This window comes from Meriones unguiculatus, chromosome 17 (assembly GCF_030254825.1).
Source record: "Meriones unguiculatus strain TT.TT164.6M chromosome 17, Bangor_MerUng_6.1, whole genome shotgun sequence".
NCBI classification, from domain to species: Eukaryota; Metazoa; Chordata; class Mammalia; order Rodentia; family Muridae; genus Meriones; species Meriones unguiculatus.
Genome location: NC_083364.1, coordinates 22,150,829 through 22,292,915, shown reverse-complemented (window position 1 = coordinate 22,292,915; position 142,087 = coordinate 22,150,829). Strand labels below are relative to the sequence as shown.

The following is a 142,087-nucleotide window of genomic DNA, read 5'->3' as shown; positions in this document are numbered from 1 at the left end:
AAGTGAATTTTTTTTTTTTTTTTTTTTGAGACAAGGTTTCTCTGGCTCTCCTGGACTTACTTTGTAGACTAGGCCTGGCCTTGAACAGCCATCTGCTGGCCTCCATTCCCTGAGTGCTGGAATTAAAGGCATGCAACACCACCGCCATGTTAAACTTTTATTTTTTAACTTGAGTTAATATGTATTTAAGAGTTATAGTTTTATCAAACTTTGACAACTGAAATTATAGTTAGATGTGATAATCCGTATCTTTAACATCAGCAATTGAGAGGTAGAGGCAGGTGGATTTCTCTCTGTGAGCTCAAGGCTAGCCTGACCTACCTACTGAGTTCTAGACCAGCTAGGGCTACATTGTGAAATCCTGTATCAGCAGGTAAGGAATTAAAAGTATATGTAAAATATACAAGATTTAACATATATATGCTAGGTCAGAGCCTCCACCACTCCCCCAACACCATGATTCGGTAAACTCCATTTGCCTGTTTCCCTACAACCGCGCCTGCGCAGAAAGCTTCTAAAAGGCACCAAAAGCCCAGCTCCAAATTGCTGACATTTATGACAGCTGTCATGACTCTTTCCCCTCAGGTCGCTATCTACCCAAATCTCTGCCTGAGGTGACCGTACCTGAGCACAAGCCCAGCATGTGGCAGACGAGTCATTTTCCTTCACCTACAATCCATAAAAAAAATCCTTCCCTGCCATAGCATACACGCAACGTTTTCCTGTCTTGTCCCCTGAGGATGGTGAACTTGCCTGTGAGCCATTCCCAAATAAATCTGCTTTTCCCCCCTTTTAATTCAGCTTAAAATGGCTTATTTCGTTAGAGAAAACCTATTATCTTAATGGGGAGACCTCGGGAGGAGTTGCGCCCCCAGCCCGGTTCACTGAGCTACTCTTGGCCAGTTGGGGACTGGAGGCTGCTTCTCTCCCTCAGACACGATAGACTTTGGACTCAGTGAATATTCGTTTCCCAGTCTTTTCCTAGAAATGCCGGAAATTTCTTCCAGGTCCAAGACCCTCAGGATCTCCGGCCAAGCCAACGCTGCACCAGAGCAAGCCTGTTTGGGAACAAAGTCTTTGTTTTCAGAAGCCTTTGGGTCCAGAGACATCTGACCTAGGGCTGCCCCACTCCCCTTACTGTTTAACACCAGGTTATTGGGTGGGAAGCTGCGCCTAGCCTTTGGTCTCCAGCAGGCTGGGAAAATGGGCGCTGCTGGGTTTTAAATCGATTCCCAGATGTCCCTGGGGTGCCTGCTGCAAAATTTATCCAAATTGGGTTTGTCTCAGACCTTGTGTCCAAAATCCTTAATTTTTCTTTGCTGTGTAGCCTGGCCAAAAACGTACTGAATAACCTACCTAAATGCCCACCAGCAGGCACTCTAGACTTTAGCGTCCTCTGTGATCTTGAAATTTTCTGCAAGTGTATGGACAAGTGGCCTGAACTCCCCCATGCCCAGGTTTTTTGGGAACTCTGCTACCACCCCTCTCTGTGACCAACACTGGACAGCTAAAGTCTTGTAGGCCAGGGTTATCACACCTGCAGAAGCCCTTTTAACCAGGGACTTGAACCCTGAGCTCCCATCTGACTCTATCTTCTTCCCCTTCTTGCCTTACAGATGCCTATTGCAGATGGCCCTATCCCTACCCTACTGGATCTGGTTGACCCCCATGTATGGGATATCTCCACACTGATGATTGCTACCCACCACCACCTGGTCCTAGTCCCCTTTAAGGACCCTCTTCCTTCCCTTCCAGACCCCCCTTTCCCAGCTCTGAAACCCACCAAGGTCTCAAGTGTCAGCATATAGGTAGCCCTGCGGTTGCTTAGGTGATGTCATCACCTGTCCCTGCCACCAGGGGCGGGGGAGGGGGAACAAAAGGCCCTCCCCCCACTTCTCACCTCTCTCTCTCTGTCTCCTCTCTTGCATTTTCTGCCTGTCCCCCTGTCTGTCTGTCTCCCACTTCACTCTACCACGCTGTCTCTCTCATGGCTCACCCAGACTCTAATGCCTTTTCTGCAATGAGCTTTCTTGTGCCACCCCTGTTGTGCAGTGTGTAGCAGTCTTTCTATCGTGTAGTATTTATATCATAGCATCAAGCCTAGCATCACCTTCCTCCTGTCTCAGGGACTCCTAATTCCTACTGACTTGCCATGTAACCCTCCCATTCTCCTGGTGTGAAAGGCCTTCCGGGGCCGACCGCTTGGCACAGGACCTCTGCTTCATTAAGGAAGCAGTCATCCCTACGCATCCTGCAGTCCTAATCCTCACACCTTCCTCTCTGACGTTCCCCCTGCACCCTCCCACTTTACCATCCTGGACCTAAGTGATGCCTTCTTTACTGTGCCCCTGCTCCCTGACTTGTATTTTCACTTTGCCTTCACCCGGGAGGGCCCTGACACACAGACTTTGAGACAACCCACCTGGACAGTTCTCCCTTAGGCTCTCAGGACAGTCCTCAGTTTTCTTGGCCAGGTCTGGGCTCAGGACCTGTCTGCCGCCAACCTTAATTGTGGCAGGCTTCACTGTTACTCCTAGACTCTCTCAGTTCCCTGGGTTTCCGTGTCTCTGTGTGGAAAGCCCAGCTATGCTTTCCCACAGTCATATATCTGGGGTCCAGCTTAGCCATGGCTCTAAGACCTCTCATTGGGTGCCGGCTCTGAGGGACCTACCCCCCCCCCCCAGCTACAGCAGATCAGACTTTTTTTTCATTCTGGGGCCTCATGGGGTTCTTTAGACATTGGAACTTCAGTTTTGTTATTATGGCTAAGCCACTATACCAGGCAGCCGAGGAGACCCGCAGTGGCCTCTCACCCACCTGGCTAGAGCTCACTCCCATTTTTTCCCTAACAGCTCCTGCCCCGACCCTCCTGGACTCCACCTGCCCCTACTACCTCTTTACAGATGAGAGGACCGGAGTGCTGCAGGCGTCTTAACTTGTTGCCCTCCCATCAGGCTGTAGCTTTTTCTGTCCAAGCACCCAGATCCCACCGCCTGTGGATGGCAGCCATGTTTGAGAGCCCTAGCAGTGCCAGTGGAACTCACCCAGGAGGCCCTCAAGATCACCCATCACCTCTCGGACCTTGGGCACTCACAGGCCCAAGCCTTTTTGTCTCCTGTTTCTAGAAAACCCAAATTTTGACCTCCAGCCCTGTTCTGCAACCCTCCTCCCTGTCCCATCCTTCACTGATGGGGTACATCTCCTGCTCAGAGGCTGTGGAGGCCCTATGCTAACTCTGGCCTGGTCTTCTAGACTAACCCCTTAGAGACCCCAACTTTGTGGATAGGAGCTCTGTCATAGACAGATCTGGAAACTGCCTGGCAGCCCATGCGGTGGTCACCGTCACTGAAACAGTTGAGGCAAACCTCCTCCCAGGGGAATCGCTTCACAAAAAGCTGAACTAATTGCTCTAACCAGGGCGCTCCATGTTGCCAAAGTACAATGGGAAAATGTTTGTAGTGATAATAATTATGCTTTTATTTTATTTTATTTTATTTCTTTTTCGAGACAGGGTTTCTCTGTGTAGCACTGGCTGTCCTGGACTCACTTTGTAGACAAGGCTGGCCTTGAACTCACAGTGATCCACCTGCCTCTACCTCCCTGAGTGCTGGGATTATAGGCCGATGCCATAACACCCGGCTCTAAGTATGCATTCTTAATAGCCCACACCCACTCCGCCCTTTGGAAGGAAAGGGGCTTTCTCATCACCAAAGGCACTCCCATCGTCAATGGCCCCATATAGCCAAACTTTTTGAGGCCATCCAGTTCTCAGCAGAGGTGGCCATAATTCTCTGCCCAGGGCACCAGACTTCCATAACCCAGTGGCTCTGGGTAATGCTAGAGCTGACTCAGTGCCCCGGGGTTTGGCTTCCAGCAGTTCCAGACCAACGGAGCACATCCTTTTCCTGACGTCCTCCTGCAAGCCTCAGTTCCAGCTGGAGGAAAGAAATAAGTTCCTTGGCAAAGGGGCCATACAGGCAAAGACTGATTGATGGCTTTACCTAAATAAACACCTTATTCTTCTCCAGAAGCAGGCGCCCTTTATCAACTTGGACTTTTGTACCCAGTTCACAGACTCCAAAGACCACCGACCACACCAGGAGTCAGAAATTGTCTGCAAAAGCAAAGAGCCTTTATTTTGGGCTTAAGCTTGGACTCCCAGCATGAACTGACACAGCAGTCAGAGGCCAGGAGCCCCTAGCCTAGAAAGAAGCTGATTTTTATAGGGTTTTTAGCAAGGGGAAGGGGCTTCCAGACTGGGCGGTTACATGATTGGGTGAGATTTAGCAAGAGCAGGCTTGTTACATAGTGATTGGTTAGAGGCAAGTTGGAGGAATTATTTTGGCAACGACAGGAAAACATATAATTACTTTAGCAACCACAAGGACAATAGTCCTTTTGACCTGTTTCCTGATTGACTGGTGTCAGGGTGGGCACACTGTGTCTTCTGGAATGTCATGGTTTCCTGCAAATACAAACACATTTTTCAGGTTCTGGGAGTGAGAGCTAGGTCAATTACAAGATGGAGGTTAGTGCCAAAATGGAGTCTGTTGTGCTCAGATTCTTCAGGACATCCACCAGTTTTTTGAGACAGGGTCTCTCTGTAACCTTGGTTTTCCTGGACTCACTTTGTAGACCAGGCTGGCCTCAAATTGAGAGCGATCACCTGCTTCTGCGTCCCTGAGTGCTGAGATCACAGGCGTGTGCCACCACACCTGGCTTGCTGTTCCAATTTCTAGAGTCCCTTTTTGAACCCACTGACCTCCAAGCCCACCCTCATGCTTCCTGCCAGATGTGTGCCAAGGCCAACCCATAGGAAGTCCTCCAGTTAAGTCACCCTATGCACCAGTTCTGAGGACACCAGCTGATCATAGACTGGCAAATTGACTTCACACACACGCCCACCCGGAAGAAACTCTACTATTTCCTAACCCTTGTTGACACTTTCCCACCTCCAGAGAAACTGGATGCAGTGGCCCAAAGGCTCCTGGAACACACCCTCCAGTTCGGGCTACCACAGACCATCCAGACTGACAACGGCCTGGCTTTCCCCTCCAAGGTGGTGGGACTTGCATCTGAAGCTCCTAATATCTCCTGAGAGAGCCAAGGGACTCATCAAACAGCAGTTTATCAAGCTCTCTTGAGCTAGGAACGGATTCACAAGGTTTCTGGGTAATGGTCAATAAGGTGCTTCTCTCAAAACTCCTGCTGAGCACAGACTCACAGACTCCTGCCTCCTCTCCCCCACAATGCCCCCTTTCATCAGAAAGTAGTCATGCATGAACCAGCACCCATATACCCAAAGAGGATGAGATGTTAGGTTGGAGCCTCTGGCTTGCCCCTCACCTCATGGCCCAATAAACTCCATTTCTCTGTCTCTCTCCAAACCTGCCTACCCAGAAAGCCCCAGAACAGAATAAAGGCACCAAAAAGCCCAGTTCTGCATTGCTGACATTCCTGACAGCTTTCGAAACCCCCTCCTCTGAAGTCACTAGCCACCCAACCCAAATCTCCACCTTAAGTGACCGTACCTGGGTTCACGCCCCGAATGTGTGGCAGACATGTCTCTCTGTCTGTCTCTCTCTCTCTAACTTTTAATTTTGCTTGAGCTGGCTTATTTTGTTCGGCAGAGAAAACCAATTAATATGAGCCTGTGTCCCAAGATGCATTTCCAAAGGCTGCAACAAGGAAACTGGTAGTCTTCTGCTGAAAGACTACACTTCCCAGCTTCCCCTGTGGACTACGGAAATTGTTTCTGCCCTCATAATGGGTCACAGTGCATCTTCCCTGTAGGAATGTTGGCTGTCTGCACATGGGGTGACAAAAAGTGCCTCCCTGCAAGAAATAAACATTGTCCCACCTAAGGTCAGGCCAAGCATCTCTTTCCGTCACCTCTTCATAGCTTTTACATAGCTTTTTAATAATCTCTTATATGGACATTCTCAGAATAAATATAATTTATGTCCAAAAACAAGCTTGGAAATAGAGACCAATTTTTATCTCCCATATAGTATTGCTTATCTAAATCATATAGTATTCTGCCTTAGGTTGTCACAAAAAAGTCCAAAGCAAGTAAAAAAAAAAAAAAGAAAAAAAAAAAAAAGAAAAGTTTAAAATAAACTTAAAGTTTGTTTAATGTAAAATAATATTTTAAATTGGGTATATAAAAATTGGTTTATAAAAGACTGAATGCTTGGCTGGGAGGTGGTGGTGCATGCCTTTAATCCCAGGCAGAGACAGGTGAATGGAGCTCTGAGTTCAGGCCAACCTGATCTATAGAGTGAGCCCCAGGACAGCTAGGGCTACACAGAGACACCCTGTCTTGAAAAACAAAGTAACAAAACGATAATAATAAAAAGACTGAATGTGTTAGTAAAGTGGCTTACAGGTACAGTACACTTGTGTGGCAGGAAACATTCCCTTGAATGGAGAACAAGCTCCCTCGAATGGACACAATCTCAGCAGAGTAAGCCGCATGCTAGCATCATTTCAGGACAAGAATTGTGATGGCTCTTCTTGGCTTTCAACTTAACTACATCTGGAATTAGCTAAAACCCAAACATGGACAGTACACCTGTAAGAGATTCCTGTTTCATTTGAGGAGGGAAGATCTACTTTGGAGGTAGGAAGACAAACCTGTTGTAGTTAATTTAAAAGTATTTATTAGTTTATTAATTAATTTATTAATTTAAAAGTAATTATTAGCCTTATAATTATTATATTGGTATTATCTAAACCGCTATCACAATCGATAAAAGACACAGACACCAGATAGATTTTAGAACAGACTTATCTTACCTGGGGCAGGGCAGATATTAACTCTGCCTAAACTACCTTTCCCTCCCCAGCCCCATCCCAGCCTACCTCCCGCCCATAATTCCATAAATACTTGCTTATGCTCTCATCTGGGCCACTTCCTCCATCCATGCCCACCATGTGCTTCTTTCCCTGCTCACCCATGGGAGCATGCTTCCTTCTTGTTTCTCTCCTCCTTCCCATGATCCTCCTCAAAGCCCGAGAAACTGAGCCACCCCTGCCTCCTGCCTTGCCCAGGTATAGGCCTTTTAGTCAGCCAATCAGGGATAATTGGGAAGCATTCCTTCTCATTACAGGGTTACAGGAGATAGCTCAACATTATAACAGTACCCATGACAGGGCAGGAACCAGTTCTCTTAAATCAGGCACTTAACCAGGCTCTTAAATCAGTGTTTGAATGAATATATACTAGCAGACCAACCCCCAACACAAACCTTTAGTTCAGATCTGCTCTGGGCCGTGCCTTCATCTGGAAGCCTATAGTAAGGACATGGAAGAGGAAAGCTTATGCTCTTTGCTTGCTCGCTCTCACCTTACTAGCAAGTCCATTCCTTCGCTGGCACTAGAGCCTACTTCTTCAGCATTCCGGCATTACTGCAGACCAGCTACAGCGTCCAGGCTCATGGAGTGAGCAGCTACTGCATTCTTGAACATTCTATTCATAACCAGCCATTGTTAGATTAGCTGGACCACAGCCTGTAAGTCATTCTAATAAATTCATTTATCTCTCTCTCTCTCTCTCCCTCTCTCTCTTTATTCTGTAAGTTCTGTTACTCTAGAGAATCCTGACTAATGCAAGGATGCATGTGAAATCAGACCTTCCAGAAGTATGTTGGTACTATCTATGGCTGCATAGGCCTGACTAGCCCTAGCCATATAGGCCAAAGCAGAAAATAACTTCCTCCTTTTCTATGTATAGAAAAGATTTTCCTTTGGATCTGTCATCTAAGGAAATTGAGGCCAAGTTTGGTTGCAGAAACGTGTAAGCCTAGAGGCCCTTAAAGTGGGTGCTAGGTGTAAGAATGTGAAATTATCTACAAGGCATCCCAGAGGGGAGCCTGGTTATGGTGGAAGATGCAGTTCCCACGGATGAAGAGAGAAAAGTCAGTGCTGCCAGTCTTTGGGGCGTCCCCACAAAGTACAGGAGAACCAGAGGTACGGGGGCACAAGGTGGCAAAGCAGGTTGCCACAAGCAGTGCCAGGATTATCCGACAGCACTTCCCACATGCGTGCAAGAGGAAAGGAAGAGCCGAAAGACCATGTTGGTAACAGTAAAAAGATTACTCACCCGGGTTTCGGCACTAAATGTCAGTATTTATTTAAAAACGATGCCACACACACAACAGGTATTATATGAAAGAGATTTATTAGGTGGAGGTGGAGAGATAGAGAGGAAAAGAAAAGAGAGAGAGAGACATGGTTGGAGGGAGGGGACACCCTGACAGAAAAAGGAGAGAGAAGAAAGAGAGACAGAAAGTGAGAGAGAAGAGCAAGAGAGGAAGAGGGAAGGAAATGGCGGACAGGTCATTATGTACCTGGCCCAGATGATGTCATAGGACGCAGGTACTGACATAGGATGTTGTCAGGACCCTAAAGGTCCCCAAGGGAAGACCAGTTGAATTGCCTACACAATGTAACAGTCACAGCATTAGGAAGGTCGAAAATCTATTGGCTGAGATGAAGGAGATCCTCTCCAACTTGGGCTCACCTGTGGTGCTTTTAGAAGCTAGTCTATACACAGACAGAGAGCTCCAGGGCCAACGACTGTGCTGTCATCTTGAAGCCTCCAAGGAGTATATGGGCTTCGGCAGGGAAGCTTGTGGGTGTTTTATAAGCAATTCCAAAAGCCAAAAGCTCATTTAATTTGTAGTTGGCTGTGTAAGAATTTCCCTGATATAGTTCTTTTAAATTGTTTTGTTTTGTTGGGACAGGGTTTCTCTGTGATGTCCTAGAGTAGCTTTTTTGACAAGGCTGGCCTCAAACTCACAGAGATCCACTTTCTGAATGCTGGGATCAAAGGGCTGTGCCACCAAACCCAGCAAAAATTTTAATTTTTATTTATCTAATGTGTATGGGTGTTTTGCCTGTGTTAGCATACTTTTTACCTACTTAATTTTGGCTCCTTGTGCCTCTACCTCCCTTCTCTACCCCAATCCCTTCTAACATTCTACCACCAGGTAGGAGAGAAGGTTAGTGGAGAGACAGTTAATGGAGAGACAGTTGTAGGTCTCTTTGGCTACTTCCTGCTGGTTAGGGTCCTTGGGTTCCTTGGGACAATTCCAATCTTAATTTCAGGATATCTCCAACTTCTTCTCACCAAACTGCATCATCAGCAACCAGGAGCAGTAGTGGGGAGCAGCAGCCTCCTTTCTCTGAGTCCCCAGTCTCTCTCCTGGCTCTGGCATTTCTCCCCTCCAGAAACCTCAGAATTAAGCTATCTGCAGCTGGCAAAGATCATGCCAATTCTGAGCCTGCACAGGACAAATGGTCTGCTGCTGTGGACAAGCTGGAGCAGCCCCAAATCTCACACCTGGGATTAAAACAAAAACATGTTTACATACCAGAGCTGAGCTTTTAAGGACACCAAGACTGTATGTATGTCTGTGTACTACCTGTGGGCCTGGTGCCTATGGAGGCTAGAAGAGGGCATTGGATCCTCTGACACTGAAGTTACCAATGTTTATGAGCTGCCGTTTATGAGCTGGGTGGGTCGGAATTGACTCTAGTCCTCTGGAAGAGCAGACGTTGCTCTTACCCACACGGAGCCCTCTCTCCAGCCTCCCTGATAAAATTCTTGTGTGTGTATCTGTGTGCATACGTGTATGAAGAGAGAGGTGTATGTGTGTAGTATTGTGCGTGCGTATGTGCAAATGTATTCCTTTATGTAGACACAAGCCTGTGGAGGCCAGAGAAGGGTGGTGGGGGTCTTCTCTATTGCCCTCCTCCTAATTCGGCTGAGGCAAGGTTTCTCCATGAACTTGGAGCTTGACTCTGTTAGCTAGGTTGGCATTCACCATCCCCTTCCCCCCGATCAGTGCTGGAGTTGCAAGTAGGTATGCAACCACACTCAGATTCTTTTAGGGGTCCTGGAGCTCACCCTCGGGTGCTCATAATTGTACAGAATCTCTCTCTGTCTTTGTTTTTTTCCAGAAGTGTTTCTCTGTTTTATCTCTGGCTGCCCTGGAACTCACTGTAGACCAGGCTGGCCTCGAACTCAGAGATCTACCTGCTTCTGCCTCCAGAGTGCTGGGATAAAAGGTGTGCACCACCACTGCCTGGCACACAGAATCTCTCTTAATCAATGAGCTATCTCTCCAGCTCTACCCTATAGCAGAAATTTGTTATCAATCCTACAATAAAATTTTTCAGTTCATTAACTTGTTAATTCTTGGAGAAATGTTTATGCTAAATGTTACTTTTACAACACAGGATACAGGATCCAAGTGGCACCTATTCATGATTTCTTATCTCAGAGATCCTCAACCTGTGCGTCTCCTCCCCTTCAAACGACCCTTTCACAAGGGTCTTCTAAGACCATACGAAAACAGATAGCTGGGCGAGGTGGCATATGCCTGTAATCCCAGCACTTGGAGAGGCAGAGGCAGAGGCAGGCGGATCTCTGTGAGTCTGAGGGCAGCTTGGTCTATTAAGTAAGTCCAGGACAGCCAGGGCTACACAAAGAAAGCCTGTCTTGAAAAACAACCCTCCCACAGATATTTACATAATGATTCATAATAGTAGCAAAAATTACAGTTATGAAGTAATCTTGTGGTTGTGGGTCACCACACATGAGGAAGTGTATTAAGGGGTGGAAGCCTTAGGACAGTTGAGAACTACAATCTTATCCAGGCTAACAGAGAAAGAAGGAATGAAGAGTTGGGCATGGTGGCCCACACCTGTAGTCCCGTCACTCATGGAGTCAGAGGAAGGCAGATCTTTGTTGAGTTCAGGGCCAGCCTGGTCTACAAATGAGTCCAGGGCAGCCAAGGCTGCACAAGAGAGACCCTGTTCTTAAATAGTAAAAATAAAGAGGAGGAGGAGGATGACAACAATGAATGTGCTGCAGGATATTTGATCCTATTGTGAACCCCAAAGTTGTGAACCATGAAACCCTGTTTCTTGTTTGGTACTGTTGAACCCTGTCACACACCTGTAATCCAAGAACTTTCTGTTTATTGTGAACAGGAGACTATAGTGTGATTCAGCCAGCCCTAGCACACACCTTTAACCCGAGAGCTCTCTGTACACAGGATTTAATAAAGTCAACACTAGGTCAAAAGGCGGAGCAAGAAAGCAGCTGACAGGGATTTTGAGTAGGAGGGACTTTGTGTTGAGGGGTGTTTAAGACAGCGTGGAGAAGAAGGAGGGTTTTGAGCTTTGGCTCTGCGGGGCTTTAGCTCTCCAGCTCCCTGGCTTTCTGTCTTTGAGCTAGCAAGCCTTTGGCCTTGGTTTTGTTGTTGTTGTTGTTGTTTTGTTTTATGGCCTTTTCCTCCTGGGCTGTTAGCTGAACTAGTGAGCCTTCTAGTTTTTGTTTGTTTGTTTGTTTTTCCATAAGGATTAGAGCTGAGAAGGAAGGCCAGCTGGGTGCTTTCTCGGCCTCTCTGAGCTAGCAGATTTTCACCCCAACATCTGGCTCCTGAGTCATTATTGGAGACAATAGAACGGTTGGAATTTTCATTCTTTGTAACAACAAGAATGAAAATTCACTGTCCAGTAAATTACACATCTCAAAGATTTGTCAACATAAACTCCACAGTTCTTGTGGCTGGAGAGGTGGCTCAGCAGCTGTTGTTCTTGCTGAGTGTCTGGAGTCAGTTCCCAGCACCCACCCAGTGACTTACAACCATCCTCAGTCTGGTTCCAGGGCATCCAGTGGCTCTTCTGACCTCCTCAGGTGCTAGGCCACATATACAGAAACAGGCAAAACAGTCAGATACCTGAAATAAATGTATATTTAAATAAGCAAACAAAAAGAACACAGTTCTCTTTCTCTCTTTTTAAGATTTATCTACTTAATTTGACATTTATGGGCATTCTATCTGTATCTATGTCTGGATGCCAGAAGAGGGCTTCAGATCATGTTACAGATGGTTGTAAGCCACCATGTGGCTGCTGGGAATTGAACTCCAGGACCTCTAGGAAAAGGAGCCAGTGCTCCTAACCACTGAGCCATCTCTCCAGCCCCCGTAGTTCTCATCTTAAGGAGAGGCAAGTTATTCTGGAGCAACCATGGCCGGGACACTCAGACTTAGGGTTCTTGCAAATCCCACCTTTCGACAAGGTAACAACTTTATGATTCGTTTTATAGTAACTGAACAAGAAAATCAGAAATCAAAACACTTTTTAAATACACCAGTCGGTACCACAGGTTGACAGATTACAGCGGAGAGGCCAACATCTGCTGCCAACTTCGGTCAGTATCTGATGACGTCATTTCTCATTTTGGGGTTGGAGGAAGTTAGCAGTCTGTTGCCCATCCATTCCAAAGGATTTACTTAATAGTCACAAAATGTTAGGTCACACACAGAATTAAGTAATAATTTACTACTCGAGGGACCAAGATAGCGCAAGAGGGATTTGGCTCTGGACCTGCAGCATTCCACCTCTTTATTCTCATTGAGGTTCTAATTAGTCACTTAGACTTTGTAGAATATTCAATGAAGGTGCAGCTTCTTCCCAGAAAGTTCCGTTCTTAGGTTCTACCAGGTACCAGCTACTTTTACTTTTTTTTTTTTTTTTTTTGCTATGACAAGATACACAACAGAATCAAGGAAGGGTGGTGTGTTTGGCCCACAGTTTAGGATCCAGCCTGTCATGGGAGGAGGGCTCCGGGATGGGCACATAAAGAGACTCACTTCAATTGCACCTGTAGCTAGAAGGCAGACAGTGATGCGTGCTGGTCGTCAGCCCAGGACCCAGCCTAGGGGACGGTGCCACCACATTCCTCATTCCTCATCGGTTCTTATCTCTCAAAGACAAGCCCAGGGATTTGCCTCCTGTTTTCTTCTAAATCCTGCCAAACTGACAGTCAAGATTTAACCTTAGACAGCAGTTACTATATCACTGTACTGAGCTCAACCTTCACCACTACGAAGGCTCAGAAACCGCCAAGGAAGAGGAGACAGAAAGAATGTGAATGGGGGGAGGGGGCAGAGTACTGTGAAATGCTGTCTTCTGGACGTGACCTGCCTATTGCACTCCTGAGCTTATGGGATCTTGGCAACTGCGTACAACCTGCACAAATGAAGCCAACCAAAACTAACCGACGAGCCCTTAGCAGCTGGCAGTCATGGGGGATCTTTCTCCTCTGGGCCGTCCTATAGGTAGGTCACCCATGCTTCAGTGCATGTTCCCACACGGATGCATGGATGATCGGCACTAATTGGACTTGGTAGGTTTGTTTTTTTGTTTTTTTAAGGAGTAGACATAAAGTTGGGTGGAAGACATCTGAGGGAATCTGGGGAGAGTTGAAGCAGTGAAATAAAGGGTGGATATGATCATATTTCACCGTATACTTACATGAAAGTCTCAGAATGTTTTATAAAATAAAAAATTTTCAATTTTTAATTTAAGTGTATGTGTGTTTTGCCTGCATGTGTGTCTGTGTTCCATACGCATGCCTGACGCCGGTGGAGGTCAGAAGAGGTGTCAGACCCTCCGGGACTGGGGTTATTAACTGCTCGAAGTCACAGCATGTAGGTGCCGGGCACTAAACCTGGTTCCTCTGCAGGAGCTCTTCTTAACCACTGAGTCAGCTCTCCAGCCCCTCAGACTAACATGTGTATAATATATAATTATAATATATGTAATTACTTCAAGGTGCTGTATAATGTATAGATATTATCTATCTTTATCTCTCTCTCTCTCTCTAGATAGATAGATAGATAGATAGATAGATAGATAGATGTTACAATACAGATATTACAAAGTTAGGGAACAGTAAAGACTCCCGTTTTTCCCTTGTTTTTAAATTTTTGATATTAGGATTTACTATTGAGCCTTGTCTATCCTGGAACTCGCTAAGTAGACCAAGCTACTTAGAGATTATAGGGACCAGAGACCTGACTGCTTTTGACTCCTGAGTGCTGAGATCAAAGCCATGTGCCACTCTGACTTCCTTCCTTCCTTCCTTCCTTCCTTCCTTCCTTCCTTCCTTCCTTCCTCCTTCCTTCCTTTAGAGACAAAGTTTTGCAAAGCGCAACCCGGCCACTAACTTGCTATGTAGTTAAAGATGGCCTTGGAATCTTGGTAGCTCCTTTGTCCACCCTGAGTACTGAGATTACAGACCTACACCAGGACACCTAGCTCAGCAGGCTCCTTTTCTGATGTATAAGTGTATCTTATATACAATAATGAAATACTTACTCAGGGCAAGCAGATACAGACACGGGTTTCAAATAGCAAGATTTCCCAAGTGGTAGTTTTTTCATCTAAGTATCACTGATTAAAAATAGTGGCGGTAGATGTCTCCATTAATAGTGAGGAGATGGCTCAGGCTCAGTGGTCAAGATTACTTACAATGGGGTTTGGTGAGAACACTGGCTGCTCTTCCAGAGATCCTGAGTTCAATCCCCAACAACCACACGGTGGCTCATGACCATCTATAAAGATATCTGATGCCCTCTTCTGGCTTGCAAGCATATATGCAGACAGAGCACTCAAATTCAAAAAGAAAAGAAAAATATTACTTCCAGAGGAGTACCCTGGTTTTATTACCAGCACCCACATGATAACATACAACCACCTATAACTCTAGTTCTACAAGACCTAATATTCTATTCCATACATAAGAAATATTCAGACAAAACACTCGTAAAAATTTTAAAAATTAAACATTTAAAAAAATACCACTGTGCAGAACACATGTTGCTCTTGTAGAGGTCCAGAATTCAGTTTCTAACCTCCACACGGTGGGTCATAGCCATCAATATTCAGGGGATCCTATGCCCTCTTTTGACCTCCTTAGGTATCGTGGCCACATAGGTGCTGGGACAGGAGTTACAGGCAGTTGTGAGCTGCCTTTTTGATGCTGGAAATTAAACCCGGATCCCCTGGAACGGTGTCCAGTGCTCTTAACTACTGAGTCATCTTTCTATGTCCAGAACAGATATTTGTGTATGTATTTTTAATTTTTGTTTATTTATTTGTTTATTTGTTTGAGACAGGGTTTCTCTGCATAGCCTTGGCTGTCCTGGACTCACTTTGTAGACTAGGCTGGCCTCGAATTCACAGAGATCCCCCTGCCTCTGCCTCCCCAAGTGCTAGTATTATAGGTGTGCACCACCGCACCCAGCTCAGAACAGATATTTAAATGAATTTCAGCTTTGTTGTTTTTTGTTGTTGTTGTTTTGATTTTTCAAAAGACAGGGTTTTTCTGTGTACAGCTCTGGCTGTCCTGGACTTGCTTTGTAGATCAGGCTGGCCTCAAACTCACGAAGACCCACCTGCATCTATCTCCCAAATGCTGAACTTTGTCTTTGTTAAGACAGTTTCCTAAGCAGTCAACTGGTAGACCATATAAACAGAAAACACTCTTCTTTTTTTCTTTTTCTTTTTTTTTTTAAGATTTATTCGTTTATTATGCATACAATGTTCTGTCTGCATTTACACCTACATGCCAGAAGAGGGCACCAGATCTCATTATGACGGTTGTGAGCCACCACGTGGTTCCTGAGAATTGGACCCAGGACCTCTGGAAGAGCAGCCAGTGCTCTTAACCACTGAGCCATCTCAGCCATCCCACATCAACAATTCTTTACATTTCCTTAGATGAATCTTATTTCATTAATTTACAAAATACAGATTTTATGTTTGGGCGTGGGTTACTAATTCTCTTCTCGCTCTTGGTCTAAATCTGTGACGAAGACAGACCAAATTCTCCAGCTACGTTCAGAAGGTTCAACAATAACAATTAAACAATGTATCTAATTGAGGCAGGATAGGAAGGTAGAGAAATTAAGAGAGAAAAGAACTCCTCATCCTGGAGTCTGGTTGAAGTCTTTGCTAGATTAAAAAAAAAGAAGAAGAAGAAGAATTCCAGCACAACTAACAAGTGCTTAGGACTCTGCTCTCTCCCACCTGTAAACCTTCAACTTTCTAGGAATTTCACTAGCTACCCCATTTATAGGGAAATGGGCATGTGCTAAACAGGGTTTCTCGGCGTAACAGCTCTGGCTGTCCCGGAACTCACCTTTTAGACCAGGCTGGCTGTGAACTGGGAAAGATCTTCCTGCCTCTGCCTTCTGAGTACTGGGATTAAAGGAGAGCGCCACCACTGACTGACGTGCACTAGGCTTCTTGACCAACACAACTGAATGGCTTCTCTGGTGACATAATAAGTCGAATTGGGCTGATTTTATAGTAAAAGTGCAGGTTTATTGGGCCCGTTCACCGATCTCACAGGAGGAGGTCAGTGAGGTGGCTGGGCTGGGCTGGGGTAGGGACTTCTTAAAGGGGAGTGGTGGAGGGTTGTGATGTGATGGCGAGGTACTGGGATACAGCCTTATTTGGTGAGTGGAGGGCCCTGTAGGTGGATCTTAGGTCCAGTGGTCACTTCTGAAACAGGAACGAAGTGTGCACTTTGTCCAGCCTTTTGCGCAGCTTTTATTTTTTGGCTTATGTTTTGTCTGGGTAGCCTTGGCTGTCCTGGAACTCGCTCTGTAGATCAGGCTGGCCTCAACCTCAAGTAGATCTACCTGCCTCCGCCTCCCAAGTGCTGGTATTAAAGGCATGTGTCACCACTGCAAGGCCTTTGCACAGGTTTTGAAAGCATGGGCTCCTGGTCGGAAGAGAAAGGCTGGCACCTCTTCGCGTAGGCCCTGTTGCCTCCGGCCCCAAACCTAACAACAACTACTGGTTTTACTTTAATAGATTATAATTCCATCCACCTCAGCTCCTGAGCCCCCTATAACTCCACTTAGCAAAGAGGGAGAAAAGGAATAATCAAGTTTTCTTTGGAACCTTTTAAGATATAACTTCAGAGACAACAAAATAAGATATGTGACTTGTCTTAGTCTTCCAGTTACTTTACTGTGACACAAAAATCCTGGCAAAAGCAATTTAAGGGAGAAGGGATTTTTTTTGGCTCTAACTTGGTATCCTCAGTCACGGTGGGGGAGTTATGGCAGAAGGAGTTGTGAGGCAGCTCCTCCTATTTCATCTGCAGTCAGAAACCAGAAAGCAATAACTTTCTCCTTTTTCTTCAGCCCAAGACTACAGATCACAGAACTGTGCTGCCCACAGCTCGGGTGGGCCTTCCCACCTCAGTTTAACCCAGGCTAGACAGTCCCTCACAAGCATGCCCCGAAGATAGCCCAGTCAAGATGATTTCCTCCCAGTTCTTGACCCTGTCAAGCTGACAGTCAGTAGTAGCCCTCACCGTGGTCACTGCTGAGGTAATTCGTTTCGACGGTGTCTTGAGGATCTCAGCCCTCACTTGGCTGTATCTCACTTTTTACAACTTCTCCTTTGAGCAGTGCCCACCCACGTGCAGGAGCATGGCTTACTTTCTGCTGAGTGCCTCTTTTTCTCCTAACTCTTGTGCTCAAGTCTACCTTAAAATATAGTTAATAACACTGCCAACTGTGCTTCCTTGTGGCTAGCCCTGGAATCATTTTCTGCATTAAGGCCACAGATCCCTGTGTGGCCTTAAAGACAGAAATTGATGACCCTAGATTAGGGCAAGCCCTCAGGATGCTAGGAATGGTGTGTGCAGAGGCGTCTCTGTCCTTTCACTGCTGGCAAGAATTTACAAATGTCAGAACATAGCAAGCAGGTATCCACAGGTCCAGATCGCCTTGTATTTTCCCCAGGACTCCAACAGACAAAAACTGTACAAAGCATATATTGTTCAAACAATCACCCATCTCTTCCCGCTGCCATGCTTTAAGAGCCAAGTACCTGAATGGCATTTACTGAAATTTCCAGAAAAATTCCAAACCTTTGTTAGCGATTTTGCAAGACTGATGGATGGATTAAATCTTCAGTAACTTAGGAGAGTTGAAGTCTATGTTGGGAGCCAGATTCATCCTGTGTATCATTAGCACTATAAATAGCTATTTGTTACAAAGCTAACATAATTGCGACTAGTAGGTAAATCTTTTTGTAATATACAGACTCTTGATTTTTAACAAGACTGAGAATGTCACCAGACAGCATCCAAGTCGTATAGCAGAGACAGCTCTGTTTTGCTGTAATCTTTTTTTCCAAGACAGGGTTTCTCTGTGTAACCCTGGCTGTCCTGGAACTTGCTCTTTAGAGCAGGCTGGCCTGGAACTCATCCATCAGCCTGCCTGGTATGTGCCATGACCACTAGTCCTGCTGTAACCTTTTTGACATTTCCACCCATGTATTTGAAAGTGTCTTGGTTTACATAACAAACAGCTTTTGTTCTATTACTATAAATCTTCACAAAACTCTCACCCTTCGAGGTGATAGCTGTAATTTTTGTGCTACAAGCAGCTAGTCCCAACCCCCCCCCCCCTGGCATCCTTACAACTCTCTGCTTATGGTGACTGGAGTGAGAAATGTCCGCCAAAGGTTTTGAAAACTTGATTTCCAGTTGGGGCTGTTGTCTAGAACTTTCAGGAGGTGCAGCCATGTTGGAGAAAGGGAGTTACTGAGCAGGCTTTTGGGAGCTTGTGGCCTGGCCCCACTTCCCAGTCTCTGTCTCTTCTTCCTGTGCATGGAAGGAATGTGATTGGTCAGCTTCCTGATACCATGCTTTCTCTGCCACGAAGACTTTATCCCTCTAAAGCCATAAACTAAAATAAAATCTTACTTTTCTTTCTCAGATTGCTCTTGGTCATGGTATTTTATCTCAGCATCGGTAGAGTAAGTAACAGGGCACTGTTGATGTTTGAGCTCGCTTCCTATTGCTGTGACAAAAACAGCTTGGGATCTATTTGGATCCCAAACAGAAGGATCTGTTTGGCTTACATGTACTGATAACAGCTTATCATTGAGAGGATTCAGGGCAGGAACAGAGACGGGAACCACGGAGGAAAGCTGCCTTCTTTCCCAGAGCTACCTGTCCAGTGGTGACATTACCCACAGTGGGCTGGACCCTCACAGCAGCCATTGAACACCCAACAGATATGACCGCAGGCCAACCTGATGAAGGCAGCTCCTCAGCTGAGATTTGCTCCTCAGATGACTAGTTTTTGTGTCAGATCGACAAACCAGCACATGTGGTTTACAGATGACTAGAAAGCAAAAAACAGAATTTGTAACTGTTTTTTTTTTTTTTTGTACACTTTGAAAAATTTGAAACAAATTTGATATTCAGTGTGTTTGTGTGTGTGGGTATGCATGTGAGCTCAGAGGACAACTTTGTGAGCTTGCCTCTCCCACGTACCTTTATATGTGTTGACCTCAGCCTATACCCTATTCTCTTATTCCATATTGTGTAAAATTGTGGTTTTTCAGGCCGTCTTTTGTCTTGAGAGTTTCCATCTTGTAAGCAGATTTCTTTGTTTGTTTGTTTGTTTGTTTGTTTTGAGACATGGCTTCTCTGTGTGGCCTTGCCTGTCCTGGACTCACTCGCTAGACCAGGCTTGAATATTCCCAACAGCAAGGCATTCTGGGTGGGTGGGGAGTTTGGGTCAACAGATCAGCCCACCCCAGCTTCAGCCACAGCCACTTTTTATGAGACAGGATCTCACTATGTAGCCTAGGCTGGTCTGGAACTCTGTTCTGTGATATGAGAGTTAATATTAGTTATTAAGATTTGAATAAATAACCTGCATTACCTTTGTTTAGGCTGGCCTTGAACAAATGTAGTGCCAGCTTTTGCCTACCAAGGGCTGAAATTAAAGTCGTGCACCACCACCATGCCTAGTAGTTTTGAATTTTTTTTTAAGGTTCATCACACTCAGGTTTTGTTTGTTTGTTTTTGGACACAGGGTTTCTCTGTGTAGCCTTGGCTGTCCTGGACTCACTCACTAGACCAGGCTGGCCTTGAACTCACAGTGATATTCCCACCCCAGCTTCACCTCAGTTTTTAACCCACAGGTATTTAAGACTTTTCCAAAGACAAAAAAAAAAGTTATTTCATCCATAACAATAAACATATGGATTTATTCTTTGGTTTTATTTTAGTGTTTGTTTGTTTGTTTGTTTTGAGGCAATGTCTTTCTATGTAGGCCCTGTCTATCCTGGAACTCACTATGTAAAATAGGCTGCCTTGAACTCCACAGATCTGTCTACCTCTGTCTCCTGAGTGCTGGGACAAAGAAAGTTCTTAAATAAGACCCTTTATGTAGTTTGAAAAAACCGAAGACTTACAAATTTTTTTTTACTTATCTTATAACCTCTACTCTAAACTTTGTTGATGCCTGCTCTTTTTGGGTAGCATAACTACAGCCATTTCAGGCCTACCTTCAACATCACTTCAGCTTGTTGCTGGTACAGAGAAAAGCTCTCTGCAATGTCAGGTTGACCAAAAACTGTTATATTCATCCTACTCTGTGGCCTTGCTACGCCCAGAAATTCCCAACCATAAGCGCAGCTGGCCCTAATTATAAACTCTACTTGGGACCGATCAAATTAGAAGTCAGCTAGAACTGCTTGTCTAGTTAGCAAAAATAACTCAGAGGTGACTAGCCTGTTCCATTGTCCCCAAGCCCCACTTTGACCTAGTAGAGGTTTTTGCCTTTATAAGCTGTCTCTAAAGAATGTTGGTCATCACAGTTTGGCTCCTGAGCCCAATCTGTGTCCCTGACCATGGTCAGTCATGACGGGTGTTTTCAACAAATCATCCGTATCTGACTGAGATTGGTGCCTTAGTGGTTTGTGCAGCTTCCTCTGGACCCTAAACTTGTATCGTGTAAACACTGAAAGGTGAACTCAAAACACATAAGCACAGCAACAATTAACCACTTCATAGGACAAAACACTCTAAATGGCTTGTATGAAGCCATGGACCACTAAGAAGTAAGGAATATGAACTGTAGAGAAAGCATGAGCAGAGAGTGGCTTTCGCTTTTCTTTTAAATATTGAGCTTCATGATACAATGAGCGGAGATCCTAAACCTAACATTGCTTTTTGTTGAAGATACTACTTTTATCTTGATAACTACAGAATGTACGTACATGTTAAATTAGAAATTAAAACCCAAATATTATAACATTATTTACCCAAAAAAGTGTTATTCGTTGGCAATTATTCCAACAGCAAACCTCAACACTGACAACAAAATAAGTGTATTTCATATTCTCTATGAGTGTGTGTGTGAGAGAGAGAGAGAGAGAGTGTGTGAGAAGTGAGAGAGAGAGAGAGAGAGAGAGTGTGTGAGAAGAGAGAGAGAGAGAGAGAGAGAGAGAGAGAGAGTGCGCGCGCATGCGTACACACACGAGAGACTCGATTTCCCACAATTCTCCCTTTACTTCCGGCGTGGCCCTGTAGCGGGAGCGTTCGGCTTCCGCGTTCGGGCCTGGGGCTGAGATAGAGGCGGCGGCGGCGGCGGCGGCGGCGGCCGGTAGGGACGCGGACTACGGGCATGGATGTTTCGGGGCAGGAGACCGACTGGCGTAGCGCCGCCTTTCGGCAGAAGCTGGTCAGCCAAATGTGAGTGTGGCCAGGGTCGAGGACCGGGTGGTCGGACTTCCCCGCGGGGAGGGCCAGGCCGGGCTAGGTCCACTGTAGACGCTGTCCGGGACTGCGGAGTCCGCTGGGAGCCGGACAGGGCGAGCCCGCCGTCTGTGGTCTCCCTGGCCTTTCCTGGGAGACAGGGACTGCTGGCTAGTGTTTCTGGGGTCGGACCAGCAAACCCGGCAGCCCTGGCTGGTGAGTCAACGTCCTGAGCCGCCTAGTCATTTGTGTGCTTGAGTGCAGATTTTCCTCTGCCTCGATTTGCACCGAATACAGAAAGAGAAAGTCAGAGATTTACCCGGGGTGCCGCGCGTGCCTTCTTTTACAAAAAAATAAACAAAACAAAAATCTCGTCAATGAGTCGGAGGAGACCAAGTATGTGTTTGGGTTGTAGGCAGTGGGGACAAAGAATGCTCCCGTCTTTTCCACAAGGTGTGTCAGCTTGACCGAAGGGTGGCAGGAAGTAGCTGTGGAGACTTAGGGAGTGAAAGGCTGGGATCCCCTCTGCCCACGGAGCGCTGCCGAGTGCTCGTTTCACTTAGGCATTTTACTGAGCTTCCTGAAGTGTTTAGACAATTGCTTGTGACACAGCCTTTTCCCTGAGGGTTGGTGCTGTCGATAAAGGAACAGATAGCACAGTTGTTGTGGGTGCTAAAGTGTCAGTTGAGTAGGACTGGAGCAGCCTTGTAGGTGACAGATTGAGCTCCAGAAAGAAAAGTAGGAGGATGACAGGCCACCATCCCCAGCAGATGATTGGGAAAGCATCACGAAGGACTTGTAGGTGGAGAGTTCTGGGTCTTGGGAGCAAAGGATCCATCATGAGTGTGAGCAGGTGTTGGCATGCTTAGTGATGGGGTTTGGGGCAAACAACTTGTACATACGCATTAAAAGTGTCTGCCTTGGTGTGGTGCAGCTTTAGTGTTGGAAAGTCCCTGGGTCCCTGGGGATGAATTAAGGACCAAAGAGAGGCCAAGTAGGCAATTTGGGGAGTTTTTTTTTTTTTTTTTTTTACTTTGGAGGGGTTGGTGGGATGTCTTGTCTCTCACTCTTATATTCCCACTGTAGATCACGTGAACTGGCTGTAGGAAACTTAGTTGGCAGAGATGATGTAGACCCACATTAGGTGATGGAAATTGAAAGAGGAAGACAGATTCCAGAGAAAAGGGAATGTGTGAACACACTGGTGACTGACTGGACGGAGGGGGCGGAGGGGGTGGGGTGAGGCAGCATGGAAGGAAACCGGGCTAAAGCGTGAGCAGCGGAAGGAGTGGGCACTGGGCAGTGGTTTGCTGCCACCACAGAATAACCCTTGGACAGTTTTGCAGACAGTTCAGCAAACAAGTGTTTTGCTTTTAAATTCTTTTAGATTTATTTTATGTGTCTGTTTTGCTTGCCTGTATATAAGAAGTGTGTGTCCGGTGCCGTCTGAGGTCAGAAGTCCTCTGGGACTGGAGTTACAGCGGGTTATGAGCTGCTTTGTGGGGGCTGGGAATCAAACCTGGGTCTCATGCAAAAGAGAGTAGCCGGTGAGTGCTCATGACCGCTAAGTCTCCAGCCCATAAATGCTGCATTGAAGTACTTACCTTATCTCTAGGTGAAGGCTTGTGGAATGATCTGAGCCCCAGGGCAAGGATTCTTTGGGAAAGCCCAAATGATCTGGAAGAGCAAGTTGTTATCACAGACAGTAGGAGTAGAGCTGCGGGAGTGTCTGAGGTTTGGGGAGAGGGAGGAGGAAATTGAAGTGTACTGGATGCATCATAATGCAGCTTCCTTATGGGAACTGAGGGGCCTTCTACCTCTGTAATATATTGCTACTTGTGTATTATTTCATTTTGCTCTAGTAACAAATTATCATGCATTTAGCGTCTTAAAACAACACATTTATATTTGATCATTTACGTCAGAGGCTCAGGTAAGATTTGGTGAGTGTTAGTGTCAAGGCTGAAATCAGTATGTTGGCAATATATATTTTAGGGGGCAGAATCAACTTTCAGTCCCATTCAAGTTGCTGGCCAGATTCTACTCCTTACACTTGTAAGACTGAGGTATCCTCTTTCCTGGCCATTTGTCAGGGGCCAGTTTTTGTGGAGATTGTACCTTGTGTTTTCACTGTTGCTTGTTCTGACATTGTCTGGTTCTTCTAGTTCTACAAACCCAGCTAGAGAACATTTTCTGCATTTCACAGATCAGTTTGGAATAATGCAACATAATCTTATTGTCTGTATCCTTAATCACATCTATGAAGGATAGTCACGGGTTTCAGGGCCTGGGGCCTGTGTAGATAACCCCCTGTGGATGGAGGAGTCGACATTTGTCTACTACATTTGGGTGAGCACTTTCAAAGATTACTTTCTAAGTGCAAAAGCGGTCTTAGTTTGCTTTCTGTTGCTGTGAAAAACATCATGACCAAAGCAACTTGGGAGGAAAGGGTTTATTTCATGTTATCCCCACCATCAAGGAAAGCCAAGGCAAAGGCTCAACAAGGCAGGAGGGCTGGAGAGATGACTCAGTCTGTGGTTAAGACAACTTGTTGCTCTTGCAAAGGCCCCAGGGTTCAATTCCAGGCATCTGCAAGGTGGCTCAGAGCCATCCATAACTCCAGTTCCAAGAGATCTAAAACCCTCTTCTGACTTCAGTGGACAGCAGGCATGAACTGGTGCATATAAATACATGCAGGCAAAACCTTTGTACAGGTAAAAAGTAAATAAAACTTAGACAGCTGTGGTGGTGCATGGCTTTCATCCCAGCACTTGGGAGGAGGAGACAGGCAGATCTCTGTGAGTTTGAGGCTAGCCTGGTGTACAGAGAGAGTTCCTGGACGTCCAGCACTATGTAGAGAGACCCTGTCTCAAAACAAAACATGACATATATTTATTTTGGGCAGGAACCTGGAGGCAGAAACTGAAACAGAGACTGTGGAGAAGTGGGGCTTACTGGCTTGTTCTCCATGGCTTGCTCAGATTTGCTTTTCTCCACAACCCAGGACCACCTACCCAGTGGTGGCACTGCCCACAGTGGGCTGGGCCCTCCCATGTCAATCACTAATCAACAAAATTTCTCACAGACCTGCAGGCCAATCTGATGAGGGCATTTTCTCAGTTGAGGTTCCCCTCTTCCCAGATTACCCTCACCTGTGTTGCTGTGACAAAAAACGAAGCAAGCTTATTTTCCCTTCTTAGGTTTGCTTGTTTTCTCTCTAGGGTTTACTTTGCTGGTGACTTGATTGCCTGTGTTCATAGAGTTTAGGAAGATTTATACTGGATTAATCAACACATCTTTAATTCTGGCTTCCTTCAGTGTTAATGGTGTTACTTAAATTTGGCCATTTGGGGAAGCAGTTCAAACTGTAGTGATTTATAATAGATGAGGAATAATGAAAGCCTAGGGCTGAGGGAGTAAGTAGTTGAATAGAAGATCATTTATATAGTTCTCATGAGTTGTTGGAGGGTGGGGAGCATACCAAAACACTGGGAAGTTTCTGAAAAGTTTCAGTGGAGAGGAAACATCTCCCTCCAAGGAAAAAGCATGTATGACAATTCTAACTGGACTCTAGCCTTGTTAGCCTTCCAATGTGTCTACCTTTCCTGGCCTTTCCTAGGCTGCACAAAGAGAGCAGTGTGGAGCCCAGTGCCTTCATCAGGCCCACTGTAAGGTCTTCCTTTATTTCTTTGTTTTCAGTTGCTGGAAATTGAGGCCAGGGTCTTGCATGTGCCCAGCATATACTCTGCTACTGATCTACACCTTTAGCCCCTGTCTCTTTTTTTAAACAACTAAGTATTTAGGATATTCAGAAGATTGTGACTAAAGATTCTCTCCACTGCTGTCATGAGCAGCTCTTCTTTCCTTGGGTGTCTGCTTTAGTATCAAATACTTAGGATCCTTCCCCGTCTCCTCACCTAAAGTGTGTCACCCTCTGATGTGTTTTAATTCAACCCTTTGTAGTTACTCAGGGAACTCTGCAGCATGAAGAGAACAGGAGGAAGTGTTTTCCTGTGGACCCCGCCCAACCTCCCTTATTACACTGACCATTATGTTATATGTTGTGTAACTCTAGAATCTTCCCCTTCTTGGTTTTGTGACCTTGGTCACTGCTTGACCTTTCTAATCAGGCCCCTCTTCTGTGAAATGATACTAGTGTAGGTTAGTCTCCTAAGGATGCTGGAGGAACAGTGGAGAGACTTCTGTGAAAGCTTTGTAGGGTCTGGGGACTTCCAGTGGCTGGGGTTGGTGAAGGTGTAATCCCAAAGCCCAGGTAGTGCATGCAGTGACATTTAAAGAAACCCAGAGGAGGAAAGTAGGCAGGAAAAGATTGATTGATTCATATTGACTTTTAATGAAGAGCCCATACTTCCTGCAGAACCACAGGAGAAACCATTCTTAGATCCTCCTGAGCAGGGTTTTATGAGAGTTGGACTTTCCTTGAGGGATTTTTGGATTAATGTTTTTGTGTCCTTGGTCTTCAGGCCCTTGAAAAACAAGTATACATCTGTCCTGACTTGTTTAAGTCTAACATCAAGTAGGTTCACAGCAAATACATAAGCAGTGAGCGAATGCAAGGGCATTATCAGTCACTTCTCAGTTCTTCTGTGTGTTTGTGATATTCTTCTCAGTTTCTCTCTACCATATTTTTTAAAAATTTATTTATTTTTTTATTATGTATACAGTATTCTGCCTGCATGCCAGAAGAGGGCAACAGATCTCATTATAGATGGTTATGAGCCACTATGTGGTTGCTGGGAATTGAACTCAGGACCTTTGGAAGAACAGACAGTGTTCTTAACCTCTGAGCCATCTCTCTAGCCCCTCTACCATAGTTTTGAGCCAAGATCTTTCACTGAATCTAGAGTGCACTGATTGAGCTAGACAGGTTGGCAGCAAGCCCCAGGAGACCCCCGTTCCCACCTCCCCAGGTCTAGAATTACACGAATGTGCATACAGCTTTGTACATAAGGTCCTTATGCTCTGCAGCAAGCCCTTTACCAACTGAACCATCTCCCTAGCCTGTTCCCTGTTAATTTTCCTGCTATGCTATTCTTTTTCTTTCCTCTAGGCGAGAACTTTAATAAATTGAACTTTGTTATTGAGAACATAAAACCTGATAGAAAAAAATATATGCAAAATGATAATTAGCTTTATGTCAAGGGAAATTTTCCCTTGCTGAGGAATTCTAGGCATGTCATCTTACTCTAGAGGCTTTTTATCACTGGTACTCTTTAGTGTAGCACATTTTTAAGTAGATGCAGGAAGGAGTGGCTGCAGCTGAGGAAAAAGGTAGTCCTGTACTACTGTCCTGGGAAACTGTCAGAGGGCCAAGAAGACCATGTTATGTGACCAGGGCAGTTAGACAGATGTTAGTGTTCTCTCCCTCTCTGCCTCTCCCCCTCCCCCCTCCCCCCCCACTGTTCATGGTGGCACATGTCTTAAATCTCAGCACTAAGGGTGCAGAGGCAAGATGATCTCTGTGCGTTTGAGGTCAACCTGGTCTACACATTGAGCTCGAAGACACCCTGTCTCAAAAAAGACAAGGATCTCATGTAGCCCAGGCTAGCCTTTCATTGTTTAGTAAAGGCTGGCCATGAACTTATGATCCTCCTGTCTTATCTCCCAAGTGCATGCCCCACAGCAGCTGTGTTGAGTTGACAAATGTCTTCATGTGTTCATGCACCTCTTTTTCTTTCCTTTTTTTCTTTTTGTCTTGAGACAAGATATTACTGGGTAGACTGGGTGATTTGAGCTGGTCTTGATGCTAAGGTTGTAGGCGTGGACCAGCCAGTATGCTCAGAGCTGGAAGCACTTTCTCTAATTGTGAGATGAAGAAGCAAGCCTAGAGAGGAGGCCACTGCTGTGTGTACTTAGTTACTCTTCAAACTACAAGCGGGTGCTTGCTAGGCCACACTATATTAGAGGCAAATTACCTTTTAGTATTTGGGAGAGTCATGTTGTGTCCATTTCATGGAACTGGGTAAGGGGAAGCTCAAAATTAATTCCAGCCAAGTGCAGTGGGAGCTTTTAGAGAAGAGTTTGCTGTCCAGTTTATACTCTTAGAAACTCCATAGGCCCTTAAAGACTGGAGAGTGGACCCCTAATATTCATTCCCCCCCCAGGGATTGCGAGGCAGGTTGAGAGTCTCATGCAGCCCAGGCTGGCCTTGAATTTCACATCCTCCCTTCTCTGCCTTAAAAGTATTGGGATTACAGTCACACCCTTACTTTCTTGATGGTCTTTGGCCTCTTGTCATAGGCTGAGCCCTACTATGAACTCTTTGCAAGTGATTCACCTAGTAGAGCTGATATATCTATCTTTCTTTCTCTCTTTTTGAGACAGGGTTTCTCTGTGTAGCCTTGGCTGTACTCCCTTTGTAGACCAGACTGGCCCCAAACTCACAAACCCTCCTGCCTCTGCCTCCCTGAGTGCTGGGATTACAGGCGTGCACCACTGCGCCCAGCAAGCTGATATTCTTTATTAGCCATGGCTACTTGAGAGGAATGAAGACGGAGGAGTGGGGACACCCGTACCAGGCTGTCAGTGCTTCACGGCCTTGTCGGTGGCTGAGAACTCGCACAGGTCATCTCCAGCTGAAAGTCCTGCTGTTGTACAAACTCCCGCCATGCTGCCCACCATCTTCGGCAGCATGGTTATGTCCCTCAGGTAGGTCTTGAGTCGTGAGTGCTTCTTCTGCCATAGGGCACAGTTAAGGCACCGCCTCTGGCAGGTGCTGTACAACTCCAGCAGCTGCATCATAGGACATGTCCAGCTGTTGGTCCAGGTCCATGCCGAGGTAGGTGAGCTTGTGAAAGGTCCACAGCTTCTTCTGGTCTGCTTCAGCCATCTTGGCAGCCGCTCAGAAAAGGAAGGAGAGCTGACATTCTTGGTTTTTTGTTTGTTTGTTTTTTGAGAAAGGGCTTCTCTGTGTAGCCAAGGCTATCCTGGATTTGCTCTGTATACTTGGCCTTGAACTTACAGAGATCAGCCTACCTTTGCCTCCTGAGTGCTGGAACTAAAAGCACTCACCATGCAGGGCAGAGCTGACTTTTTTTTTTTAGATTTGTTTATTGTTGTTTAGACAGTATTATGCCTGCAGACCAGAAAAGGGAACCAGATCTCACTGTAGATGGTCATAAGCCACCATCTGGTTGCTAGGAATTGAACTCAGGACCTTTGGAAGAACAGCCAGTGCTCTTAACCTCTTTACAGCCCAGAGCTGACATTTTTAATGTTTATTCTCTTTTGTTTCTTTGTTTGTTTTTCTTTCTTTGTTTCTTTCACTTTCTTTCTCTCTCTTTCTCTCTCTCTCTCTCTGACAGGGTTTTTCTGTGTAGCTCTACCTGTCCTAGAGCTCACTTTGTAGACTAGGCTGCTTTCAGACGCACAGAGATCCACCTGCCCTTGCCCCTGCCTCTGCCTCTGCATGAATGCTTTGGGAATTAGCATTCATTCCCACCTGGCTATGAGTGTGAGAATGCACAGGATTCTTGATTCTGTCTGACACAGGTTTTTTGAGCACCAGTGTGGATAAAGACAGAAATAATACATGAAGATGCTCGCCAACCAACTAAATCAGCTTGGGCCATATAAATGAAGACAATTTTTCTAGAAGACCCTCTGGCAATATTCTGTTCTAGTAATCTTTAGTTGTTTCCTTATTCATTTCTTCTGAAGACATAATCTAAGACTGTTCATACCCTGGAGAAATGACAATGCTCAATACTACATCATGGAACAGAGCTTTTAAATGTTTATGATTTATTTTTATTTTTAATTATGTGTGCGTGTCTGTGTAGGAGCGTGCTTGAGTCCAGGTGTCTTTGGGAGCCAGAATCCCCTGGAGCTGGGGTTACAGATGTTTCTGGGCTGCCTAATATAGTTGCTTGGGATCAATTTAGATTCTGTATAAGAGCAGTGTGCTCGCCTAACCCGTGAGCCAGCTCCAGTTTCTAGGGTGAAACTTTTTTCCCCCAAGATAGAATTTCTCTGTGTAGCCCTGACTGTCCTGGGACTCTTTGTAAACCAGGCTGTACTTGAATTTGCAGAGATCCAGAGACCTGCTTGACTCCGCCTCCTGAGTGCAAGGATTAAAGGCATGCACCACACCTGGCCTGGTATAAAAAAAAGAGTATAAACCCTTTTATTAGGTGTTCTATAGAGAAGCAAATATATACCTAATTCTAGATAGCCAAAGGGATTGAAATTACTGCTTCCGATTGAGAGGCTTGTTTAATTATCAATTGGTTTCTCCTCCTCCCCCCTTTAAATTATTTTGCTTTTGGGCTGGAGAGATGGCTCAGTGGTTAAGAGCATGGCTGCTCTTCCGAAGGACCTGGGTTCAATTCCCAGCACCCACATGCATCTCACAACTTTCTGTAACTCCAGTTCCAGCGGATCCAACACCCTAACACAGACATACATGCACATAAAACACCAATGAACATAAAATAAAATAAATTTAAAAATTTGAGGATACCTCCCATAATGAATATATCTCTATTCTTTAAAAAAAGTGTTTATTTAATATGTATATATTTTCAAAACATCCACCTTAGCAGGATGACCAAGGACTTCTGAAATTCCTGCCTCCTCCTTAGTGTAGGAATGCATGCTGGGAATAGAAACCAGGGTCTTCAGTGTGCTGGGCGAGCATGTTGCCAACAAAGCTTGCATCCCTGAATCTTTTTTTTTTTTTTCCTTTTTTGAGACAGAGTCTTGCTGTGTAGCCCAGACTGCTCTTGAGCTTCAGTGTACTGGGTGCTGGGATTATAGGTATCTACATACAACCATGCTGGGCTTCTATCCTACTCTTATATATATTTTTTTCAAGACAGGATTTCTATGTGTAGCCCTGAAAGTCACTCTGTTGACCAGGCTGGCTGGCCTTAAACTCAGAGGATTTTCTGCCACTGACTCTCTAGTGCTGGGATCAAAGGTGTGTGCCACCACCACTCAGCTTTATTTTAATTTTTATGTTATGTATATAAGTGTTTTATGTACATGTATGTACCTGAAGAGGGTACCAGGTTCCCCAGAACTGGAGAAACTGTGGTTGTGATTTGCAATGTCAGTACTGGGAGCCTAATCCAAAGTGGATTTAGTCACAATGGAGTCAGGGTTGTGTTGGGATGTGACCTTTTAGCACATTGTCCTGAGCAGTTTTCTTAAGCGGTACCAGTTTGCATCCACACAGTAGTGTCAGAGAATTTTACTTGCTTGATACTTGTACCTGGTGTTTTCAAATCTTCTATCTTTATAGCAAGGAACCTTTTTAAATTTGAATGCACATTCCAATTTGAGACCCTCTCAGGTACAGTGACAATGGCAGTAGAAGGATGGTTTATGAGAAAGCTTATGAAGAAAGGAGGAGTGGGATTTGGTGAGTGTGTGTATACATGTGCATGTGTGAGTGGGGTTGCATACATGAACTTGCAGAGGAAACCTTAGGCGGTACTGATGCTGAGAGATGATTTGGGTTGTGGGTGCCAGTACCAGTGCTTCCGAGGAGAAGTGTCCCAAAAACAGTGGTGCAGAGAGTATGCCTAGAGAAGCAGTCTTCTGAAAGGGCATAGGGTGGGCCTGCTGTGCAGCTGGACCCTGTCTGCTTTTAAAAGCTTGGTGAATGCTTCAGTCACTGACCTGAGTTGATCCCTGGAACTCCCGTACGGGAGAAAGGAAGAACCAAATCTGCAAAGCTACCCTCTACCTCCACACTTCCCACATTTCTCTTGTCTCTCCTCATCCTTCCACGCACATATACACAAATACAGTAAGATATTGTTTTTAATTTTTTAAAAACAAAAAGATTATTATGACAAAAGAGAGTTACGGATTACTTAAGGTGGTTCTGTTTGGTAAGCAAAACAAATACCTAATCTAGAGGACAGAGGGAAGGAACTAGGAGCCAAGGTTTAATCACTCTCGGCTACTACTCCGTACAGTACCTCAGGGCCTCATCTAGACCTCCTCTGCTGGTTTTTCCCAGAGAAGGGTTGTGATACAGATGTTGAGCCCTGGGCCCCAGAGCAGTGGCTCTCTCTCCTATTTTGGTCAGTGTACCCAGAATTTTGGGTGTAGCATTTCATTCCCTACCAGATAACATTATAAGGGATTGAAAACAGGAAGGTGTTTCTGTAATCTCTCTGCCCAGTTGTAGCCGTTGTTGACATAGGAAAACATTTCCCCTAGACCTGTATGCTTGTAATGTGACTGAATGTCTATTATGTTGGTAGGTGCATACACACATGCTTTTCTGAGTTCATTTCTGAGTTGTAGTTTTTTCTTTCTGCCTGAGGCTGTTTTCTCTGCCTGGATTGGTTCTGGCTGGTCCCTGTGTGCCCATAGCTTCCATTCCCAAGGGGCATAGACCATGCATAACCCTCCCACCTGCTTAAGGAAAACATGCTTTAATGCTCTTTTGGGGAAGAGTTCTTCCTTGGACTTTTGAGCATTTCTGGAAGTAGACATAATAGGAAACCCTCCCCCCACTCCCCCACTCCCCGATTCCTTTGAGAGGTGACAACATATGGCCAGTGTGCTTTCACGTGCACTTTCTATTCCCTTTTGGGCTATTTTAACTTACACTCAGGATGCCATGTGATTTTAGCTGTGAGTGCTGATCTCTAAAGATAGGATTCTCTGCCCCAGTACTACAAACCATGTTGCCATAGTGTTGTGGGATTGCTTGCTGGCAGCTGAGATGTGCTAGAGCCCAGGTCAGGGAGCGAAAGGTCTCTCCAGCGCTTGGATCTTTTCTGTTTGTTTTTCTTGGAGGCTGGGTCTTACAATACGGCTTTGGTTGTCCAGGAATTCACTCTGCAGACCATGAACTCACAGAGGTCTGCCTGCCTGCCTTCGAGTGTTGGGACTTTTAAAGGCATGCACCACCATCCCATTATCTTGGTTCTTTTGAAGTTAAATCAACGGTTGAAAATACCGCAAGCTTATGTCATTTGAACCAGCTCAGAGTTTGAAGGACAGCAGACAGGCTGTTCTTTAGACTAGTCCTCTTTGATTTCAGTTGATGGCATTTCTGAGGGCAGGAGGCGGACAGTTCAGTTGAGCAGCTGAGAGAACTGTGAAGAGAAAATGTGCAAGTCTCTGCTCTTTTCAACTTCAAAATACCTACTCCTGTATGTACCAGGAGCTGGAGAGCCACCTCAGTGGTTGGGAGTGTTTGCTGAAGTTTCGATCCCAGCATCCATGCAGTGAGCTGAGTATTTTACAAACACACCTATAACTGCAGCTCTGATCTCTCTTTCTGATCTCTGTGTGTGCACAGATATGCACCTACACTCATGTAATCATAAACACACATGAGTGAATGAATCTAAAGTCAGGGAACCCGCTAATGTTTGTTAATTGCACATTTGCTAATAAAAGGAAGAAGTTGTCTGATTTGGTAGATATGCTTCAGCTATCTGTGAGGTCTAGGGCCCAGGTGTTTGCTTTGGTGGCCTAACAGTTGGTATGTCACCATTTTCGCCTTCAAAGGTGAAACCATGTGGCTACTGAGGCAGTGAATTGGCTGCTGTCATTGGAAGGTGAACAGTGACAAGGAATGCTGCTATTCTAAAGACCCTGAGGAAGTCAGATGAGAACCAGGCCTGTGTGGGAAGGAGAGAGAGACCTTTCTGTCTGGGTTGTAGTGAAACGTTGGCGCTGCAGCTGGAAGGCACCTTTCAGGTGTGTGGGGTGCTGGTCTTGCCTGTCTTAAAGTCTCTGCCGACTTCCACTTTGAAGGATGTGGCTTGTCGCTAGAGGAAAAGCCTCATGTCTTTTGGCTGACACAGGAAGGTTAGAAATGGGATTTAGCTGGGAATAGAGGTACAGCACTTGCCTGGCATGCACAGTCCTGGACTGTATCCCAAGCAGAGAAAAATGAATCAGATTTTCCTCAACGGTAGCTGATGTTCATGGTTCTCTGTGGTATAGACTCTTCTTCTTAAGAACAGAAAGGCATTTTCATTTATACACACCATGAACAAGTAGATTTCCAAGTTTTTGAACTAGCTTTAAACGTTAAGGGTTTGTTTTTTTTTTTTTTTTTTTCCTTTTAAGACTTATTTTAAAGTTGAGTCTCAGGAGGTTGTGCATGCAGGTGCCTTGAGGCCAGAAGAGGGTGTCAGATCTGGAGCGGGAGCTGTAGGTGCTGGGAATTGAACTCTGGTCTTCTGGAAGAACACTACAGAGTCTTAACCTCTGAGCCATCTCTTCAGCCCCAGGACTTTTTTGTCTCTGTGATACATTATGTGCATTTTCTCTTTTTAAAAGTAATTATTTTATGTATGTGAGTGTTTGCCTATGTATATATGCCACTTGGCACTTCTGGTGCTTATGGAGGTCAAAAGACAGCATCAGATCCCTGGAATTGGAGGAACTTATGCTTGTGAACCACCATGTGTGTTAGTATTTATTTTAAAATGATGCCACGTACACACCAGGTAATATGAAAGAGATTTATTGGATGGAGGTGGAGAGAGAGAGAGACATAGTGGAGTCCCCAGGAAAGAAAGCGAGGCAGAGAGAGCAAGAGGTGATAGTAAGAACAGAAGGTGAGAGAGAGACAGTGGCAGGTTGGTCCTTTCATAGCTTGTGCATGCGCAGCTGAACTCTGCCTGCCACACACCTGGTGGATGACACATGATGACATCATAGATTGCTAGGCAACCCAGAAGCAGGCTGCCTATATACTGACAGTGTGGGTGCTGGAAAGTGAACATGGGTCCTCTGTAAGAGCAGCAAGTGCCCTTAACTACAGAGCTATCTTTAATCCCTACCACCCACTGTAAAAGTAACGTAGGCCTAGTCCTGGAAGTTTCTAGCCTCCATACAGTCTAATCTAGGCCCAGAATGTTTTCAGCCTCTGAGACTCACTGCTGAATAAGCTTACCCATTCTTGTTCTTTCTGAGCTCTGGCTGGCTGGTTCTGGCCAGCTGTTCTGGCTTAAACTCCTCTCCAAGATGACTGAGTCAGTCTGGCTTCTCTCAGTTTCTTACTGAATTGCTCTGCTAGGCCTCAGACTAACTCTAGCAATCTGTTTTAATCTTCTGGGTGGCTCCTCATTCTCTGGCTCATTTTGTCTTCACCTGTATCTCCTTATTCTCTTATTCACCCTCCCTCCATAAAACTCTTCTGGTAAAAATTGCCTCTGAATTCCACAAACTGAACTGCTGCGAACTCAGCTCAACTGCAATGCCTCACAACTCACTCAACAGCACTGACTAGGAGATTTGCTTGCTCTGTCTCCTGGGATTAAAGGCATGTCTGTATTCCAGCCAGATCTCTTGCCAGAGCAGCCATGTTTTTTCCAAGGCAGGTTTTCTCTTGTAGCCACGGCTGTCCTGGGGTCAAACTCACAAAGATCTGCCTGCCTCTGCCTCTTGAGTGCTAGGATTAAAGGCATGCCCCATCAACTCCCAGCTAGTGAGCCCTTTCTGAGACAAGTTCTCACTATTGGGGCCCTGACAGACCTACAACTCTGAGGTCTGTCTGCTGCTAATTTCTGAATGCTGTGTTTAAGGTAGTATAGCACCATGACCAGTTTAGCCTAGCACTCCACCCACCTTTTTGAGACAAGGTCTCATTCTGTAGCCCAGGCCAACTCAGATTTGTGTGCTTTTCCTACCCTAGCTGCCTGAATGCCCGTATTGCAGGTGTGAGCCATCATACTTGCTAATTATTGTTTAATGACAGTGTCTCAGTCTCTCTAGTCCAGGGGGACCTGGAACTCACTGTGTGTGCCAGACTGGCCTAAAACTAGAGGTGTGCTGCTAGTCAGACACCTGAGGTGATAAGGGTGAGCCGCCATTCTCAGTTTTTATTATTTGGTGTTTCCCCTCACAAGTAACTTTGTATTTGTCGTTATTAAAAATCTGGATTTTAAACAGAGCTTTTTTTCGTTTTGGTTTTTCGAAACAGGATTTCTCTTTGTAGCCTTGGTTATTCTGGAACTCACTCTGTAGACCAGGCTGGCCTGGAACTCACTCTGTAGACCAGGCTGGTCTGGAACTCAAAGAGATCCACCTGCTTCTGCCTCCCTGAGTGCTGGGATTAAAGCTGTCTGCTACCAATGCCTGGTTTTTCAACAGTTTCTTTTTTATTTTTATTTTTTTTAAGATTTATTTTATGAAATGCTCAACATCCTTAGCCATCAGGGAAATGCAAATCAAAACAACCCTGAGATTTCACCTTACACCCATCAGAATGGCGAAGATGAAAAACTCAAGTGACAACACATGCTGGAGAGGTTGTGGAGAAAGAGGAACCCTCCTCCACTGCTGCTGGGAATGTAAACTTGTGCAACCACTCTGGAAATCAATCTGGCGCTTTCTCAGACAACTAGGAATAGCGCTTCCTCAAGATCTAGCCATACCACTCCTAGGCATATACCCAAAAGAGGCTCAAATACACAATAAGGACATTTGTTCAACCATGTTTGTAGCAGCCTTATTTGTAATAGCCAGAAGCTGGAAACAGCCCAGATACCCCTCAACTGAAGAGTGGATGCAGAAATTGTGATACATCTATACAATGGAGTATTACTCTGCAATGAAAAATAAGGAAATAATGAAATTTGCAGGTAAATGGTGGGACCTGGAAAGGATCATCCTGAGTGAGCTGTCCCAGAAGCAGAAGGACACACACGGTATATACTCACTCATTTGGACATATAATATAGGATAAACCTACTAAAATCTGTACATAGAGAGAAACTGATCTAGAGGGAGGACTCTGACTAGAATGCTCAATCTGCATGCCGAAGGGCAAAGAGGATGGACGTCAGAAGAAGAAAAAGGCAGGAAACAGCCTAGGGGCCTGCTGGGGAGGGCCTCTGGGGGGCTCTGTCCTGCAGACTGTCGGGGCGGACACTGAGACTTATGGCCGATGGTCAGGCGGAGTGTAGGGAATCTTATGTAAGAAGTGGGAAATAGTAAGATCTGGAGAGGACGGGAACCCCATAAGGAGAGCAACAGAACCAGAAAATTTGAACACAGGGGTCTTCCCAGAGACTCATACCCCAACCAAGTACCAGGCATGGAGATGGCCTAGGGCCCCTGCACAGATGTGGTCCTTGGCAGTTTAGTGTCTAAGTGGGTTACATGGTGATGGGAGGAGGGACTGCTTCTGGCATAGTCTGGTTGGCCTGCTCTTTGATCACCTCCCCCTGAGGGGAGGGCAGCCTTACCAGGCCATGGAGGATGACAATGCGGCCACTCCTGATGTGATCTGGTGGACTGGGATTGGAGGGAAGGGGAGGAGGGCCTTCCTTATTGGTGGACTTGGGGAGGGGCATGTGTGAGGGGAGCAGGGGAGGTGGTACTGGGAGGGGAGGAGGGAGGGGCTTATGGGGGGATGCAGGGTGGATAAAGTGTAATTAATACAAAAAAAATACACACATAAAAAAGTTCTATAGTATATTAACAGGTAATAAACACTGCAAAGTGAGAGGAAAAAAAAGATTTATTTACTATTTATACAGTATTCTGCCTCCATATATGCCTGCATGCTAGAAGAGAGCACCTGACCTCGTTATAGATGGTTGTGAGCCACCATGTGGTTGCTGGGAATTGAACTCAGGGCTTTTGGAAGAATAGCCAGTGCTCTTAACCTCTGAGCCATCTCTCCAGCCCTCAACAGATTCTTCAGACTGGTAATTTTTATCTGTCGGTTCATTCAATTCCAGCCCCAACTCTTCACCAGCAGCTTTCCCAGAACTGCCCCCTACAATGGTGGGTTTGTTACCCAGCTCAAACTTCTGCTGCGCCAGCATTTTCTTTTAGTATTACTTTTCTAATGAAAGCACCTGAAGAGGAGAAATAGACTGACAAGCCTTTTCTGTCTTTCCCAATTTTGAGAATCAACTTATTAATCACTTCTTTCAAATCATGGATCTGCACCTCTCAGGTCATGATTTCTATCTTCTCTCAGCTATGGTGAAAGAAGATCTTTCATGGAAGATCTTAAATATCTGGTTATTGACTTTTTTTTTTTTAAACCAGCATAGAAGAGATAGAGCAAATAACCATCTCTTCTTTTCACAGCAACATGAGCTTCATCATGGTCTCTATAAATCATGGAGTACATTTCGTCTTGGTTGAGATCTCTATTGAGGAACTTAGACAGTTTTGTCCTGAACATCCTTGAATTTTCTAAGTGCAACTATGTTGAAATGTAGACCAGCAAGGCTCACTTTAAACATACAACCTCTGAGGTCATCAGATGCAATTTTGCTTCCTTGAGTCCTGTGACTACTGTTTTCCAGTGTTTCTAATATTGCACATTGCTGGAGCTTTCACATCATGCCAGATTCTTCTTAGGTCCCTTTTTGCTGCCTACCTTTTAGCCATTTTGTCAGATGCTTGCTCTTGCTAATTGATTGCTGTGGTGCTGCTCAGAGATCGCCAGAAGTGTGGAAGTACAACTTTCTGGAGAGCTTAGGTGCACAGGTGTCTAATCATTGCTCTATTGCTGTGAAGAGACACCATGCCCTCAGCAACTCTTTTCAAGGACGTCATTATATTGGGGCTGGCTTAACAGTTTCAGAGGTTTAGTTCATTCTTATCATGGCAGGGAACATGGTGGCATACAGGCTGCAGGTCAATATCGTGTGTCTTCCTCTGTCAGGGCTCCATGTTTTATTTCTTGAGACAGTCTCTTCATTGACTGGAGGCCAGCAAGGCCCCAGGATCTGTCTCTGTGCGGGTCCAGCTCTTGGGTTACAGATGAGTGCTGCTGTTCCTGGCTGTGTACGTGGCATGGCGCCCAAACGCAGGTTGTCATTTGTGTGCAGCAAGCACGTTACCAAGTGAGCCATCTCCCTAGTCCCTTGCTTTTTTGTTTGTTTGTTTGTTTGTTTGTTTGTTGTTTTTTGAGACCAGGTTTCTCTGGTTAGCCTTGGCTGTCCTGGACTTGCTTTGTAGACCAGGCTGGCTTTGAACTCACAGAGATCTGCCTGCCCCTGCCTCCCTGAGAGATGGGATTAAACTAGCGAGTTAACTGTGGGCTTTATGCTACTAGGTTCTGGGTCACAGTTATATACCCCTCTCCTTTCCCCCTGGGACCTATAGGTGTGATAAGGATAGGCATTAGAGGCTTTTCCAAAGAGTAAGTCCCAAGTGGTCTCTGTAGGATTAGTTGCACACTATGAAGAGGGAAGGAGAGATAGGGACATGGCATTTCGGGGAGGGGGGGGCCAGACAGAGAAAGGGGAGAAAGCAAGAGAATGCAAGAGAGCAAGAGAGAGGAAGAGCAAGAGAATTAAAAGGCAGGGGTCCTCATTAAAAAGAAAAGCTTCTGTTAAGCAAAGGACACTATAGTCAGAACAAAACGACAGCCTACATTTTGGGAAAGGATCTTCACCAACCCTATATCTGATGTATGGGACATCAAGGACAACTTTCCTTTTCTCTTTTTACAGATGATGGTAAAGATGACAAACATGTTCTTGAATGTTTCTTTCCCTGTGACAAGCCTACAAAAACATTTGTCATTTGGATACTGTAACACTTCTTGTAGTACTTTATTACTAGTCGGTTGAGTATTAAACATTCAAGGTGAGGAGTCTCACTGCAGTCTGTGGCCTTCTAGGTGGGTGAACAAACTGTATATGCAGGTAGGGACTTGCCAGGAGGCCACTTAGATAAAAAGGTGTGAGCAGAAAGTGGAGGCAGGAGGATCAAAACTTTAGCTACAGTGAGTTCAAAGATAGCCTGGACTATATGAATCCTGTTTCAAAACCAAAACAAACAAAAACAACTAACAAAAACCAAGGCCAAGTAATTCCAGCACGCAAAAGGAAAGGCAGAAGGATCTTCGAGTTCAAGGCCAGCCTGGTCTACATAGCAAGTTCTGTTATAGTCAGAATTACATAGAGACCCTGTCTCAAAAAAACAAAAAGACCACAAAAAATCCAAAACAACAACAAAAAAACCAACAAAACAAAACAAAAACAAAAGCATATACACAAATAAACCTTTTAAAAATGGGAGAAGCCTCCTGTTTTTTTAAGCTCAGAATGGTGAGTTCTGACATTCAAAGGAGAAAGAAATCTTTCTATGTTAGATGTCTACAAGAGAGTAGAGGGGCGGGTACTACTTCTCCCTCAATAGTGTGAAAGAAGGTAGGCCAAGGAAGTTGCCTGGCACAGCCTGTGGTGGAGGACGGTGGTGAAGGAAGTGTGGTCAGAGGGTCCCAATTAAGGGAGTCCTTGGGTGATAACCCGCCCTAAAATTAGGGAATGGAAGAAAGGATCAGGAGGGATGGAGGAAGAACTGTAGGAAAGACTGGTCTGTGTTTATTAGCACAGCCACGAGAGCCCTTTGCTGGAGTGGTGGACTGATTCACTGTTGAGGGAACCCCAGATGAGTGAGAGTTGCTGGAGTGGTGGAGTGATTCACTGTTGAGGGAACCCCAGACCAGTCAGAGTCCAAAGGGGACAGCTCCGCCTGAAGGAGCTGCAGGCACTCGCCAGGACCTCATCTGGAAAGACATTAATATTCCAGTGTGCTGGAAGTATTAGAGGGTGCCGCCTCATTGCACAGTGAGGTAGCCCCGGCTGCTGTGGAGCTATAGAAATCTGGCTGGCCTCACACTCACAGAGATCCCCTGCCACTGCTTCTCAGAGAGCTGGGATTAAAGCAGTTGTTCTCAGCCTTCCTGGTGCTGTGACCCCTTTACAGTTATGGTTGTGATGACCCCCCAACCATAAAGTTATTTTTGCTACTTCATAACTATAATTTTGGTACTGTTATGAATCATAATGTAAGTATCTGCTGTGCAGGATACCTGCTATGCAACCCCTGTGAAAGGTTCAGTTGACCCCGAAAGCGTTTCAACCTACAGGTTGAGAACTGCTGGAATAAGGGCTTGTGCTACCATGCCCAGCCCAGCAGGGTTTCTTAATGTTTCACTCACTGCTGCTTAGGTAGTACCAGGCAGTGCCTTTCAAATGTACCATGTTCCAAGGGCAACTGTGGAAGTCAGGACACCTTCCAATCCTTGTTAGGAAGGGAATTGTAGGCCTGTAATGATTGATAAGTCACCAGCAGGCACCATTCTAAACCAGACACCAAGGCAGCTGTGGCAAGGAGAGCTGGATGGTGCAAGAAGGGGGACTAGTGCCTGTCCCCAAGGGAAACAGGAGTGGCTAGATGTGTCAAAGTGCTTGGAAAGCATTCTGGGGTGGGCTGGGGGTGGCAAAGCCTCCGAGTGATCTGAAGGGGCCAGAAAGCAGCAGGTCTACTCCAGCCTCTGACAGTTAATGCCTGCAGTCTTAGAGTAAGGGAGGACCTGAATCTAAGTAAGTCTGAATGGGGCCACACCCAAGACTTGAAGGGGAAGGTGCTTGTCGGGGACAAAGTGCAAGGTAAAGGGAGGCTAAGTACTTGCCTGCTTTCCATTCTTGTGAGCTTTGCTTTATGGAGAGTGATTTTCAGACTAGAAATCAGAGTAGAAACATTTTCAAAATGTGCTTTGCAAGATGAAAAAGCAGCCAGGGCATTGGGGTGTATTAAATACGAAGAGACTGTGTGCAGGCCCTGTGAATGGACTGTGGGATTTGCAGAACTTAGTATCGCCCTCCCTACACAGCTCACGGCAGACCTGGCTTCTCACAGTTGAGGTTGTGTCCTGTGTATATGGTGTGCCCCCACCCCAGTGTATCCGAACTTGTGAGGATTATCTTTGGCTTCTAGTTAGATTGATAGTCCTCAAACTCTGGGTCATTAGCAGTTGATAGCCCATAGTAACATTACTCTCTTGGTCTCTTGGAAGGGTAGAGCTCACCCTTTGGCCATGTCCCCTGGCATCTGGTTATACAGAAGAAAGTTGAAGTAATAAAATTGATGCTATAAAGAATTTAGCTGAAGCTAGTGGTGGTGGCACACGCCTTTAATCCCAACACTCTGGAGACAGAAGCAGGTAGATTTTTTAGTTTGAAATCAGCCTGGTCTACAGAGTTCCAGGACAGCCAGGGCTACACTGAGAAACTCTATCTTAAAGAGAGGGAGAGGGAGAAGGAGGAGAGGGAAGAGAGGGGAGTGAGGGGGAAAGGGAGAGAGAGGAAGGAAGGGAGGGAGGGAAAGAAAGAAGGAAGGAAAATAATTTAGCTGAGGAATGCTGTCTCTCAGAGAGTTTCTGCTAATGTTTGTTCTCCAAGATTGACTTCTGATTTACAACAGGCCCGTAGGCCCATCCTTACAACAAAGAACAGGCTTTTAAAGGGCAGTTCAAGGGCGCAGCAGAGGGTTTCAACCACTATTAAGTGGTTGTTGTTGATCGCCATTAAGTCCCTTGTGCTCTTTTTCAGAAGAAACATCATTTTGCCAAGTTTCCTGCTGTAATTTTATCCTTGGGTAACAGCTATGAAAAGAACAGCACTGACATACTCAAGAAAGAGTTCAGGGACTGGAGAGATGGCTCAGAGGTTAAGAACACTGACTGTTCTTCCAAAGGTCCTTAGTTCAATTCCCAGCAACCACTGGGTGGCTCACAACCATCTTTAATGAGATCTGGTGCCCTCTTCTGGTGTGCAGATGTATGTGCAGGCATATACTTAAAAAAGAAAAAAGAATTCTGGCAGAATCATTTCAATGTAAATATTCCATCTGTCCAAGTGGCAGACTTGCAGCCTCCTCTCTGTTTAAATTGTTCAGAGTGTACATGGAACCTGAGGGAGATATAAGTATGACAGCATATGTGGAATGTATAAGACTAAGGCCTATAGAAGCACGTAAACATTTCTGTTCCCTTTTGTGCTGGTTCCTTTTTGGGCACTAGCTAGAACCTTTCACTTTTCTTTTGTTAATCTTTAAATACTTGGAGTGATTTCTTACTGGGAAGGCATATTAATTCGGTATCACTGGAACACTTTGCCTACGGGTCACCCAAGCGCATTTCTTTGTCCAGGTCACTGATTGTGGTTTGTTGTCCTACTGTCGGAAAGCTGTGGCAGTGTGCTGTGTCCTGGGTCTGTCTGTTGACTGCATAAAGCCACTTGGTGTAGCGAAGGCTACACTGTGTCAACTGGTTCTAGTGAAGGTGCCTGGCTGCATCTTGGGAGGACCCTCTTCGAAGTCTGGCTTGGCCTTTGGTGCTGACACAGAGCCCCTCTTCTGTGTCCACATGAGTGTTTTGGCTGTGCAGTTCATCTGCAAGTACTTGACTTGCTGCCCTGGAATTGGTAGACTGTTCTGCAACCTCTAAATTCTTAACTTCCATTCACGGCTGTTTACCTCTCAGGCCCTTTTTGAACCTGCCGGAAAGCAGGAAGAGAACAGGTAGGACTTTTGGGACACAGGTGAGGAATGCTTCTGAACACAGGTCTGCTTCATCTCAGTGAATTTATCATCTACCAGGTGATGTTTCCAGTTCCAGTGTGGAAGCCTCAGTACTTGTGTGCTGGGTTTCCAGTGGCCTGCCTCCTGCTGTGTCTGCTCCTATGTGTCCTGTAGGCTGGTTCTTGGTACTAGTCTACTTCATTATTATGGTGTCTCTTGTGGCTCCAGGGACCTTTTCTTATATCTGCTCCTCACCTGGATGCCTTGCAAGCAGGCACCTCCTGCTGCCAGAGCCAGAGCCAGAGAGCTTCAGGAAGTAGAAAGGAGAGGCCAGAGCATCAATATGCTGTTAATGAAGGATCTAGCAATGTGATATTTTACATTTAATTTGATTTATTACTTATTGTAGGATAGAGAGGATATGAATGTGCAATACCATGCATGTGGGGGTCAGAGGACAACTTGACGGTACCAATTCTTCCACCTTTATATGGATTCTAGGAGTAACTAGATTGAGTTGGTTTGTGTTTTGGAGGTCAGAATGCTTTTGAGTACCAATTGGACTGGACTTTTATCCTACTTTGAGTCGAAGCCCAGAGCCCGCAACCTGCTGATTAGTGTACCAGCAAACCTGGGAGAAGACAGGCTGTGAGCAGACCAGGGTAGCCAGTATTTCAGGCCCCAGTTTAACATGCTTTTTTCCAGCAGACACATATCTGTTCTTTCCTTTTAGAAAATATTTTCTTATATTCTTTTATGTGTATGAGTGTTTTGTCTGCATGAATGTATGTGTACCACATACAGTGTCCTTGAAGGGCAGAAAATATTAAATTTTCTGGAATTGGAGGTGGTTGTGAGCCACCATGTGGTTCTGGGAATCAAACTCAGGTTCTCTGAAAGAGCATCAAGTGCTCTTAACCACTGAACCATCTCTCCACCCCCCATTCAAAGTGGTATATGCTTTTGGAGCTCTGTTTGGCCTATGTACAAGCTCTTTCCCCCATAGTGTGAAGTAGAACCTTCACTGGTCTTTTGTTTGTTTGTTTGTTTGTTTTGTCTTTCTAAACAGGGTTTCTCTGTGTAGCCCTGGCTGTCCTGGGCTCACTTTGTAGACCACACTGGCCTCAAACTCACAGAGACCCGTCTGCCTCTGCCTCCCCTGTTTCTGGGATTGCTGGCATGTGACACCATGCCTAGCTTAGCATAGTCCTCTTTATATCTCTGTATAAAATATGTTTTAAAGCTGGGTGCAGTGGCACATGGGATCTGTGAGTTTGAGGTCAGCCTGGTCTACAAAGCAAGTCCAGCATAGCCAAGGCTACACGGAGAAACCCTGTCTCGGGGGAAAACATGTTTTAGATGTTCTGTTGTTTTACATAGTGTGAACTGTCTCCTATTGTTCTCATTAGTTGGAAGTTGGAAAGTTGGCCACAGTCTCTGTGGCCTTGTTAGGAAAACATGACTTGCCCCGTCTCAGGGGGAATGAGATATGACTTCTGCGGACTGTTCATTTTACAGGTGAAGACTCTAGAACTGCAGTCCCGCTACACTCAGAGGTGGAGTTGGATAGGGGCTCAGATCATTCAGATCATTCGGGGCCTTGATGACCACCCACCAGCCTAATTAATGATTAACTCAGCAGTGGCCTGTGCCTTTGATCCTAGCACTGAGTTCCAGTCCAGGACAGCCAAAGCTACGCCCAGGGGCTTCTCTTTTCTTATGGTACTCACCTTTCCTGTTCACTCCTCTCATGGCCCTGCCCTTTTACTCTAATGTTCAGCTCAGGCTACTGCCACTGTTTTGCCGAGTGCCTCTCCCTTCATTCCTCCCCAGGACGTCAGGGGCAGCACCAGTCTACCAGGCGTAGACTTGGTGGTGTATGTAAACATCTCTTCTTTTGTATTTCAGTGAGGATGCCATGAGGAAAGCTGGTGTGGCCCACAGTAAATCTAGCAAGGATATGGAGAGCCACGTGTTCCTGAAGGCCAAGACCCGGGTAAGAGCCTGCTGGCCGGAGTCCCCAGCAGAGCAGTTCCAAGAGGGGAGTTGCTGATACTGAGACCCTTCTACTTGGATCCTGGAGAGGGCGAGTGCTTGCTCAATGGTCTCAGATCCAGCTGGCTTCACCACAGCACTGTGGAACCTCCCATGTGTCCATGGAAAAGGCAAGACTCCTAGATGGGCACTGAGGTTACAGGCCCTGCCTCATTACCTCATTGCTGACCCTGTCACATGTATGTAGTTGACTTTGTGATTCCCACAGGGAGCTCCTTGGATCCCCTTACTCCTTGGATTCCCATACTCCTTGGAAGAGATGCTGGCTTTGTGCCCTGATTCAAGGGTCCAGAGTTGTCTTTGATTTCTTTGTACAGAGAGCTAGCCAGTGCTTAGAAAAGTTGAGGCTGGGGGGCTAGAGAGATGCTTACTGGTTAAGAGCACTGCCTGCTCTTCCAGAGGTCCTGAGTTGAATTCCAAACAACCACATGGTGTCTCACAACCATCTATAATGTCATCTGATGCCCTCTCCTTGCATGAAGGTGTACATGCAGATAGAGCGCTCATATGCATATGAATAGTGAATGAATGGGGAGTTGATGCTGGAACTTCCCAGGTGGAAGAAGAATTTCCAAGTTGGTATAGCATCGTGGCCTTTAGGAGACCTTCTCCCATTGTGTGTGTTCTCAGGAGTAGAGATGGAGACTAGAAGTGAAACAAGGGGCTGGAAAGAGGCTCAGCAATTACAGGACCATACTGTTCTTGAAGAAAACTCAGGTTCAGTTCCCAGACCTATGTAGGTGGTTCACAACAGCCTGAAACGCCAGCTCCATGAGATCTTCTGGCCTCCACAGATGACTTGCACGTACATGCATCATCCCACTTCAACCTTCACTCCTGCACACACACAATTTCAGTTTAAAGCTGGGTGTGGTGGTGCATGCTTTTTATCTTAGCACATAGAAGGCAGAGGCCAGCCTGGTCTACATATCAAGCTCCAGGCTAGCCAGGCCTACAATTGAGACCATCTCCAAATTAAATAGATAAGTAAATAATAATCTATTTTTTTAAAGAAGTGATACAAACAGCACAAACAAAATGAAATTGAAGTCGAGATGAAAAGCGTGTTTTTGTGTACAAGTTTGTGGAAGGGCAAGTTTCAGCAGCTCATGGCTGTTCTGTGGATGTGTTAAAGGCATAGTTAAGATTGGACTAAGGTTCTGTAAAATCCACACATTTGAGGTACATAGTTCAGTTTTCTGAGTCACATGATACTCTGAATCATGTGAGCAATTACTTCAAAGTAATGTTAAAATATTTTACAAGTTAGCAGTCATACTCAATTTTCCATGTTAGCAACCACTCACCTACTTGATTGTTGTGGATTTTCTCACTTAAACTTCCTGTAGAAACACAATCATAATGATTTGAGGATTTTGCAACTTCTTTCAAACAGCACAGTCTTGTCAGGGTTCATACATTAACCATGTTGTAGTGCATACCTGATTCTTTCACTTTTTTTCAAGACAAGATTTCATGGTGTAGACTAGGCTGGCCTCAACAGAGATCTCCTGCTGGGATTAAAGGCGTGGGCCACAGCTGCCTGGCTTCATACACCAGTTTTTATGTAGATCGTTTTAATTTCTCTTGGGGAAACAAAAACTCCCTACATACTTGGGGTTTGAGTTTCTAAATTGCTTTCCAGAGTAACTGCATGGTTCTGCTATCTCTAACGTTTGCCGTTGCCTTTGTTATAATAACTATCAGTTTGAGAAGTGGTTCTGATTGCTGTTCGTCTACTTAGTATGATGTCACACATCTCTAGTGCTTTTGAGCCATTTGTAAACATTCTGTGGTAAAATATCTATTTTTATCGTTTGATCATTTTTTTAATTGAATTTTTTATTATTTTAGTAGTTCTTTATATTTTTTGATATATAGATCATATAATTTGCAAATATTTGGGAGATGGGATATTTTTATTGTTTAGGTCTGTTTTGTTTTGTGATGTTATTGTTATTGCTAGAGACTTTGGCAAAGTACTCAATCATTGAGCTATATTTCCTGCCCTATTGTGACTGCTTATGAGATGAGGTTTCTCTGTGTAGCCTTGACTGTACTCAAAATTGCTATGTAAGTCCAGGGTGGCCTCAAATTCAGATATCTGCTTGCCTCTGTCTCCAGAGTGCTAGGATTAAACACGTGCTCTACAGTTAAAGGAATTTTGGTAAAGACTTAATTGAAGCTGAGTGTAATGGCACACGCCTTTGATCTTGGTGTTTGGGAGGCATAAGCAAGTATTCTGAGTTCAAGGCCAGTCTGATCTACATAGTGAGTTCCAGAACAGCTGGAGTTACATAGTGAGACCCTATCTTGAAAACAAGACAAAAAATTACTTTAATCATCTATTTTTAAAAAAGATTTATTTGTTATTTATACAGCATTCCACCTGTATGTGTGCCTGTGCACCAGAAGGGGACACCAGATCTCACTATAGATGGTTATGAGCCACCATGTGGTTTTTGGGAATTAAACTCAGAACCTTTGGGAGAACAGCCAGTGTTCTTAACCTCTGAGTCATCTCTCCAGCCCCAAATCATCTATTTTTATTTTTTCCTTTAAATTTTTTTTTTTACTTATTACAATTTATTCACTTTGTATCCCAGCTGTAGCCCCCTCCCTCATCTCCTCCCAATCCTGCCCTCCCATCCTCATCTCCTCTCATGCCCCGTTCCAAGTCCACTGATAGGGGAGGCCCTCCTTCCTTTCCATCTGACCCTAGTATCAGGTCTCATCAGGAGTGGCTGCATTGTCTTCCTCTGTGGCCTGGTAAGGCTGGCCCACCCCCCACCCCTCAGGGGGGAGGTGATCAAAGAGCCATCCACTGAGTTCATGTCAGAAACAGCTCCTGTGCCCCTTACTAGGGAACCCACTTGGAGACTGAGCTGCCATGGGCTACTTAATGTGCAGGGGTTCTAGGTTATTGCCATGCATGATCCTTGGTTGGAGTATCGGTCTCTGCCAAAATCCCTGTGCCCAGATTGTTTGGTCTATTTCTATGTAAATTTTGTTGGTACAGCTTTGCTTTTTCATACCAGGTTGAAACTGAGTGGCTTAAAGAAATAACCCTTTGAGCTGTTCCTCCTTTCCCACTGTGAATTCATTTTCTTGGTGACAGATTTTCCCCAGCTTCCCCTTCCCCTTACTCTGTGCTGATTCCTTTAGATGGGAAAAAGTAACAAGTGGAGTTATAATGAGCTATAGTACCTGTAGACAGTCCTGAGGTTTACATGCTTGTTCATTCCATGTTCATCTTCTACCTTTCCTTCGTCACCTTGTCAGTCCCAGGATGACTTTGGAGAACAGTCATACAAAAGGTAGATAGTGAGGGATTTGCTCTTCCCTTCTGCCATGCTTACAGAGTGGGAATTTCAGTGGAGGGAGAGATGGCTGATATGAGATTTTAATGCAGGCTTCTCTTTGTTGGGCCCAGTATAGTAGTGATTTCTCTAGAACACTCAGGAGTGTTCTTGGATGCACAGTAGACAGTCAGTAGAAGGCAAGCCCCACTGGACAGTTTCTGAAACTGGACGGCACAGAGAAAAGGCCTTTTTAGGCAGTAGTCTTCACCTGTTTGTCACATTTGAGAAGGGCTTTGTGCTCTCTCTCTCTCTTTCTCTCTCTCTCTCTGCAACTAACAGAAGAGTATTCTCAGTCATCCTGAAATTTTTAGAGATTCCAGAGGAAGCCAATGGGGTGAGTGGCTGTGGCCATCTCAGGCAGCCCCAGAGGTCAAGGCTTAACAGAAGAACCACAGTTAGGTGGCTGGGCCACCAAGGGGTGCCAAGGAGGAGTCACATGTCTTTGCTTCTCCATTTGGGATTAAAGTACTTCTGTTTTTACTTTTAGGATGAATACCTTTCCCTTGTGGCCCGACTCATTATCCATTTTCGAGATATTCGTAAGTAAGAGTTTATATTTTGGGGTAATTATGGTTGGTTTGAGGGATCTGTTTTGTGGCTGTGTTGTAGGAACTTTCAGCTAGGCCTCAACACCTGAGTTAGGATATTGCATGTTTCTGGGAAGTTCCTCGCTGCTTCTGGATTCCCTACCCTGCTCAACCTCAAAGTGTGGATTTTGACGTAATAGAAATGTTGGTCTCAGAGCTGAAGTGATTTGTTCATTTGCTCTCCTCTTTTATGGCTTTCACGTTTGCCTCTGAGTATCTGAGTAAGCAGTTTACCTTGTAACTGGGGTTTTATTCCCTAAAAATTGATTTTTGTTAGCCTTAGGAGGCCTGGACTGTGAAACTGGAAGTCTTTGCAGTCATTCCCAAGTCCCTCCTCTGTCTCTTTGCTGTGCTGAGGGTTCCCATGCCTCAACTCTTGACCCCTCTGATTTACAAGGCACTGTTGTGGTACTGTTAGCTGTCAGGCAGCTCCCTGGCTTTTCAGATGGGAGTTGCCCTAACCTCCTGTCTTGGTATATTTGTGTAGGCAGAGGTAAACCAAGTGTTTCTGGATGGCCACAGCCAGCCTGTGAAGGGCACCCAGGCTGGTGAACACTGAGTTCCAGTGGACAGTGCTTCTCCCAGTTGTATAAGCACTAGACAGGCTTGTCTTGATGGGTCCACACCAATTCCCCCATGGTTTGGAGATGAAATGTAGGTTGTAGAGGCAGTCACAGCTTCAGTGTGAGGTCACTGAAAGCAAAGGAGGACATTGTGAATCCAGGGCTCCACACCAACTTAAAAAAAGATTAATTCATTATTTATTGAGTGTGTGTGTGTATGTGTGTGTGTGTGTGTGTGTGTGTGTGTGCACATAGGAGTTCAGGTGCCCATGGAGCCCCTCTGGGGCATCAGGTTCCCCAGAGTTGGAGCTACAGGGAGTTGTGTCCTGTCAGATGTGGGTGTTGGGAATCAAACTCTGGTCTGCTGCCAGAGTAGTAGATTCTTAGCCGGGTTTGGTGGCAGAGGCCTTTCATCCCAGAGCTTCAGGAGGCAGAGGCAGAAGGATTTCTGAGAGTTTGAGACCAGCCAGGAATAGACAGTGAGGTCCTGTCTCAAAATAGAGAAAAGGAGCAGCTCATACCCTTAAATGCTGCTTAGTCAGAGTGTCTACTGCTCTGATAAACACATGACCAAAAGCAGCCTGGGGAGGAGAGCGCTTCTTGTCTTACACCTGCAGGTAGCAGGCCATCATCAAGGCATCAGGCAGGAACCTGGAGGGCAGCGCTAAAGCAGAAGCAGTAGATAAGTACTGCTTACTGGCCGGCTCCCATGACCTGCTCAGCCTGCTTTCTAATAGCACCCAGGACCACCAGCCCAGGGGTAGCACCACCCATAGTGAGCTGGGTCGTCCCACATCAATTATCAATCAAGAAAATGCATTACAGGTTTGCCCATAGGCTTGTTTGGTGGGGGCATTTTCTCAGTTGAGGCTCCCTCTTCCAAAACAAATAAAAACAAAATGACTACAGCTTGTGTATCAAGTTGACCTAAAACTAGTCAGCACAACCATTGAACATCTCTTTAGCCCAACTCCAAACTAAGTTTTTAACCAGAATGGCCAGCAAGGTAGACTCTACAGATGTTACTTTCTTTGGGGTATTGAGAAGAACGTAGGACATGTGGGGAGGATAAGGACCCAAGAGTTTGGAGACTAGGCCACTGGATATCCTGACATGGGTTTCCATGCTCAGCTCTTGAGGATAGTGGCCTGAGATACACACAGCCTGCAGGCTCACATGGAGGGCCTGAGCAGTAGGCAGACAAGGTTCCCAGTCTTGAGCAATTTCAGGTGAAATCGGTTCCCTCACCTAGAAAATAGAGATAACATCACTTTAGGGTGGGCTGAAAGTGCAGGTGCGTGAGTTCTCAGCGCTGTTCTTTGAGCCCCAGCATGGATTGCTATCATTTCTCAGATTCAGGATCTGAGCTAAGACTTTGGTCTTGGAAGAAAGGAAAGGCCCAGAGTCTCCAGGCTCTGGGTGTGCTAGCCTTGGGTGTAGTTCACTGAGATGGACCCTCAAGTCTCTTTGTCCCCTCTGCTCCCAGACTCCCTTTGTGTGCAACAGTGCTGGGGTTAGGTCTCTCCTACTTGGTTACTAGGTTACCAACAGCTCCTTGGATTGAGGCTCTAGGTTCTGTTGACCTAGTTTCTCTGTAAGGTCAGTTCAGTTTTAGCGAATGACTTCTGGTCAGGTGTTTGCAGAAATGACCTACCCAGGAAGATCTGTGTTTATGTAAAATTGTTTACATTGGGTTTTTGTGTTTGTGTTTCTCTGTAGATAACAAGAAATCCCAGGCGTCTGTCAGTGGTAAGTTACCCTTTTGAAATACAGTTTTCCGAACTTGCAGTTTGGGGTAGCAGGGATGAGATAGTACATGCCTCGTGTGCATGGGTCGACCCTGTAATGGACGAGAACATTCCAAAGATCTCAGGTGAAGTGGCCATCAGCCACATCCCAGCCCCTTCTCCAGCCTTTGCTTTCTTGCAGACTGAAGTCACCCCAATGGCTTTTCCATCTTCTTGTATTTAGTAAAGATCATAAAAACTTACAAGGCTTTGATACATTGCCTAGAAGAACCATTGTGGCATAGCATAGTAACGCATAGTAATGTGTCATAGATAACAGCTATGGGAATTCACTTCCCTCTGTTTCTCTCTCTTTTGGGTGTGGGGTCGTCTGCTTTGAGACAGGCTCTCTCTGTGTAGCCCTGGCTGGCCTGGAAGCCTCCATCGACCAGGCTGGCCTCATTCATGGTAGAAATCTGTGTGCCTCCGCCTCCCAAAAGACGTGCACCTCTGTATTCACTTTCTTTTTGTTGTTGTTGTTCTTGTTTGTTTGTTTTTCGAGACAGGGTTTCTCCGTGTAGCCCAGGCTGTCCTAGAACTTGCTCTGTAGATCAGGCTGGCCTTGATCTCAGAGATCCACCTGTCTCTGTCTCCTGAGTTCTGGAATTAAAGATGTGTGTCAACATTTTCCATCATGTTTCCTTAAGTTATAGTATTGTTTGTGAGTTCATAAATGTTTTTATTTTAATTTCAAATTTTGTCATATAAGGGGAATTGTGTCCGTTGTATTGGACCCTGAGCTCTGCCTTCTGAGCTGCCATCATGGGGTTCACAGATCCCCTCTGCCTGTCAGAAAGGGTTCTGTGGGAGAGTGCTTGCCTTTCATGTGCGAGGTGCTGTCCTCCATCCGCAGAACCACACACACAAGGAAATGCACTCCAGCATTGCACGCTGTGGTTGTGTGGCCTGCCCTAGGCCTGGGCTGTAAGTGCCTCTGTGAATAGTTCCCCTGCCCTTGGCCCAGGACTGGCCAAATGCATATGGCCCAATGACCAGCCAGGCAATACCTATCTATAGGTAATTGCTGTGAGTTTATTTAAACTATGTGATGATGGCATCTGGCTGCTTGTCTTTGGTTTCGGCATTGCTCACTGAACTACACCTGCTGTCCCAAGGCTTGGTTGGGCATGACTCTGCCCCTCAGCACCCTGGAGCCTTTTCGTACTCCTTTACCTATTTTGATCTGCTGCTCCTGGCCTCCGATCTGTGTTGGAGTATAAAAATGTGGCCTGTAGGCTACTTGTGCTCTTTCTAGGGAGTGTCTGCCTGTGTCCTCTGCTTCTCTAATCTGGCCACTATGTTCCTGCCTGCTGGGAAGAAGAGGCTCATACTTCAGTTCTCTGGAAGTCTGCTGTGGCCAGGGAAGAAGGGTCTGGTTGCTAGCTAACCTTGAGGGCTCAGCCCATCTTCAGCACAGCTGTGCATATCCCAGGGCTCCCTTGTAATCCAGCGTTAGGACACCGACACAGGCTGGGTTGAAGCATGGAGTATGTTCCCTTGTCATGAGGCTGGTGTTCTAGCAGTACCCAGATTCTTGGCCCCAGGCATTTGGGAAATTTCAGACCTCTGGCTTCTGTTTGTCATTAATTTGAATGGCTCAAGCACATAAGAGGGAGGGGCCCCTGGGAGCCATTTACCTATGAGATTGCCCAGTTTAGGTTCCTTTCCTCAGACACTGTGTCATTGTGTTCCCACAGATCCCATGAATGCACTGCAGAGCCTTACTGGTGGACCCACCCCAGGAGCAGCTGGGATTGGCATGCCTCCTCGGGGCCCAGGACAGTCCCTGGGCGGGATGGGTGGCCTTGGCGCTATAGGACAGCCAATGCCCCTCTCTGGGCAGCCACCCCCTGGAACTTCTGGGATGGCCCCTCATGGCATGGCTGTGGTGTCTACAGCAACTCCACAGAGTGAGTACTGTGCTCATTGGCAGGTGACACTGCATGCTAATCTTGTGCTTACAGTATTATTGGGGAAAGTGTCAAGGAGCCCCAGAGAGCTCTGCTGTGGACAGTGGGGATGGAGAGGAAGCTTAGAGGAGTGAATAGTGCTGGCTCTCCTACCAGCTGGGGCTGTAAGGATAGGGAGAGACTTGGTTATTTGGAGGCTTGTGGGTTTTTTGTTTGGTTGGGGCTGTTTTGTTTTGTTTGAGACAGAGTTTCTCCGTATAGCCCTGGCTGTCCTGGAATGTGTTTGCACCCTGTATCTCCTCGGCGTGCCTTGAGGTTGTTGGGCATCTGCTGCTACTTTTATTCCATGGTCCATCTTGGCTGTGCATTGCAGTTATTCATTTCTACATTGGGCTCCCCTCTCTTGAAGGAGGTTCTTTACCCTTCTCATACCTCCCTGTAGGACCTGCCCTGATTTCTGTGTGCAGTTGCCCTGGCTGGGACTTAGGTTGCAGTCAGCTGCATTGGTAGATTTGTGTATTTTGAGACAAAGTCTTACTATAGAGTTTTAGCTGGCCTGGAACTTGCCATGTAAACCAGGTTGGCCTTGAATTTGCTCAGGGCTGCTGCCTTGCCTCCTGAGTGCTGCTGAGATTATAAGCTTGTGCCACATTCCTGGCTGTTGCTGGCAATTTTTTTTAAAGAGTTATTTATTTATTATTTATACAGTTTTATGCCTGCAGGCCAGAAGAGGGCACCAGATCTCATTATAGATGGTTGTGAGCCACCATGTGGTTGCTGGGAATTGAACTCTGGACTTTTGGAAGCGCAGCCCGTGCTCTTAACCTCTGAGCCATCTCTCCAGCCCCTATTCCTGGCTATTTTACAGTAAGAGATGGCTTTAGAATATTGGGGTTGGAATGAATGCTCATGTGACTTAACTTGTAATCCACTCCTAAGAGTTTGTCTTAAATAAATTGTTTTCCAGACATTCAGTAAAGAGGCTGTGGTATCTTGTCCATACCTTCTCTTCATTCTGACCCACATCCTGTTTTCAGTTTCCAGGAGCTTCTGGTGGCTCTGCTCCACTTTTGCATCTTTCTGTGCTCTATACCAACTACTTTTCCTTATGTCCTTGACCCCTTTGGGCATCCTGGGTTCACCTGAAATAGGTGTCAGGCTTCCTGTTCTATCTTCCTATGCCTTCTGCAAACACTCCCATGTATTTTGGCCCAATTCAGGTCTTCAGCCAGTGTTTCTAAAGGGGCAGAGCCTGGTTCAGAGGTTGTGCCAGATAGGCTGCTGATCAGCTCAGTGTTAGAAAACCCCTAAAATCATCATGGCTCTGGGTTCAGTCCCCAGCACTGAGCGGGAGGTGAATTTGGAAAATAAGTTAAAAATAGTGGTAAGAACTTAATACTAAGCCTGGCAACCTGAGTTTAACCTCTAGAACCTTCATTTTGGAGAGAACTGTTTTCTGCAAGTTGTCCTCTGACCTTTACATGTGTGCCATGGTATGTATATGTCCCCCACTAAATAAATATAAAAAGTTTAAAAAGTATATTAGCAAGCTTTGCTCTTTTAATTATATGTAATAAGTTGAAAATTATTCATAAAACAATAGAAATACTTTATAAATTTCAAAGCAATAGGAAAAAATGGAGTAAGAAACAGAGCAACAGAAGAGACCAGTCCACACAATGTATAATGTCCAGTATAATTATCTAAAAAGAACTTTGCAGTTCAAAAAAGCAGAGGCTGGAAAGGATGGCTCAGCAGTAAAAACTTGTACAGCTCTTGCAGAGACACAAGTTCAGGTCCCAGCACGTATGTGGACTGTCTCATATAGATGCCTGTAACTCCAGTTCCAGGAGATCCAATGCCTCTGGCTTGTGCAAATCCTAACATTCATGTACAACACCCCCCCATGCATACATAATTAAAAATTAATCTTTAAAACCAAACCAAAAACAGAAGCTTAGAAAAATGAAAGACAAGGGCTTGGGATGTAGGACAGTGTAAGAGTGCCTGTCCAATGTACATGTCCTGCATTTTCAGTTTGCAGAGGAAGACAGAGAGGAAAGAGGAAAAAGACTGAGCTGGAAGTATAAGTAACCATAGTAAAATGAACTTATTAGCTTCGCTCTAAAGATTGTGTGTGTGTGTGTGTGTGTGTGTGTCTCCATGTGTCCACAAAGGTTGGAACAGGGCATTGGATTTGCTGGAAGTGAGGTTACAGACTGTTGTGCGCTGCCCACCACAGGTGCTGAGAACTGAACCTGAATCTTGGAAGAGCAGCTGACATTTGTTAACTGTGAAGCCATTTCTCCATCCCCAAAGTTTTCTATAAAAGATGGGATGTGATACTTCTGTTACATCTTAAGAGATATGCCTATAGTGTAAGATCCAGAAAAGTACAGAAGTAGATGGTAAAGATGGGTTAGACAATTACCTTAGTCCCATTGGTAATGGCTAGTTAAGCAAACAAGAATTGGTTCATTAGAAAATATATCTTTAGCCAGGCATGGTGGCACATGCCTGTAATCCCAGCACTCAGGGAGGCAGAGGCAGGTAGATCTCCATGAGTTTGAGGCCAGACAGGTCTACAGAGCAAGCCAAGGCTACACAGAGAAACCCTGTTTTGAAAAAACTTTCCCCCAGCCTCCCAAAGATATATATATATGTCATATATATATATATATTATATATATATATATATATAATATATATATATATACCACTTAATACCTGTGAAAGCCAGAAGAAGGTATCAGATCTCCTTCAAGTAGAGTTATTATTGATGGTTGTGAGTTGCCACGTGGATCCGAACTCTGTTCTTACATGAGCATCACATGCTCTTAACTGTTGAGCTATATATTAGAAATGATTTGAATGATGTAATGAATAATGTAATTTAAGCACAGGATAGAATAAATGTTTATGAAAATAACCATGAAGTAAAACCTCAGACAGAGGTTTCCCACATGTTTTCTGAGCATTGGAGTTAGAAATCTGTAACACAAAGATAAGAGTTCTCAAACTTACCAACTGTGGCTAAAAGAAAGTTTGACAATAGTGTTAGTGACAAGGAAATGGAGTGATTCATGTATTTCAGATGAGAATGTAAATAAAATAGTTCTTTAAATTAAGCATACAGGAGCTAGAGAGATGGCTCAGTGGTTAAGAGCACTTTCTGCGCTTTCAGAGGACACAGGTTCAGTTCCCAGCACCCATATGGTGATTCATAACCATCTGTAGCTCCGATTTCAGGGGATCTGACACCCTCTACCTGCAGACACTGCATACATGCGTTTCACAAACATACATGCAAGCAAAACATCCATACACATAAAAGAAAAATAATAAACCATTAAAACTTAAGCATACAGGGACTAGAGATCTGGCTCACCAGTTAAGGGTGCTTCCTATTCTTCAGAGGATCCAGGTTTGGTTCCCAGGCACTCTCATTGGGCTGCTCCTAATCATCTATAATTCTCACTGCAGGGTAGTGCTTTTTTTTCTGGCCTTGGTGGGCACCTGTGCAATGGAGGCATACACTCATACAGATAACACATACACATAAATAAAATATGAAGTCTATAGCTCAGCTGCTACATTCTTGGGGCCATTTATCCCGAAGGAATGAACTTTTATATAAAAACACCATGCGCAAACCTTTATAGTCTTATTATAATAGCCTGAATCTGCTGTCAGCCTCAGGTCTTGCACCATGTGACTAGTCACGCTAGGAGGTAGCCACACTGTGATAAACCACCACACCTGGGTTACCAGGAAGTCATGTGGATGGGTAAGCGCCAATCATCAGGAATTCATACTATTCTTTTTTTAAAACTATGTTTTGTTGGGCAATGGGTCTCATACCTTTAATTCCAGTACCTGTGGATCTCTGTAAGTTTGAGGCCAGCCTGTTCTACAGAGTGAGTTCCAGGATAGACAGGGCAGAGAAACCCTGTCTCAAAAAAAATTTTTTTTAATATTTTTTATTTTAATTTTTATTAATTACCCTTTATTCACTTTGTATCCCCCCTGTAGCTCCCTCCCTCCTCCCCTCCCAGTCCCACCCTCCCTCCTCTTTCTCTTCGCATGCCCCTCTCCAAGTCCACTGATAGGGGAGGTCCTCCTCCCCTTCCATTTGATCCTAGTCTATCAGGTTTCATCAGGAGTGGCTGCATTGTCTTCCTCTGTGGCCTGGTAAGGCTGCCCCCCCCCTCAGGGTGATCAAAGAGCAGGCCAATCAGTTGTATGTCAGAGACAGTCCCTGTTCCCATTACTATGGAACCCAGTTGGAGACTGAGTTGCCATGGGCTACATCTGTGCAGGGGTTCTAGGTTATCTCCATGAATGGTCCGTGGTTGGAGTATCAGTCTCAGGGAAGACCCCTTTGCTCAGATTTTTTGGTTCTGTTGCTCTCCTTGTGGAGCTCCTGTCCTCTCCAGGTCTTACTATTTCCCACTTCTTTCATAAGGTTCCCTGCACTCTGCCCAAAGGTTGCCCATAAGTCTCAGCATCTGCTTTGATATCCTGCAGGGTACAGTTTTTGTTTTTTTAATGTGTCAGCCAAGGTGTTAGGTGTAAGACTGAACTAGCCCTCTTCCTTGGGCCTCTCCACAGGTGGGAAAAGTAGATCCTGGCTTAGGATGAAACCTCTCAGACGGGCTCTTGATTTTCTACTACACTTTAAAAATAGGTATTTATTTACTTGTGGGGGGAGAGTTGTGCATGCCACAGTGCGTGTGAGGCCATCAGAAGACAACTTTTAGGGGTTGATGTGAGACCCCAGGTGAGCTGTTGAGGGGAGGAAGTAGTGGACAGGTACTTGGGTTGAAACCATTGAGTGTCTGACTGTAACAGTGACTGAATCCATTGAGGTCTACTTGTGATCTTGTCATTTTATACAGTGTTGTCACTGGGCTAAGTGTACAGGGGATCTCTGTTATTTTTTTTTTTTCATTAGCTTTATTGAAATAAAATTCTTATCAACATAGTTCACTCATTCAAAATTCATTGCACTACTAGTGGCTTTTTGTATATTCGCACTTTTACAGCTGTCATCCTCCTAATCAGTTTTAGAACATTGTCACCACTGCAGGAGAAGCCTCACCTTAAAAAAAATCTTACAAGGTTACTATTTCCAATCAGCAGTAGCTCAAACCTGGAAGTCACCCAAATGTTTATCACTTGGTAATAGGATAGAATGCATAGACAAAATGTGGGAGTATGATAGAATGTTATTTGACCGTTGTATAAGGGGAGCATACATGCTTTCTAATGCCATTGTATGACATGCCCAGATAGGCAGATGCTTAGACAGTACAGTACTGCTTTGCAGAGGCTGCATACCTTTGGGTCTATCCAAAAGACTCACTTGGCCCTTTCTCTTTGGTTGTTCCTGCAGTAATTCATGATGGTAAATTCCATAATCATCACAAGTGCCACTTCCTACTTGATCTGTCTTGATCTGTATGGTTTTAGCTACCAGAGACAGACTTGTCAGTAGGCAATGGCTGTTGCTGCCTCCCTTGTCGTATAGCTCTGGGACACCTGCAGGGGGGCACAGCCTAAGTCTGGATGCCCTCTCCAGCTCAGCTGCAGCTCCAGCAAGTGGCATTGCAGCAGCAGCAGCAGCAGCAGCAGTTCCAGCAGCAGCAGGCAGCGTTGCAGCAGCAGCAGCAGCAACAGCAGCAGCAGCAGCAACAGCAGTTCCAGGCACAACAGAATGCCATGCAGCAACAGTTCCAGGCAGTAGTGCAGCAGCAGCAGCTTCAGCAGCAGCAGCAGCATCAACACCTGATTAAGTTGCATCACCAAAGCCAGCAACAACAGGTACCAAGTTCTCTTGTCGTTCTGTTGGGCCTTAGTCCTGTAGTCCTTGAGCTCGGGGACAAGTGTTAGCAAAGATGCAAGGCTGAACTATCCTTTCTCCATGGGCCTTTCCACAGGTGGGGGAAAAAGTTTAGGAGGAAGGCCTCTCAGACGAGCTCTTGATTTTTTTACCTTCTTTGCGCAGCAGGGCCTATAAACAGTACATCTAAGCTAACAAAATAAAGAAGGGAGACAAACACTCCAAGACTCAGGGCGCCTGAGTTGTGCTGTTGGCACATTGCTTTTGAGGACACACACAACACTTGTTTTTTAGTGTTTGTATAGAGTCAAAGTTGTTCGCTAGTGTTCTGTAAGGTTGTAATATGTCACACTGGAAGTGCTGCTGCTCAGAAGTTGTTTGATCCTCCTGTCTTTTGCAGTCAGAATCTAGACATATTCATCTCCATTTTCCTAGCAAGTGTTGATTGAGGGAAAAAGACTAAGGAGGCTTCCTCTCTCTCTCTGGCGTCATGGCTCTGAAATCTGCTTTGCCAATGCTGGCTTTATCCTGGCGTGTGTTCCTCATAGGCCCATCCTCATGAGGGTCATACCACCCTGCTGACCACACGGGAGACAAAGAGCCTTTCTGGAGAGGTTACATGCATCTGGAGTTGCCTGAGCTTCAGGCTTACCTGCTATGGGACTGCGTCTTCTCCTCACTACCTTAGCCTGGGCCCTTCTTGAACTTAATTCACTTGAATCATCCTAGGTGTGAACCAGCTTTTAGTGACCAGGGCACAAGAACTAATCCAGTTTGTTCTCAGTGTCTAGAAAACAGCTGCTGTTGGTCTAGAAGGCCTGAGTCTCCCCTTCTCAATATGAGAGGCCATGTAGAGTGGTCTCCATGAAGGCTGTGCTCATTTCACTTCCCCCAGGCTTCATGGGACCAATGCTAGCACCCCAGGGACTACCGAGTGGTAACTGTTATTATTTTGTCTTCAGATACAACAGCAGCAACTGCAGAGGATGGCACAATTGCAGCTGCAGCAACAGCAACAGCAGCAGCAGCAGCAGGCTTTGCAGGCCCAGCCACCAATGCAGCAGCCACCAATGCAGCAGCCACAGCCTCCCCCTTCCCAGGCCCTTCCCCAGCAGCTGTCCCAGATGCACCACGCCCAGCATCACCAGCCACCACCTCAGGCCCAGCAGTCCCCGGTTGCTCAGAACCAGTCACCACAGCTCCCGCCACAGTCGCAAAGCCAGCCTTTGGTGTCACAAGCACAGGCCCTCCCTGGACCGATGTTGTATGCTGCCCAACAGCAGCTAAAATTTGTGAGTACCTAAAGCCTGTGGCACAGCAGCTGCACCTTGGAAGGTGTTGTGTGTGGCCAGCAGTTTCTTAGACCCTTTGGATGTATGTAGCATGTCCATTTTGTACTGGCTTCAGGCAGCATTTCCTATTCTAGTCTTCTTATCCAGTTCCATAGCACAAATAATTGAGGGGTGTGTGTCCTAGAGCTATTTGCACATACTTCAGGGATGTCACATCTGCTAAACTACACTGATTTCAGCAGTGTCTGTGGCATGTCTGGTACACATGATTAGATTAAGAGGTGACCTCACCGTGTGGGAGATATGCTGTATCCATCAACTATTCTATGGCTTTTGTTTTTCTGCTGGGACCAGGCCTTGACCCTGGGAGCTTTCTGCAAACTAAACATGAGGTTTACCATGAGCTCCAGCCCCAGCCCTTTTAGCTTCATCATTACCATATTTCTGAGACAAATATTCACATAAAACTTAATTATTTCCTGCCTTGTACTTCTTGATATAAAGTAAGTCTCACAGTGTTTATAGAGAACAAAATATTGCCACCAAAACTGGTTGCCTTGAAAAGAAACATTTTGAGCATATTCTCTGCTCCCTTGGTTTTTGTGGCCTTTTCTACCCATTAGTCATTAAATGACAGGGTGACAGGGATCTCCCCTGAGCTGAATGTCAAAGTAAAGAGTCAGCTGGGAGGGTTGTGAGCTACAAGTACGGTCACTCACCTGTTACCCAGAACCAGCTATCGGGACCAGAACTTTTGTGTACTCTCTGCAGGGTGCCTACGAGGATTGGGCCTGGTAGCTTGGAGATCCATAAGGAGACGCTCCCAGTGTGGGTCTGGCCAGGACCTGCCCTGTCCTGTAGTGGTATCTCCACATTCTAGTCCTGCACTTACGTGTGTTTCCTCTGTCTTCCATCGCCCAAGGTCATCTTTCTAGCTAAGCCGTCTGCCAGCTGGCCAGCCTGCTTTCCTTCATGGAGTCTGGGCTCTCAGTGACACTCTTATGGTCTGAGCAGGCAGGCTGTGTGCTCAGCTTTGGAAGTTTTTGCTTAGCTTGTGCTTGTGGTTGGTGTGCGTGGGAGGACTGTCTTGTTTCTTGCCAGAACTGAGAGAGGTGGGACTTGGCTTTGCCAACTTGCAGGTAGGCTGATGTGGGATATTTCTTATGACCTTGTGTGATCAGGCACAGATAATAAGGTGACATCACAGCTCATGGTGTCATTACAGTCCCATCCCCCTTCCCAAGAGGAGGCTTCTTGTTTAAAAACTTTTTTATTTGGTTGAGGAAAGAGGGTTTCCTGTGTGCCACAATTCGAGTGTAGAGGTTAGAGGATAACTTTTCAGGAGTAAGTTCTCACCTACCACGTGGAGGGCTCAAACTCAGTTGGTCAGGCTTGGTGGCAGACATCTTGACCCACACACCCATCTCGCCAGTTCTGAAAGTTCCAGTCTTAAAGCTCCCACACAGGTGCTCTGCTCTATGCAGGTGGTTCCAAGTTGCTTTTTCCTTCCTCCTTCAAGGTCCGTGCTCCGATGGTGGTCCAGCAGCCGCAGGTGCAGCCCCAGGTGCAGCAGGTACAGCCCCAGGTGCAGCCGCAGGCGGCAGTGCAGACAGCACAGGCTGCCCAGATGGTAGCTCCCGGCGTCCAGGTGAGGGCCTTGGGAGCCCAGGGTTTCTTTAGTCACCTGCAGGTGCATGCTGGCCTATGCATAAAGCTCTGTGGTGAGAGGTCTGGTTGGATTAGAGGCTATGTTGGTAAAGCGTATGAATTGCTTAGACACACATACACAGGCACCCTGAGGCCCTCAGGGTGGCTGTAGCTGCTTGGTTATTGCCAGAACCTACTGTTGTCTGGTGTGTATTGTTTCCATTTTTCCTTGAGTATCCTCATCTCTCCTACTTTGTAGCACTTGGAGGAGATGCTTTAGAGAGGACAGCTTCACTGTTGCATCCTCCTTTAGCTTCCACTGGAGTCCCTGAGCACACCTGGTTGGAATGGGGACAGCGCTTTAGAAAGTGACAGGAAGAGTAGTGGGTATCTTGTTTCGCTCTGGCATGTGCCACAGCAGGAGCAGGAGAGAGCATTCTGGGCTTGCTACCTTCAGGGGCTTGGGTGCTTTGCGAGGAGGGTGTATACAATATCCCTGTCACTAACAGGTCATGCTCATTGTCTGCAGATCAGATGTCAGGGGGATGACAGCATGCTGAAGGCCTGGGCTAACTTTTCTCGGCGTTCGAGGAATTGGACATCTAGGGTCTCTGATTTGTTTCAAAAATCGGCTTCAGCTTTGGGCTGGCCACAATTCTTCTCATCAAGTGGGCACATTGAGTCTTGATTTGGGGCATAAGCTAGGAGCTATGGCAAGGCTTTTGCTGGATCCTATCCACACAAAATGCTATGAATACACTGTGCCCTCAGAAGGCCTGCACTGGCTGGTTCCTGAGCCAGGTGAGCTCAGTGTCCAGATGCATGACAGCATGGGTCAGGTGCTTCAGGATGTGTCAGACATCATTTTACACCATGGAGGAGTACTACTGACAGCCCTTTCTGATCCCGCAGTGTTATATCTGGGACGATACCTGAGGAAAGGTGTTAGCCTCTCTGTCACTGCGCCAAAAGACCTGGGTCTAAGGTTCTTGTGCTACCTACATGCTCAGATGTGACTTTGTGTGAAAGCATACCACGCATTTCCTGTGTGTGACTTGTAGAAGCTGAGCGCTTTGTGGGGTTATAGCTCATTTCCCTTCAGGCTTCTGGTGGCTCCTTCCTTTCAATGTCCAGAGGAGGCGTGGCTTAGAGTCAGCACAGTAGTAACACGGTGACTGACTGCCCTGATGCTGGAAGCCATTTTCTTGTTGCTTAATGACCCTCCCTCCATGACCCTGGGACTCATTGAAGCCTCTACATCAATGGCTTAGCCCAGTAAGAAGAAAGGGAAATTGGACATTGCATTGGACAGCAAGTAGCCATGAAAGAACAACAGATGCCACTGGTGGAGGCCTGTTCTGATTGTGTGCTGGCTTCTTGTGGAAGAAGTGTGTACCCTGTTGCTAGCTTTGTTGGTGTCTTGTCAGCCACCAGCAGCAGGGTGTGGCCATGTGTGCTTATGTTCCACATTGAGCCTCTGTGCTAAGTGCAGAGCTTTAGTTCTTTGCCCCGCCCTGCTAGGATTGGGGGTGTGGCCAGCTGTCAGTGTTAGTCATCTGTAACACAGCTTGGTTGTCATGTCCCTTTAACCCCGGTGGAAGATGAGTGGCAGTGCAACTTAAGGTAGACCTAGGTCCTTCCTAATCAGGTTAATTTCCTTAGGGAGTTGGTTTTTGAGGACTGTGCCATTGGTGTTTAAAGAAGTGTCATCTGCCTGCCTTCTGTGTTTTCTTTGGGCCTTGTGTTTTGGTTTTTTTTCCCCCCCTGGTTTTTGGAGATAGGGTTTCTCTGTATGGCCCTGACTGTCCTGGACTCACTTTGTAGACCAGGCTGGCCTCAAACTCACAGAGATCCACCTGCTTCTGCCTCCTGAGTGCTGGGATTAGAGGTGTGTGCCACTACCACCCAGTTCTAAAGCACTGTGCCTCTCAGTCCAAACATCATGCCTCAGGAGTCAGACCTGCCACTGCTGATTTTCTTTCTTTTTTCTTTTTAAGGTTAATATAATTACAGCATGACTCCCTTCCCTTTCTTCTCTTCAGTCTTCCCATTTACCCTTCCCCAGTCTCCTCTCCTTCAAATTCATGACCTTTAGTTCACTCATTGTTATTGCATGCATCCATATATGTGTGTGTGTGTGTGTGTGTGTGTGTGTGTGTGTGTATGTACATATACTTATGCATATGTGTGTGTGTGTATATATATTTAAATATTTCCTCTTCAGTCAGTCTCATGTTACTTGTATGTGTATTTTAGGGGCTGATCGGTTAGCACTGAACGATCAGTTGGCATGCTCTTCCCTGGGGAAGACTGCCTCTCCTGCATCCAGCTTTCCTCAGTTGCCTGTATGTAGGGTTGAGGCCTTATAGGCTTTTCCCTGTCCCCTTGGCATGTCCATTGGTATCCTCTTGGTGAGCTCACATTTGGACAGTCATGTTGCTGAGTCTTCATGGGTGTAGGAGACACAGTCACAGCAAACTCCTTGACCGTCCCTCTGGCTAGTATAATCTTTCTACCAGCTCTTCTGCAATCTTCCCTTAACCTTAGGTGAAGGAGAGTTTTGTAGATATATCCATTGGGACTGGGCTTCACAACTCTGCGTGTTGACTGGTTGTAGTTTTAGGTAATGGTCTCCATCTGTTACAAAGAGAAGTTTTCTTGATGAGGGACGGGGAGGACTACACTTCACTAGCACTGAGTAGTGGGCTAGGTTTCCGGTACCAGGCATGATTTCCCTCTTGGTAAGTGGGTCTTATGTCCAAGTAGAAAACTGTTGGTTACCATCAGGGCCTGTGTGCCATTACTACACTATTAGGGTTATTCTGCCATGCTGTTCATTGACATGGTTTATAGGCATCATAGTTGGTGGGGTTGTTGATTGCCTCTCTTCTTTTAGAACGAGGTTCATGGTGCCTTCTGCTACCATGAAAACTAGTCCTCAGCAAAGAAACATTCAGTCCAGGTCAGGGATGAGTGGGCTCTATTTCTGAACTGTATAGTGTTTTCAGAAAAGGGGACATATTTTTCCACCTCTGGTGGTGGACTGTAGCCAAGGGTAATAGTGATAGGCTCAGTGTTTTGGTAGTCTCTTGGACAGCCCAGACCAACAACTCGAAAGAGAGCTTCTCATGCTTGCTGTTGGGGTTTTGTTGTGTGGTTTTTGGGTCTTAGCGGGAGTACTGCGAGCTCAGATGAGAGAAGTTCATTAAAACTGTTGTGTTTTAGTTTATATATGTATATCTATATATGGAATTAACTTGTAGGCTTTTTATTTTTTTATCTTTTTTAGGTAAATAGTTAATAATATGATTCTTTGGCTTTTCAGATATCTTTTAACTACCTACTTCTTTTTGTATTTATCTCCCTCCTCTTTGCTAAAGAGCCCTCCTTATCCCATTTCTTCTATCAGATTACTTGTATTCTGCTGTTCTCTTTTACCCTCCTCCCACCTTCTTCTGTATTTACCTATTGTGTGACAGTTTTGTGGGGCTGCTTGGGTGGTCTCATTGCATTGTTCTGGCAGTACTGGGGAGAAGAATGTGGCTGTGTGGTTTGGGCATGATAGGCCCTCCTGAAAGGAAGAGCCCTAGGCTTTTTTGAAATCCAGGTTGCCCCAGTGGTTAGGAAAAGGGCTGTTGTACGCTGATCTGATCTATGAATCTTAACAAAGCTGAGATAACTGCAGAAAGTAAAGACTAGAGAGAGGTGTAACAGAAGCACCAGGAAACTGGGTATCGTTTCTGGTTTGCTCACTGAAAGTTATATTGTCTATGCAGATTTACTTATTTGGACTTAGTGTCATGTAGACCTAGTTGGCCTTTAACTTCCTATGATGCTGAGGCCGACCATGAACTCTTCATCCTCCTTCCACCTCCTGAGTGTTTGGATAACAGGCATGCACCACCACACTCAATGTATGCAGTATTGGAGAATCAAACACTATCGTCTGTATCCCTAGCCCCTGTGCAGTTTTGTATAAGATGTTTTCCACATTAAATGTGTTTTAGTTGGCCTTCTGATAAAATGAGAAAAGACCCGAGATAATGGGTGCATAGAGGAAAGGGTTATTTTGGCTCACAGGTGTAGACTGCACAGCTGCTTGACTCCATTGCTTTTGGGCCCACACTGGGGCACCTCATGACAGGGAGCATGCAGTAGACCGCAGCTGCCACTCCAGGCAACTGGGACATAAAAAAGAGGAAGGCACCCATGCTTCTAAGGCCATATCCTGTAGTAGCTACTTTTCCTGTTGCTATAATGAAATACTCTGACAAAAGAGGTCTGAGGAGTTTTTCTAGCTCACAGTTCAAGGTCCAGTTCATAATGTCAGGGAGTCAAGGTTGCAGAAGCTTAAGGCAGCCAGTCGGTCACATTGCATCTACAGTCAAGAAGCAGGGAGCCAGGCATTGTGGTGCTCTCTTTAATCCCAGCACCGGGAAAGCAGAGGCAGCAGATTTCTGAGTTTCAAGGCCAGCCTGGTCTACACAGTGAATTCCACACCTACTAAGGCTACGTAGTGAGACCTAGTTACAAAAAAAATTGCAGAGAGCACTGGGTACCTGTGCTCAGATCATGCTCTCTTGTTTACGTAGTTCAGGACTCCAGCCCAGGGAATGCTCCATTAGACCTAACAACCCTCACGTGTACTGGAAACTTGTCTTCTTGGTGATTCTAGACCATCAAGTTGACACACTATCTCCTCTACACAAGCTGAAATTCCGACCACCTTCTAGTAATACCAGCCTGAGGAATGAGCTTTAGAAATACTTGTTTGCAGTGTTGAGGATGTTTGGACCTTGAGCTCTTCCATTGAGCCTCAGCCCACAACCAAGCTTCTAAGGCCTGAGATTCCAGATCAAAGAGTACCCTCTGCAGGCCCAAACTCCTGGGCAGCCTCATTTTGAGTGATGGCGATGCTTGCTGCTGCTCTCAAGGACCACCTTGTTTTTGTGATCTTGAGGTGATTTTCTGCGCATGTGGGTAAGTTCAAGACTGTTTTTTGTAGCTTCTCAGGATTGAGTCACTGAGTGGCTTTGAGGGTCCTTGCACAGTGGCAGCCAATTACATAATTAATCATGAGCTCAAAGACATATTGAGATTAGAATTTCCTACCTCATGCCCACATATTCTGTCAATGTGCAAAAACCACATGTTGGAGCTTTATGCATATATGAACTACCACACACCACAGAACAGGCCACCAGCCAGTTCTCTGAGAGCTGCTGTCATGGTGGCAAATGTGTAGGCCTTCATGCTTCATTCCAGGAGTGTGCCCTCAGTAGCAGAGCAGATACCAGTGCCAGGGTGACCGGTATGGTGATTGATGGTAATGGTGGTAGGGCTCTTTCCTGGAAGGGTCTGGAAGGCTCAGCCAGCCCCATCTGTTTGTTTTATGTGGCCTCTTCTCTGATTATACTCATGTTGCTGAGAGATGAAACCACCTTCAATGGAACTGACCGAGATCCAATAGTAAAACCAGAACAGAGTACGTCTTTATTTTCCTATGCATGGGCCTTTTAACTTTCTGTTCTGGTAATATACAACTAAGCACTAACTTACAGGTCACAAAGCTGGGCGTGGTGGTGTGCACCTTTAATCCCAGCACTCAGAAGGCAGAGGCAGGTAGAAATCTCTTAAGTTTAAGGCTAGCCTGATCCACAAAACGAATTCAGGACAGCCAAGGCTCTATTACACAGAGAAACCCTGTCTCAAAAAACCAAACCAAACTAACCAAACAAACAAAAGGAACTGTGTAAGTGACAAAGAATTGTCAACCAGGACATGTATGCACATACAGCCTAGCTGACTTAGACATGCTCTTTGACTAAATCAGAGGACCGTGTCCCTCTGAGCCCTCCTGAACAGTGACTATAGCTGGGAACCAGCTGGCTGCTCCGGTCTGCATTAGCATTTTTTCTGCAGATAGGAGTACATGGAGCAGTAGAGAAGGGACGTCTCTGACAGTAAATTACACTTGACAGCTGCTCATCTGATCCTGTACACATTCTCAGTGGTTTTCTCTGGGATTTCTACCTCAAAACAAAACAAAAATCAAAAAAGAAAAAAACAGAGAGCTTTCCTTGTCCTAAGTTCTTCATAAAGAAAACCAGTCAGGCCTGCAGAGACTGTGCATGGTTAAAAGTGCCAGGCACCGTGTCGCACACCTTTCATCCTAGCACTTCGGAGGCAGAGGCAGGGGCAGGGGCAGGGGCAGGGGCAGGGGCAGGGGCAGGGGCAGGGGCAGGGGCAGGGGCAGGGGCAGGGGCAGGGGCAGGGGCAGGGGCAGGGGCAGGGTGATCTCTGTGAGTTTGACCCCAGCCTGGTATACAGAGTGAGTTCCAGCCAGGGCTACACAGAGAAGCCCTTTCTCAAACAAACAAGACCCTGGGTTCAGTTCTCAGCGCCCGTGCCACGGCTTACAGCCATACATAACTCTTCACCTTCCAAGGGCACTGCCTGCTCAGGTGCGCAGACGCACATGAAGGCAAGACGTTCAGATACAGGAAGGAAGAATAAATAAAGCTGGAGGGATGGCTCAGAGCTTAAGAGTACTTGTTGCTTCCCCAGAGGACCTGGGTTCAGTTCCCAGCACTCACACGGCATCCCACAACTCTCTGTAACTGCAGTTTCAGGGGATCCAGTGCCCTCTTCTGACTTCTGCAGGGACCAGGCATGCACACGCTGCACTAATGCATGCAGGCAGAATCCATATACATAAAATAGGGTGAATCTCTAAAAAGTTATTATTAATTTTTTGAGATAGGGGTGTGTGTGTGTGTGTGTGTGTGTGTGTTTTACAGACATGAGCCAGCACACCCAGCCAAATCTTTTAAAAATTGAAAAATAAAGTAAATAATAATAATAAAAAAAACTGGTCAGAGTGTCCATGTTTCTTTTTTTTCTTTTTGTTTTTATTTTATTTGCACTGGTGTGGGATCCCCTAGAATTGTTACAGACAGTTATGAGCTGCCATGTGGGTGCTGGGCATTGAACCTGAGCCCTCTGGAAGAACAGCTGGTGCTCTTAACCATTGAGCCATCTCTCCAGTCCCCCATAATGTTTCTTTCCTTGCAGCTTTTAATGTTCCTAGAGACAAGCTGGCACTTCTCACAGCACTTGGTTTTCTTCTAGATGTTCTATCACTGTGAGGAGTGCTACAGCCACGGATTGTGAACGCACCTCCCTAAGTGACCCTCAATTCTATCAAGAACCCTGGAATAAATTACCTTTATCTCCCCTACTCCCCCAGGGGCAGAGGGCCCTCAGACATCAACCTTCTTGGTGTCTGCTAGTGAGCTGTTGGGGATAGCTGGGCAGCACCCCTGGTCTGAGAGCCACCATCAGGAAAACAGATTTGTTTGGCTGGCTGCAGGGATGGAGAGAGCTGCACCTTCCTTGGCTCTTAGTGCTTACTACATGCATCTCCTCTGTGTGATCGTGAGCCCTTTGTGTGATGCCACAGGGGTCCTCATAGGCCTATATCCTGTTCTGGAGCCTTGTCTCCGCACAGATTGAATCATACGGTACCATCCTACTCTGGTAGCCTAAGTCATAGCTTCCCAGGTCTCAATGGCTTTGTGTTTTGAACTGAGGTCTTCCCACGTTGCCCCTGCTAATCTCTTAACTCCCGTGCTAAGTGATCCTCTCACATATGCTACTGGGCTTTTGTTTTGCTTTTGTGAATAGGTCCTACTTTCTGTACCAGGCCATGTTATTTTGTTCTAGTGTGTAATATTCTGAGTACATTTCCAGGAGTCAGGTTGGACTCTATCCCCTTTCTTAAGAACACAGAGTAAGGGTAGCCAGCCCCAAAGCTGTGACAGTGATAGGTTGACCTTGGCTATTTCTTTGAATCAAGAAACAAAAGTTGGCTAAGAGAAAGGTCTCTGTTGGTCTTGAGGTTCCTGACTGCAGGTGTTTATGTCCCTGTGGAGAGCCCTTCCTCATTAGCTCCTTGGACAAACCTCAGGCTCTCCAGCCACCCACCTGCATTCCTCCATACTCTGAGAAGCAGCATCCCCAGAAGGCCAGGTGGATGAACGAGCCTTGGGTTCCAGGTACACTTTAGGAGAATGCTGAGCAGGTTGCTGCTTCAAGGACACTGGACTTTGCTCCTTGCAAGCTTGCTGATATGTCCTCTTTCCAAGTTTCTCTTAAGAACTTGTTGTCCTCGAATTGCCACCCGAGCAGTCTGACTCCAGCACTCCACAGGCCATAGGGTCTGTTCTGTCTACAGCTCAGAGGTGTGTCCAGGACAAGCACCATAGGACTCTGGCTAGGAGAGGAGAAGGACCTGGCTTATGTTCTTGGTGTCTCTGGTACTGCCCCCAGCCTGGAGGTATAGAGTGCTTGAACGTCTCCTCGAACATCCCTGCACATCTCTGTCATTTGAAGGGGCCTAATGGTCCACTCTGTGAGGCTGCACACACCCTCACCTGCCATACACTGCACTTCTTGTTCCAATTACCTTGTCTGTTGTCCCTCTATCCTCAAAGATGATTGCTGAATCCTTGACCCAAGGCGGGATGCACGTAAGAGCCGGGTTCCCGCCTACCTCCACCATGTCTGCTCGCCCGTCAAGCTCCATCTCTTTGGGCGGACAGCCCACGGCACAGGTATTTATAGATCAGGCTTTGCACAGGGCTCACCCCCAAAGCTTGGGGTTTCTCTGAGCATCTCCATGAAACATACCTTTCATTGTCAGTAACTTTCTTCATGGTGGCTTTCAAAGCAATAAAACAAATATTCATTTTGTTTGAGGTCAAGCCCTGCTGGTGTTTCTTTCTTCTCTCTCTCTCTCTCTCTCTCTCTCTCTCTCTCTCTCTCTCTCCCTCCTCTCTCTCCTCTCGCTCTTTTTTTTTTTTTTGAGACAGGATTTCTCTGTCTCACCCTGGCTGTCCTGGAACTCATTATGTAGACCAGACTGACTTTGAACTTAAAGATCTGCCTGCCTCTGCCTTCTGAGTACTGGGACCAAAAGCATGTGCTACTAAGCCCAGCTCCTTCTGATGATTTCTTGAGGGGCTTTTTCTCCACTTCAAAATCATCATACTAGTTTTTGTTTTCATGCTAAAATAAAACAAGACATGGGCTGCAATGTAGTTATGTACAGGGCCCTACGTTGTATCACCAGTTTACATGTATAAAATTGAGTGGTAGCCATTTTAGAGCTCTTGAAGTGAGTTTGAAAGCAGCCTGGACTACATGTTTTCAGAGGAAAACAGAGAGTGTGGTTTTCGAGGGCTTGCTGTCCAGTGCTGTAGCACTCCGCAGCAGGGAGCTCCTCAGGAGTACCAGTTTCACTAGAAGTGCTCTCTGCTGTTGAACTGTACCATCCAGATCAGTTCCCTGGGAGGAGTAAGTCATCGACTACACTCTGCGCACTTCATGATCTCATGGGAGTATGCCACAGTACCATTCCCTACACCTGTATGTTCATTTGCTCAGTAGCATTCCATATGCCAGGCCTTGTTTGAAGATTATGAGAATAGAGTCTTAATATTCTTTCATCACAGGACTTTTTATTTTCCAGGTTTATTGTAAAATACCTGAGAGTTAAAAGACCTCTAAAATTCCTTTGTCTACACAGGAAAGCACATCTGTGATTCTAGGAGATGGAGTTCCTGCCCTTGCTTGAGGGCCCATGTGCTGGAGCTATCCTCAATGCATAGGCAGATGTAGGACACTTGTGTATCTGTCTTCAAAGGAGAGTCCTCTAGCTCAGTATGCATTGGATCCACAATCAGGTGGAATTGTGGGGATAAATGACTTAACAGCACAGAAAATTGTTTTTCTGTGGAAACTAAAGGTCCCCAGCATTTTGAGGGTGTGGTATAGACCAGATTTTGAGCTGTGTTCTTCATGTGGAGAATCTTGTTTTCACTGTGGCAGGTCATAGTTCAAGCATTTAGCTCCTTTTACAAATGGAAAGGAACTGGAAGGTAGCATTTTGAAGATCAGAACTCAAAGCCTGTCAGTAGGATTCTCCTAGAAAACCCTCAGCCCTGCTTTTGTTGCTGCTTTGACAACCTTGCTCTTTCTCCAAACTGACAGAACCTGTCTACATCTCTTGGACTAGCTTCTGTCTTGGGCCTGGTCTTGCCTTCATTGCCTACTGTGGGGTAGCTCCTGCATTGTCAGTGAGTGCGTCTTACGATCTGTAGTACTTCCTAACCCCGGAAGGCAAGGGATTTGGTTGGAGGAGAAGAAAGAGACAGGCAAAAAAGATAAAGGCTGAAAAAAAGGTACATGAGGAATTTCGGGTCACCCTGAAAGAACCTTGTGGCTTGGCTGACAGTCATCACTAGTAGATGCCAGCTTTAGCCCACCCAGATTGACTCATCCTCTACCCCTGTTAAGTGCCAGCAGGGAGGGGTCATGTCCCTGAATCTTTGGGCTAGTTTGTTGAAGACAAATGTAGCAGAGGACTATGGCAACAGGGAATAAAAACAAGGTTGTGTTTTTTGATGATAGTGATTTTTTTTTTTTTTTTTTTTAATGAGACAGGGTCTCTCTGTGCAGTCCTGGCTCTCCTGGACTCAGGACTGGCCTCAAACTCAGAGATCTGCCTGCCTCTGCCTTCCAAGTACTGAGGTTAAAGGTGTGCACCACCATACCTGGTTGGGGATTGTTTGTTTGTTGTTGTTTTACTTTTTTAAGCATATTTGTTTTTGCTTACCTACTCAGAGGCTAAGGGCCCTGAGAGTACTTGGGGAGAGATGTCAGTGGAGAAAACCCTGAGCCTCCTCTTTGGCTGTCCAGCACAGCTGTCCAATCCCAGCTCTTCTCTGAAGAACTTCCCACTTTCGCAAGGTTAGGCCAGCAGCATCCACATTGCCTGTTTGTGACACATGGTGAATGTGGGCAGGCAACACCATGACAAAGGTGTTCCCTGGTTCTCTGGAGTGGGGCTCCATGGCCCATGCTCTGTTCTGGGTCAGGAGCAAAGGCAGTTTTAAGTCTAGACAGGTACAGATGGTCCAAGGACCAGAATTCATGGTGCCAGCCTGTCTGAGGTTCTCTTTGGATTGGTCTACCTTCCCCGGCTGTGGCCCCACTGAACTCCCTTTTTTTTTTTGACATCTACCCAGGTTATTCCTTATGTCCCAGCCATGCTGTGTAGTTCCCACGGTCTATTTGGCCAACTGTTGCATTGCTGAAGCATTGATATTTACAGTGCCTGGGCTATCTCTGTCAACCTCTAGCTCTGAGATCTTGACAGGTCACCTCACTGTGTTCCTGCTTATAAAATTCAGGTGACAGATGGTGTGCAAGGGTCTATCAGAAGCTCTTTCCCTGATGTCAGCCACCCTGGCTTTTGATAGCAGCTGTAACATGCCCATGCCTGGGGCCACAGACTGTGACCTGAGAGAGCATAGCCAGTGTTTCCCACCCTGTCAGAGGCTCCTTCCCTGACAGCAAAAGCCCCAGGAGCTAGCAACCTTCTTCTGGTTTTTCCTCACACCCTTGCTTCTTGCTAGGTCATTTCTGCCTGCAGATGTCTTTGGGCTGCTGCTTTGTACCTGGCATTGACTCTAGAAGCTGCTTTCTAGGAGCTTCCTGCCTGGAGTTTCCTGATCGTGGAGGTGCCTTTGTTTGTTTTTCTTCCTGTTAGAAATTGTTCCCTATCCCTCATCCTCTGGGGCATGCCAGCTGCCCTGTCCTGGCGCAGGCACAGAACCCAGGCACACTCACGTACTGGGTCTTCTGGGTACCCCACACCTAGTGAAGTGCTGGTGAGGTTGCTGGGGCACATGCTGCTTAAACGGGTCTAGATGAGCCTTGTGTGTTAAGTAGACTGGCGGTAGTCTGGCTTGGGAGGCCTTGAAGGAGAATCATGACAGTGGAGTCCATACTTCCTAAAAACGGAGACGACCTTGTCCCCAAGAGCATGACCACTGGCTGGGTCCTGGGGTTTCCCGTGTATTGCAGGCTTTTCTATCCCACATTCCGCTATTGCGCCTTCATGTCTTAGACCCATGCATCATGTCTTGGGACATCTGCTCGACCTCTGCTATGTCCTTGAACAAAGCGTGAGTCCTGTGCCCAAGTATGAGTGTGAAAGAGGGACATGAACGCTAAGATTTATTCCTAATATGTGGCCCTGTCTAGCTCTGTGGCATTCTGGTAACTAGTGTACTAGATCTGAGCTTTATACTATAGCCAAGGAACAGGTGCTTCAGCCAGTATCAAGTGCAGGTAGGCAGTTGAGACAGAGAAAGAGAATAAGGGTTCCAGGTCTCTTGGAAAACAGTTGAGGGACAAAAGCCCACTGTAAGGAAGCCCTGGCCAACAGGGCTCAGACCATAGCCTTGGTTTGTACCATCTGCAGTCTGCATGAAACTGTACAGGCCTGGGACTTTGATAGGACATGGGTTGATTCCAAGCAGGTTTTATGGTCTGTATGACATGCGCCTACCCTGATATCCATGGATTCATAATGCATCAGCACAAGGGTGCTGATGTGGACAGGGCAGACCTGTGCATTGTCCAGCCCGCTCCATTCTGGTCTCATTATGTCAGAGTGAATCTCAGAGGAAAGGCTGGCGTAACTGCCCTGCAGCCAGAGGCCTGAGCTTCTCTCCTGTTCCCCACTGCTTAGGGCTTTCTTGGTTGCAGCATCATGGCGTTGTCCAGTCCACCTTTTTAAAACGGTTTTATTTTAATTCTGTATATGTATATAATGTGTGTGTATCTGGGGGGGTGCTCTTAAAGGCAGTGCCCACAGAAACCAGAATGTGCCATTGGGTCCCCGGGAGCTGCAATTGCAGGTGTTTGAGAGCTGCTCCACATGGGTTCTGGGAACTAAACTTGGGTCTGTGAGCTTGGTCAGTGGTTCTGAATGGCCAAGCAGGCTAACATGACAGGCCCCACGTCCTCCTTGGCCTGGCAGTGTGGGATGGGCAGGTGAAGAGTGCAGGTATCATTTTCATTGGCTCTGTGCCTATTCCCAGTTTGAGAAACTAAGAAACTAAAAGACAATATGAGAAGATGCGGAAGTTTGCCACCATGCCCTATCCGTTCCCCCCATGGATATCAGTCTCTGGTATTCTGGGAAAGCCATCTGATTGACTTGGTCTGCAGTACTGGCTGGCCTGTGAATTATAAAAGGTGGGCTGCAGGGCTGGCTTGGTGCACAGTGCTTGACTGGGGTATAAGAGGGGCTACCTTGGATACTTGGGGATCTTTGAAATTGGTGGCCTCTAGGATGTCCAGGAGAGCAAAACCAGGTAGCTCGTCTTCTCCATCTAGAACTGCAGTCTTCCTTTGTTTGCTGAAAGGTGGGAGTACATCCATGCTGCTACCTTTGCCTAGTCTCTGTCCTTGGAGTTCCTGGGTACAGTGGGTGATGCCAGGGCTGGCAGCACTGCAGTCAACCCTGTTTCTGCTGTCTGAATGTGCATTGACAGCGTAGGGCAGCCACTGGGTCTGTGCAGAGCCAGGCCTCTGAAGCTCTAAGTGCTCTGAGCCCAGGGCTCTCTGATACAAGTCTTTCACCCCCTCAAGTAAGCTCTGCAGGCTAGCAGGGGCACTGGAGCCAGTGCAGTACCACTCATGGATATGCATATGGCTCCTTGGCCACCTCTTCCCACTTAAGAAAATAAGGTAGGCAGCCAGCATTTGTACATGTCACAGCCACTTTGCCAAAGGCTTGTCCTTGGAGCAGTAATCCTAGAGTCACACTGGGAGGCTGTCTGTAGCAGAGGACATCTTACCCTCAGAGATGAGTTTTCTAGGTTAGGCAGAACACAGCAGGTCATACGGCTTCCTAGGCTCCCTCTGTATACATCAGTGCTTGACTAGCAGGCCGTTACCATAGCATGCTCAGCTCAGAAACCGGAAATGTTCATGGGCCCCCACCAAGGAGCCAGGCTGCCCATCTGGCCTTCCAGCCCTTTGGATACTATGTGCTGTGCTCACCCAGAGGTGAGGCTTGTGCGTGGGTGTGTAGCATCTTAAAGAAGAAATGGGTGAATAAGATGGGAGGTCAGACCAGCAGGTTCTTTGTGCAAGCTGTGTGGAGGCAGGGTGTGTGTGTAGCATGGAGCTGGCTAAGTCTCTCCACTTCCAGGTCAGCCAAAGCAGCCTCACCATGCTGTCCTCACCGTCACCGGGCCAGCAGGTACAGACCCCACAGTCGATGCCCCCTCCCCCGCAGCCATCCCCGCAACCTGGCTCGCAGCCCAACTCCAATGTCAGGTAGGCTTCTGGGGTGCACACTTTCCCCATCCTTTCTTTACCCCATTTGGCCTCAGGGCTGGTGTGGTGTTCTAGGCTCAGACCTGCTTTTATTCACTTGACTGCAGCTCTGGCCCTGCCCCATCCCCCAGCAGCTTCCTTCCTAGTCCCTCACCACAGCCTTCTCAGAGCCCAGTGACAGCACGCACCCCACAGAACTTCAGCGTCCCCTCTCCTGGACCATTAAACACCCCTGGTAAGTTGGGCCTGGGCTGGGTGAATAGCTCTACGGGGTGCCTAACTCCCTTCCCCCCCAAAGTCTCAAACTGTGGAAAGGGCTCGTGGAACCCTCAGGTCTGTGGTGACACTGCCCCACAGGTTGTAGCCATCATCTTCCCCATCCTGCCCCTACAGTGAACCCCAGCTCAGTCATGAGCCCGGCTGGCTCCAGTCAGGCTGAGGAGCAGCAATACCTGGACAAGCTGAAGCAACTGTCCAAGTACATCGAGCCCCTGCGACGCATGATTAACAAGATTGACAAGAATGAAGGTAGGCTGACCCAGACCAGTATGGGGCCAGAACACCCAGGGCCTGTTTCTTAGTGTCCCCTTTCTTTCTCAGACAGAAAAAAGGACTTAAGTAAGATGAAGAGCCTGTTGGACATTCTCACTGACCCCTCTAAGCGGTGAGTACTAGCCCAGGGCCTTGGGCAGGACTATGCTCTACCATAGCTCACAGAGGGTCCTCTAGACTTGGTGACATGGGGGTCTCACAAAGGTCCAGCAGCTCTGTGGGCCATGCCTGAGGCCCAGATGACTTTACAAGTAGGTGTGTATGGAAACTTGAACCCTACCTGCACCTTCCCAGTAGCCATATTTCAACCCTGTTCATGGTCCTCAAACCTATAGCTGTCCTAGCCTGGCTCATGGAGCCAGTATGCTAGGTCCTGGTTGGTAGTGGCCCCACCTTCAGCTAGACATGACAGGTTAGGTGCATCTGCCTTTGCGGTGTTCCTGACTGGCCAGTGACCTTTGGCAGACAGCTGCGTCTCACTCACCCCATGGGCTGTAGGCTTAGCTGCAGCTGTGTGGACTGCTTTTAGAGATGAACCCAAGTGGAGCCTAGGAGAATCTCATGGATGACACTGGGTCACAGGCTTCCAGCTCCTTCTGCCCGCAGGCAACACCAGTGTTTGGGGCTGTGTACGGACTGTCAACAGCTCAGCTGGCCTGGGCTCTGCCGACTGTCACAGCAGCTTGCCCTGGGCTCTGCTGACTGTCTCCCCATTGTCTAGTAGTCACCACTGAGTAGGGCCCGTTGGAGCTACAGTTCTCCAGACCCTCCTAGGTTAAGTCCTTAGAGCCACAGAGCCAGGCTGGGACAAGAGCTGGCCCTGGTGAGATTGAGGCCTGCTGGGTCTGTTCTGGAAGAAGCTCATGGGCTGCTGGGACTCCTGTGATGGTTTCCAGTGGCTGAGGCACAAGAAGCTATTAGGATGGTGGTCGGGACAAGAGTTCCCTGCCTGGCCGTTCAGCAGAATGTCAGCTCATGTGCCCTCCCCTTAGGTGTCCCCTGAAGACCCTGCAGAAGTGTGAGATTGCCCTGGAGAAACTCAAGAATGACATGGCAGTGGTGAGTGGAGCCCCAGGACCCACCTGCTGGACAGAGGCTTTATGGTCAGGAGTTAGCACAGATAAAGACAGAGTCTGACCTGGGAAGTGAGGAAGCAAGAAGTCAGTTCCCCTCATCTGCACTTTTGTTCAGGCCCTGGCATGGGGAGAGGGGCACGGGTGTGAGTAAGGCTATGAGGCTAGAGATGTATTCAGAATCAGCCACCAGAGTAGAGGCTGTGGGCAAAGCCTCGGGAACGTGAGTATTGATGAGGACCCTGGTGCTGGGAAGACTCCTCAGAATGGATGAGGCCTTGAGCCCATGCCGCTGACCCTTTCCATCTTGTCTCTAGCCCACACCCCCACCACCTCCAGTTCTTCCAACCAAACAGCAAGACCTGTGCCAGCCACTCCTAGATGCAGTCCTGGCTAACATCCGTTCGCCCGTCTTCAACCATTCCCTGTACCGCACATTTGTGCCAGCCATGATGGCCATCCATGGCCCACCTATTGTGTATGTACACCCAGTTGGACCTAGTGATGAGCAGCATCCCAGAGGCTGTGTGATGTCTGCATAATCACTTTAGTCCCCTCCTCCAGGTCCCCAGTGGTGTGTTCCCGGAAGCGCAAATTCGAGGAGGATGAGCGGCAGAGCATCCCCAATGTGCTGCAAGGTGAAGTGGCAAGGCTGGACCCCAAGTTCCTAGTGAACTTGGACCCTTCTCACTGCAGCAACAATGGCACCGTCCACCTGATTTGCAAGCTGGGTGAGTGTCCAGGGTTGGAGGTGGAGCAGCTGGCCAATCACCAGGGCCTTCAGGCTACACACTTGTAGCTTGCACTGTGCTCACATGGCCTGCTCACTGCTCTTCTTGCCTCATTTCATTCCTCAGTGAATCCCTGCCCCAACTCCCCAGATCCTCCATTCCCTGACCTTATGCATTTATTTCTCTTTCTCCACAAAAGTAGCTGTGGTCCTGAGGCAACCACTGGCAGCATAAGCTGTTTCCTGGCCTTGGAAGCCTGAGACCCTAAGAGGCCTCCAGGTCTGCAGCAGGCTTCACTGGAACACAGTGGAGCGTAGAGAGCCATTTCAGGAGCAGGGGTGAGGTGGGCAGGGCTGCGTGGGTGCTTGCCAGGCTGTCGGCCAGGTCACGTGTGGTTTTTGTGTCACAGATGACAAGGACCTCCCTAGTGTGCCACCGCTGGAGCTCAGTGTGCCTGCTGACTATCCTGCCCAGAGCCCAATGTGGATTGACCGTCAGTGGCAGTACGGTGGGTGAACTTAGAGGAACTGTCCAGAGCCCCAAGGCAGGCAGTGTCCTTGCACCTGTCAAGCGGGGAATAGCAGTCAAGTGCATGACATTCCTTTGGGGTTCGACAAGGTGACCCAGGGCCAGCAGCAGGAGCGCATGTCGCTCAGTCTATGTGATAGAGCTCCAGAGAGAGCCCCTTGGGTGGGAACAGTACCTGGGCTCTGCTGGCACATGCCAGGGACAGGCTGGGGCTCCAGACCTCATATGAATTTCAGTTCTTAACTGCAAGTGTGACTGGAAGGTCCCGCACGGTGGAGCAGGAGACTAAGCAGTGCTGCCCCTTCCCAGAAGCTGCTCACGTAGCTGCTGCCTTGCCACACTCAGCACTCACGGCTGCCACTGTTGTGTTGCAGATGCCAACCCCTTTCTGCAGTCAGTGCACCGGTGCATGACCTCCAGGCTGCTGCAGCTCCCCGACAAGCACTCGGTCACAGCGCTGCTCAACACCTGGGCCCAGAGCATCCACCAGGCCTGCCTCTCAGCTTCCTAGCACACTTGAACCTGAGGACTGCCAGCGGCCCTGCTGCGCCTACCAGACATTACAAGGTGTTGGCTTCTTAGAGGGCCTGAGTTAGGTTAACTCTCCTGCTTTTACCTTTTCTCTTGGGGACCTGCCAGCCGTTTCCCCATGCTTGTGCAGTATTGTGGAGCTGGTGGCATGAGGGCCTGGGACCTTCCCCAGAGGTTTTCCATTGTTTTTTTCCATATCCGCTCAGCAGCATGAGAACTCAGGGCCCCATCTAAGCATCTCTGCTACATACATTGTACTTTTATCTGGAGAAGGTGGAAGACAAGGGAACCCCTCACTATCACACACTTCTCCGGGCACGGTGTGGGCTTCCGGCTGTGCCTCCTATGGCGTGTGCACACATCACAGGAATGCTCTTGAACCCAGGGCACAGGGTTCAGTTTGGAGGAAAGGCCAATACGGCAGCAGCAGGTTCTCTGCCAACAGCAGGATCTCACCTGTGTGGCTCTCCTCACAGTGCTGCCAGGAGGAGGGCCAGCTGGGGCCGGGGGCTGCCGACATTCCTGTGCCACGTTTGGTTGAAGGGCTGTGTCAGTGCTATGAGACATGAGTGGCTCTACCAGATCCTGTCGTTGGGACTCCTTAGAACGCTGCCTTAGAACACCGTATTTTCTCATTCTCTGCTCCACCGTAAGAGTGGGGGGTTCCTTCAGAACACTGCCGCATGGCGCTCACCACACTGCAGCAATGCGGCGCGCTCTGGTGAAAAGGATCCCCCTTTTTTTATGTGCACTACTCTGTCATATGATTCTTATAATAAATTTATTATTCCTGTGTTTGTCAGCAGTTTACTGCATCTACCTTTTTGCCAGTCTGGGCCCACTGTAAGGATGCTGTCCATCTTGGGAAAGCCTGCACTCTGTCTGCTTTCTGACATCACATCCTGATGGCCCATCCCAGATCTGATTCTCCTGGTGTGGGGAGGTCTGCACTGCCGTGTAGGAGTAGGCACAAGCTGACCACGTCCAGGTGACAGCTGCTGGGCTGGGGTGGAGTACACAGCAGGCAAGGCTGGTTCTCCCTGAGCCACCACGCAGCTCAGCCCAGCATGAAGTCATCGGCATTGGGTGTCCAGGCAACACTGTCTTACTCACAGTGTAAGGGCCCATGTGCCTGGAAGATAGCCCTGGAGCGAGCTGGCTCTAGAGTGCCATTTAGGATGCCTGGTGCACAGCATTCTAGGAGCCCCCAGCCTTGGCTGCCTACATAGGGCATCTCCACAGGAAGTAGGCTGAGGAGACACCTGAATGGCTGTGAGGAAGGAGGCTTAGGACTTGGAGAAAGAATTTTTATTTTCAGTCAATAGGTAGGCGGCGAATAACATTTTATAATGTGCTTTTGTATAAATGCAGGAATAGTAAAATAATAGAGAAAATAGACAGTTTCCTCAATTCTGAGAGCAAGTACTTTTATCTGTCATGGGTTTTGTCTGTCTTGGAATTTCGTGTGGCTGAAAAATAGGGTTGATGTGAACCATTATCAAGAGAAGATGGCCGGGCTCCAGGGCGCCGACTCAGCAGCACAGAACGGTGCAGGCGCCGGCTCTGGACCACTTGCAACCTTTTCTGCCGCTCAGCAAAGTTGCTCTTCAGGCTCTGTTTCAAAGCAGGCAGGATGCCACGCTCTGCCACAGGCATTGGGCTGAGAATTAAGCTAGGGTGGAGAAGAGGTTAGTTAGTGGCTGTCCTGAACTGATGGCTGGCTGGGAGCAGAGCCTGCCTGCTTTCACACCTCTGGGCACCCTCCCCTCTGGTCCCTTGGGGCAGCAAGCTGTGGGGGCGGCCACTTCCTGTGTCTGGGACTCACCACTTCTTAGTAAGGCCCTTGGTGGTGACCTTGGGAAACTGCGTGGATTCCTGATCCCTGGGGAAGGAAATTAGCCGTGAGGGCCACACCTCCTCTGGGCCAGGGCAGGGCGCCGGGTACAAGGCAACTCACTTTGGAGAGCCCAGCCCAGCCTCCTCAGCTGCAGCTTTGGGCCTTTGGTTCCCATCCAGGAGTGACTTGAGGTGCTGTAGCTGAAAGGCAGGGAGAGCATGGTGGGTACAGTGCGCTGCACCGCTGGCATGCAGGGTCATGCGCCTGCCCAGGGCCTCACCTCCTGGGCCTGCAGGAGGTTGGCGTTCCACAGTTGACGGATGACCACCTCACACTGCTGCACTGTGGTGGGCTTGCGCAGGTGCGGGGGCAGGCTCAGTAAGGGGGCCATCCCTGTCCCTTGCCGGCCATGGCTGCCCCCCACCAACGTGGCCCCTGAATTAGGGGCTTCTGCGTCCTCGTCTCTGAAACATTACAGCAGCCCAGAGGCGACCTGTGGGAATGGTCTAGCCACCCACCCTCCACCGCCCTGGGGCAGCACCCATGCCTGCAAGTATGGAAGAGGCCCATTTCCATTGCCCACTAACCAGGGTGCTCCGGAGCCAACTGTGACCCTATGTTGAAGACGCAACCGGCTAGCTGCCAGGTAGCCCCACCCAGCATGTTTCTTGCCCAGAGTGGTTCCTGGAGTTGGGACTGCAGAGAAGTAGGAGCCTGTCTTGGTTGTACTACTGAGGAGACTGGTACCACCAAGAAGCATGGTCCTGCTCTGCTCCTGCTAACCCGTGCCTCCCAAAGGCAGTCTATACACCAGCTCTAGTTCTGTAAGGCCAGGAATCCAACTCAGTGTTCTTCGTTAAGGTAAAATTAAATTAAAAAAAAAAAAAAAGCCAGGTGTGTTGGTACACGCCTGTAATCCTCATACTCAGGAGGCAGAGGCAGGAGGATTGCTGAAGCTAAAGGCCTACAGGGTAAACTCCAGGCCGGCCAGGACTGCACTGTAAGACCGTGGTCTCCCAACCCTCCTCCAAGCAAACTAATAAGGCCAAATCCCTTTTTGTCTGTTCTCTAGGAAAACAGTGATTCAGGGGTTTCCCTGTGGGTAAGGTCGGCCAGGGGTCTCTGCAGGACCCTCAGGGGAGAGAGGAAAGTAGTGCCCAGCAGATGGACAGTAGCCCGGCAGCTCCCTACTCCCTGGAGCCCATTTTCATCATAATGGAGTCAGGTCCATGGAGATGAAGACAAGGTAGCTGTCTGGTCCCAGGGTGGAAGCCTATTAAGGGTAAGCTTGGGGCCCTTGGGGTGCGGGCCTCGTTCTTGAGTGCAAGCAGGCCTTACTTGGCCTGTCCCTGCGCCCCAGGGACTCTGTCCAGCTTGTTGCTGTGGGACAGGGCAGCACTGCTGAGTGACTGCTCTTCCGGGTCTGTCTTTTGGAGGGCGTCAGACTTCAGCTCTTGCTTCTTGAAGGAGCTGGGCTGGGGCCTGGTCTTGCCTTGAGAGTTGGCTGCAGGGCACACCAACAGGGCCATCATTGAAGGCCTTGGAAGCCAAAGACCCATTCTCTAGGCTCAATCAATATACCCAAGAGCCCTGACCCTGTATCAGTTTTCTCCACTGTACTAAAGAGAGGGAAAGCCTCTTCAGAGGGCTGCAGAGAGGAAGGAGTGAAGTTCTCAGAGTGAGGCCTGTGGTGCTGCCTGCTGAATGTGCCAGAGGAATCACAGTGCTGCGTGCAGGCTTCCAATCTGGGTGGAGCAAACCGGGGGCGGGCGGGGGGTCTGGGATCTGGCCTGCGTGGGTTTATTTTCCAAGGTCTGCTGGTCAGCAGGGCCTGCAGGGGTGGGGGCCAGCCATCGGTGGAGCACATACCCTTCTCCCAGGAGGAGGTGGGATAGGGTCTTAGAAGGTACTTGAGTTCCTCTGTTATTGGCACAGCTACTCACTACCGACCTGGGTGGGCCTGCGACATCGCCTGGCTGTGCTACACTGACAGCCAGGCCCTGTCCTGCTTGTAGAGCCTCCTCTCAAGGACTCCCGGTCTCCTTCCTGGTTGTTTCTGTACATAGGATATCAGGACCAGCCCCTTTGCCAAAGAGAAGGGTTTTCAACTCTCTAGGCAACACCTCCCACTTACTTCCCAGCCTGGGCCCTGGCTCACCGGACACTGAGGAATTAGAGATGGACTTGCCGGACGGAAGGCTCAATGTGGAGACGCTTCCTGTGGGAAGATGCAGGGCTCAGGCTGAGAACCCACTTCTGTCCACTACCTGTGGCGCGACTCTGCTCAAGCAGGGCTGTGTTCCACACTCCCTTACGGGAGCTCCACACTCCTAGATGATGCGCACACCATGCGAACAGTGACCCCAGGGGAGGTTTCTGCAGGGGCCAGTTGCAAAGCAGAGGACCCCTGACCAAAGGAGCAGCGGGTCCTAAGGAAGGGCTGGGCCAAGCGCAGCCCCCACTGCCACCCCTCCATCTTGCCAGGGCCACCAGCCTGGCTGCACTGGGCTCAGGAAGAGGGAACTTGGGCATGCCAGGGCTGGGATATTTCCAAGCAGACATCTTTAACCCTCAGATCACCTGATGATCTGAAAGTGTATTAGAGGAGGGGAGCTAGGAACTCAGCTGGTGGTCCTTGGGCTATGTATGCTGGAAGGCCCACAAGAAGGCCAAGCCACTGTGGGCAGGAGGACTTGCTTTGGCTGCTGGCTACAGTTCTCAGGTCCCTGTGGTTGCTATGGAGATGGCAGGAGGGAGTTCCCAAAGGGAGTGTGCTAAGAGACACCTCACTCAAGTGGAAGAAATCAGTGGCACACCGGCACAGGGCTGGGGAACCAGGGATGGACGCCACAGCAGCCATCCACCTACTGGGGTTGAGACCCAGGGTCTGCCACAGGGTCACTCCTGTTTCAGGAGTTCTGCTCAGCAGAGGGAGGGTGTGCAGCCTCCCCACGGTCCCTGCTGCACAGACCTCATGCCTTTGGTGCTGAAAGCAAGCAAGCCAGCTGTGGCTGGGCAAAGTGGCATCTCTCCAAGTGCCCAGAATTGGTCCCCTCTGAGTGAGCATGCAGATGGGCATGAGTGATGGGCACGAGGGGTAACTCCCTGCAAGCACCTGAGTCCTACCTTTTTTCTGAGGCTTCTCACTCATGATTAGCTTGTAGTGGAGATCTGAAAGCAAGCAAATAGTCCTTATCACACCTAAGAGCTACGTCCAGTCGGAACAGAAGTGTGGCCTGCTCTTCCCATGGGTCCCAACCAGCTTTTTCCACCAAGCCTTTACCTCAGGCATCTCAGACCAGAAATGCCTCTGGCTGATCCCTGTCATCCCCAACACCTGCAAGGTGCCCATCCACTAGGCCAGGCAGGGGCAGGGCTGCAGGGCTGCTGCAGTGAGGCAGGATGGCTAGCCTTCCAGGAGCCCCTGGCAATGGTAAGTGGGGTGTGACATGGGGCTGGTCAGTCAAACATGGGGTGAGCCTCAAGAAAACATAGTCCTAATAAGGACTAATAAGGTGCCCAAGTGAGAGAATCTTTAGCACTCTAGATAAAAGACAGCAGCAGAGAGAGAGAGAGAGAGAGAGAGAGAAACGGAGGCCCAGCCTCGGGGTGGGAGGAGGTGTGAGAGAGTGAGGAGCAGGGCCACGTCACAGGGTAGCCTGAAGTTCTGAGCAGGCCAGACCTCGGGGCGGGGAGCATCAAGAGAAGGCGCGCCAGCCTGAAGGGATGTGGGGCAGCACCCAGGCGATCCTTGCCTAAGACGTGTTTAGTTGGCGACCATTTACTCGAATTTGCTGTGCTTAACTTCCGCAACGGTTTTAAACAACGAGCTGGGCCATATCGGGCCCTGGGCAGACTGCACAGGAGGGTGAGCGTTCGTCCGGGCTGGTGGGCACAGGTCCTACTAGAGAGAAGCCTCCTTCGTCCTTCCCTGCACCCAGAGACTGTTCCGAGTTGACGGCCGTGGCCCTCGGGCTGTAAATGCTGGGCCAGCCCCTAGAGGCTCACCCTTGTTCTCCCGCTTCAGGTGCTCGATCTCCTCGTGGAGTTTGACCAGCGTCTCCGAGTGCTGCTGCTGAAGGAACTGCAGGCTCTTCTCCAGGTCCAGGATCCGTTTCTGTGCCTCACTCGGAGCGGGCTGCGTCCCTGCGTTCTGCAGGCCCAGGCCGGCGGGAGGGCGCAGGCGTGGGCGTGGTGCCCCCCGGGAGCTGGGGCCCGCGGAGCTGAGGGGCCGCGGCCCCGCCGCCACCCCAGCCCCGCTCATGAAGGCGCAGCCGCCGCTCAGTACTGGCTGCTGGAGCCTGGCGCCCCGTCGCCGTGGGAACGGGCGCGCCGGAGAGGGCGGGGCGAGGTGAGGCGTGGCGCGCCGTGGGGCGGGGCCTTCGGCCGCATTCGGCCCGAACCAACGCGCCAGACTTTTGAACCCTCCAGAACCCGCCAGAACCATAGCCTTTTACAGTGCTCTGTGTGCCGGTGCGTGCGCAGACCGGCGCTCCACGTGGAGTATCCGCACCTTTAGAGGTCTCTGCTTGTGGCTAGCTGGGCTGGCCCGAGAGCCCCAGGATCCGCCCATCTCCCCGCCTCCCAGCGCTAAGATCCTGGGTGTGCGCATGCTTTCCCTACTTATCAGGTGGGTACTGGAAATCCGAATTTAGGTCCTCATACATGGGCAGAAACCATTATACTTAGCCATCACCCTAGCCCGGCTTGTACTTTTGAACAGGGTCTCGCTCTGTAGCGCAAGCCAGCTTGGAATTCACTAAGTAAGAGACTATCTGTGTGTACTAAACTGGGTCTTAGTCTTTCATTTTAATAGTCCACTTTTGAATACACAGTAATAGTTTCAATTTTTTTCTCCCAACACTCACAGAATCTTTGTGGGCATAAATAGAAAGGGAAAAAAAGCTGCCTGAACACACACAAGACAGGGTATGCGCCTCTAATCTCGGAGTTCGGGGATCAGGGAAGTGGATCTTTTTTAAGATTTATTTATTTTGTGTATATGAGTGCTCTATCTGCATGTGTGAACAGTTAAGCGTTTAGATGGTTGTGGACACCATGTGGTTGCAGGGAATTGAACTCAGGACCCCTGGAAGAGCAGACAGTGCTCTCAACTACTGAGCCATCTCTCCAGCCACAAGTGGATCTTTAAGAGTTAAAGGTCAGCCTGAACTACCCAGAAACTTCTAACTTCCCCTAACTTCTAACTTCCCCTCCTGGCCCCACACAAAATACAGTCAGGGTTATTGATAAGGTCTAGTCATTCAGAGGCTCTGACCAGTCAAATGGCAACTGCCCTTCCCCGCTGAGAGGGTTGTACTGCTGACTTGGAGCTCGCTGGTGCGGCTCAGATCCAGCTGCTCATGCCTCTTAAGCCTCTGAGGGCTGGAGAGACGGTTCAGCAGTTGGTTGAGCACACAGCAGTCTGGGGTTTGGCCCCCAGCACCCTCTTCTGGCCTCCTCCAGCAATGCATGCATGTGATGGAGAGACACAGGCATTGCTCCTTCACATAAGTTTTGTATTTTGTTGTTGTTGTTGTTTTTGGTTTGTTTTTGTTTTTAACACAAAAGGATTACAGGGTTTTAAGACATTTCTCAAGGCAAACAAAGACCAGGACTTCTCTTAAGTCATAGGACATATGCTGGGAGTAGGTTAATCTTTTTAGTGTAAAGGGGCTGGTTTTGTGTAAGTATTCCACACAATGGAATCCGCATTTCCCCTTTCTCCCTTTTCTAACTTCTCTAGGTTTGCCTGGGAAGACATTCTTGTAAAACCAGTTTCTGGAAGCAGAGGTGGGTGATGCTTGATGATGGAGCCAGTTCTGAGCAGGGAGCCTGCCCCCACGTCAGGTTAACACAGGCCTTGTTTCTGCTGTAACTGAATCTACATGCTCTAGGACCTGCAGGCAGAAAGGACTGCATCACAAGGTAAAGAGGAGCCATGTCCAGTACCTTCGCCCACAGTTCCAGGGACCCCACGCAGGGGAGCACACTAAAGATTCAGCCGAGACGATGAAAGTCTCCGAAGCAAGAATGGTTTATTCGGATCCTTGGTCAGTTATATTTTGGGTTGACTTCTGGTCATGGGTCCCATGATGTATTCTGAACTTACATCAAAATATAAAGCCCAGTGATAAAACTTGAAGGAAAAAAGTTTTGTTTTTTTTTTTTTTCTTTAAAAACAAAGGACTGGTTTAAAACACCACGGAGATGGTGCTGCTGCTAGTGTCACATGAGGCCTTTGGTGTCTTAGTGCTGATGTGAAGGGGTTGGGTTTTTCATACAGGCATTTCTACATATGGGAGCTTCCCTTGAAGTCCTTGGTTTACGGGTGAAACCACTGCTGCTGAGTCTTGCATCCACAGAACCTGGCAGAATCCAACTCCATCCCCAAGCTGCTGAGGACCAGTGGCCATCTGCAATGCTTGCCTGCCATGTGCCCCTGTGGGCCTGGAACCAACTCTAAATAAAATGCTCACTTAATGGCTTGTGGCCCCTATGCCAGGCCCTGTCCTGTCATTCCTGGTGCTCGGGGTCTTCAGGGCTGATTAGCCGGGAGAACAAAGACCAAAGGTGGTAGCAAAATGATGTTTAAAGTGAATCAAAAGCTGACTTTTCTCAGTCTCTTAAAAATTTTGCTTCTCCTTTGGAGTGGATACTGAGCTGATGCCCTGGTATTTTACGAAGAGAGAAGATACCATTTTGCCCACCTCACAGAAAGACCTGTGCAGGCTCAGCTCCCACAAGGCCTGTACTGCTGTGGGCATATTAGTTCCTGAGCTCTGCACAGCAAAACAGTAAGATGCTTACAAAGGCCTTGATAGCTAGCTCAGCTGCTTGTGGGACGACCTTGGGCTGAAGGTAATCCATCGCCCAGCACTGATCAGTCCTCAAGACATGAACCTTCTGACACCATCCCATCCATGGCAGGCCTGCCTGGACCATGTTCTTCCTACTCTGTGCTCTTCTGAATAACCCCTTCTTTGGAGGGAAACTGCTGCCAAGAACTCTGAACATGACCTCCCCTCTATTCCTAGCTTCGAAGCACCAGCCAGGGCCTCTCAGGCCCGCAAGTCTGCTCGGGAGACAGTAGTGGCCAGCAGGTCAGAGCTGGTGCAGCTTCCCCCGCTCGGTGAGCAGCGTCATAGCTACGGCATAGAAGAGGTAGCCTAGGACCAGGAGCAAGGAGCAGGGCAGGGGCCCAATGCAGAACAGAGAGGCTACAAAGAAGGCCATCAGGAGCAGCAACAGTGTCCGGTAACTGCCCAGGAAACGCAGGCTGAGCCTGGGGGCCCGGGCAGGAGTGGCCGCCTGCCTCCGCCCCACAGGGCTGAGCAGGTGTCTGTTGCTCAGGGCGGGCTCAGTGAGGTGATAGCGACAGAAGCTGCCGAGAAAGTCATTCCGGGAGCACAGAGCTGCCATCTGGCCTGCAAACTGGATAACAACTAGGATTCAGCAGAGCTGGGGACAGCGGGGCACCCTTCCTTCCAAGTGCCTCTGGGACTAGGTGATTCTCACAGGCTCACTCTCCACCCAGACTCCCACAGGCTCAAGCGGGCTGGGAAGAAGATGCTGCCTAGAGCAGGAGTCCTCTCTGGAAGCTATGCCCAGAAGCATCCCAGCTGCCCCTGCTGCTCACTTACTCTGCGGTTGATGGCAGAGGACAGCCGGAAGAGCGCTCGGACCAGACTGGTGATTTCGTAGCTCCGGATAGGCTGCAGCTCTAAGTCCCCCTGGTACTCAATTTCAAACCTTCGAAGACCATTAATGATCTAGAAACCCAAGCAGAGGGTATAGCTCCAAAAATACATAGATCTTTGCAAACAACACGTGCAACCCCCCTCCATGGACAGATCACGTAAGCATCACATGCCCTTTGACAGAGGTGGTTTACCTGGTAGCGGCCCAGGGGTGTAAGGATGAGTCCTTCTTCCCCAACGATGCAATCTGGGAGCTGCTGCTTCCCATTCTCATCCCGTGCATTGCCCAGGGCAAGTGTGAGCTGGGTCAGCTGGGCGTCACTGAGCTAGAGAGGAAGGCTCCTGCTTTCAATTTCAAAGGGCAGGAAGGAGAGAGCTCCGCCCCCACTGGAGTGAGCCCCTCACAGAAGGACCCGGGTAGGGCTTACCCGGAATATCTGGCGCAGGTACTCCAGGGCTTTCTCCAGGTACTCATCTGTCTTTCGGACGCTGTCCTGACCCATCTCATCCGGGTCGTTAGCCGGATAGGAGCTATTTGGGTCTGTGGGGCCAAAGCCCAGCCATGACAGGAAGGAAGAGCCAGCTGGGCTCTCTACACACTGGTCAGAGATGGACTTGGCAGTCTGCTTGGCCTGTGTAATGAGCTGAGCAAGGCGCAAGACCTGCGAGGAAGGCACAGGCATGGCAAACAGGCTCAAGGGGTCACCAGGAGAGGTGATGTCCCTGCCATTTGGGCAGGGGGGGCCTGGGGAACCAGCTCTAGGAAGAGTGCCCACCCAGAGGGAAAAGGGGCATCTTATGATTAATGGGGTGGACAATCTATTATGAGAAAATAATTAGCCATTAGCAGGAAAGGGAGGGCTTAGAGCATCTGCTCAGTATCCAGACTTCCTTCTTGCCTCCCTGCACGGAAAACACCTTCCCTGGTTCTGCTGGTCCTCATAGCTTCAGGGACTCCACATCAGGTGGACCTCTGGCCACTCACCAGGTTCCGAACTTCAGGACCAAACATCGGGGTGTATTTGCAGTCCTGGCCCTCCAGGCTGTAGACATGGCTCTTCACCTTGAAGGAGGCATCTGTCACAACTGGGGGCCATGGTGACAGGAAGCTGCTGGTGACTGTGAAAAGACGATGTTGGCGGTGGGGAATGATGAGCTCTGGCTCCAGGAACAGCTGTTCACCTAGAAAGCAAGATGCACACGGAGTCTGCCCCTGCTTTCCAGGTACTCCAGGAAGGATTCTAGAGTGTTTTCTCAGGTTTGTGAAGCGCTGTGACAATGCTGTACCTCCAGGCCCCTCCTGTGTACTGTCTCTGGGGGTGGTAACTTGAGAACCCAGCTCTATAGGCTTAGGAGCCCCAGCAACACCAACAGTAGACAAGTACTCGCACAGTGGCAGCAGCCAACATCTGCCACTCACCACCAGTCACCAGGGGCGGTCAGCAGCTCTGACAGCTACAGCTTAGGGCCCTGAGCTCTGAGCTCAGGACAGCCATTGCCTGGCTGCCTGCACTAGAAGGGGGGCATTCAACCAAGCTAAGAGATTTTACCACACTTTTAATGTGCAAAGTCCCCAGGCCAGCCTGTCCCAAGCCACATTTCATTTCTATGAGTAATAAACATGGGGAGTCTAAAGAAACTGGCAGTCCTATGACAGTGTAATAAAACAATTTCATATATGAAAAAAAGAAATTTGCAGTTGTCCTGAGGACATAATTCATTCAGGAGAGTTGGTTTTATGTTTGTTTTTCGAGACAAAATCTCACTCCTTCAGGCTGTAACTTTCTATGCCTAGAGAATGGCCTTGAACTCCTGATCTTCCTAAGCGCTACAGTCTCAGGCATGCACCAGTGCACCCAACTGAAAAGATCATCATGAACACATTAAAAGCCTATATTCCTAGTACACAAAAAGCTGAGGTGGAGGATTGCCAGGAATCTGAGGCTAGTCTGGTCTGCATAGTTCCAAGCCAGCCCGCTGGCCGGCCATGAGTATAGCACAAGACCCTGTCATAAAACAAAACCAAAAAAACTGAAAGCCCTTCAGGTTTCGCAGTGAGCATCCTCAAGACACGCAGCATCTTCGGCTTCCTCTGCGCGCCGCTTCTCAGCAGCTAAGGGCCTAGCTAAGGGGAACTAGCCCAGGGCTTAAGACTCACCTTTCTGGATCATCTCCGTCAGATTGGGCTGGGCAAAGACCTTAGCCACTCGGAATACCATAAGTGCATTCTTAGGGCTGACAAGGTCTGTGCGGAGTGCACGATTCAAGAAGCTCACAAACAGCTTGGTGTACATCAGCAGGTTTTCCTGGATGAAGGGTGCCCTGGAGACAGGTGGCGGCATGACCATGGTGCAGACCTCTTGGGGCAGGGGCCACACTCACTCCCTACACCTCACCCTTCCTGATCCCCCAGCTGCTGCTGCCAGACAAGGGAGTCACAGACACTAGGCATGTGAGGGGAGAACAGCTCAGTCCTCTAACACGAGCGAGCATCGAACATGACATTCTCAACACGGCAAGGTCTACTAGAATAAGACACGATGGGCAAGCCTAGAGCCCAGGAAAGGGAAGGCCAGAGGAACCTCAGTACCACAGAGTATAAGATGATGGGGACATGGCAGTTAGTCTGTGCTGGTAGGGTGACTGTGGAGGCAGGCTAGGCCAAAGCAAAGAGATGGTTTCCAGGGTCACCATGTGCTCATTTCTTAAGGCCTGAAGCACAGTGCAATGCCTAGCTGAGCGCCTGTCCTTCCAGGCAGCTTCTGCTGGAGAGGGCAGTGGCATCACTGGGGCGCTCACCATTTCTCCGACACACACCGTGGCTGGGAATCACTGCCCTGAGCCTGCTTCTCGGGGGCATACCTCCATGGCTGCAGGTAGCTCAGCCACATCTCCAGGACCTAGGAGGAACATACGTGCCCTGAAGGCCTGTGGTTGTAGGCTGATGTATTTGACTTCGAGGTCACCGTTTGGTGATCTGGACTTGGCTCTAAAGACAGTCCATACAAATATGGGTGCCACAGCTGAAGGGCTACCGTCCCGCAGGGCTCTGGACTCTTCTTCCCAGACTTCAGTGTCAATGCCAGTGAGTGAGCAGCTCCTCCTGAATGTTCCAAAAAACACCCTGCAGGAGCTCAAGTACCTCATGCCAGCCCCTCAGAAAGGGCCGTGGGAGCGGCGCATGGGTCTTCTGTACCCAAGGGCCAACAGAACGACACGAACGACACAACTCACTGAGGCATCATCTCTAAGGCTTGCGATGACTGCCCCTCCTGTCCTGTCAGCCCACCCCACAGGCTGTCAACATCACGACACAGAGGGAAACAGTGGGGGTGAGGGTTAGGGACAGGTGCTTACGGCTCTGAAGGATGCATCCAGAGGCCAGTGGCCGAAACAGTGCTGCAGGAAGACATACAGCTTCTGCTGGACAAACCGAGGCACTGCAGCCCTGTTGGGACGGGAAGACCACCAGCTGTCACCTGTCCAGGAGTGTGTGCCTGCTCACAGGGCCAGCCCTGGTTTCTGAGCCTTTTACTGGCTTCCAGTAGGAAACACTGAACACACTCCTGAGGTAAGATGTGTTCCCAGCCTGGTTCCCCAGAAGAAACCAGAGGTCAAGAACACAGTACATAAGTTGTCTTTGAAATCAGGCTCTGGCACTAGGATTAAGGGATAGGATTAAGGAATAAGACAGAACAGCAAGGCCGTGACCTCTGTTCAGCTAACTCTTCCCACTGCACAGGGAGCTTCTAGAGCAGTGGCTCTCACCTGCAGGTCCCGATCACCACAGAGATCGCATATTACATTACAATTCAAAACAGTAGCAGAATTACCGTTATGAAGTAACAATGAAATACTTTTCTGGATGGGGTCACCACGACATGAAGAACTTATTAAAGGGTCAGATGCAGCATTAGAAAGGCTGAAAAGCACTGCTCTAAAGAGAAGGCTTTAAGAGCAGAAGCAGCCAGGCAGCCCCAGCCCTCTGGCCTCAAAGAGGCCAACAGGGATCAGTCACAGTAGACATAAGGGAAGTAGAGGCCTAGGAGCCCCACCACACCGTACACCCACCGCTTGAACTCCTCGAGGGGACTGGTGGCATGGGAATGTGCTGACGGTGAGGCCTGGTCTGGCTTCAGGCTGTTGGCAAAGGCGTGCAGGTGCTTGAGCAGCAGGCGCACCACCAGCACGTGCTCCTCAGTGGGCGTGAAGGACTCCTAGGGAGGAGGTGGGGTGTCAGGGCCAGATGAGATCTACAGCCCCTTCTGCCCACGTCTAGTGGCTCTGCAGCCCCACAGGAGACAATCACCAGGCCGGGCAGGTCATCCCGTGCTGAAAGACCTGACACCAGCTCACAGCAAGGAGGCATGTGGCCTTGTGCCTGCCCTGGGCTGGTGAAAGCAGACAAGTCAGCAAAAAGCACCTCACAGCCTACATGGCAGCATCTGGACATGAGCCTCAGGGACCTGCCTTCTGCTGAACGAGGGTGAGAACAGGGGTGCTGCTAGCCCCCTAAGCTCTGGACCCAAGGTAGTCTGCCCGTCTCTCATCATGCAGAAAGCTCACCAGGGCCCACCTTGCCCAAGCCGGCGTCTCTTCTCCCCAGTTCCTTCTCCAGCTATAACCCCAGCCCTTCCCAGCTGCCTGTCCTGGTCATAGCCAGACAGGGACTCAACTCTGGAAGAAGACAGGGAGTGGCTCCCCCACTGCCAATGGGCCTATAGTCAGCTCAAGACCCCAGGACAAGAGCATTCTCACACTTGTGAGTTGAGTTTATACACCACACAAGCACATGCTCTTTGAACCAAAAGGAGCTTTTTACTGGCTCTTAGGCTCTCTGGTTGTTGAGCATGAGTGTAGGTGGTGCTTGGAGTGGCTTGTGGGCAGGGAATAGAGATACCATCTGGAGGCAAGAGTCAGTAAAGTCAGGCATATCCTCATGCCCATCCTCATGCACATCCACTGGGCCTTGATGACTTGTGAGGCTAAGGCTGACAAGGGGCCTGGGCCCTGTGATACACATAAATCCATGAGACCATACATAGGCTATGTCCACTCAGGCCTCTCTGTCATGAAAATGCCTCCACAGTGTTTGGGAATGGTGGCACACACCTGCAATCCCAGCACTTGGAAGGCTGAGACAGGGGGACTGCCGTAAGTTCTAGGCCACCACGGTCTACCTAGCAGGTCAGTCAAGGCAACATAATAAAACTGTCTCAAAAAGAAAGAGGGAGCAAAGGCCCTCCAGTCCAGGTCCACCACACTAGCTAACCTAAGGAGGGTTGTTCTCTTCTGCTTCTCACAATTTTAAAGGCTTCCTGAAGCAAATTTTCGCTGCTTCAGAGGAAGGACAGATGAGACACAGTGACAAAGCCTACACCCTCTGAAACATGAGAGCTAACCTAATTCCCACAATACAATATTAAGAGGTGGGGCCTGGTGATCTTGAAGATAAGAGGGTTCTGATCAGGGTTCTAATCTCAGGACAGATCAAAGCCATCATATGATCAGTGGGTTAATGGGCCATCTCCAGAGTGAGTGCCAAAAAGCCAGTCTGGCCTCTTGGGATGGAACAGGTTTTATGAGGCCTTAGGCACAGAGCCGCCCCAGCCCTGCACTTTCTGAGACACTTGCACTATGGGGCTCAGCCTGGCCTCAAGCTGGCAATCTGCCCACAGCCTCCTCACAAGCAAGTGCTGATCCCACTTTGGTCTCCACAACACTTCTTGTCTCCTTCCATGACATCAGCCAGCACTAAAGCCATCATCAGATGTAACCCCGCACCCCCATTCTGAACCAGCACCGAGTATAGAGAAAACAAAAAACAAAAAAAAAAACTTGTCTTTTATTTGACTAGTCTGTAACACTTGCTAATAGAAAACGGACTAGAACATACAATCATCACACAGACTAATCAATACTAAAGACCACCAGGCTAGGCTAGCTCCCGCTAATATCCTTCTCTCAGCTCCTCTCCTGGCAGCTCAGCCACTCTGAGCAGTGTCATCAGCTCAATCCTTCAGCTTCAAAAGCAAGCAAGCAGCATGGTCCCAGGAGGCGCACCTCCACTAGCAGCAAGCACTGCCACATCTTACCCGGCTTCTGATGAGGTTCCAGACGGCCAGCTCTAGCCACCCTTCCCAGCCCCTCTCCCTTCTCCCCTCTCCCGTGGTGTAGGGTGGAGGCTCACATGCTAGAGGGGCATTGTAGGTGTCCCCAGTGCCACCTGCACTTTGTAATGACATAAGAATGTGGTCCCAAAGCCCACAGCATTTCCCACTATGCCCAGCCCCCCAGGTCATCTTCACAGGGGCTCTACCCAGGGACATGCTTCACTGCTGAGCCGTTCCACAGGAACTACTCACTAGCTGGTGCTCCTGAGTGGGAACTCCACTGTGGGAAGCGTTTATGACCCCAAGCCAGCAAATGGCAAGCACTGCTTTCTCATCTTTGCTCAAATTCAATGTCAACTGTTAGGTGTTCTTCCCCAGGGTAAATCAGACACAGCACTGTTGGGGAGCACATCTCCATATTCCCACAGGTTCTCACAAATCAGCCAACTCCATTCCCCCAAATACCTGAGGTCTGAACTCCACTCTACTGACCTCAAATCCGTTCACACATTGGCCATTTTTGCCTAAGCAGGCAGCAATCTCCACGAAGTCACCACTTGCTCTCATTTGCCTCTGAAGGAGTCTGTAAATGGCTGCACTCAACAGAAGGACTGACGGCCCTAATGGCTCTGGGGGAACCCCATGTTCTCCCTACCCTTTTGAGGGGTATCCATCCTATCATATGATCAGTGGGTTAATGGGTCATCTCCAGAGTGAGTGCCATAAAGCCAGCCTGGCCTCTGGGGGCTGAACCCAGGCATTGCACAGGCTTTGCAAGGTCTGAACAGGGCAGGAGCCATATCTCATATAAGCCTTCTGAATTGTGAGGCTAAGTCAGACCACTGCAAGGCTCCCTCACAAAACCAGAGAAGCTGAGACAGCTCTGCAGGCTAGGGCCCTAGGAGGAAGATTTCATTATCTACGGCCAGCCAGGCTGTGCACCTCACACGGCCACATGGCCACACACCAAAACCAGGCTGGCCTGCAAACCTGAAGGGCAAGTCAAGCTGAAGGCTGAATTGGGCCTCCGACATACTGGCTTCATTTGCTCAGGGCTTCTGGGACCCCTTACTCTGGCACTGTACCAACACACACTGCGCCCACCTTGGGGCAGGGGGAGGGAAGAAAAGGCCAGTACTTGATAGGCGTGGAGGGCCTGGAGGCTGGGTTGGGCAGGGCTGTGGAGGGCGCTGGAGACATTGAGTCGGTAGTGTAGAACCTCCAACTGAGAGACAACAAACAGAGAAAGGCCAAGAAGCAGATTGGAGGACATATAGGGTGGGGAAGGGAAAGTAATCAGATATGGAAGGGGAAGGGAGGTGGGGAAAGAAAACACAAGGAGCCCAAGAGAAAGAACAAAGGAGAAAAAAACAAAAAACAAGAACAAAGTTCATCAGTGACAATACCCAACCAACTGTGCCCAGCAGCCCCGGGTCCCCCAGGTAAGCCTAGCTGAGACAGCGGGACCCTCAAGACCACCTACCCCACTGTGAGCCCTCACAAGATCACCAGGAGGTCCTGGGCTGCTGAGGCCTCAGCCGCTCTCAAGTATAACACAGTCCCTAAGAAGATGGTGTGTGCTTATATTGACAGTTTTGCACACAGCAGCCACCAAAGCCCAGGATTGCACTGTCACTGGGACATGCTGCTGCTACCAAGACCCAGCAAGTCTTGATGTTCAGAAAAAAAGCCTCTGAGCAAAGCACAGGAGGACTGCGCAAGGGAGGAAAATGGACAGCTGGCTTTCTGTCCACCAGGCTCAGCAGCAGTGCATAGAGGTAGCAAGCCTCTTCACAGAGGAGCACAGGGCAGGTCCCAGGCTCCCATGGATGCGATCAACCTGTCCTGAATGTGTGACTGAGGTGTAAGCAGCCTTCAATTATGTTGTTTTGTTCTGAAACTGGGTGTCACATGCAGCCTATGGCCATGGAACTTGTAATTCTGCCTCAGCTTCAGGAGGGCCAGGGTTACGGGCACGTGTAGGGGAGGTCAGGACAGGTCAGTCATGTGCAAGAACATTTTATAAAGGGAATTAAGGATGTAAAGAATCAGGGCTACTGGGGAGCAGGCTGAGGCTGTCCCTCAGATACTAAGTGAGGGAGTACTTAGGGATTTCCATGGGTTGGTTTGACAAGAATTTTACTAAATTTGTTGGAATATAGCTCAGTGATAAAGAGCTTGCCTAGCACCTATGAGGCCCTAGGTTCGGTCCCCAGTACCAGGAAAGGGGGAAGGGGAATAGAATATATTGACCAAATCGGTAGGTAAGTATAGAACACAATCAGTTCTCATCTATCCAAAACCATTAATGTTTTTCCCAGACCTAAGGAGATGGACCCAGGCCGAGTCCACCATGCTGTTCTCTGTCCCTACAATGGACACTGGTAAAGGTGGGGCGCTGAGTAGTTCCAATGAGGAAGACAGCCTTTCCCACTTCACTAGGCACACAGGGCTCCCAAGGGACAGAACCCTCAAGAACCTGGCAGAGTCACACCCCCTAGAGGCTGGGGCAGCCCAGGACAGCAGAGGCAACAGTCAAGCCAGCAAGCCTCCTGGCCCCACTCAAGCACCCTACCTCCCTGCAGCACAGCTGCCTCTTAAAGCGCTCCTTCATCAAAGCATAGCCCAATGCCAGCACACATGCCCAACCAGCATGCCCATCAACTGCAAAGGAGAGGAAAGAATGGACTTGGCAGCCAGAGGCTCCAGTGAGGGGAGCAAAGGCTCTTCCACACAGGCTTCCTTTGTGCCAGACCCAGGCTCAGCAGCAGTGCGTAAAGGTAGCAGGCTTCTTCACAGAGGAGCACAGGGCAGGTCCCAGGCTCCTGTAGGCCACACCCACACCGCTCCCGGTCACCAGCAGTGAACATGTCCTCTGGACCTGGTCTGACCACAGAGCAGAATCTCAGGTAGCAAATTTTCTGCACTGTGGCTGTCAGGGCTTGGTAAAGACTTGGTGATTTCTGAAGGCTCAGTACAGGCCCCAAAACAGGATGGAGCTGTGGAGGAGTGCAGCTTCTGCAGCTGTCTCTCCTGGTTTCCAGCCTCTAGAAACCTTTGAGTTTTATGTTCTGTCTCAGTAAAAGAACAGAGCCTGGCCAGGGAGCACCAACCTTCCCAGCATATCTTACCCACCCAAAGTCTGGACAAGAGGAAGCAATTGTGGGGACAAGAGGGAAGTACCTCCTTCCCCACAGAGACAGCCACTGACCCTTCCCTCTGACCACGGAAGACAGAATCGTCAGAGGGGACAATCCAGAAGGGCTGTTCTGGTTGGCTCTTGAAAGTAGGTGTGGCTTCCACTCACTGGAAAAAGAGCAGGTGAAACAGGAAGACACTGCAGCAAAGCAAGTTGCATTAGCAAGGCCAAGCCACGTGGACTCGGGAGAGCCAGCTTGGGGGCCCTGGGAACCAGTCCCGGCCTTCCATGTGCCAGCCAGAGCGTGAGTGAGTCTGGCTGGAAGCAGAGAGGGTATCACAGGCTCTCAGCAGTGCACAGGCCCAGCAGAAATCTTCAGCCTTTCCCTGCCCTCCTTCCCCATTATGATGCCATGATCGGAGATTTGGGGGCTCTTCACTTTGAGAGTAGCAGGAGAGAGTCTCCATCTTCAACATAGCAGATTTTTGTTTTGTTTTGTTTTTCAAGACAGGGTTTTTTTGTGTAGCCTTGGCTGTCCCGAACTAGATCTGTAGACCAGGCTGGTCTCAAACTCACAGCTATCCACCCGCCTCTGCCTCTGGGATTATAGGCATGCGCCACTGTGCCCAGCAACATCGAAGAATGTTGGAGCTTCCGGAACTCCGTGGTAATAGGGCACAGGGCTCACTATCCACTCACAAGATGCGTGTCTCCATGTGAATACCACCACCCACACACACTTCAAAGCAAGTGCTTGAGAACCCACCTAGCAGTGACGGGGGAGTCTACCGAGTAAGGGGACGCGAGCAGCATGTGTGTTGATGCTGCCTGTGGGTGGTTCTGACACTCTTAATACCCACCAGGCTACTCACTAATTGAACGTAACTCTTCTACCTGACTAGCCCACTAGAGTGCTTGCCCAAGGGACACCACCAGCAGCAGTTTCCAGGGACTCTGCCGCCTCCACATCTCTGCACATGAGATGGGAGGAAGGTACGGGAAAGGCTGAGGAAGAGGAGGAGGAAGCAGGCTAGCGCACATGCAGGGGGATCCTAGAGCCCACACACCTCAAATGGCTACTTGCTGACGATTTGCAATTCAGAAGAGCAAGCAGGCCAAAGAGGTATCGGTCACCACAGCACGTAGGGACCATTCCCAACGCTGGGAAGGGGCTGTGGAGCTGCACGGGGGACCCCAGAGAGGACAGACCTCAGGCTCAAGGGTCACATCTTATGTACAGTATCCCAGGGTGACCAAATGGGCTTCTGATTCCCTCCATCCAAGGTGAGACAAGGGACTCATGCTGAGGACAACATACAGCAGGCTAGCCAGGGCATGAGACGGGAGATGGAATGATGACCATGGAAACATACCTTGGCATGAGGGGACTGCATTTTTTGGTACATCTCCAGGGAGTAATGATGAAGCCACATTTCAACAAAAACCTGCAAAAGGACATTAACTGATGAAACTGTCAACAGGGCACTACACCATTTAAGGGTGATGAAGGCTTTCCAACAAATGGTGCTGGAAACAGGCTGCCCACATGCCAAAGAAGGAAGCTGTGAAGTACCCAATCCCACACATAAGAATTAATGCAAAATGGAACAGTGACAAGAACTAAAGCTTTGGCCATAACTCCTTTGAAGTTTATTAAAAAAAAAAAAAAAAAAAAAGACAACAGAGATGTCATCAAAAACAAACCTTTAGTGCAACAAAAGCACTTTTACTAGAGTGAAAGCAATCTGCAGAAGAGGAGAAAATACTTGAAACCCCTCTACTCTGTACCTAATAAGGAATTTCTATGTAGCATATATAAAGCTAAAAATTCAGCTTTATATATGGAGAGATGGCTTAGTGGTTAAGAACACTGGCTAATCTTCCAGAAGACCTGAGTTCAATTCCCAGCAACCAAATGGGGCTCACAGCCATCGATAATGGGATCTGATGCCATCTTCTGGCCTGCAGGTATTCATGCAGACAAAGTACTCATATATAAATAAATAAAACGTAAAACAACAACAACAAAAACCTCAATCAACCTTGTATCAAAAACAAACAAAAAACAAGGCTGGATATGCATCTCAGCACTCTAGACAAGCAGATAGATTTCTTTAAGTTCAAGGTCAGCCTGGTCTACACAGCAAATTTCAGGGTTGCCAGAGCTACAGTGCGAAACCCTGCCTTTAATCAAAATGACACTACATCATACCCACAGTAGCTACTCAGTTCCCAGCACCCACATGATGGCTCACAACCACCTGTAACTACTGTTCTAGAGGACCTGCTGCCCTCTTCTGATGTGAGCATGGTGCACAGACATGCTCTGAAGGCAAAACATTCAGACACTTAAAAAAAAAAAAAAGCAGACAGTAACATGATACTGACTTCCCAAGTGAAAAAGCGAGACCCATTACTCTACTGGGGTACTATAAAACAGAAAACAGTACTAAGCAGGCTTTCTATATGATCTCACAGTGCTATTCCTAGATACATTATAATCCAAAGATCTAAAAGCAGGATGCTAGAGAGATGGCTTAGTGGTTATGAGTGCTTGCTGTTCTTCCACAGGACCTTGGCTCAGTTAAGTTCCCAGCACTCACTCAGGCAGTTCAGATGCAAAACTCTCTTCTGGCCTCTGTAGTCACATGGCACATACTCACAAACACACATATACATAAATACAAGTAAAGCTAAATAAATTTAAAGGCAGATACTCGCACATCAACATTCACAGCAGGCTAAATGTCTACAGGCAGACGGATGGATACAACCATAAAGCAGAGTACTATTTGACCATTAAAAACGAGATTTTCGGCCAGAGATGGCTTAGCAGTTGAAAAGCACTGGCTGTTCCACCATAGGACCCAGCACCACATGGCAGCTCACACCTGTCTGTAACTGCAGTTCCAGGACTTCTGACACTCTCACACAGACATACATGCAGGCAAGGAAAGAGAGAGAGAGAGAGAGAGAGAGAGAGAGAGAGAGAGAGAGAGAGAGATTTTATTTGTTTGCTTTTGGGACAAGTTCTTACTATGCAGTGCAGGCTGGCCTTGAACTTGGGATCCTTCTGTCTCAGCTACCTAAGTCTTGGATTACCAGTTAGTATATGCCACCAAGTCCAGTAAAAGGAAGGAAATCCATGCTACAAGAATGAATCCTGGGACTGGAGAGATGGCTCAGTGGTTAAGAGCACTGTCCGCTCTTCCAGAGGTCCTGAGTTCAATTCCCAGCACCCACATGGAGTTCACAACTGTCTGTAACTCCAGTTCCAAGGGATCAGACACCTTTATACTAATGTACATAAAATAAATAAAATGTTTTTTTTTAAAAAAAAGAATGAACCCTGAGGATATTATGCTAAATTATGCAAATCAGTCACAAAAATAATCTCTGTAATCTAGATAAATCATCTAGAAACAGGGTGCCTAGTGTAGACAAATTTTTAGAGACAAAAGCAAAATAGGGGGGCTAGAAAGAAAGGAAAATGAAGAACAGCAATAAAGGGTTAGTTTTTTAAAAAATAATTTATTTTATTTAAATATAAAATGTGTTTTTTGCACTTCCCTTAAAGCTTAGGGAGCACTGTGGAATATGGGGCTAAAGGGTTATCAGAGCCAACAGGCAGGAAAAAACTGGAGTCAGGTGACTTTAGACCATGACAGGACCAGTGCACTCATCAACTCCCAGCAGCTGTGGCTGTCTGCACCAGCTTAGTACAGACCACACCAGGCAACATCCCAGCACGGAAGGAGGCAGGAGCTCATAAGCCTACCCTAACTAAGAGCTAACAATGGATGACTTCTGTGAGTGTGTGTTAGGGGAGGTGCTGCTCTTTGATGGTGTAGCTCCCAGGTCAACTGAGCATCAAAAAGTAACTGAGTACAGAATGAACTTCGAATTACAAAAGCAAGAAAAAGGAAAAGAAAGGAAAGGAGGGAGGAAAGGAAAGAAGGGAGGGAAAGCAAGCATGGGAAGTGGGAAGAAGTAGGGAACGGGGATTGGGAGGAGTAGAAGGAGGACTATTGCATGCATCTATGGAATTCTCAGAGTTAATAAAACTTACATGTTTAATGCAGTTTGGAGGGCCTCAGCAGTTAAGAGCATTTGCTACTCTTGCTGTAACTCAGTTCCCAGCACCCACACAGGGACTTGCAACCATCTGTAACTCTAGTTCCAAGGAATCTGATGCCCTCTCCTGCCCTCTGCAGGTAACTGCACACGCATGGTACATATAAACTCACATAGGCACACAGATGCACAACAACCACTTGAAAAGGTTAACGCTACTTGAAAAGGTTAAGGTTCATGTAGGATGCTGAGGTACATGGACATTAAATTCTAAGCCATAGGTAGTGCATACGGAACACGTACATGGATGGATCTGTTGGGGATTAGAAGACTGGTGAATGAACAGATCCTTGTGAGAAAAACAACTGTGGATAGGGAAATCTGGAACAGAATATAGTGTCTACGACACTTAGCTTACAAGAGTACATCATTGTCTCCTTGTCTGCTGTCTAAATGCCACAGCAAGAAAATGACAATTAGACCAGGCCCCAACAGACTGGGTATTTTGGGATTCTGCCCCTCAGTGTGGAAGGCAGTTTGTTTTGAAACAGAAACAAGAACTGGCCTACATTCTTCTAACCTGGAGGAGAGTTTCTGACCGCCAGATCTCATGAGAGGCAGGGTCTGCATTCACAGATGTCTGATGAGAGATGTGTCGCTTCAAGAGGCTAGTGTGGAGGCCATAGGAGGCAAAGGGCATGGCTGGCGTCCTGACAGGAGATAGAGAGACAACAGTAAGTTAGGGACCTCTGCTGACACCAACAGTCAACTATAACATACTGAGTTATAGCAATATAAGGCCCACACTGATAAATTTGACATCCTTATTATAGACTGTCCACTTAACAAGTAAGAGGGATGGGATCAGAAAGTCACAGCTTACAGCATGCTCTATAATACCTGCGTAATTGAGACTAGAATATGCTAACATAAATGATTGGACATTCTTCCCCACCAAGTCCTCAATCAGGTACAGGTTTGACTTTACAGTAGAAACCCTGGTCAGCATCCTTAAGCACAATGACAAGCACCTGCCACCACTAAGGGAGCAGAGACAGCAAAGATCTGACAGGACAGTGGGAAGAGCTTGAGGTTATTACACCACTGCTGTGACCCTACCTACTCAGCCCAAGCCGGGCCTAGGCATGAGCAGGTATGGAAAGAAGGAAGTGCCTACACCCACCCTGCCAAACACACTGAAAAGTAAGGACCCAAGGGACACAGAGATGACTTCTGTCCTGGTTAGGTTTCTGGCAACTTGACACAAGCTAGAGTTATCTGGGAGGAGGAACCGCCATTGAAAAGATGCCCTCAATGAAACTGCCTGTGACAAGTCTGTCGTGCATTCTCTTGTTTAGTAGTTGATACAGGAGGGCACAGGCAAGGGCGGGGGCAGGGGAATCCCTGCGTAGATGGTCCTGAGTTACATTAGGAAGCAGGCTGAATAAGCCACGAGGAGCAAGCTGGCAGGTACCAGACTCCAGGCAGCAAGCGGGGGTGGGGCAGCTGGTGGCGAACACTAAGCTGCTCTCTCGATTTGATGATGGCTGGGCAGTGCTGCCTTCCCAAGGTCAGATGCTCTGTGCTCCCTCAAGAAGAAAGTGATGGCTTCTAGGAAACACGCTGAATACCATATGCCAGGGAAGGCAGGCAGAGATCTGTAACCCAACACTCAGGAGGTGGAAGCAAGAGGATCCTGAATTTGAAGGCAGCCTTAGGCTACACATTGTGAGTGACTGGACAAAATCAACCAACCAACCACATATTCTTTACAAACAGACCGAAGATGAGGGCCGTAGCTGTGTCAACCATTTGGAAATCTGGGTTAAAAAGCTTGTGAAAGTTCATCTGACAACTTTTCTGTAAGTGTGGCATTCCTTCAAAAGGAGAGGCTAAAGCAAGCCACACACTAGGTCAGGGCAAATAATTTAGCACCTGAACTCAGCCTTGGAGAGGCAGGAATTTATTAAACCCCCAAGCCCTTCTCCCCAGCTACAGCACTGCCACGGTACCCAGATCAGAATACCAGCTGAGACCTCAGCAGCCTCACCTCCCAGGTCTACCTGCATGAGGACATCTGCCCACATGGTTAGTTTTAGATGAAGGCCTGGCCCGGGATGCCCAGATCAGCAGACATGAGATGGACCAAAAACCTGTGTCAGTCCCTGTCTATGGCCTCTTAGAGCAGAGAGTGGGCCAGTCAGGTCAGGGAGGGAGCAGAGGAGCGCAGACAACTCCTGCTGGGGCAGAAGGGTTCCTAAGAATGGACGATGCTCTGGGCTAAGGACCCACCAAAAACCTCAGAACAAGCAGAGAGGCCTTGAGCCACTCTCAGGCTGAACCTCCAGCTGTGTGAAACCTATCACTTAGCTGGTATGGCCGAGCATAAAAGTTCTCCAGGTTCTCCCCCTTGGCCTACTTATTCCTGTGACCGCCCCTTCCCTTCCACCCTACTCATTGCTTTGGCAGCACTCAGACCTGCATCTGTACTGAGGGCCACTGGCCATGCGAATGAAACCGAGGCAAATCTTAACCCCTCCTGTCTTTGCCAGGCAAGAGAAGCTGAGAATTGTACCCCACAAAAGTTAGGGAACCTTGGATATAGATACCAATACTTAACTGGGCAATGCTTAGGCAATGGCATTAATGAGGCCACTCCCCGTAGAAGAACTAGGTCTTACAAGTCAAGGTGGCCTTACCTGGGAGCTGGTGATGGGCTGGATCCCCCTGGACTAGAGGAGAGGGGTGGAGGCACGCTGCCTTCAGTGGGCAGGAACCATGACAGGTACCTGTCCACCAGGATGAAATAGGCACAGTCTGAGGTGCGGACATGGAGGGGCGTAGGCATTGGCTAGAAAACCAAAACTGTTATTAGTGCTCTGAGCCCCGGCAATCACAGGCACACCCAGATCTTGCCCTGGCCCACCACTATGGTATCTGGACAAGCTGCACTCAGAGGCATCTCTGCTGCACCTTTTGAGAGATGAGGCTCAAAGCAAAGAAGAACATGTAGTATTCGAACGGATCTGATGAGAGTGTCAAGGGACAAATGAAGAGATGGTAGGTCATCTTCCACGGGGTGCTAGCCACTCACAACCTCCCACACCTTGGGCCACCAAAGGATACTGAGAGCCAGGTTCAGGCCAAGGCCTCCGGTGGGGGGGAACTGGACCTTGTTGTGGTACAGAGGACTGTCAGGGAGGACATTCTCTTGAATGGATGCCTTCACAGGGCCCTGCAAAGAGAGGTAGGTTGGTGGACAGTCAAGAGCACAGTGACCTCCAGCTGTTCTAGCACTTTAGGGAAGGCTACTGAGGCAGATACCAATCCTTAGCTCATGCTTTATGGATTCAGTGTCCGTCCTCTGATCCTCTGAACAAAAACAGGTTTAGAATTTCCCCTACACACACACACACACACACGTAAGAACTGTTTTTGAGTCCTACCTCCTCCCAAACATCACACTTCAACTTGCCCTGAAGATCTGGATACTCAGAAGAGCAGAGCAACGCAGCCACTTGGAACTTCCTGCTACTCAGGCCACAGCACAACACAGTCTCCATCAGCAATTTGTAATGAGCTTTGTAAAATGCCAATTTCTATGCTGTGAGCCCCTGGGGCCCTGATCACTCCCTGATCACTCACAGCACAGCTTCCCACCTGGGCCCTCTGTCCCTAGAGCTACTCACCACCACAGCTTACTTACAGGAAGGTAGGAGACAGGAAAGTCAAAGTTATAGTCTTCAGCTTGAAGCTTATAAACCAACTTCATCATTGGGCCACTGAACATAAAATTTAAAAAGAGGAGTGAGTGTGTAAACATGAGGAAGTACTCAGCCCTTCTCAGGTAGTAAACCTACGTACCTTGGGTCTAAAAATTCCATGGCAATGCTGTACTCCACAGGGTTCACACGCCCCTGTAGGCATCGGAGATTCCAACCAACAAGGACACCATCCAGGCTGCCAAAGATGCTCTCCACCAGCCACGGGAAGATGGCATGCAATTCCTAAAACAGAGCACAGAATGGCAGCTGCAATGCTCACTGAGTACCAGGGGCCATCCCTGACGCTGTTCCAGTAGTCAGCACCATGAAGTGCCCAGCTGAGGTCACTCAATAGAGACCCACAGAAGCTCTGTTCCAGTGGCCAAGAGTAGCTGTGAAATTTTCCGTTGGCGTCACATATCCTAGAGCTGGAGTTACAGATGGCCATGAGCTGCCTGACATGGGTGCTGGAAACTAAACTTGGAGTTCTCTGAAAGAGTAGCAAGTGCTCTTAAGCACTGAGCCATCTCCCCAGTCTCCCTCAACCCCTCCATCCAATGTTTGTGTTTTGCTTTGCTTTGCTTTTTTGAGACAAGAGTCTTGCTATGTAGTAGGATGGCCTTCAACTCACAGAAATCCTCCTGCCTTAGCCTCCTAATTGCTGAGACAACTGTGCAGGCAAATATAACATGTTTTAGGGGCTGAAGATTTAATTCAGTGAAAGAGCACGTGCATACCACGTATGAGGCACTACTTCAGATCCCAGATCACAACCACCGCCAGAGGTTTGCTCTGATAGGGTGGAGAAACAGCTCAGTCAGTGAAGAGCTTGCTGCACGGGCATGAAGACCTGGGTTTGATCTCCGACAACCATAAAAAAATAAAGGTGTTATGGCACATGCTTATAATCCCAGTACTGAGGAGGCAGTCAGGAGAATTCCTGGGGTCTGCTGGCCACCCAGCCTGGCCTAAACAGCAATGCACAGGTCCCAGTGAGACTCTGTCTCAAAAAACAAGGTGGATAGCTGCTGAGGAACAACCTGAGGTCGCCCTATAGCATACACACACACACACACACACACACACACACACACACACACACACACAAGTATACCTTCACATACATACATGTATATATATGTATATATATGTATATATACATATATATACACACAGATACACGTGTACCTCCACATACACAAACACTACTCCCCCAAACCACTCTGATCTTAACAGACATCTAGTAAAAAGGAGAGCAATATTCTTTTTAAAATCAAATCACTGAAACATAACAGCATATCAATTCACTGTCCAGGCCAATTTCGTGGGCTCAATAATTTCAAGTGTGTACTAAATACACATTTCAAAAGTATTTATATCAGAGGGTCTCAATCTTAGCAACATGGATATTTGGGATGGGATATGTATTGCTGTTATTGTTTTGAAACAAGGTCTCATACAACCCTGGGGGGTCCTGAACCTGCTATGTAACGGCCTTGGACTCCGATCTTCCTGCCTTCCAGTGCTGGAACTACAGCAAGCATTACTATCCCAGGCTTTCAGCTGGACACATTTTTATTGCAGGAAGCTGTCCTGGGCATTACAGGATATTTCTAGCATTTCTGGCTTCTACTACAGACACGTAAGAATTATAGGAAATGCCCAAAGGGAGCTGCTGGCAAAGCTGTACCTTGGCTGGAAAATCCTCAATGACTTTCACCAAGTCTTGGCAACGCTGTGCGAAGGGCTTATTTACAGCGTCAGCTTTCAGGCTAGCCTAGAAGACAATGTGAAAGAATGGTGAGCAGTCTTGCCTTGCAGTGCCTGCAGATAGTCTATGTCTAATCAAAAGACAATCGCAAGCAATAAAAATCCATAATGTGGTGCATGGATCCAGCATTTCATGCATGTTTCTAGAGAAGAGAAGCTGTAATTCTATCACTTTTAGACCAGAAAGTCTCAGGTGCTCTCCCTCAGGCATCCTGTTAGCTCACAGTGCTGCATTATTGAAAGGAAACTGACTCCCACTGACCCACAAATAGGGGCCAGCACTAGGGTCAGACCATAGTGAGGACAGGACCCCTGTGGCATGGGGACCCTTACTCAGTCCACAAGTGTTGAGTTACACACAGGAGGTGCAAACTTCCCACCTCCTCAACCACCCATGACTGCATCACTGTGCTCATTAGTGAGAATGGCCAACACTGCACAGTACAGAACCCCTTAACCAGTGGAGAGTGACTTACTGGAATTACTGCTTTAAAAAATAATGCAGTTTGGAGAGGGTTTGGAAGAAGGAAAGAGAAGTGGGAAATTATATAATTATATTATAAACTCCAAAAATAAAAGAAATATATTTTTTTAAATAACAAAAAATAAGGTAGTCTGAAACTATATATAGCTTCAGCCAACTCAATATTCATCAAGACAACTAATAAGCCAGAAAAATATTCAGGACAGGAACCAAGGAGATCTATTGAAGGTCCTGATAACACACTGGCTCCAAGGAGAGGTGGCCTCAGGGCAAACAGGCTGCGATCAGGAGGTGCTAGACTTTCAACAAGCAGGCTTGGACCAAGAATTCTAATGCCCTGATCATGACCACCTTCAAACTACAAGAAATTGCCTGGGGCCTGTCTCAGAGAGGCCAATCTGACTGTTCAGGCCGTGGGCCAAGCCAGCTGGCTCCAGCAAGTTACACCGAGAAATATTCCTTAAAAAAAAAAAAAAAGGCTGGGCATGGTTGTGCAGTCCTTTAATCCCAGCACTCAAGAGGCAAGAGGCATGCAGATCTCTGTGAGTTTGAGGTCAGTCTGGCCTACAGAGTGAGTTAAGGATAGCCATGGGCACACAGAGAAACCCTATCTTCAAAATCAAACCAAACAAAAACAAAAAAAGCCTATGAAATATATCTTCTCGCAACTGGAATGAAAAATCTTTATCATTCAAATCTGTCTCCATCTGCTTTCCCAGCTTCATGTTCTAATACTTAAAGCCCTAGCAGGCAGCAGTGCCCCTCTATTTTTCACTGATAATAATGATAAGTATTAGAACATTTCATACTATATAGAACTTATGTATCATGACTACTGATATATATTCTTCTTATTCTAGGAACCTAGGGAAATAGCACTTGATTCAGCTCTTGTTTTGTTTTAGTTTTCAGAGGAAGTTTCATTGTATAGCTCTGGCTAACTTGGAATTCCCTAATTTCATTGTGTAGCCCAAGTTGGCCTAAACTCTTTTTTTCCTTTTTTTTTGGGGGGTGGGGGTGGGGAGCATTTCTCCGTGTAACAGTCCTGGATGTCCTGGAACTCACTCTGCAGATCAGGCTGCTCTCAAACTCCCGAGAGCTCAGCCTCCAGAGTGCGGGATGATAGGCATGAGCTATCTACCACACCTGGCACTGCCTCGAACTCTTAACCTTCCAGTCTCAGCCTCCCAAGTACTGGCTGAATCAACTAACTTGGTAAATGAGAAAATCCCAGTTCAGAAACTGAGTGCACCCAACCAACATCCTGCACTAAGAGAAGGTACAAGTATTCTAACACTGATATTGGTATTATTGCCTATTTAAAAAAAAGGAAAAGAAAATCCGGTAAAGTTTTTCAAATCAGCTGAGTATTATGGCACATGCCCATAATAATCCTTGCACCTGGGGAACTAAGACAAGCAGGACTAGAGTTCAAGAGGTCAGCACAGCCAGGCATGGTGGCGCACGCCTTTAGTCCTAGCGCCCAGGTGGCAAACAGGTGGATCTCTGAGTTCAAGGCCAGCCTGGTCTATAGAGTGAATTCCAGGATAGCCAGAGATGCACAAAGAAACCCTGTTTCAAAAACCAAAGAAGCAGAGGGCAAACAGCATGGATTTATAACAAGACTCTGTCTAAAAATGAGACCTTCAGATTAGTGGAAAGAAGTTCTAAGTTCCTCAGCTACAAATTTTCAATGGCAGCTGACACTTACCAGGAGGAAGCTGGGCTGCTGTAGGTGAGGGAAAGCCATCGCAGTCTCCCAGGGAAAGTCACAAACAGCCGCCTTAGGGAACCACTGTGAAAACACAAACACAAAATCTCTGTTTCTTCTACACAACACAATATACAATCGCACAATGTCTGGGAGAACATTTGTTGAACTCAGCACAAACCACACACCACGCATTCCTTTGAGTTGCGAAATGCAACACGCATACAGACCACAGTAGCCAGCTTCAGAGCTAACTTTGTGGTGGAGACTACTGGGTAATCCTTATACGGCACTTGTTAGATATCAGGATTGACTTTAAGAGTGTCTCACTTATTTCCTTATCAAATTACCAGTGACAGGAAGAATTCTTGACCATCCCCCAAGATTCTTCTTGCTTGACTATTCAATCAAACACCCATCCAAATACTGTTGTAAAGAGATTTTTTTAAAAGAACCAACTGAAGTACAATGTCAGTGGACCTTAAGATACAGAGCAGAGCTCATCTAGAATTCAAGACCTTAAAGAAACTGGATTCTGAGACCAAACTGAATAAGCTTGGAAGCATATTCTTCCCTAGAACCTGCAGATCGGATCACGGATCAAGTCTGGATCTGGGCCTTCTCCTGCCCTAAGCAGGTAAGTCAGTATCTGCCTGGATTTGTGACTGATTATACAGCAAATGCAAAGGGTGCTCAGTTAGGCAAGAATAGAAAACACATCTTCACAGTAACCCCAGAAGTCCAGAACTACATTGCAAACTAAACCAAAATGACTGGGGCAGCATAAAATTGCGGACTATTTGATTATGGGTAGGGCTCTAGAGGGGACAAGTAACTCCTCACAGGAAGCAGGCAGCTGAAAGATCAGAGATGTCAAACGTGGGTCTTTTCGGGAAGTGGGCAACGACTCCTACACCCTTGCTTTTAAACTGTCAGTCACGCCCCAGGCCAGCGTGAAAGTACTTCGCCCGACCCCTCAAAACCCACTTTCATCAGGAGCTGCTTCGGACTCTTTTTGGGGTTTCTATAAAGACGCCCTCCGACCAAACTTATCGCTCCACAGACTTTGGCAGCACTCTGAGAAGCTGCGGCTTGCCACCATTTGGTGACCACAGCTGTTCTATACCGCAAAATCTTCGAGACAACCCTATTACAGAGGAGGAAACTGAGGCCGGAGAGGTCGGAAGGTGGAACCTGGACCCATACCGAGTTCTACGACGAGCAGCGCTTGCTGAGCCCAAGCCTCAATTCTCACTCCAAGTTCTCCCTCCCTCAACTCTACCGTCCATCGAGCCCCCACGGGGCCTGTCTGCGAGGACTGCGCAGGAAGGCGGCGGAAAGGCATGACCCTGGAGGATGGCGGGAGGGGTGCAGCTGGGCCCTCGGTCCCCGCCGGCCCCGCTCAGGCCGAGCTGCCGGGCGACCCGAGTCCCACGGCTCGAGGAGGAACGGAGCCGACCTCGACGGGGGCTCGAGACAACCGCACACTGCGGGGCTGCCTCCCGCGCGGCTGCCGCCACTCACCTGCAGTGCCGGGAGCACCGATCTCGAGCTTCGCAGAAATGGAAGCCGCCATTCGGCCGCTCGGCGCCGCAGTGTCGTCATCAAGCTGCGCCGGGCGCCACGCCCCTTGGTTTGGCGCGAATTAGAGAGGATGGAAGTAAGATCTGAAGTGCGGTGGAAAACAAGGATATTTATCCAAGAATTTTCTAACCAGGGCTTCACACAGGAATAGGCTCGAGAGTTAAAAACGGGGACTTCACGCTACTTAAAGGTTTCTACAGAGAGGCGGGGCGTGGTGGCGCACTCCTTAATCCCAGCGCTTGGGAGGCAGAGGCAGGCGGATCTCGGTGAGTTCAAGGTCAGCTTGGTCTACGGAGCGAGTTTCAGGACAGCCAAGGCTACGCAGAGAAACTCGGTCTCGGAAAACAAAACAAAAAATCTTCCTCCTTTATAAGCTAATTAAAAATTTGAAAAGCCGCTTGTTAGAGCTCTGAAGGAGTGCTTCAAGTACGGAATCTGCACAAAATAGATAATCACATGCAATCATGAATACCTGTCAACCAACAAGCATTTACCAAGTTCCCAGCACATGGGAGGGACTGTTCTGGGTGCCGCTACCTAAACCAGCGGTCCATCAGGGGTTTGATGTCCATCAGAGGACAGCTTTCCACCACTCCATCTGCATGCTTAACACACCGCCCTGTGCGTATTAGACGTTCAGAACAAGTCAAGCAATCGACTATGTAAAGATCTTTCTAGAGACTTTCCCCAAATACTGGAGCTGCAGGCTAAGACCTGCGGGGACCATGCGTGGAAACGGGTGGCCAGTAGCTGGCGCCGTATAGATTCCTGACAGGCTGCACCAGGTAAAGTCCGCAGGGTGGGAGGGGATGAGCGGAGAGGGGAGGGGAGGAGGTAGGGTGTATGGGAGGTGCGCTAGGCCCAACTTCACCTTTTTCAGGCTGCAGAGATTGAGTCAGGAGCTAGTGGTGCTGGGCTGGAGGCGACAAAACTGCAGAAGCTGTCGTACGAACGCAGAAAAGATGCTGGGTGCCGAGGAGATGGAGCTGTAAGAGCTTGGGCAGACTGCGGGTACAGACGGACATCGACCCTGAGAGTCAGTGCTTCCAGATTATAGTCCCTAATATAATCTGGTTTAGAGCCCCTCCAGACTGCCTCTGTTACTCTGGAAAAACTCCCCTCCCCAAGCCTCGTTCCCTCCTCATCCCCTCTCCCTCCCTCTTGTTGTAGGTCTTGTTGTCCTGGAACTCACTACATAGACCAAGCTGGCATGGAGATCCTCCTGCCTCTGCCTTCAGGATGATGAGATTAAAGGATGGATATTCAGGGCAGTGGCTGGGCTGGCTCCCCCTTTGGAGGAGGTCTGTCTTGGAAGCCACAGGGCTCACTTGAATTTGTTTTTTCAAGTTCCTGGTGGACTTGCTGAATCGGAACATAGCTGCTTGAAGTCTTTCTGATGCTGATGCTCTTGAGATCTTTCTGAAGTCTATGTGTGCTGGGCAGCAATCCCCAGGACTTAGTGTTCATATTTCTGTACACATTAGACACCTGAGGTCAGGGCTGGCCTTTTGCTCCATCCTGGCTGTTGATAGGGGGATGCAATTCAACTTGAAACAAATAGGCAGGCCTGCCTGTGGGTCCCCTCCCTCAGTCTGAAGGCCCATCCATCTTCTGGAACCTTAGTTGGCCCCACTTTTGGGAGTGCGCTGTTGGATCAAGGACTGGTCCAAACAGGCTAGTGTCCATTTGCCTAAATCCTGTTCAACACCCCCCCCCCAAGATTTATTTCTTTATATGTGTGCCAGCAGGCCAGAAGAGGGCACCAGATCTCATTATAGATGGTTGTGAGCCACCATGTGGTTGCTGGGAATTGAACTCAGGACCTTTGGAAGAACAGCCAGTGCTCTTAACCTCTGAGCCATCTCTCTAACCCTCCTCCTCACCTCTTCATCATGCCTTCTTCCACAAGCATGTGGCTAAAAATGGCTTTGGTCCCTGTTCTGACATCCTCTGAGAACAGGGCAGGCAACCCTGAACCTGTCTGGCTTCCGGGCCCAGATTCAGCTCCCGCTCACACAGCAGGCCAGGCTGCACATCTGTCTTTATAATATGGACTGGAGCCACCTGACTGCCTTGGGACAGAGTGGGGGATCTGAGGCAGCAGGATAACCACATGCTAGGTATGAAGGTCTCACTTTGTCCTCATGGTAGAGAAAGGGGAAACAAGACCTTAGAAGTAGAGAGTTGTGGAACCTGAAGAGACAACTCCATGGGTAAGAGTGTAATGGGGGATTGATTTGAATCCCTACCACCCATGTAAAAAGCTGCTTGTGACTATAATCCCAGCATTTCGGGCAGAGACAGGTAGATCCTGAGAGCCCAACTGAAATGGTGAGCTTCTGGTTCAGTGAGAGACCCTGACAGTGCAATAAGATGGAGAGCAGTAAAGGGAGACGCCCAGTGTTCTGCTCTGGCCTCCTCATGTGCACACATGTCATGTAAGCCACTACATATACATTTACATATACACCCTACGTATACACAGAGAGACACACACACATGCAAGACGAAAGGTCTTCAGGTACAGAGGGAACATGATTCAGTCCAGCACGCCTCCCTGTTTGGGTTTAGCGTAATCATGTGTCATAAAAGCTGTCCCTCAGAACATGTGTGCAAGTCAGGAATCTCACACAAGCTATACTGACTAGTCGGTGCCCTGAGCCACTTGAGGGTGCTATTGTCAAGGCACACGATCTGTGGGAAACACCTGCTGCATATGGAAGGACTGGCATGGAAAGGGATTATAGGGAGCTGGGTGTGGTGGCACACACCTTTAATCTCATCGTTCTGGAGGCAGAGGCAGGAAGGTTCTCTGTGAGTTCCAGGATAGTCAAAGCTACAAATAGAGACCTTGTCAACAACCCCCCCCAAAAGCCCAAATAGAGACCCTGTCAATAACCCCCTCCAAAAAAGCCCAAAGAAAACGAAAACAACAGCTTATGAATATATACAGATGAACATGCACTTGTCCCTCGGTGTCTGTAGGGGCTTCATTCTAAGCCCATCGCTCCCCAGTGAATCCCAGAATCTACAGATGCCCAAGCCCTTCCACATAGTGCTGTAGTGTTCGAATGTGACCTGTCACATCCCCTCTGGTAATTTTTTTCTTTCTTTTTTATTATTACTATGTTTGCAGCACTAGGGAGTAGTAGATCTAGGACTCTGATACTATGCCCAGCTTCCCACCCTTGGTCACCCTTATGTCTTCTAGGTAAGAACCCGACAACTCAGCTGTCCCAAGCTCTGTACTTGGCCACATAATTCTCACCCTTCCGCTCTGCCTCCAGAATGCTGGGATTACATGCCTATGGCATATGAGTTGTACATGGGAAAGCTAGCCACAGCTCCATATGAGGTCAAGTTTGTTATGTAGGTGAGACTCTGTATCAAAACAAGAATAAATAAATAAATGTGGCGAGCGATGCCTCTGGCAGCTGCTTTGATATTTAACTCTCAGCGGAGAGACTGCATTTACCAGACCTTCTCTAAAGGCAGGGTAGAATTTGCAAGTCCATCTCCTTTTGTTTGTGACAGCAGGTGGGATAGCTTGTGAGGATCACACCTCTTCCTCAGGCTCCTCGTGGAATTTAAACCATTGTTGTGAGATGTTTCTACTCTGGCTTAGAAACTCTACAATAAAAAGACAGTTACTGCAGAAGAGGGCTGGAGGCAGAGGAGGAGGCAGAGACTTGAGACTTGCTGCTTGCACTGCTTGCTGCAGCAGCCTGCCTTTTGCTGTGGCTGTCGAGTCTGGACCTTTAAAAAGTTTCCTGTGTGCTGTGTGTTCATTTTATTAATTTTAATCCTCACTCCCGACTCAAGAACCGTTCGATTCTGCTGGCTGGCTCCGGCAAATAAATATCCCAGCAATGTTTGTGTGGGTGTGAATGTGTCAGTGTGCATTTATGTGATCACAAGGCTACCTCGTGCACATGTGGAAGTCAGGAGACGCCTGGTGGGGTTGGTTCTGTCCCCAGGCTTAGCAGCAGGATTTTCTGAGCCAGCTCACCAGCCCCGAACACTCTTTTTTATTTTTTAAAGATGTATTTATCTTTACTGTATGTATACGGGCACTTTGCCTACATGTATGTGTTTGTGTACCTCGTATATGCAGTGCCTGAAAAGGGCCGGAAGACTGGATCAGATCCCCTGGAACTGGAGTAACAGATCGTTGTGAGCTACCATGTAGGTGCTGGGAACTGAACCCAGGTCCTCAGTGGCAGCAGCAAGTGTGTTCAACTGCGGAGTGATCCCTTCAGCCCCAACCCAACACTTTCTTTAAAAAAAAAAAAAAAAATCTCATTATAAATCAGGCTGGCTTTGAACTTGGCACATAGAGAGGCAGGTCTTGAACCTTGGCTCTTTCCTCCCATAAATCCTTTTGAGAAGCTGAGCCCCAGGATAAACATTCTCTACCACTTTTATATTTGTTTGTTTTTCAAAACAGAGTTTCTCTGTGCAGCCCTGGCTGTGCTAGATCTAGCTCTGTAGACCAGGCTGGCCTGGAATCAGAGATCCTCCTGCCTCTGCCCTCTAAGCACTGGGATTAAAGGTATGAGTCCCCATGCTCAGCTTGTCTGCCAATTTTTAAAGGTTTTATTTTATTTTTAACCATGTATGTATGTGCATGTCTGTGCATGGTATACATGCAGGTGCCAAAGCTGTCAGAAGAGAGTGTTGGGTCCCCAGAAGCTGGAGTTGTGGCTGGTAACGCTACATGGCATGGATGCTACGAACTGAATTCAGATCCTCTGCAAGAGCAGCATGACCCCAGACTCTTCCTAGCCCTGCAGCCACTTTTGGATACTATTAAAGCACAGAGACTTAGAGTGCATTCTAGGCACCGTCCTGGTTTTGCTACAGCCAACTAACCAGTGTTGGAAGACCCTGCTGCTAAGGTTCCAGTCCACCCTGACCAGATAGCTTTTCTGAGCTGATGGAGGACTCCCTTTGTCTGCAGGGCCTCCTGCCCTCTGCCTGACTTCATCTGGAGAGTGGCTGGAGGCACAGATGCCTCTAACTGTATCTGCAGTGTGACCTTTGACACTGTTCCCTGATACACTCTCTTCCTCTGCTGCCCCAAATTGAGCATATTGGTCAATTTGGTCACAAAGCAAGCCTTAACAGATACAAGAAGATTGAAATTAATACCTTGTATCCTATCAGACCACCACGGACTAAAGCTGGACTTCAAGAACAACAGAAATAACAAAAAGCCTACACACACACACACACACACACACACACACACACGGAAACTGAACAACTCACTACTCAATGACATCTGGGTCAGGAAAGAAATAAATTAAGGACTTCCTAAAATTCAATGAAAATGAAGGCATAACATACCTAAACTTATGAGACACAATGAAAGCAGTGGTAAGAGGAAAGTTAATAGCACTAAGTGCCTTCATAAAGAGGTTGGAGAAGAACTTAATGGCTCACCTGAAAACTGTAGGAATAAAAGAAACAGACACTCCAAGAGGAGTAGATGGCTGGAAATAATCAAACTCAGGGCTGAAATCAATAAATTAGAAACAAAGAGAACAACGCAAAGAATTAACAAAACCAAAAGCTGGTACTTTTAGAAAATCAACAAGACAGACAAACTAACTAAAAGGCAGAGAGACACTATCCAAATCAACAAAATCAGAAATGAAAAAGGAGACAAAAGGGGTGGAGAGCTAACTCAGCAGTTTAAGAGCACTGACTGCTCTTCCAGGGGCCCTGAGTTCAATTCCCAGCAACCACATGGTAGCTTACAACCATCTACAATGGAATCTGAGTCCTTCTTCTGGTGTGCATGAAAATAGAGCATTCATATACATAAAATAGATAAACCTTTAAAAAAAATAAGAGTGTGCACCTGTCCTGCTCGCTCTTTTTTTTTAAAGGAGACATAAAAACAGACACTGAGGAAATTCAAAGAATAAGTAAGTCTTACTTCAAAAGCCTATACAACACAAAATTTGAAAATATAAATGAAATGAACAATTTTATTGATAGATTCCATTTACCAAAATTGAGTCAAGATGAGGGAAACAAATTAAATAGCTCTATATCCCCTAAATAAAAAGAAGCAGTCATCAAGTCTCCCAACCAAAAAAACGTACAGTCAGTGCAGAATTCTACCAGACCTTCAAAGAAGAGGTAATAGCAATACACTTCAAAGAAGCCAAAACCTTACAATGGAAAAAAGACAGCATCTTCTACAAATGGTGCTGTTCTAACTGGATGTCTACATGTAGAAAAATGCAAATAGACACATATTTATCACCCCGCACAAAACTAAAGTCCAAGTGGATCAAAGACTTCAACATAAAACCAGACACACTAAATCTGTTGGCAGAAAAAGTGGGAAAGAGTCTTTATCTCATTGGCACAGGAGATAACTTCTTGAACAACAGCTCAGGCTCTAAGATCAACAACCAATAAATGGGACTTAATGAAACTGCAAACCTTCTGTAAAGCAAAGGACACTGTTAACAAAACAAAATGACAGCCTACAGGCTGGGAAAAGATCTTCACCAACACTACATCTGACAGAGGGCTAATATCCAGAATATATAAAGACTTCAAGAAATTAGACACCAACATACCAAATAACCCAATTAAAAAATGGGGTACAGAACTAAACAGAGGATTCTCAACAGAGGAATAGTGAATGGCGGAGAAACATTGAAAGAAATGCTCAAGATCCTTAGTCATCAGGGAAATGCAAATCAAAATGACTCTGAGAGTCTATCTTAAACCCATCCGAATGGCTAAGATAAAAAACTCAAGTGACAACACATGCTGGAGAGGTTGTGGAGAAAGGGGAACACATCTCCATTGCTGGTGGGAGTACAAACTTGTACATCCACTTTGGAAATCAATCTGGTGCTTTTTCAGAAAAAAATGGGAATAGTGCTATACCATTCCTGGGCATATACCTGAAAGATGCTCCACCATTCAATAAGGACATTTGCTCAACTATGCTCACAGCAGCTTTATTCGTAAGAGCCAGAATCTGGAAACAACCTAGATGTCACTCAACCTAGAAATGATAGAAAAATATGTACATTTCTGCAATGGAATACTACTCAGCTATTAAAAACAAGGAAATCATGAAATTTGCAGGTAAATGGATGGAACTAGAAAAGATCATCCTGAGTGAAGTAAACCAGAAGCAGAAAGACATGCATGGAATATACTCACTCATAAGTGGATATTAGCTATATTACATAGGATAAACATACTAAAATCTACAGACGTAAAGAAGCTAAAAAAAAAAAAAAAAACAAGAAGGAGCCTAGGGAAGATGCTTAATTTTCCTTCAGAAAGGAAAATAGGATAGACAGCGGTAGCTGTGGAATAGAGGGAACAGGATGGGAGCCTACCACAGATGGCCTCTAAAAGAGTCCACCCAGAAGGGGATGGAAGCAGATGCGGAGAGACACAGCCAAACTTGGGGTAGAGCACAGGGAGTCATAGGTAAGAGTGGGGGAATAGAAGGACCTGGAGGGGACAGGAGCTGGGTCCACGGGGTCTGCAGAGACTGATGCATCAAGGACCATGCATGAAGAGGACCTGGACCCTCTGCTCAGATGTAGCCGATGGGCAGCTCAGTCTCCATGTGAGTTCCCTAGTAAGGAGACCAGGGGCTGTCTCCGAACAATGTCGCCTGATCTTTGGTCACTTCCCCCTTGTGTGTGTGCGGGTTGGGCACTGCCAGGCCACAGGGGCAAAGGCCGCGAGCAGTCCTAATGAGACTTGATAGGCTGAAGTCAGATGGTAGGGGAGGAGGGCTCCCCCTTTCTGGGCAGTAAGGGAGGGGAGTAGGGGGGAAGACGGTGGGACCAGGAGGAGACAAGGGAGGGGTCTACAATTGGGAAATAAAGTGAATAAATTATTAAAAATAAATTTAAATTAAAAAAAGATGGATGTGCTAATTGCTCTAGGGGTCACCCCTCACTGTGTACAGGAATGAATGTATCATATCACATCTCATAAATATGTGCAAATATTAATGTGTGTCAATCAAAACATTAAATGTAAAAAACAATTATCCTAATAGTTAAAATTTTATTTTTCTAATTAAAGACCTTGATCTAATCAATTGCCCAGGAAAGCTAGACTGCCCATCCAGTTTCATCTCAAGAACCCCATTCTCAGCTACCACCTGGTACTATGATTAATTGCAGTTTATTCACTTTGTATCCCAGCTGTAGCATTCTCCCCCATCCCCTCCCAATCCCATCCTCCCTCCTTTTTCTTCTCCTATGCCCCTCCCTCAGTCCAAGGATAAAGGAGGTCCTCCTACCCTTCCATCTGACTATCAAGTCTCATCAAGACTGGCTGCATTGTCTTCCTTTGTGGACTGGTAAGGCTGCCCCCCCCGACCCCGCCTTCAGTTGGAGGTGATCAAAGAACCAGCCCCTGAGTTCATGTCAGAGACAGTCCCTATTCCTATTACTGGGGAACCCTCTTGGACACTGAACTGTCATGGGCTACATCTGTGTAGGGGTTCTAAGTTATCTCCATGCATAGTCCTTGTTTGGAGTATCAATCTCACAAAAGACCCCTGTGCCCAGATTTTTTTGGTTCTGTTGCTCTCCTTGTGGAGCTCCTGTCCCCTACAGGTGGAAAATTCATAGCACTACGTACCTTCAAGAAGAAATTTGAAACATCTCATACAAGCAACTTAAAGGCTCACCTGAAAGCCCTAGGGGAAAAAAAAGAAGCAGACATACCCAAGAGGAGTAGACGGCTGGAAACAATCAAACTCAGGGCTGAAATCAATAAATTAGAAACAAATAAAACAATTCAATGAATCAATGAAACCAAGAGCTGGTCCTTTGAGAAAATCAACAAGATAGACAAACCCTTAGCCAAACTAACTAAAAGGCAGAAAGACACCATCCAAATCTACAAAATCAGAAATGAAAAGGGGGACATAACTACAGACACTGAGGAAATCCAAACAATCATTAGGTCTTACTTCAAAAACCTATATGCCACAAAATTTGAAAATCTAAATGAAATGGACAAATTTCTTGATAGATTCCACTTGCCAAAGCTGAATCAAGACCAGGTAAATCAAGTAATAGTCCTATATCCCCTAAGGAAATAGAAGCTGTCATCAAAAGTCTCCCATCAAAAAAAGCCCAGGACCAGATGATTTCAGTGCAGGATTCTACCAGACCTTCAAAGAAGAGCTAATACCAATACTCATCAAACTATTCCACAAAATAGAAACAAAAGGAACATTACCAAACTCATTCTATGAAGCCACAGTCACCTTGATACCTACACCTCACAAAGATCCAAAAAAGAAAGAGAATTTCAGGCCAATCTCCCTTATGAACATTGATGCAAAAATACTCAACAAAATACTCGCAAACCAAAGCCAAGAACACATCAAAGATATCATCCACTGTGACCAAGTAGGCTTCATCCCAGGTATGCAGGGGTGGTTCAATATACGGAAATCCATCAATGTGATCCACCATATTAACAAACTGAAAGGTCATCTTGAAAAGAAGTGCTGGTGAACATCAGCCCAGGGGATGAACCCCGCCCTTCAATGAACCTCTGTCTCCTTTCCCCTAAGGAAGTTCTGTCTACTGCAGCCATTCCTTTTATATCCTCTACGTTTGGAACAGCCCACACACTCTCAGAGGTTTCCCACTGCAGCTCCAATCTCCTTCTACTGTAGCTTTCCTCGTTTTATTTACACTTTTGATGGTAAGGGGTCTTGGGCAGAGACATCACTGTTTACTATAATCTTCTCTACTGTGTAAAGCTATATGTTCTTCTCACTCACATGGAAATTGTAATACAGCCATATTACTCAAAAACAGTTTATATCATAGTTCAGTTTCTGGAGGGGGTGCATTTAAAGGTCCTGTTCCTATCCCACTCATGTCTTACCTCTCTTTTGTTCTGTGTTTCTTTTCTATGGTGTGGCCATTGAGCCCAGGGCCCTAGCAAGCTAGGCGTGCACTCTTCCACTGAAGTAGAAATCCAGGAGTTCTGACTCTTGAACCCCATCACTTCTTTAGCTCGTCCACTTTTCCACCTTTTCTGTACCATGCTTCCCTGTTAGTAGTCTGCTATCCTTCCCACTCCCTCTGGAGTGGCTTACAATGTGTGTGTTTTAAGAGGCATTTCACACACATAAGTGCATGCAGATGTCACCAGCTCTGTGTCACAGATGGTAAAACTGAGCTGCAGAGCAGCCGTGAAAGTAGTTTGCAACCACTAAGCAGGGACATGGCACCGCCGAAGACAGTACATGGGCAGGAGGAGAGGAGGAGTTGATTTAAGGGGAAGTAGGAATAACTGTTGTGTTCTGGGATACAGGATGGAATATTTCCCAAACAAAAACTCGGCCCTATTCTCTGGGAAGACAAGTTCATTTTCCTAAGATAGAAATCTGTCTATGATGAGACTGGAGAGGCTCAGTGCTTAAGGGCACTTGTTCCAAGGGACCCAAATTCAATTCCCAGCACCCACATGAAGGCTTACCACCTTCCCTAGTAACCAAGTACACAGGTGTTGCACAGAGGCACACACAAGAATAACACTCATACCTATAATATAATAAAATAAACGTAAAAATAGAAAGGAAAAATCAGTCCAAGAGCCTCAGAGAAACTGCCAAGCATACAAGGAAACTATAATCTTTAGCCTCACTGGATCACCCAATTCCCTATCTATCACAGGTTTCTGTTGTAATCTTAGCCACAAAACTTTGCTTCAAGTTAACCGTGATTCTCTTTCTCTCTCCTTTTTGTTACAATGTAGCTAACTTTACCCATGCATCTTAACATGGGTAACTAAGGATAGCCTGGAGAAAGAAACTGCTCTGCATTAAAAAAAAAAAAAAAAAAAAAAAAAAAGTGCTGCAGACAGATACTTTTTGATTATATTGCATGGCTGACAAAGGATTGACATGCAGAGCATGAAGTTAGAGAAGTCAAAGAACAAGAGAAAGAACGCAGATGGTGAGAAACGTTAAGTCTTGGGTTTGGCACCTGATGTGGAGTTACCTGATGTTTAATTTTTAACTGTAATTTTAAAATTGGTTACAACCTAAGAATGCTGTCTAATGCTACAAAAGCTCAGGAATGATGGCAGTGAAGAACATACCAACTTTTAGCAGACAGATATCCTGAGAGCTAGACTCATATAGGATTGCACAGAGCAATTATGTGTCTGTTTTCACTTCATGTTTTTTTTTTTTATTTTGTTTTTAATGTGCTGGTTTTGTTTGTCAGGATACACATCTACAAAGTCATTAGGATCAGATCATTTTGCCTGTTATTAGGTTAATGGAATAGAAATGGGCTCGGGAAGGTCCAACAACCAATAATAGCCATAGGATGAAGGCCAAGTGTCCATCTCAGGTGTCTCCTTGAGACAATTATCTGAAACCATATTTCAGACTGTCCTGTCAGGTTTAGTAGTAGCAAGATGCTATCCATCATTTACCAGGAACTTAATAATTGACTGTAGTGATATTTACACACACACAAACAAACACAAATACACACACACACACACAGATCAACTATGAATGTAAAGCAAGATAGAAGAATACTCATTGAAGTGATATTCTAATATCTTTCCAAATTTGTATGTCCATCTACCAATTCATAACTGTAAAATGAGACAGTCTATAGAAAAATGTTTGGTTGGCTATTCATAGTTCATTTGAGGTGATATATTGATAGTGTCATTATTGTTACAAGCTATATCATTACCAAATTTGAATACAGTGTTGAAACATAAAATGTAACATGCACTAATTCAAACTAACTTGAAGGGAACAACCTAAGTAACATACTGTGCTATTAAAATGCTTAGAAATTGGAACTGGAGAAAGAGCCCAGCAGTTAAGAGGGTAAACAGTACTTTCTGAAGACACAAACTCAGTTTGCAAAACCCACGTCAGGTAGTACACAACCGCCTGTAACTCCGTCTCCAAAGAATCTGGTATCTTTTTCTGGCCTTTCTAGGCACTCAAGTGCCCATTCACACGCACACAAATACACACAATTCAAACACTAAAATCATTTTTTTTTAAAGATGTGTGGCATTGATCACAAGTTTGTAGTCTAGTACAGGGGGTTTCAACGTTCTTCATACTGTGAATATTTAACATAGTTCCTCATGTGTGGTGACTCCAATAATAAAATTATTTTGTCGGCGGCTGTATGGCACCGGACCAGCATTTGGCTGGATGATCTTTCTGCTTGCTTCCCATCTGCCTGGCTCTCACCTGTGTCTGCTTACAGACACAGAGGCCAGTGTAGGCGAGCTGGGTATGGGACCCAAGCTCCATTGTCCTCCATCCCGAAGAGGCCTGTGTGCTGCCAGAACAGCTTTTGACTTAGAGATCTTTCCACTTGGTCCCCATACCTCGCCCACCTGGGTCACAGATACCAGCACAGCAGAGAGAGTGAACTCAGGGGAGGTGATCTGGGCTTGGGACCCAAGACCTATTATCCCCCATCCCAAGGAGACCTGTGTAGCACTGGACCATCTCTCAGGCTTGGTGATCTTTCTGCCTGCTCCCCATCCACCTGGCCCACCCAGGACATAAACAGTGAGCCGAGGGACCACCAGGCTGGCAAACACTAGTGCCAATCAGATGCCTAGAGGCTAGCATAGGAACACAAACAACAAAACTCAGGGCCACATGACATCACCAGAAACCAGGGCTCTTATAGCCCTAGAAATACTATCACACCTGAAGCAAAAACAAAAAACAAAAACAAAAACATTTTAAGCTGAGGTTATGAAAATGATAGAGGCCCTAAAGGAAGAAAATGAAGCTCTCAAAGTAGCATAGGAAAATACAATCAAACAGGTAAAAGAATTGAACAAATCCATTAATCTATTAAAGAAATATAGGAAACTACAATCAAACAGGAGGACATGAATAAAACTATTCCACAACCTAAAAATGCAACTAAAAGCAATAAAGAAAACACAATTTGAGGCAATCCTAGAGATGGAAAACTTAAGGAAGAGAACAGGAACTACCGACACAAGCATCACCAACAGAATATTAGAGATGGATGAAAGAATCTCAGGGGTAGAAGATATGGTTAAAGAAATTGATACATCAGTCAAAGAAAATGTTAAATCTAAAAAACTCCTGACACAGAACATCCAAGAAATCTCAGACACTATGAAAAGACCAAATCTAAGAATAATAGGAATAGAAAAAGGAAAATACTTCCAGTGACAAGGCCCAGAAAATATTTTCAACAAAATCATAGAAGAAAACTTCCCCAGCCTAAAGAAAGAGAGGTCTATAAACATACAAGAAGCATACAGAATAGCAAATTGATTGGAGCAGAAAGGAAAATCACCCTGCCACATAATAATCAAAGCATAAAATGTACAGAACAAAGAGAGAATATTAAAAAGCTGCAAGGAAAAAAGACCAATTTACATATAAAGGCACACCTTTCAGAATTACATCTGACTTCTCATCAGAAACTCTAAAAGCCAGAAAGACCTGGACAGATATTGTATAGACACTAAGAGACCACAAGTACGACCAAGAAAACACAGGTAATAGATAACCCCATAGCAGCAAAACCAAAAGAAGGGAATCATGCACACACACTCTGTCACCACCAACATCAAAATAACAGGAAGTAACAACAACTGCTCATTAATATATCTCAACATCAATAACATCAATAAAAAGACACGGGTTAGTGGAATCTATATGAAAACAGGAACCATCTTTCTGCTGCATACAAGAAACACACGCTAGCAATAAAGATAGACCTCAGAGTAAGGGGATGGAAAAAGGTTTTCCAAGCAAATGGACTCAAGAAGCAAGTTGGAGTAGCCATTCTAATATCTAATAAAATAGATTTTCAACCAAAATTAATCAAAAGACATGGGGAAAAACACTTCATACTCATCAAGGGAAAATTCCACCAAGATGGTGTCCCAATTCTGAACATCTCTGTCCCAAATACGAGGGCACCCTCATTCATAAAAGAAACATTACTAAAGCTTAAATCATATATCGAATCCCACACATTAATAGTGGGAGACTTCAACATCCCACTCTCTTCAATGGATAGATTATTAAGATAGAAACTAAATGGGGAAATAAAGAAATTAACATTCATCATGAATCAAATGGACCTAATATGTACCTACAGAACATTTCACCCAAACACAAGAGAAAATACCTTCTTCTCAGCACCTCATGGTACCTTCTCCAAAACTTAACATATACTTGGTCACAAGACAAGCCTCAACAGATATAAGAAGACTGATATACCCTCTGCATTTGATGAGCCCAGCATGAATTAAAGCTGAAAATCAACAAGAACAGCAGCAATAGAATACCTACAAATTCACAGAAACTGAACAATTTCCTACTTAATGACCACTGGATCAGGGAAGAAATTAAAGATTGTCTAGTATTCAATTGAAATGAAGACACCACATACCCAAACTTATGGGACACCATGAAAGTGGTGCTAAAGGGAAAGTTCATAGCACTAAGCGCCTTCATAAAGAAATTGCAGAGATCCCATACTAGTAACTTAGCAACACACCTGAAAGCTATAGAACAGAAGGAAGCAGATACACCAAAGATGAGCAGATGACAGGAAATAATCAAACTCTGGGCTAAAATCAATTCATTGGAAACAAAGAGATAATAATAATAATAATAATAATAATAATAATAATAATAAATAATAATAAATCAATGAAACCAAGAGAATATCAACAAGATAGACAAACCCTTAGCCAAACTAACTAAAAGGCAAGAGAGTATCCAAATTAACAAAATCAGAAATGAAAAGGGGTACATAACAACAGACACTGAGGAAATAAAAAAAAAATCATTAGGTCATACTTCAAAAGCCTGTATTCCACAAAATTGGAAAACCTAAAGGAAATGGATGATTTTCTGGACAGATTTCACTTATCAAAGTTAAATCAAGATCAGGCAAACAATTTAAATAGTTCTATAACCCCTAAGGAAATAGAAGAGGTCATATAGTCTCCAAACCAAAAAAAAGCCCCAGTCCAGATGGTTTTAGTGCAGAATTCTACCAGACATTCAAAGAAGAGCTAATAATAATATTCCACAAACTATTACACAAAATAGAAACAGAAGGAACATTGCCAAACTTATTCTATGATGCACAGTCTCCCTGATACCTAAACCACACAATGACTCAACAAAGAAAGTGCATTTCAGACCAGTTTCAATCATGAACATCAATGTAAAGACACTCAAAACATATTTGCAAACTGAATCCAAGAACACATCAAATAAATACATCATCCATCATGATCAAGTAGGCTTCATCCCAGGGATGCAGGAATGGTTCAACATATAAAAATCATCAACGTAATCCACCATATAAACAAACTAAAACAAACAAACAAATAAACAAAAAAACAAACCCAAAAAACAACCACACGATCATCTCATTAGATGTAGAAAAGGCCTTTGCTAATATACAACACCTTTTCATGATGAAAATTTTGGCTAGATCAGTGATACAAGGTTCAGACCTAAACATAATAAAGGCTATATACAGCAAGTGATTGCCAACACCAAATTAAATTGAGAAAAACTCAAAGCAATCTGCTAAAATCAATAATAAGACAAGGTGGCCCGCTCTCTATACCTCTTCAATACAGTACTTGAAATTCTAGCTAGAGCAATAAGACAACTAAAAGAGAGCAATGGGACACAAATCGAGAAGGAAGAAGTCAAAGCATCGCTATTTGATAGTGTACCTAAGCAACCCCCCAAAATTGCACTACAGAAATTTAACAGCTGATAAACAGCTTGAGCAATGGGGTTCAACACAAGATTAATTTAAAAAAAATCAGTAGCCCTTGTGTACATAGATGACAAACAGGCTGAGAAAGAAAGAAGGGAAACTACACCCCTCACAAAAACCACAAGTATCTGGTGTAACTCTAATCAAGCAAGCAAGTGAAAGACCTGTATGACAAGAACTTTAAGTCTCTGAAGAAGGAAACTGAAGAAGATATCAGAAGATGGAAAGATATCCCATGCTCATGGATTTGTAGGATTAACATAGTAAAAATGGCCATCTTACCAAAAGCAATCTATAGTTTCAATGCAATTCCCATTAAAAATGCAGTTCTTTACAGGCCTTGGAAAAAAAAAACAATCCTAAACTTCATACAAAAAACCAAAATACCCAGAATAGCTAAAAAAACAATACTATATAATAAAAGAACTTCTGGAGTTATCCCCATCCCTGACTTCAAGATACACTACGGATCAAAAGTAACAGAAACTGCATGGTACTATCATAGAAATAGACTGATCAATGGAATCAAATTGAAGACCCAGGAATAAACCCAAGTACCTATGGTCATTGTATGGCCAAAACCATACAATGGAAAAATGACCAGCATCTTCAAAAAATGTTGCTGGTCTAACTGGATGTCTACATGTAGAAAAAAAATGTCAATACGTCCATGTTTATCTCCCTGCACAAAACTCAAATTCAAGTGGATCAAAGACTTCAATATAACACCAGATACACTAAATCTACTAGAAGAGAAAGTGGGGAAGAGCCTTGAACTTTTTGGCACAGGAGACAACTTCCTGAACAGAACACCAACAACTTAGGCTCTAATATCAACAATTACTAAATGAGACCTCATGAAACTGAAAAGCTTCTGTAAGGGAAAGGACACTGTCAATAGAACAAAACAACAGTCTACAGATTGGGAAAAGACCTTCAACAAGCCTACATCTGACTAAGGGTTAATATCCAAAATATCTAATGAACTCAAGAAATTAAACACCAATAAACAAAATAACCCAATTAAGAAATGGAGCACAGAATTTAACAGAGAGTTCTTAACAGAGGAATCTCGAATGGCCAAGAAGCACTTAAAGAAATGCTCAACTTCCTTAAGTTATCAGGGAAATGCAAATGAAAATGACTCTGAGAATCTATTTCATACTAGTGAGAATGGCTAAGGTCAAGAGCTCAAAAGCTGGCAGAGGTATGGAAAAAGGGGAACCCTCCTCCATTGCTGGTGGAGTGTAAACTTGTACAATCACTTTGGAAATCAATCTGGTGCTTTCTCAGAAAAAAAAAAAAAATGGGAAAAGCTTTACCTGAAGACCCAGCCATACTTCTTCTGGTTATATATCCCAAAGATGCTCCACCATACAACAAAGACACTTGCTCAACTATGTTCATAGTAGATTTATTCACAATAAGCGGAATCTGGAAACAACCTAGATGTCGCCCAGCCGAAGAATGGATAAAGAAACTGTGGCACATTTATACATCAGCTGTTAAAAACAAAGAAGTCATGAAATTTGTCGGCCAGTGGCTGGAAGAAGAAAAGATCATCCTGCGTGAGGTAACCCAGACCCAGAAAGATGCACATGGTGTGTACTCGCTTATAAGGGGATTTTAGCCATATAGTACAGGATAAGCATACTGTGAGGTACAGACCCAAAGAAGATAAGAAACACAGAAGATTCAAGGGAGGATGCATAAATCTCACTAGGAAGGGGAGATAGAATAGAGCAGGAGAGGGGGCACAGAGAGTTAAGAGGGTGGAGATTAGAGCTGTTGAGAGCAAGGGCAAGAGTATAGGACTATAGAGAAAAGAGAAAGTGAGGGTGGGGGCATCTCTGTGACAAGCTGGAAACGTAAGTTAGGGTATGCAAGCACAGACTCGTAGCAGCGAGGCCACACAGACTGAAGAGGACACCCACTGACTAGACTAGTCTCCTAGCAGAGGGAGAGGAACACCAACCCACACACAAAATACTTCAACCCAAAATCTACCCTGCCCACAAGATGTGCAGGGATGAAGATAGAACAGATAGATTGAGGGAAGGCCCATCTAAGGCCTGGCCAAACCAAAGACCCAACTTATCAGAGAGCGCCAACCCGTGACACTATGAAAATGCTCTGCTGAGCTTGCAGACAGGAGCCTGACAGAGTTGTCCTCTGAGAGGTGCTACGCAGCAGCGCCTCAAAACAGATGGCTGAGACCCACAGCCAAACACTGGGTGATGCTTAGGAAGTGGAAAAGTGGGAGGAAAGAGAAAAAGACCTGGAGGTGACAGGGGCTCCACAAGATGACTCAGAGGTACCAACTAACCAGGGCCCGGAGGGGCTTGCTGAGTCTGAAGCATCAACCAAGGACCGTGCAGGAACTTGACTCGGGCCCCCTAAAAGGGTGGAGCAGATGGGCAGATTAGGCCTCCTGTGGGTCCTCTAGTGAGAGAAGTGGGGGCTGTATCAGACACGGACTCGCTTGGCAGCTTTTTGATCACTTCTCCCTGGTGGGACTGCCTTGCCGGGCCACAGGGGAAGAGGACAGGCTCAGTCCTGATGCAACTTGATGAGCTAGGTTGGGTGGGAAAGAGAGCTTCCTTTTTCTGAGGAAAAGGGGAGGGGACGAAGGGGTGGGACAGAGGGTGTGACTGGGAGAGAAGGAGGGACAGGGCTACAAGGATGTAAAGTGAATGAAAATTATTTTGTTGCTATTTCGTAACTGCGCTTTTTGCTATTGTTATAAACTGTAATGTAAATATCTGCTCTTTGACACCAAGGGCATCGTGAATCACAGCTTGAGGATCACTGGTCACGTTACCATTGCTAGTACAGTGTAATTCAGCTTGGTTTCTTCTGCCTTACAACAGGATGAAAGAAAAAGAAAGATTTCTACGTGAGTCGTTTCTGTCACCCTATGAGTAACGTGGCTGATTGTTTTTAAAATAATTTATCTAGTTTCATAAACATATCTAGAAATACATTAAAATCCCATTAATCCAGATACCCAATAATTCAGGGATTAAGCTCACTTTCTCTGTGTTGACATGAGGTTCAGCTTTCTTTCCAGACATGTAAAGCTGTATTTCCGTAAAGAATAAGCTGAACTGATTAAATTTAAATATCCAGTCTTTGAAGAAATCTACAGTCCAGACTTTCAAAATCCCACACCGCTGCCATCTGGTGGTAAAAAAAAAAAAAAGTTCTCTCTTCTCTACGAAACTAACTACAGATCCCAAACTGAACTCTGCCAATAAGAGCTGCTTTGGATAAATATACGGCAATAAATAAAAGCAGGGAATTAAGCACTTGTTTTTAGATGTGTCTTTTTATTATATATAGTTTAAATACCCACATAAATGCTGCTTTTGAACATGTTTTCTTACTAATTACTTATTAATTACTGCCTAGAAGAAGCTCCCTAGCATGAGTTTAAAAAATAAATAAGTAGGGGCTGGAGAGATGGCTCGGAGGTTAAGAGCACTGGCTGTTCTTCCAGAGGTCCCGAGTTCAACTCCAAGCAACCGCATGGTAGCTCACAACCATCTGGAATGAAATCTGGTGCCCTCTTCTGCTGTGAAGGTGTATATGCAGACAGAACATTGTATACATAATAAATAAATAAATCTTTTAAAAATAAATAAATAAATAAGTAACCATTTTTGCTAAACCCACTCTCTGTTTATTCTGTTAGTGTAACATAATACTTAAGCTCCACTGCCATAGGCTACCATCAGACCACAGTTTCCCAGAGAGGCAGCTTTGAGCAAATAACCTAGCTCTTCTGTACTTCATTTCCTTACCCATGAAATGGGGCTAATTACACCACTTTTCAAACTTGCTATGAAAATGAACTATAGATGTATGTATACGCACATATAAATAGTACCTGGACATACCGTTTTAATGTTTCATAGCAATAAAACCACATCAGAAGTTTCATCTTCGTGATGCACAACTCCACCAAGGCCAGCCTCTGGAGGCTTGGCCCTCCAAACCTACAGGAAGATAGCATTCACGAAGCACCACGAGTATGAGAGTTCCCCACTAGATCTAATGATAACGAGCGGCCAGGAATAGCAAACCAAAACATATTTCACCTTTTAAAGGTAGACAGTCTCCAGCTGATAGGATCCCACAGCACCAACAGCGAAATCATTCTACAAGTTACACTAATATAACAGGGATTCTTTGTAACGTGGGAAGGCTGAGAACACGTGCACAGATATGACTTTCATCTTTGCGTGTCTCTCACTCAAAATTAGCATGGCTGCCTAGCATTCTGTACATTTCTGTGTACCGTACAACTTATTCCTAGGCTGTCTCTCACAAGGGCTAATAGTTATATCATTCAAAGAATACTTTATGGCTCATCAATCAGGCACAGGCAACCAATATTTTCTGGAGATAATACTTTATTGATCATCAGTTATGTACATGAAGCAATTCTGCACACCATTTTGGGCTGGGACACGTGAACAAAAATTGCTTCACAAACTTGAGTCAGTAAGCTTTAAAGCAAACTAGAATGAGATTAACATACAATCCAGGTGCATTATAATTAACACCCATGTGCAAAAGTCTAGACAGGCAATAATAAAGACTACCAATCTTAGCAGGATTATGAGCCAAAAAATTATTGCAAAAGATATTTTTTGACTAATTATGGTCATCTAAAGAATTATTCCTGAGCTATAGAATAATATTAGTCCAGTTCCAGAGGAGGCAAAAGTTGTTAATCACAGAAATGATTTGTATTTTGGTATCTCAAAAGTTATTTGAAAACAAAACAAAAAATAATTTTGTTTATTTATCTTGGAAAGGTCACAAAACTAAGATATTGGTGTACATTTACGAGAACCTGAACCACACCAGAATGGATAATGTTGTTGTAGACAGAATTGACAAAAGAATACCTACGTAGTTATTTAGAGTTTAGCAAAGCACTGGGCTTTTTTTTTTAATTTTTAATGATTTTTCATAAAAGTTCCTTGTATCCATAAGGGAAGATGACATAGTAATGACACAAATGTTTCTGGGTGTAAATAATATTGTGTTGCTTATTATCTTTCTTCTTTGGATCCAAATGGCAACAAAGAAATGTTTTTATATACTTGACTCCTAAGTAGAAATACCCATCTCGAGCACCCAAATTCTCAGTGCATGTGATGCATCAGTTTTCAGGGCACTTCATTCCAGACCTATGGAAATCTTCAGACTGTAATGAGAAGCAGAGTTGTGGACAGGAGAACTGGCCATAGCCTGCACAGAGGCTCTGCATATGGATCGCCTGTCTAGCGCCATCCAACTAAGTCAGGGCCAACGGTTGTAAAACATAAAAGGAAAAAGTTGGGCTGGGGAGATGGGTCGCTAAGTAAAAATGTCTGCTGTGCAATTCTGACCAATTCTGTGCAATTCTGGGCTCAATATCCGGAAGCCATGTAAAAAGTTGGATATTGGTGGCGTTCATCTGTAATCCCTGCACTCCTAGAGTGATATAATTAAAAATAGGTGAATCAGCAAAGGACACTGTTGTCAGAACAAAATGACAGCCTACAGATTGGGAAAGGATCTTCACCAATCCTGTATCTGACAGAGGACTAATATCCAGAATATATAAAGAACTGAAGAAGTTAAACACCAACAAACCAAGTAATTCAATTAAAAAATGGAGTACAAAGCTAAACAGAGAATTAATAGAGGGATATCAAATGACAGAGAAACACTTGAAGAAATGCTCAACATCCTTAGTCAACCCTGAGATTTCACCTTATACCCATCAGTATGGCTAAGATCAAAAACTCAAGTGACAACACATGCTGGAGAGGATGTGGAGAAAGGGGAAACCTCCTCCACTGCTGGTAGGAATGTAAACTTGTACTGAAATTTTCTCAGAAAATTGGGAATAGATCCAGCTATACCACTCCTAGGCATATATCCAAAAGATGCTCAACTATATAACAAGGACATTTGCTCAACCATGTTTGTAGCAACTCTATTCAGAATAACGAACATCTGGAAACAACCCAGATGCCCCTCAATGGAGGAATGGATACAGAAATTGTGGTACATTTACCCAATGGAATACTACTCAGCAATTAAATACAAGGAAATCATGAAATTTGCAGGCAAATGGTGGGAACTAGAAAAGATCATCTTGAATGAGGTATCCCAGAAGCAGAAAGACACACATGGTATATACTCACTCATAAGTGGTTATTAGCTATATAATATAGGATAAACATACAAAATCTATACTCCTAAAGAAGCTAAACAACAAGGAAGACCCTAGGGAAGATGCTCAATCCTCATTCAGAAGGACAAATGTGATAGACATTGGACACAGGAGAATACAGGGAACAGGACAAGAGCCTACCACAGTCGGCCTCTGAAAGACTCTACTGATAGAGGTTTCAAAGCAGAGCCTGAGACTCATAGCCAAACTTTGGGCACAGTGCAGATAATCTTATGAAAGAAGGGGGAGACAGAAAGACCTGGAGGGGACAGGAGCTACAAAAGGAGAACAACAGAATAAAATAAATAAATAAATAATAAAAATAAAAACTGAGTCCTGGGGGTCCTGCTGAGACTGATACCTCCAACCAAAGATAATTCATGGAGAGGACCTAAAACCCCAGCTTAGGTGTAGCCCATAGACTCATAGACTCATAGGGTTCCCTAATAAGGGGAACAGGGGCTTTTTCTGGCATAAACCCAGTGACAGGCCCTCTGATCTCCTCCCCTCTTGCTAGGCTGCAGAGGAAGACAATGCAACCAGTCCTGATGAGACCTGATAGGCTAGGGTCAAACAGAAGGGGAGGAGGACCTCCCCTATCCATGGACTAGGGGAGGGACATAGGGGAAGAAAAGGGAGGGAGGGTAGGATTGGGAGGAGACAAAGGGAGAGGGACACAGCTGGGATTCAAATTGAATAAATTGTAATAAATGATAATAAAAAATTTAAAAATAGGTGAATTAATTAGAACTTATGATTGGCTATCTTGGAGTATGCTGCGCAGCAAAAACAAGAAAGCAACAACGGACTTGGTAAAGTTGTCCTCTGATAATCACGCCCATGTATGTGTACACATATGTGTATTCATGTGTCGACATAAATTAAAAAAAACTTTTTAATAAGAGGGATGAATGAAGACAAGCATTAAAATTGGGCTAAAACCATTTTACAAGGCTGACTATAAGCCACAAAACTTATTCTGGAAAAACAAAACAAAACAAAAAAAACCTCTGGGAGGTTTTGCAGGTGTTAGAATGTGCCTTTGGTGAACATGATAAGATTCAAAAGAGGACACCTGGGAACCAAGGTGTAACTCCAAGGTCTCAGACCAAGGCGGAAAGTCCCACAGATGGTCCATCATTTTGGCTTTACAAAACATAAACTGGACAGCAGCATTTTGAAAGCAGTGGACCACACGAAAAGGAAAAGCCTCTTACAGAGACAACTCCACACAAGAGAGGATGAGGGAAGGAGAGGAGAGGAGAGGAGGAGGGTGATCTTATGGAAACAGGAGTGGAAAGGGCTGCCGTGTCAACAGCTATTGCTGCCCCGAGGATGACTCGGGTAAAAGGAACAATTGTAAGGAACAGGGATACAGTTCATGAGGAACTGGCCCCGGGGTCTTCACAGAACTCACTTGGAGAAGAAATGTCATCAGTGTGACGAAAGTGGAGTGTTTGAGCGTGAAGCCATACCCCAGTCACTCACACTCTAAGAACTCACCTCAAAGAGAGTCTGTAAACGTGTTATGTTACATGAAGGTGTATGTGTTAAAAGTTCCCGGGGGGGAAAAAAAAAACCACTAAACATCAGAAAATGCACAGAGGAGAGAAATCCTACAACCAAGGTGAATGTGAAAAAAAACTTCATTTAGAAAAATCACACTCAGTGCATCACAGAACACACAGCAGAGGGTCCTAAGCATGCGGTATAGGTGAGAAAACCTTCCATCAGTCAGGCCTCACTGTGCTTCAAGAGAACACAGCAGAGCAGACACTGTCAGCGTGGAAAACACAGAACGAATGCCCTTCTGCTAGAAAACATCAGGGAACAAGAGAGGGCCACATGGCGGAGACTCTTCAAAATAGACTTTTATATTGCACACACAGCTGCCCTGTGTTTCTCAGCTTCCTGTTGCTCTGAGCAACAGCATGTAACTGAGTTCAGCCAACCAAGTACGAAGAGATGACCACTTTAAAACCTGCCAACAAAACCACCTCCCGCAACCCTCCCTGACTTCTCAGTCTCGGTAAGACTGAAGAACAAGTGACTGTTAGGTGGCCCTGGGATCCATGGGTGGAAGATGGATCATGATTATCTGGTGGTATGAATGAGAAAGGTCTCCATAGGCATTATATGTTTGGATGTTTGGTTCCCAGTTGGTGGAATGTTCAGCAAAATATTAAGATGTGCAGCCTTGTTGGAGAAAGTATGTCATGTGGGGTGGACATTGAGGTTTCAAGGGCCCAGTTAGGCCCAGCCCAATCTTGCTCTCCTTTCCTTTAGCTTGCGTACCGGATATGAGCTCTCAGCGGCTGCTCCAGCACCCTGCCTACCTACAGGCATGGACTGACCCTCTGAAATGGTGAGTAAGCAAAAAGCCTTTTCCTATACATTGCCTTGGTCGTAGTGTTTCTTCATGGGAATATAAGAGTAAATAAGACGAGAAAGCATAAATCACTTAAGCTGTCCCCTAAAATTCTCTCCTTCTGCTCTACATGAGTCAGGGAATAAAAATTTTAAATAAAAAAATTAGGTTCCACGGGTAAGAGACCATAGATCTGAGTGTAGGTGGGAATTTCACCTGTTCTGACTGGAGTAGCCTGCACCTAAGCTGTGGGTGCCCATCCCTGTCAGTGTGGCACTGGGGGCGTGAGGCAGGCAGAGATAGGGCACATGGTGCTATCTTGCTTGGGTCTTTGTGCTTTGAACAATTTGGTCACGTGGTAAAGGGGACGACAGGTGGGAGTGTGGGTGGGTGGGTGGTGCCAGCCAGAATAGTTCCTTACTCACTGTAAGAAAGTCTGAAGGGTATGGATACGGAAGCAGATTCAAAATAATAAATCAGAGGCAGAACAGCTGAGCGCCCAACCTGCCATCTGATCCCTCCCTCCCTCAGTTTGGAGCTCAAAGACCCAATCAGCTGACTTTCTCAGACCAATTTCCATTATGAACATTGATGCAAAGTACTCAATAAATACTCTCAAACTTCTAATACAAGAACACATCAAAAACGTCATTCAACACGATGGCTTTATCCCAGGGATGCAGGGAGGGTTCTATATATAAAACAATCCATCAATCTAGACCACTATACAAACTGAAAGAAAAACAAAACATGATCATCTCATTAGATGCTGAAAAAAAAACTTTGACAAAATCCAACACCACTTCATGTTAAAAGTCTTAGATCAGGGATACAAGGCACATACCTAAAGACAATAAAGGCAATATACAGCAAGCCAATAGCCAATATCAAATTAAATGGAGAAAAACTTACCACAATTCCACTAAAATCAGTATAGTACTTGAAGTTCTAGCTAGAGCAGTTAAGACAACTAAAGAAGATCAAGAGGATACAAATTGGAAAGGAAGAAATCAAAGTATCATTATTTGCAGATGATATGATGGTATACCCAAAAATTCTACCAGAGAATTACTACAGCTGAAAAAAACCTTCAGCAAAATGGCTGGGTACAAAATTAATTCAAAAGAAAATCAGTATCTCTCTTTTATGTAAGGATAAACAGGCTGAGAAAGAAATTAGGGAAACAACATCCTTTGCAACAGCCATAAACTGTTAGGATTGATCTGGAGCTATTATGCATCCAAACGTTAATTGTTTGTCCCCCAAGATCCTTAAGAGCAAATTCTCACATTTCCAAAATGATATGATATAAACCCTGCCTCCCAAATTGTCCCTGATTGGCAAATAAAATTGCCTGGTCTGGGCAGGAGAAAGATGGGTGGAGCCAAAGTTGTTGGGCTGGGGGTGGTGAAGAACCAGCAGGAGAGGGAGGACGATAAGAGCATGTTGCCATTGCTAGAATAATGATTTATATGGCGCACAACAGGTCTGATATGAAGGAGATTTAGTATGGAAAGGGGGAGGGAGGAGAGAGGAGGACACTCATGACAGAGAAAGAAACAGAGACACAGAGAGAGGGAGAGAAGCTGAGAGTGAGTGAGAGAGAAACTAAGTGTGCCCTTTTCATCTGGCACACACCTGGCAGTGCACTTGTTGGCGGTGGCAGGTGATGACATCAGAGGCTGTTAGGCTCCTGAAAGAGGCAGCCTGGTGGAAACGCCTGCATGCTAACATTCCTCCCTTTTTGTCTAATTAAAACATGGCAAACTCGGGAAGGGGTGATGAGGCGGCCATGAGGATGTTGTGTTCAGAAAAGGCTGCTTCCTGCTGACTCGAGGGTGATGACATCTTTGAAGACATCTTTGAGGGAACTGGTAAAGTCCTGGGGGAGCTGGCTGTTTTACTGCTGTCCGGTATGTGAGAACATCCGTGCCAAAATGTAGAACCAGCTGATGCAGTCCGAGAGGTTAGCCTGGAGCACCTGTCGGTAGCTGTTTTGGCGCTGTCGTGGATGTGGGAAATGCCTGGGCTTGACAGGATACTGGAACATATAGATGGACAGAAGACAAAGCTAAGTAGGTTAGGGAGAAAATTTTTTTTTAGGTGCACATTAGAAACTTTTGGACCCATGGTTTTGGAAGTTGATGGAGGGGAGTCCCAAATGTGGGGGAGGGGGGATCCTAGCCTCTGAAACAGGCAACAGTTGTCCCAGGTTCCTGGGGCCTCCATGTTAACACAGGTAGAGGCATTCTGGACATGAGGCACAGAACATGAGAAGCTTTTGCTTCTCATGGGAGAGCCTGACCTCATTTTCAGCAACGGGAGACAATAACTCTCTGGGCATACAGACTGTCCACAGTTCAGGCCCTAGCAGCAGATAAGGCACAGGACCAGCCTTCCCAGTGGGTAGTGCCACAGTCCCGGATTGAAGTCACCTGTCCTTGTGCCCAAATCTTCTCCGAGACCTTGGGAGTTACTGTTAGGATTTGGGAGCCTCTGTTTGTCTTTTGAAAGCAGAGTGTAAAGAAAGCAGAGAGAAAGATTTTTAAGCGTTGGGAGGCAGAGCCTCGGAGATGAGAGGCTTTGGGAACACAGAGCAGTGTAGACATCCGGGAATCTTTTGTCTGGGGCTGTAAGAATTTAGAAATTTGGTGTGCCAATAGTGGGCCTTTAAACGAGGTTTAAAGGTTTTTATAATAAAGGTTTTTGTAATAAAGAGTCTACTGGCAGGGGAAGGGAAGAGCACACTCAGAGCTCCTATAGGCTGGCTGCTGGAGGTCAGGGACGGACAGGTCCGCATGGAGAGTTACGTGGAGGATTCGGACTCAATTACCAGACAAGTGGTCTGCACAGACCTCAACAGCAGTCTTGCAAAAGCTGCTTGATGCAGAGTGGCTGTTGGCGGGAGCAGGGGTGTGTTGGTTGCCCTGACCCACTGCATGCTTAAGTCACACAGCGTGGGCGAGAGCACCAGGCAGCATGAAACAGGGTTTGGAGAAAGAAAGGAGAGATATTCATGCCCCCCCCCCCCCGCCCCACTGCTTGGGCAGTATATTGAGGCCAGATTTGATAAATTTAGAAGCTAGGTGCAGGGGTGTGTAGTTCTCCAGAAGAGAACATCCAGATGGAGCTTAGGGGTCAGAACGGGGAACCATCCCCTGGGTGAAGAGAGAAATAAATTAGCTGCAAACCTGACCCCAGGCGTCCCCAAGGGTACAGAGGAAACAAATACCATATGGCACAAGCCCATGCGGGTCATCATGCGCTTGCTGGGAACAAAGGGAAGACGTCCGAACGGGCACGGTTTCTACCTAGGGCTAGGATTTTCCACGAGGGGGGCGGGGACATGTTGGTAGAAGAGAGAATCTCACCCAGGGAGAGGGGTCCAAAGAAGGTCAACAAAAATGCCCATTGCCACTCACGCTGCCCAGAGCTGAATGCAGGAATATGGCGACTGGAGGACCACAAAGCGAATCTGTGTGTGTCAAGACAGCGGGGGACCCCACCATTCACAGCAGCAAAGACTATGGTGCCACATCAGCATATTTGGTATGAAGGAGATTTATTGCGGGAGAGGGGGAGGGGCAGAGAAAGAGGAGGACACGCAGGGCAGAGAAAGAGACAGAGAGACAGCGGGAGGAAGGAAAGCCAAGAGAGTGAGTGTATGCGTATGTGTGTTGGGGGACGGGGGACGGGGGGTGGGGGGAGACGCGGGGCTTTTTATCCAACACACACCTGGCAGCGGACCTGCAGGTAATTACATCAGAGGTTGCGTTAGGTCCCTGCAAGAGCCAGTGGAAACATACAGGCTAGTGGAAATGCCTGTATGCTAACAGCCAAGGGTTGGTGTAACCAGGAGCACATGGCCTACAACAGCTTATACGGAGAACCGGCATGATAAAACAGACGCAGTCTAAATGGAACCTGTGCAAGCATTTATGGGGATTTTGGATAAGGAGTAGACAAGACAGCTTAGGGGGTTACCATCTACCCAGCTCCAGTGTGTGAAGGTTTATCAAAAGTCTAACAGATTTCCGTGTCTTTAATTTATATCATGGCAGGCTGAGGCATAGCTGCCACCTTAATAATTATGTGAATCGATATGAAATCTTAATAATTCCACGACAACACATAATACGAAATATCTTGGTGTAACTCTGACCAAGCAAGAGAAAGACCTTGATGACAAGAACACCAAGTTGCTGAAGAAAGAAATTAAAGAAGATATCAGAAGATGGAAAGATCTCCCACGCTCATGGATCAGTAGGATTAACATAGTGAAAATGGCCATCTTCCCAGAAGCAATGTGCAGATTTAATACAATACCCGTGAAAATTCCAGCACAGAAACGCTATTTAAATGCTTTTGTTTCCATTCTAGGTGTGGAATATGGGGCTGCTTCAGATTGCCCACAGCAGCTAACTATGATTTGTTTCATGCTCTGCCAGGGGCCTGATTTTGCCAGCTGCCGATAGTTTATAATTGGAATTCTGAGGACTCTTGAAAGAAAATAATAAATGCCAGAGGCCCAAGAGAGGCAACAGCTGCTGTCAACCCCTAATCAGCAGGTGCGCCCTTTCCCCTCTAACCTTTCTAACCCAGTGTTGGGTGGTTGGAATGGTGGAAAAAGTGTGGAGTAGCCAAAAGTCTGGCTACAAGTGGCTCCAGATGTGCGACTATGCAGGATGGGATATCTGGTTACAAATGTAGAGAAAATATCAAGCAACGAAGGGGTGAATATTTTGTTTCAAAACATTATCAACAGGTTTATTGGAGCAGCTGCTGCTAGGCTTTCTCCCACTTTGCTCCCAGAGATTATTTTCTTCTTCTTCTTTTCTTCTTCTTCTTCTTCTTCTTCTTCTTCTTCTTCTTCTTCTTCTTCTTCTTCTTCTTCTTCCTCTTCCTCTTCCTCTTCCTCTTCTTCTTCTTCTTCTTCTATTCTAGTCCCAGAAAAGGTTGGAAGAGTGGCTGAGCAGTTTGAAAAAGTGTAGGTAAAAATGAGGAAATCTGAGAAACAAAAAAATGGATGAAATGGAAAGACCAAAAGGGTCACTCTAGTCTCTCATTTTTGAAAGGGTTACAGAGTTGGCTGTGCAACTGGAAAAGTTATGGGTGGCAGACGAAGCTCTCTTGCTTAGGTCTCTTGCTAGGTCTGAGCCTTTTATTTCTCTCTTTTCTGGTGCTACTCATGTGAGTAGCAAGAGAGCAAGAGTAACCCAGGAGAAAAGATGGACACACAGGCAGATGGCACCCATACCCAGCACTTTCAGTTTCAAGTCCCTGCAGCCCTTGGGTCAGGTGGAAAGCTGGGTGTGCAGCCAGGAGGAGGAGGAGGCCATGTAGGGTGACAGGGCTGAAGAAAAACAGCCTGTTTCAAGAGAAAGTGTTAATCTTGAGCCAACTACTCCAACAGAGGAGGGGTGGGCTGGGATTACAAAATCACTGTTGGTTTTCCTAGTAATTGTACAGCACATGCCTGGCAATGGCCCCGATGATGATCACAATGAGAAAGCATGGCATCCTGTAGAAATGATAGATCTGAGGCATTTTAAGAAGGCCATACATTCCTACAGAATGCACATAAAACAAATATTAAGTCGGGCTACCCAAGATAGAATTATTTATTCCCCAAGACTGGAAGGGAAACAACTGTGGTAGAGGCCAGTCAGAAGTTACAGTGGTTAACATGGTGGAAGGAAGAAGCTGTGAATATTTTACAGCAAAATCGACCAAGGGGAATAAATAGCTAAAGATCAGTTGATTGGTGAAAGGAGGTACTCGGAATTACAGATTCAATTTGATGATGCTGTTATAGAACAATGATAGTTAGCAGCTTTAAGAACTTGGAATAGGGGGCTGCAGGAGTGGCTCAGAGGTTAAAAGCGCTGATTGTTCTTCCTAAAGGTCCTGAGTTCAATTCCCAGCAGCAATATGGTGGTGCATAACCATCTATAATGTGATCCGGTGCCCTCTTCTGGCATGTAGGCATACATGCAGGAAGACTACTGTATAAATAATAAATAATTTTTTTTTTTAAATAAAGAACTTGGGATAAAGTTGAAGAGACCAGGAAAAGGTCTACCTCATTTAGTATGTTCATTCAAGGCTCTGTGGAGGCCTTCACAGATTGTGAAGAAAAACATATCAGACCC

General features: G+C 46.7%; 3 protein-coding genes, 1 long non-coding RNA gene and 1 pseudogene across 15 annotated transcripts; 2 read left to right on the top strand and 3 right to left on the bottom strand.

Moving 5' to 3' along the window:
* Window positions 1-21,209: 21,209 nt before the first annotated feature.
* Window positions 21,210-80,134, top strand: Med15 (mediator complex subunit 15). Of its 8 annotated transcripts, XR_002477011.2 has the most exons (19): window positions 21,210-21,382; window positions 44,579-44,666; window positions 48,575-48,626; window positions 50,957-50,986; window positions 52,722-52,934; window positions 58,516-58,757; window positions 59,739-60,068; window positions 61,588-61,716; window positions 70,211-70,330; window positions 75,787-75,914; window positions 76,022-76,149; window positions 76,308-76,442; window positions 76,515-76,578; window positions 77,459-77,525; window positions 77,857-78,017; window positions 78,104-78,270; window positions 78,680-78,778; window positions 79,173-79,365; window positions 79,806-80,134. XR_002477011.2 is itself a non-coding variant. In XM_021653318.2 (18 exons), the coding sequence occupies exons 1-18, from the start codon at window positions 21,315-21,317 to the stop codon at window positions 79,307-79,309; spliced, it is 2,358 nt and encodes a 785-aa protein (XP_021508993.2). In that variant the 5' UTR covers window positions 21,210-21,314; the 3' UTR covers window positions 79,310-80,134. The 8 variants fall into 8 exon arrangements, 7 of the variants coding, with proteins under 7 accessions (XP_021508993.2, XP_060225984.1, XP_021508995.2 ...); XM_021653318.2 differs by having other exon boundaries at window positions 79,173-80,134; XM_021653321.2 differs by having other exon boundaries at window positions 21,321-21,382; window positions 44,579-44,835; window positions 79,173-80,134.
* On the bottom strand, window positions 27,879-28,235 carry LOC110558435 (small ribosomal subunit protein uS19-like; annotated as a pseudogene).
* A 488-nt stretch (window positions 80,135-80,622) lies between the features above and the next one.
* Ccdc74b (coiled-coil domain containing 74B) lies at window positions 80,623-85,613 on the bottom strand. 2 transcript variants are annotated; one of them, XM_021653334.2, is made up of 8 exons: window positions 85,175-85,613; window positions 84,293-84,337; window positions 83,325-83,384; window positions 82,505-82,670; window positions 81,447-81,630; window positions 81,287-81,366; window positions 81,155-81,211; window positions 80,623-81,001 (listed from the first exon to the last, which is right to left on the bottom strand). In XM_021653334.2, exons 1-8 carry the CDS (start codon window positions 85,611-85,613, stop codon window positions 80,758-80,760), a joined length of 1,275 nt encoding a protein of 424 aa, XP_021509009.2. In that variant the 3' UTR covers window positions 80,623-80,757. The 2 variants fall into 2 exon arrangements, with proteins under 2 accessions (XP_021509009.2, XP_060225987.1); XM_060370004.1 differs by lacking the exon at window positions 81,447-81,630.
* Window positions 85,614-85,670: 57 nt separating this feature from the next.
* On the top strand, window positions 85,671-87,348 carry LOC132648479 (uncharacterized). 2 transcript variants are annotated; one of them, XR_009586866.1, is made up of 2 exons: window positions 85,671-85,796; window positions 86,913-87,348. It is a non-coding gene; the product is annotated as an uncharacterized LOC132648479 (long non-coding RNA). The 2 variants fall into 2 exon arrangements; XR_009586867.1 differs by lacking the exon at window positions 85,671-85,796 and adding an exon at window positions 85,805-86,327.
* On the bottom strand, window positions 87,188-111,535 carry Smpd4 (sphingomyelin phosphodiesterase 4). 3 transcript variants are annotated; one of them, XM_021653323.2, is made up of 20 exons: window positions 111,446-111,535; window positions 109,922-110,005; window positions 107,647-107,733; window positions 106,057-106,199; window positions 105,899-105,974; window positions 105,319-105,427; window positions 105,166-105,218; window positions 104,892-105,043; window positions 102,773-102,902; window positions 99,492-99,563; window positions 96,118-96,204; window positions 92,938-93,083; window positions 92,224-92,314; window positions 91,666-91,766; window positions 91,025-91,188; window positions 89,852-90,048; window positions 89,295-89,528; window positions 89,061-89,192; window positions 88,810-88,938; window positions 87,188-88,600 (listed from the first exon to the last, which is right to left on the bottom strand). In XM_021653323.2, exons 1-20 carry the CDS (start codon window positions 111,524-111,526, stop codon window positions 88,271-88,273), a joined length of 2,598 nt encoding a protein of 865 aa, XP_021508998.2. In that variant the 5' UTR covers window positions 111,527-111,535; the 3' UTR covers window positions 87,188-88,270. The 3 variants fall into 3 exon arrangements, with proteins under 3 accessions (XP_021508998.2, XP_060225983.1, XP_021508999.2); XM_060370000.1 differs by lacking the exon at window positions 111,446-111,535 and adding an exon at window positions 111,128-111,146; XM_021653324.2 differs by lacking the exon at window positions 96,118-96,204.
* Window positions 111,536-142,087: the final 30,552 nt, after the last annotated feature.

Coding starts and splice junctions, on each gene's coding strand:
- Smpd4 (XM_021653323.2), bottom strand. CDS start 111,526: ATGACGACACTGCGGCGCCGAGCGGCCGAATGGCGGCTTCCATTTCTG. Junction 107,734..109,921: donor AGCAGCCCAGCTTCCTCCTG/GTAAGTGTCAGC, acceptor ATTGTCTTCTAG/GCTAGCCTGAAAGCTGACGC. Junction 88,601..88,809: donor CCTCTGCCATCAACCGCAGA/GTAAGTGAGCAG, acceptor GTTGTTATCCAG/TTTGCAGGCCAGATGGCAGC.
- Med15 (XM_021653318.2), top strand. CDS start 21,315: ATGGATGTTTCGGGGCAGGAGACCGACTGGCGTAGCGCCGCCTTTCGG. Junction 21,383..44,578: donor CAGAAGCTGGTCAGCCAAAT/GTGAGTGTGGCC, acceptor TTTGTATTTCAG/TGAGGATGCCATGAGGAAAG. Junction 75,915..76,021: donor CAGCCCAACTCCAATGTCAG/GTAGGCTTCTGG, acceptor ACTTGACTGCAG/CTCTGGCCCTGCCCCATCCC.
- Ccdc74b (XM_021653334.2), bottom strand. CDS start 85,613: ATGGTTCTGGCGGGTTCTGGAGGGTTCAAAAGTCTGGCGCGTTGGTTC. Junction 81,367..81,446: donor ACCTCCTGCAGGCCCAGGAG/GTGAGGCCCTGG, acceptor CCTGCCTTTCAG/CTACAGCACCTCAAGTCACT. Junction 81,002..81,154: donor AAGGGCCTTACTAAGAAGTG/GTGAGTCCCAGA, acceptor TCTCCACCCTAG/CTTAATTCTCAGCCCAATGC.